The sequence below is a fragment of the Microchirus variegatus genome (assembly GCF_963457635.1).
Source record: "Microchirus variegatus genome assembly, chromosome: 20".
In the NCBI taxonomy this organism is placed as follows: domain Eukaryota; kingdom Metazoa; phylum Chordata; class Actinopteri; order Pleuronectiformes; family Soleidae; genus Microchirus; species Microchirus variegatus.
In genome coordinates, this window is record NC_139821.1 from 18,038,996 (window position 1) to 18,183,174 (window position 144,179).

At 40.9% G+C, this 144,179-nt stretch overlaps 1 protein-coding gene across 4 annotated transcripts; it reads left to right on the forward strand.

Moving 5' to 3' along the window:
• Nucleotides 1-2,488: 2,488 nt before the first annotated feature.
• Nucleotides 2,489-103,701, forward strand: kcnc2 (potassium voltage-gated channel, Shaw-related subfamily, member 2; the record flags this gene model as incomplete). Of its 4 annotated transcripts, none has more annotated exons than XM_083907032.1 (4): nucleotides 2,489-3,043; nucleotides 93,969-94,902; nucleotides 97,745-97,915; nucleotides 103,355-103,701. In XM_083907032.1, 4 exons carry the CDS (start codon nucleotides 2,489-2,491, stop codon nucleotides 103,498-103,500), a joined length of 1,806 nt encoding a protein of 601 aa, XP_083763158.1. In that variant the 3' UTR covers nucleotides 103,501-103,701. The 4 variants fall into 4 exon arrangements, with proteins under 4 accessions (XP_083763158.1, XP_083763159.1, XP_083763160.1 ...); XM_083907033.1 differs by having other exon boundaries at nucleotides 97,754-97,915; XM_083907034.1 differs by having other exon boundaries at nucleotides 97,793-97,915.
• Nucleotides 103,702-144,179: the final 40,478 nt, after the last annotated feature.

The window sequence follows — 144,179 nt, forward strand, 5'->3', positions numbered from 1 at the left end:
TTAAAATCTATCGTACATATTTTACAGAAAGAAGACCCGGGTTCGCGACCCGGTCGGAACAAGGGCCTTTGCATGGAGTTTGCATGTTCTCCCTGTGTGTGTGTGTGTGTTTTCTCCCGGTTCTCCGGCTTCCTCCCGCAGTCCAAAAACATATGGGGACCTGCAATGGACTGGCGACCTGGGTGTGACCCACCTTTAGCCTTATGTCAGCTGGGATTAGCTCATGTGGAGGATAAAGCTGTAGAAGATGTGAGGAAGTTGCCCACACTTTTGGAAATGGCTGCTATGGTAGTTTGGTATCTGTTCTGTCTGGTAAATCTGTCTTTTGCACGTAGTGTTACTCATCTTGACTGCATTCAGGAAACTTATGGAGCTGCGAGGTGAAGAGAACAGCAGAGCTGAGGCACCGTGAACTGATACGGTACCGGTACAAACGGTACCTTATTTCAGTATTTTTAAAATGTTTTTCAGTTGTAAAACAATGTCTGCACTTCTCAGTTTCAGTTTTTAAAATATATAAACATAAATAAATGTTAATTAGAAATAATTATAGAACAAGACCTCTCTCTTCCAAAACCAACGCTTATTTTTTTGTCTTTTTCTGACTTCTTTACACAATCAGTTGTGGACTGTGAGTTAACTGGCCGAAAGCTAGCCACACGGCTAACGCTAGCCACAGGCGGCAGGCTAGCAACAAGCAAACACTTTCTGAGGAGTCGCAGGTCAGAGGCTGACCTTCGGTTCAATTCCGTTCGATTAGAACGCGACATGCCGTGACTACGCGGTGCAACTAAAAAGACAAAGAAAATGTTGGCAGCACCAATGCTAGCTGTACTAGTAGTAGCACAGTCTGCGTCTTAGTTCCGATCACTTTCGGCTCGCCATTATTGCTGTCGTGCGACCCACTTAAATGTGCCAAATCACATTCTGCTTAGGGCCTCATACAAATTTGGTCTGGTCCTGGATTCCATTCAGTTCTCATTGCACGTTGACAGTTCTTTGAATTCGATTTGGGGGCCCCTCTCCCACTAAAGGCCACATTATACTTCTCCGACTGCGTAATGCGTTATCCGTCTGCGTCACCACTTAGACCACTCGAGCCTTTATACTTCTGCATCGTGGTGACGGATAGGCGCTGCAATTTCCCGCCCGATCAGTAGGGGTCGCTGCGCAAGGTTGTTGTGCTTTTGGCTACAGTGAGCAATGGCGTCCGAGGGAGAAAGACTGTTGTTGTTGAAACAGTGGCCGTTTCTCACTTTTCTGTGTCCCGGAACGCAGTTTTAAGATAATTTGAGGCGAGAAATTGGCCATTTAGAGTCTAAACACGTGCTGTGTGTGTTAAGATATGTCGTATTTATAGTTCGGCAGCAACGAAGACGGCGGTGTTCAGCTCCGCCCTCTGTGGACGCTCGGTGCCGGCACAGAGCAGCTTCGCTCGGCCTGTCCTGAGGACCAATCGCAGCTCTTGCCGTCTCTGTTGTCCCTTGACGGAGTGACGGACACATAAAAAATATTCCGTGCAGCCGGAGACAACGCAGAGACTCTACAACAGGTTCTGCGTCGACGCAGAGGACTCTGCGTAGCCGACGCAGAGCACTTTACGCAGGAGTATAAATTGGGCTTGACTCAGAGTAGCTGGTGCCTGACTGTTAATGATACATGTAACACTATAAATCCAGTGTTATTTACCTGTTTAATTTTGCAACCTTAAATGCCAGTAAAATCACAAAAGTGGCCCATTATTCATTTGCACTGTGGTATTCAAAGTGAAGCTCAAGTGTGCTGATACTGAATTTTAATTAGACAAGAAAAAAACAGTTGAATGAGTTTGGTTTTGGAAACTTAGAACTGCAAATGTGCACTAAATGAGCAAATCTTCAACTTCAAAAATAAAAACAAATACCTTAAGCTCAACACTATTTAGTGTTATTATATTGTTTTGTACTGGAAAACAAACTTAAAATTTTACAATATTGTTATAAAATGGTACAAATGATCTCATGTTAGTGATGAGGAAAGGAAAGGAATCGTCATTTAATGTCACATTGTTGTGAGGAACTCTCCAGATTACTGACGCTGTGAGCGGCTGTGCGTCTTGGAGAGGGCAGGGACGCAGGAGGCGCGCAACAGCATCAGCATCAGCAGATCAGTCTATTTGAAGCCACCGGTTGAGATCATTCAACTCTCTCTTTCACTCTCTCACGCGCGCGCACACACACACACACACTGGGATACAATCGACGAGCTCAATCTATGCACAAACAAAAGATGGATATTCCCTTTTCCCCAAAAAGCCACGGAAGCTTCGGGTGAGTGGAACCTCTGATGCTGCGCACTGAGCGCACTGAGCGCCAAACCCTAGAACTGTTTTCATTCGGACTGTGGGTGTGTGCGCGCGCGCCTCAGGCTCGCCTTTACCTCCGGACCGCACTTCGCCAACTGTCCTCTCCCCCCCGCTTTCCATCAAAGTCATGTCTGATACAGAGCGATGGGTAAGTTTGACGACAACGAGAGGATAATCCTCAACGTCGGGGGAACCAGGCACGAAACCTACAAGAGCACGCTGAAGACTCTGCCGGGGACGCGACTGGCGCTGCTCGCCTCCGACTCGGACATCGACTCGGTGCTGGATCAGCTGCAACAAGTCCCCGGCTTCATTGAGTACAACGCGCGCACCAACGAGTACTTCTTCGACCGCCACCCAGGCGTGTTTGCCTACGTGCTCAACTACTACCGCACCGGGAAACTGCACTGCCCCGCGGATGTGTGCGGACCGCTCTTCGAGGAGGAGCTCTCCTTCTGGGGGATCGATGAGACGGACGTGGAGCCGTGCTGCTGGATGACGTACCGGCAGCACCGGGACGCGGAGGAGGCTCTGGACGTGTTCGAGCTCAACGTGGACAACGGGGACGATGAGGACGAGATTGGGAAGAGGTTTGGGATCGAGGACGTGGCCGCGGACGGGAATGTCAGCACGTGGAGGAAGTGGCAGCCGGTGATATGGAACCTGTTCGAGGATCCTTACTCCTCCAGGGCGGCGCGGGTAAGAGCGCACTGTCACCGCTGCGTCAGGGGCGCACCAAACAAACACAGTAACTACACCAAATCACCAAAAATCATCCAGCTGAACACACTCTAATCCCAGGTCTCCCATAAGAAGAATTAAACTGATAAGTTGGTGAGGTCTCGAAAAGTTTAGGTTCTGCACTGGTGTATTCTTTTCAAAACTGTCATTTAGTTTGAATGACATTTTGATTTCAAAACAGGTGCAAATATATCACTTAAAAATAAGCACACATCTTCAACCTGTGATAAGCAAACAATAGTTTCCATTTTCAATTTGCAACCTAAAAAAAATCTAAAACATGAGGTGAATGGAGAAAACAGATTCAGTAAATGAAGGATAACATTTATAAATAATGTGACTCAAACACCACTTCCACATTTCACTGCTCTGGAAAAATAATAATAAACAAAACACCAGCATATATCAGCAGGTACTGATTGTCTTTGTTTACGTTTTTGTCTTGTATCATGACCTGCTTTATTGCTCATGTTGGCCAAAGACACATGCATGTACATTTTCTTTTTCCATTTTTAATTAAAAAATGTTGTTTAAATTCGCTAGCAGCTTTGCAACATAGGTGTAAGACATTTGCCAGACTTTAGGTTTTTGCAGAAACAACAACATGTCCAATATCTGCATTAATCTTAAAACTGAATTGGTCAATTGTTGATGAACACAAACAACATTTTGTGTCACTAGGTTTAAAAGAAAGGAAGACATATTTCCCCTTATTTTGTTGTCAATCTATTTTTATTAGACGTTTTTGGAAGAGTTAAGATTGCAGTCTGCCACAGCCTGGAGATCCAATCACATTTAAATTTAGATCGCCTCTACCTGTGAAGGACAAGCGCTCTGCTGAACTTGCCTCAGGCTGCTGGTTATTTCTGGGTAATGACTGGCAAATCATTCCCTCATCGGTAGTGTTTTACAGGACTGAATGAATGCTGGTGATGTCATGTCGTGCAAATGGAAATGAATGAAACGTCTACCGAATCCATCACTGAAACAGCCGATTCAAAAACAAACGCTGCTGATGAACTGTTACATTTCATCTGGAGGGAATTGAGTCTCTCATCTGTAGGTTTAATAAATGCAGCTTCATAATCCAAACACAGCAGTTATCCTCAGACATTTAGATTGCATCCAAAATTAATCATTTGATATCCAAATGTAACAAAGCGCTCTAACAACTATACATTACAGTCATCAGTGAAGGTCAGACTGATAATTAGACACAAGGCTTCAGTGAACAAAAGCAAAAAGTTTGGCCTGGATTTAAGTCTTTTTTACAATCCATAGCAGTGTTACCTGGCAACGCACTGAGTTAAGTGAGTTCACACAACCACTCAGTGACAGTGTATAAACCCTGTGTGTGTGTGTGTGTGTGTGTGTGTGTCTCTGAGAATCATGCTGGTGCTCGGTTAAGCTCACAAACACGATGGTGAAAATGATTCCTGCTCTAATTAGACAGCTTAACTCTCTTCATTTGTCCTTCGTTAGTTCTAAATGAGTTGATGATGTCATGATGCCAAACACTTTTATTTAAATAAAACATTCAATAATTAAAAATAGCAGTTACTTTAGTTTCTTTTTACTAAGTTAATTCTATATTTGCTTAAAATATCAACCAGGTTTTGAGTTAATATGTTAGAGTAATATAAGACTGGGCAATAATTCAATCATTTTATATTGTTATCATGTTTATCTCCCAGCCCTAAGACAATTACATCTTTAGTTGTAGAATATATGTTTTTTTTAAAGCAGCAACATTTGCCAACCATTCCAGTTAAAAAGCTCCTAATGCATACAAAACTCAATAAACACAATTATTATTATTGTTATTATTATCATTATGAATAATTAGTTTGTGCTGCTTGTTTGTTGCAGCTGATGACTGGCGTCAGTGATCAGTCAAAGCTGTTTACTCAATCGATATTTAATCGTTTCCTCTGTCAGCCAAATAAAGTCTGTCTCCCATCGACGGTGTGTGTGTGTGTGTGTGTGTGTGTGGTCTTTGTAGTGACCTTGCCCTCCTTTTATAGTCCTTCAGCAAAGCTCCAGCAAGTATGAGGAGGACAGTGAATTTAGAAATAGGCTGTAAAATGGGATCATTTATTGTTGCATTTAGCGATTCTGCAACTTGTTGTTGAACACATAAACATCTATCTAAACATCCATTCCTCCATCCGTCCAAATCACGCTCACATTTAAAAATTGTGTTTGTGACATGTTTTGACAGTAGGTGTGGGAATCGCCAGGAACACGATACAATATTATCACAGTATTGTGATATACTGAGTATTTGCAAAATCATGTATTGCGATACTCACACAACAGATCTAGCAATGGTGAGCACTTGGCGCCATCTAGTGGACCGAAGCATATGTTTTTGAAAAAAAAAATACTAATCCACGAATAGTTTCTTCTTGTTTTTTTCAAATAATTGGTTTCTCAAAAGCAATATAATATCGCCACACAAAATATCATGGTATTTCACTGTATTTCTGTGCTTGACAGATACAGACTTTAAAACTTTGCTCAAAGGTAATTTTCTCTGTGTATTTTGTTTGTTCTCAAGAAGAGCATCTCAGCAGTGTGGCTGCTCTAATCTGTAAAACCTGTTTTTTTCCCCCCTAAATAAAATCTTAAAAATATTCCATGACAAACACCCACTGCTCTTGAGTCATCCAGTGTGGCCTCAGCCTGAGTTTGTTGTTCTGCTTGATGTTTGGTGTTTCATCTTTTAACAAAGGCCTGTTTAATTGAAGCTTTCATACATGTATGTAGTAAGGCCCATGTGTGCATGGAACAAGAAAGGCTGAGTGTGTCTAAGAAAAGGCCCTTGGGTGCACGAATCCATCCCCTGACAAGGCGTTAGTAACACGGAATTATCCTCCATGGTAATAAAAGGTGGTAACAGAGCAGCAATCTGTCCTCTTTCACAGTTCACCTCTGACCCTGGCATAATGGAGTGGACAGGATTAGTTATAAGTTGCCCTTTAAATGCAGTAATGATTTTAACCTTTAGTTGTAAATAAACTGGCTTTATGGATCGTGTATGTCCTCCATTATATGACAAGCAATCAATCACCGTTTGGAGAAAGGCCTTAAATCATTATAGTATAAAACGAAAGGGAAACCCACGGAATAAAAAGTCTGACTGTTTGATGACATGCTAAATGTTCTTTGAATAGATCAATTAAATAAGGTTTTTGGTAAGTTTCATCAGCTGTGTGTTTGCAGAAGAGACAAAGAATCATCCAAAATGAGCATGAGAAGAAAATATTGGACAGCTGTGAATCATGAATCATCTATCGCTATAGCTGAAACGTGCACATGCTATGGTTTGGTTATCATTTAATGAATGAATTGTGTCCGCCTCTGCTACACTAGATGGCGACTCGCCTCCCTTTCAGCTTGTTTTGTAGTAGGTGAGTTTCGGTTTGCCTGATGGCTTTGTTAACATGTTGAGCCCCATTTTAGGTCTTTCTTCCATCTATGAACTTTAAAATATTGAATTCTTTAAGCTGTCAGAGCTTTAAATCTGTCTCCAGAAATGTACCTGAAAATGTTACATTCATGTTTTTGTTGCAGTGTACTGACTTCCGGGTTTAACCTGGTGCCATTTTAGAGTCCCATTTAACGGCGTGCCGCCTGAATTATTTGACTACTCTTCATATAGAGCTTAATAATTGACACCAGATCACAACCCAATATGAAGCTCAGCTGTCTGAAGCTGTCAGGAAGCTGACCCCCCCCCCCCCCCCCCCCAGAAACATTCCGATCTGTCCTTTTAACCAAGTCAGCCTCACGAGTGTTAATGCCGAGTGTTAATGTGCCAACAGTCGGTGGTAGCGGGCGTGTTTTTTCTGGGCTCCCCACGCTGTTTCTATTGTTGTAGCCATCCTGTTCTCTTTTCACTCTCAGTGCTGCCTCTTTAATCTGCATGCAGTGTGTTTTTACAGCAGCTGATGGTGTGTTCATTTGTCTGAGTCAGATATAGGAGAGAGAATTACTTGTTAATTTTTTTTCCTTTATATTTGTGTGTGTGTGTGTGTAGGTGTTTTACTATGTGTTAATCTGTTTGTTTGTCCCTCTCATGTCTCTGTAGTTGGCCGTTGCTGGATTGGGATGGTAACAAAAAAAACAGAAGAGAGAAAAAGAAATAACACCCACCTCCTTTTCTTCTCCATTTCCCATACCTGTGCTCTGAGGCAGAGGTTCTGACTGATGCCTGACTGTGTAAAGCCCTGTCCCCTCCCCTCCCATCACACCTCACCCACGCACCCCCACCCCTTCCTCCCATGAGCCCATCTGAGACTGCAGCTTGCTTTCTGCCACTTAAGAGGTTAAAAACCCAAACCGTCTGGGTGCTGCCTGCCCGCACGCCTGAAGATACCAAAGCCAGGCTGCACGCTCAGCCTGCCTGTTGTCATAGCAACATCATTGCTCATCACCACGGCCTGTTTTCATTGAGATCTGTCCGGTTTGTGAAACTGATTGATTTCAAAAACCTGCTCAACCATGAACCCTTATTGCTTGGTAACCCCTTGCGTGCTAGCTTGTTAGTCTTAAAGCACTGATGCAAAAAAAAAAAGGGTGTTGGAGTGTCACTAACACGACCAATCCATGTGTGCATGTCTCTTTAAACTGCTTTCTTTCAGCTGTCAGAGGCGATACAGGAAGACACGCAGCATTCCCACTCTCTGTTCCTTGTTTAATAAGGGTTACAGGTGCATGAGGGCCTCACAAAGCCCTGCTGAATCACTCTGTGTAATGTGAGGTTGGAGAAAGCCAGGAAATGCAGCGGATCAACTGCAAATAGACACCAAAGCCCTGCTGAGTAAATAGTCTGATGTGTAAACAGCAGCAGACGTGATGCTGGGTGGAGGAACCGGGTAAATGGTTGCCCGAGTGTGGGCAGTGACAGCAATGCTGTTGGGCGTGTTTTTGTAGCTACTGCCAGTCACATTAATCTGAACTGCCAATCATTACCCTGTTCTGCTTTGGTTGGTTAATAGCTCGGAGTAGAAGGTAATTAGGAGAATGGTTATTTTGAGTCAGACTCTGTTAAACATAATGTAATCTTTGACATTTTGTTGCTCAGCAATCATCTCTGTGATACACATGTGTAATGAATAGCATCTCACTAATTGGGGTTAGGGCTGTCATGTTTAAACAAAAGTTTGGATATTTGTTCTAACTTTAGGGAGAAAGTTCCAACCAGAACTTTAATCCACTCGAGTTCAAAATAAACAGTTTAGAAGCATATCAGACTGTTTGAAGAAGTGACTGTGTGCTCGCGCACATTGCTCTGTAAACTTTACAGATAATGGTAATTGATATTTGTAAGTTCTTGTCTTTGCATTAAAAGTAGTTCATATTTCGATGGTATCGATTAATGAACAATGGTTGGACAAACCTAAAGGCCCTGGTACTACCGTGCGCAAGTAGCTCGTTGGGTGCGAGTGGACAACTGAATTTCAGTATTAAAGCAGACCTAGACCAGAAGTTCCAATTAAAGCTGTTTTTTAGTGTGTATCTGCGTCATTACCTTGTTTAAGAAGCCCTGAAGGTTCTAAACAAACAGTTCAGCCACTGCTGAGAACGCTGTGTTTATTGTAATCTCGGGCTCAGCGAGATCTCTGAAAAAACCCGGTCCGGTTATGTAAACAGCAGTTCTCCTGAACAGCAGATCCTCCTGCTCCGAGCACTAGTCCGGGCACTAGTCCGAGCACATCTGCTCTCACATTCTGAGAGCGGGTGTGCTGAATATTATTGGCCAATCACAAGACTCTGGCTTCTGGGGGTGAGAGTTGAGTCTGAAATATCGCGGCTCAGGAACAGCGTCAGAAAAGAGGATTTCTATCGGCTCGTTTACAGCAACTAGGAGGTTTTTGACCATAAAAACAAGTTAATGTATGTAAATAGACCTCCATAGCTAACATTTATGTGCAACAGGACCACTCTAGGTCCGCTTTAAGCCCACTCACCAAACTGAAAAAAAAGATTTTGAAGCAAAAATTATGGTTTAGGTTTGTTTTGCTTGTTGCTTGCTTACATCCATCACAGTAGATATACAGGTTCACTTTCATATACATTTTGTGGCACCGTCAAAAACATTTTTTAGATTATCCCTCCCAAAAATGTAGTTCAATTTAACCTTTGTCCTTTGTGGACGAATATTATAACCTAATAATGGCATACATTGTGAAGAAATGAACAAGAACTATTCATTAAAGCAAGAACTCACTAACAAGTTCAAATTAATTTTGCATTGTTCAGTTCATGTTAACTCCTCAGCTTCCTTTTTGTAATGTGAAAGAAGGATGAATAAAACCATGTTAGTGAATGGGAAACAATGCAGCTTCGTGCTGAATTGGTGAAATATATTAGTCAGGGCAGATATTAATGTCATGAGTGTCCAGAATCAACAAAACTGAAAAATGGCTGGAAGATGTGTGTGTGTGTGTTTGTGTGTGTGTCTGCATACAGGAAGGAGAGAGAGAGAGAGAGACCTTTTAATGAAGGACACTCAGTATGCCAGATTGGACTTCTTGCCTTGCAGTTGCTTGCTGTACACCGCAACCCATCGGGACTTGCTCTCTGTGTGTGTGTGTGTTGTCTGTTGGTCTCACATGTTCACTCCCACATGCATGCACTCAAACAAGTACACACGCACATACACACACACACACATATGCACATACATGATGATGGTGCAAATTGCGGAATATTCACTGAACATATAAGCTGTTTTAAAAAGTAGAAAGTTCTCAGAGTGTTTCATTCTCTTTGATTGGGATTATATTTATATTTTATTTATTTATTAGTTGTAATGTAATGTAATGACAAAGATAAGAATGAAGGATTGTGGCTTAACGCAGCTACTGTATGTGGATCTGTTCAGCGATGGATGGAAAAGATAAAGATAAATAGATGAGCTTGTTGTGATTTTAGGAAGGTTTCTTTTAAAAACAATGCAGCAACTTGTTGGCATGATGTGCATTTGTTTATGAATGAAGCATTTTGAAGTATGAAACAACCTCCCCACCAAAAAAAACAACTAAAAGTGCACGTCTAACTCTGGTAGCGCTCTTGTTTTTAGCTTTCCACAGGTGTTAATTCAACAGAGTATATCTGACAGGAGTGGATACAATTATTAACCCACTCCCACCCACTGTCTTTCAACAACAACAGCCAGGCCAAGCATGGCGGCGCACATCTGAAAAAAGAAGCAGCACAAGGGTTAGTCATCACATCGTGTTAAGTGATGAAACGTGTGTATGTACTGGAAATGTGAGAAGAAGAGAGTGTTTTTTCTTTTCTTTTTTTGACGTGTGTGACACTCACTGCACAACACATTATGATTTCATGGTTGGCAAGGTTTTATTGCTTAATTAGCAAAAATGAACTGGTGTCATGTCATGTACTTTAATACTGTTTTTTAAGTGCAGTTATACGAAAAACTCCCCATTTCTCTGGCTATAGACTCTGAGCTAACTTGCTATCCGGAGCCTCTGCTAACTGCTAATCCTGTTAGCCTCTCGCACCAGCTCACATTACAATGTGTGCTGCTGTTGGTGCGTGCTATTGATCATGTGGCAACGCAAGTGCATTTGACTGGCTTAAAATCGGCATATCTCTGTCTGACCGGTTGGTCACTGGTCATGGCCGATCGCATGAAAATTGGCCAATTACAATCAATCGGTGCATCCCTAATAGGAAGCAGCAGTAGATTAGCGCCTACTGTGTTCCGTGGAGGAAAATCACAATTTTTCTCAAAATACTATGTTGTGGAAGAGCGAGCGGTTCCAAATCTCCAGTTCTCATTCGGTCTAATGGCAAGAAAAAGTATCCAATATGAAGCTATTCGTTAAGTGGCTAAAACCTGTTTTCCTTCTGTCCCTGTCAACAGCTGTGTTATCAGTGAGAGCAAGTGTACAGCTCCTAGTCAGGTTGAACAAAACACAGTGGAGACAACCAATCTTCAGAGAACCTGAACTAGCCCTTTAATGTCCATCGCAGAACACTGAAAGATGCTGGATTATACGGCACATATTTGCACCAGTCAGAAAGTGCACTTACTATAGGAGGTGGATATACAGTTATGTTTAATGCATTTATAGACATACATGCTAACATCGTGCTCCTCCCATCTTCCCTGTACTTCCGTTGACTGCCAGGAGGGGCCTCAATGTGACCTGGAACCGATGTGCCGCCTGATTGAGCTGCATACTGAATAATTGATGCTTATCCATTCACTCAAAAAAAGATGGAACGCTTCCCAAGGACAATGGATTAAGTGAAAGTTCTTTACTCTGACACTATTTGCACAACCCTGAGGCCCATGCATTAAAAGGTAATTAATAAATCAGACTTTTAAGCTGATTTGTCTTTCCTCTTTGCCCCAGTTGGCTCATTGCAACCAGATTATATATAAAATATGATATTAGCCTGAAGATTATATGTGTCATCTTGAGCAGTGATCTTCAGAATTGGAGGTAGCGTCAGGCTGTGTACATAGCTGTATTAATGTTGCCACTTGTTTTCCTTGGCCAAATATTTTCAAATAAATACCTTCAACTGTAACTCATCGCAGACTCCAGGTTCTTCTTCACTGTTCTCCAAAATCTTGAGAGCATAAACTACATTGTCCAAACCAAAGTATAAAAATGGAAGGACATACACACAGCCATGCAAAGAATATGCCATAACATATTGGAATGCAATTCTGTCATACATAAATAAATAAATCTATCTCTACTGGGTCAAATGACTCAGCAATTGAAGCAGATTTTTTAGTAGCTCCGACTCCGATCGACAGCTTCTTATGTGAGTAGCTTCTACGTTCACTGGGCTAAACAATGCTGCTGGGTCATCTTAACAAAGCTAATCTTACTCACAAAAAGTTAGGGATAATCGGATTTTGTGTGAAATTTCAGGATGAACCTAAACCTACACTATAACCTTTACAGGTGAACTTAATGTGACCTTCTCTAAACTTTTGAATGCACATGTCCAACTTCTCAATGTTTCAGTACTTTTTGCACAACTTGCTGTTCTCTGACAAGGAGCTCAACAGCAAAATTCAGCTATTTGATCCATGAATTGACCAATAAATGTCCTGGTTCAATTAGAATTGGTATTTAAACAGTCCTCCTCATCATTGATTAACAGTACATCACCATTGTGAGGCTTCAAACAGGATGTTCTCAGATGGAAGTGGCCACCGAGCTTAGAGTGTCACAACGTATCATCAGCAGGTTGGAACAGAGATACAGAGAGACTGGAAGAGTCACAGAAAGGCAAGTGGGCGTCCTTTGACCCTACCCCACACTGATGACTGCTTCATTGTGAACAGTGCCCTGCAGAACCGGATGATGAATGCCATACAACTGCAGGCACATTTAATGGAGGTGAGAGGCACCCAAGTGTCACATCAGACCATTCAAAACCGTTTACATCAGCGTGGTCTGCGTGCTAGACGACCTTGAAGGGGTTACCTGACCACACCACCAGGCAAAGACCTCATCGTCTTGCATGGGCCAGGGAGCATTTACGATGGACGATGAAATCGATTCACGTTGAGCAGAAATGATAGTCACCAATGATGCTGGAGACATCAAAGAGAGCGCGGTGCCACTGTTGTCACCAGACAAGCCTTTGGTAGTGGTGGTGTTTGGTGTGGGCAGGTGTGTCTCGTCAGTACGGAACTGCCTTACACTTGACTGGTACAGTGACAAGCTCAAACTACCTGAATAACATAATTAATCCAGTCATTGTGCCTCTGCATAAGCAATACATGCCTAATTTCACTCAGCTCATCGGGGTCGCATCATTAAGGAACAGCTGCTGGAGACTGGGGTATCTCAAATGGAGTGACCTGCACTTCCTCCAGACCTGAATCCCATAGAAAGCCTATGGGATCAGCTGAGTCACCGTGTAGAGGCTCGTAACTCTATCCCAGAACCTTAATGACCTGAGGTCCGCCCTTCAAGAAGAGTGGATACCTCAGCAGACAATAGGTCGACTTGTGAACAGCATGAGACGATGTTGTCAAGCTGTAATTGATGCTCAAGGGCACATGACAAGTTATTGAGACATTGTCATTTTTTGTTGTTGTATACCCACCACTGTTGTTGGCTTATTGTTTCAATGAATTGTTTGAGCTGAGGAAACCACCATTGCATGCATCTACTTAAATGCTCTACTACAGGGGTCACCAACGTGGTGCCCGCGGGCACCTCGTAGCCCGCAGGCAGCTAATACGGTGCCCGCGGGCTCACTTCACTTCCCCTCACTTGCATGTATCCGTATGATCGCTCAGTAAAATATCTTTGATATTGTTTATAAAAACTGGTAATCGTTAGGAGTAAGCACTGGAATGAATGTGTATGCAGTTGAATGCATAATATTAATCATTTAAAGGTGAAGTAAGTAGTTTATAGTGCCATCTAGGGGAGAGGCTGAAATTTACAACAAAGAACTGCTCCTCTGCTCACCCCCTCCCTTCCCTGAGTGCTACGGTATCCTCAGCCGGTCAAATGTCGTCCTCGTCGTCTTTCTCTGTGTCAGCTGATGAGGTATCGTGAGGCGAGGGAGAGGGCGATAAATATAAACCCATAAATACTACACAGTGTCCCTTTAAATGGTAAACAAAAAAAAATGGTGCATAAAATGTTAACGTGGTAGCCCTCCATATTATTTTTTACCCTTAAGGTAGCTCTCTGTCTCAAAAAGGTTGGTGACCCCTGCTCTACTATATAACAGTGACCTTTTGTCACTGTTGCACTGGCTATTTTACAAAAAATATATATATAAAAAACAATGTTCATGCACATGCACATGTACATAACTGTCATGTAATAGTATCTGCTATTATAAGCATGATTCACATGAGTCGGGGACACAATAATGGACCATAAAAACATAAACTTTAAAATATCCACTGAAGAATTGTGTGATAGAGAGCATTAGGCAACCTTGACTGAAGCTTCCCTATATGATAGAAAATGAGATATTTAGAACTTCTCCACTGCAGACCCTTTTTCGTCCTCTGGTTGATACTGAGGCTTTTTAGGTGCAGTATTGTTCAATATTTCAGTATATTATGCTCCATAAGCTGCGTTATTGGGTGGGTGGTGCAACAGACAGAAATACACATTTATTTTGTCAGTATCATTGTATATATCAGAATATTAGTGAAGCCAGTATTTCAATTAGGGTTGAGCCAATACGATACTCAGTATCGGTCCAATACTTGTCCAAATTGCTGCATCTGATATCAGACATATACAAATGTGCTACAATCCAAGAAATCCAATATGTTGCATGCTTCTCTGTGCGCAGGCTGTAATAATGTAAATAAAAATCAGCAACAACATTTTAGCTTTAGCTTTAGATTTAGAGTCATGTTGTGGGCTGTTTGTTTCTGCGTTATGGGAGAAGAATATTTGTTTACGCAGTTGGAGAATTATGTCTTTGAAATAGCTTGAAATGGCACAAATGTGTTGTTAACAGGTCTAAAATGACTGCATCAGACTGTTGTCAGTATTGGTAGATACTCGAGTGGTATCATGCATCCCTTATTTTATTTCAACATGTTTCTGTAATCTATGCTGACACGTCATGGACATTTCATGACTGAATAGAATACATTTCTTACATATAGCACCTTTAATATTTCTTTTTATAAAATGTTTTACTTTGTAAAAAGCCGAAAAGCTCTTATAAATAAACACAGTATATATATTTCTCTCAGTCGTCCTCCTTTGTCTAGGGTTTGATAACAGTCACCTAGCAACTGAAGGCTGTTGCAGTCTAATAAGCCTCACAGCCTTTTGTAGTTTTGAAGAAACACTAACCCACTGCTCAGATTAGCTCATGTTTAGTTGGACTAAACCACAGAGCCGTCCAGACATGACAGGCAAAGATCAGTGCACATGTTCAGAGAGCTGCTCATACTCAGACTTGTTTATCTGCCACAGTCACAGTTATAGCACAGCTCTCCATGACAGCCGACAGCTCAGCTCCTCACAGCTTTAGTTTGAAAACCGTGTCCCAAATAAACACAGTGGGGAAACTGCACCTCCAAGACACAGCTGAGGATCAGACTGCAAAGTGAAAATGTCAAATCAGCAAAGAGACGACTGGAGCGTGATGTGCACAGATGCAGTTGTCATCTTGTAATCATGGTGACAAGCTGTGGGATTAACCCTCTGTGACAGCTTTGGTTGCAATTGAAGCTGTAAAACGTGTTTTTCTTTCCCTGTCCCCACACAGTGGATGTTGCCGTTTCCATGGTGTCTTTGTCTGATGCCTCTGGCTTTATATTTCTGCTTGGTGATCATTTACTCCCTGGTTCAAAGACTGAGACTTTAAAAGAAGATCCACTGTTTGAATGCAGCCACATCTGAGCAAACCAGGCTCAATTATAGGACAGACCAAATAACAATAAAGACAGGTGGACAGCTGTAAAATATAAGGATGACTAAATACCACTATTTTGTGTTTTTTTTGAGTTTTTTACTCAACTTGCCTTCAATCAACTTACAGAATCAATAACACATTTGTGCTGAGGCACTTAACTTTAGCTATTACAAGGGGAATATTTAGGTACCTTACGATTGGATTAAATTACAAACCCAGTGTATTTAAAGATCCATCATTAAATAAGCAATTGTATTACCATTTATTAATACAACATGTAACAATATATTTCACTGGAATCCAATGAAAGAAAGAAAATGAGCTCCATGCTTTTCTCAGTTTTGTGGAAGATTTCTTCACTGGTCAGCAGCAACAGGAGCTGTTTGTTTATCCTCCACCTCCGGGTGGTAACATGACATGTTGTGATTTAGTTTGATTTCACACATCATGCATATTGTGTGGCTTTTGTCCAACTTGCTTGTTCCCCCATACTTCATAGAAGATAACGTTTTTCCACGTCAGCTTTTAATCCAGATTGTGCTGGTGAGATTTTACACTTAGGCGATAGCTCTTGCTCAGTCATCTTTGGTCTTGTTTAGACTGCAGCCCAAATTGGATCTAAACTGATTAAATCGGCACATAAATCTGTGCATGTTTGTATCCCAAAATGGTTCTGTGGAGCGCAAACTTTCTCTGGATTTTTTAACTATTGTCTTCCACTTTGTTGATTGTTTAATGTGCATCCAATTAACTTCTCTGCTCATCCTGGCTTGGTCTTTGTGGAACCAACAGGATAAATGACTGAGCCTGGTTCAACGAATCCAAAACAAGGGTGTCCAGGCTCAGTCATTTATCCTGGATATCTGAAACCTACTTTTGTGCAACAGGCCCCCAGTTTAAAAACAGAAAAACGATGCAGTCCGACTTGGTTTTGAAATGGACCAAAGAATGAACCATACACAGATTAACGCTGTATCAGTGTTTGACTTGTTTGATTGTATTTTCTGCGGGAGCCATGGACAGACGGAACAATGTCAGCACCACTACACAATGCAAACAGTGTGGATGGAAGCTAACACATTGACTAAAATGAATGCATATCACTTCTGATGCCGAGATGGAGACGGAAAAAATAGGCCCTTGTGTGTTTTTAGCTTTAAAAATCTGATTTGGGCTGCAGTCTAAACAAGGCTTTTGCTAAAGGTGACACATGCATTTACGCCGCGTGATGTTAAACCAGTTAATTGGTTAAGGTGTATTGAACATAATGACTCAGAGACACATAGGTTGGGCGTCCGTATTTTCAACATTCAGTTCATTCAGCTTAGCACAACTCTTGCTATCACCAGCCATTTCAAAAGCATAGGGAGGAGCCAATACGATAGAAGTATAGAGGTGCATTCAAAGACGCTGGTAAATTTTATCACTTCTTCCTTGTGGCAACCTTGTGGCAACAGATGCACCACCAATCGATCATGTTTTACGGCAGTGGTCAAACTATTAATCTGGTAAAATTGTCTCTCCCGTGCTTCTTCCTGACCGTTTCGTATCCTGGGCAAAACAGCTATCACGTTTTCGCTTCACTTTTTATAAATGCAGCTGGAACTGCTGACATATTGCCTGTAATTTAAAAGGGTATTTACCACATGAGCATTTGATTATTCCTGTCATTATAAACCGTTGATCAGTGACTGTGTCTATTCATAGTATATGAAAAAGATCTAAAACTAATGATTTATCAATGATCACATTTATAAAAATACATCTATTATCACAGGGTGGCAGCGGCAGCAAGCACGTTGTTAGGAGTCATGAAATTTATGAGGTTTTTGGAATGCATCTACTCTTCAAAGCTTAACCCGCTGTTGATTCAGTGGAAGTGATGACATTTCTCAGGGTCTTTGAATGCATTTCGTTAGCTGCTCCCATGAGCGCAATACACTGAACCCTGCATTACTTTCAATAGCTATAGATTTGAATAACACAGCTTCCTGACAAAATGGCATGTTTTTAGTTCCAGGTGCATGGGATTGCCATCAGCTACCAGAGCTCTATTGGAAAACTAATAAATGTACATCTTATCTTACTTATTTCCTTACTTATTTCTGTGTGTATGTGTGTCATTTGAGAGGATAGTCACGTTCAGATGCAAGGCACGTTGTTGTGACTATGAACCTTTAAATGTGATCTGTAAAGAATCACTTTGTTTGATACGTCTGGTAATGTCAAGATGTGTGTTTAGCACTACTCTGCAGATGAGTATTGTCCTCAACAACCTGAAGAACACAAAACACAGAAAGTATTAGATATTTGGGTATGATTGAAGATATTTATTGATGATTCTGCTTTTGTCGTATTGGAAAAAAATAGGTTCAAAGCAAGTTAAACTGATGGGTCTTTTTAATACAAGATCAATGCAGCACGCGTGTTGAGAAATGCTCTTTGATTTCACTCCTCACGTTGGTAACATCAGGTGCATAAAGCTGCTTTCAGACAGAAGGCCTTCACCCCTTGCCACGTCATTTTCTTTCAGGATAAGCAAAGCACGATGGTTGCTAAGGTACCGGTTACATAGTTATTTTCCACTGCCACCTGAGTTGGCAACGGTCTGAACTTTTACAGTTTGTCACGTTGCCTCGTCTTGTGACCATGGCAACCACAGAATCCACACCAAGGTAAAATTATGCAGGTTTCTTTTTACTGGTTGTTGACGTTCTAATATTAAACACATCTTCACCAGCAGTGAGCTAACAGATGCTTTTTTAAAATGATAGTCTTTGATGTGATTTACCACCTCTTAGGGCCTGATTAACTAAAGCTTTGTGCATGCAAAAACGTGCGCAAACTGGATTGCACATGCAAATTTGTGTTGATGCTGATTTACTAACAGAGCGCAACGAGGATTGAGCCTCTCAGACGGGCAAAATAGCACTCGCAATCCATTTAGCGGTCTTGCCTTAATGCATATGCAATGTTGGGCGTTTACATGTGTGCTGGGAGGAGAAAATGTAAATATGTTATTTTAGCACGTGCAAATTCATTTCTTATTTGGTATATCTCAATAAATTAAATACTGTATAGATATCCATAGGAGAAATGCGTGTTTGTACTGGTATGTGCTTACCTTGGTCTGCAGTTTGTGGTTCAAGGAGGTACCTACGTTGCCCATAGGACCCTTAAAATTTTTTTTCCCCTTTTTTCCTTAGCGGGGCCAGCTCCAACCTGGTCTACTCTTGGTGCAAGGTGAAGCGCAGGCGGTGCAGTGGAAGTTTGGCTGAGTTCTAGTTCTATTTTCTATGGAAGTGTATTTGTAAATACTGTTAATTCAACTGCTAGGGGTTAGGGGATGATGATGATGATATGGTAATGCAAGCTCTGCCAGTCTGAAATCGACTGGAGTTAGTAACAGAAACCTCCCAGGAGATCATTGTCTCTTTGAGAGGGGAGAAAGAAAAAAAAAACTGTACCAAGAGTTGTGCACAGTCAGACAGGAAGTGCAGAGCTGGACAACGTTTCTTTTCCTTTGTAAAGTAAGTTTCATTAAAGTTATTGATAGACAGATACAGTCAGTACTGCAGTCAAAGCAGCACCAAAAAGAAATAAACTCAACAATAGTGAAAGTAACAAAGCATAATTGGTATTTGTATTTATCTGTCAGTTGATGTAAAGATATGTGTGAGCATAAAATAATTAAAGACCTCTAATACATTTTTAATAAAAGCATGACACATCAGTGGTTTTACCGATACCGACCCAAACAAACCATACTCAGGGGATACATGCACTAGGGTTCAATTAAAAAAAAACACAAAAAAAACACAACACACCCTCAAAGAAAGAACATTATTTGGCAGGATTGGTCAGTTTATTGACATTTTTACATGACCTTACCTTCAGTCAGTTAAAAGGATGAACATGATTTTTACAACTACACAACTGTTGGATTATTAGGTGATTATTTCAGCATTATCTTAAGTAATAATATCTATGTCCTATGTTGATTTAGCTTTGTGGACTTAAGAGAAAGTTAGCTGACCCTGTCACTCAGTGCAGTGCAGGAGTCTTTGTCTGTTTGAGTCTTCTTCTGAAACTGACCTGGCACAACCAATCTTATTAGTAATCCTCTGCTGGGTTCAGGCTCCTGGGGAGTCAGCGGAGAGCTGCAGCCTCCTCCTCTTCTCTGGTAGAGCAGTATATTCACGCCTGAGTGGGTTTGCTCTTCAATAAAAACCACAAGGGTTTTGTTGGTACAAAGAAGGAAGAGGTTAAATGGCCTGTGCCTGAGGAGATTTTTCTCTCCTCTCACTGTGCAACAGTCAACCTCTGGCAGGCAGACATGTTACCTTACATTTTCATCCAAAGTAGTTGATGGTGAGGCTCTGCGGAACATGTCCATCCACAAATTTGTACCATTTAGAATCCGTGATTTATGCACATACATTTTGCAGGAATGGAGGTGAGTAACGTGATCAATCTTGTAAAATAACGACAATATTTTCCATTTTCTAATAATCGATATTGGCTTATTATTATTTATTAATCAGCTAATTATTACAAACTACCTATTTTTGTAGTTGATTTGTACTTATGTACTATATGTTGGTAAGTCACTAAAACCTTGAACCTATGAATTAGTTTATAATTCAATTTTTATTGACTATACATATTGCAGTGCAGACATAAAATGTAGATCGGAGAGAGTGTTCTTCAATGACTGGTTATGGAAGTATTTTTGGTTTTATTTGTTTTATGTTGTCTCATGGATAACAATATAGTAAATTAGCTAAATATATACATTACCGGTCAAAAGTTTTAGGACACCCCAATTTTTCCTGTTTTTAATTCAAATTAAAGCCATTCAAGTCCAATGAATAGCTTGAAATGGTACAAAGGAAAGTTGTTCCGTTCAAATGCTAGAGGTTAAAAAAAGGTTAGGTTAACCAAATAACGAAAAGAAGAAAGTCAAGGTGTCATTGAGTACAGTTTCCTTCACCATCAAAAGACTCTCAGAAACTGGGAGAAACTCTGTCAGGAAGATGTCTGGCAGACCCAAAGCTACAACAGAATCAGAAGATAAGTTCCTGAGAGTCAACAGCTCGCTTGATAGACGACTCATCATCATCATCACCATCCTTTCACCTACTCGACAGCGTACAAAACTCCTGTGTGATGAACCGAAGATTTCAAACTTTGATTCCTCAGTCCATAACACCTTCTTCCAGACTTCAGTAGTCCATTGGTGGTGTTTCATGGCCCAGGCAAGACTGTTCTTCTTATTCTGACGTCTTAGCAATGGCTTTCTTGCTGCAACTCAACCGTTCAAACCTGCAGCTCGAAGTCTTCTCTTCACAGTTGAAACTGAACTTGCTTACTACGACCACTGTTAAGCTGTGCTTGAAGCTGTTGAGCCGACTATCACGCAAGCTGTTGACTCTCAGGAACTTGCTTTGGCTCTGCCAGACCTCTTCCTGTCAGAGTTTCTCCCAGTTTATCCCAGTATCTCCCAGTACCTTTTTTAACCTCTAGCACTTCACTAATTACCTTTGTACCAAGAATTTCAATTAAAAAAATAGAAAAAATGGGGTGTTCTAAAACTTTTGACCGGTAGGGTATAGACCAAATAAATCAATTGTGTGCCATCGGCTGCTCTGCTTCGGTCGACCTTGAATTGCAATCCCAATTCAAAATGTTGTTAGTGCATTGGTTCCCCAAATTATCGGATGGATGGATATATGGAAAAAAGAAGCTGTATGTTCATGCAGATGCACATACAGATATATAAGTGTCCCAGCACCTGTTTTATTTTTACTAAAATGAAACCTATGTGGTAGTGTTTCACATGTCAGCACCAGCTAGAGATTGAAAGTGAAAATGTGTCTGTTACAAGCAGCAGCAGTCTCAGCAGTGGATGATTATTACAAGGTGACAACAATGAGCTGTAATAACATATATGTCACCCACATAATGTATGAGAGAAGAAGCGGGAAAGATGAAGCTTTCTCTTTTGTTTCTGTTACCCGCACCGGCACATCTGTCTTCACCTTCCTCTCTACTTTCATCCATCTGTACTTAAACACATCTCCACTGCAGTACCCTTGTTTTTCTTCACTGGTATGGATTTTTTTGAGAGGTGTTGTGAGGCTTTTTAATGTTTAAGGTATCTTTCTGCATTTCCCATGCTCTGGTGCAGCTCACTGTGTTGGACTAAATCTGCTGGCAACCTGTGTGTTGAAGTGCTCCCAGCTGTGTCATTAGATGGTTGGTGGTGGGTGAAGCAACAGAGAACGCTGTGTTTTATTGTAATCTCGGGCTCAGCGAGATCGCTGAAAAAACCCGCTACGTAAACAGCGGTTCTCCGGAAAAGCAGATCGTCCTGCTCCGGGCACTAGTCCGGGCACATCCGGTTGCGTACATTGTACCGCAGAAGAAGAATAACGTCCGTTGTGGAGGTGTTTCACGAGCGACAGTGTCTTCTGACTCTGGGTCTGACTCCGGGTCAAAGTCATAAAAGGGACGAAGCTATTTTTAAACATTGATAAATCAATGTTTTGATAATGGGTAGCAGTGCATCCACCGTTCCAGAGGGGGGAGCTGTGCTTCTGAGAGTGGGTGTGCTGAATATGTCACTTCCGGGTACTGGCCAATAGCAAGACAGTTGGGAAGCCAGGGTGAGAGTTGAGTCTGAAATATCGCGGCTGGGGAACAGCGTCAGAAAAGAGGATTTCTATCAGCTCGTTTACAGCAACTAGGAGGTTTTTGACCATAAAAACAAATTAATGTATGTAAGTAGACCTCCATAACTAACATATATGTGCAACAGGACCACTCTATGTGAGCTTTAATACATCACAGATGCCATATGTAACAAGATATCTTATCTCATGTCACGTCATTGATATAGTATTGATCCATTGCCCAGCTCTAATTTGAACACAAATTATTATTATTATTATTATTATCATTCATTACATTTCTAGAGCGCTTTTCTAGGCACCCAAAGCGCATAATGCTTACAAATATATCAGATTTCATCACTCGTGGGTACGAAGATTTGCCACCTGTTCCTTTGACACTGTTGTGTGACAGTTAACATGAATTGAGTGGAAATCAGATGTACTCAGTGTAGAGGGTAACAAGCATCTGCTTCCACAGGGTGAGGAGCCATTTTAAAAGCTGGAGTTCAGTGCTGCTTGTGCGTGAGCAACGCTGACTCTCTCTGTACTACGCCTGCTGTTAGGACAACAGTGTGTCTTGCTCATGTTCAACTCCTGCACACTCTTATGTGTGTGTGTGTGTGTGTGTGTTTTCATCCAAGCAGCTGCATGCCACAGTATGCCAGCATCTAATGCCTCCTGGCATGTGATGTATCTTGAATTACCCCTGCTGCTTACTGTCAGAAGATTGTCGGAAGTCATCACGTGTCTCTGCTAAATGGCTGTTTAATCTGCCACCTACAGTAGTTCCGCAGTTCATTTCAGCGCAGGCATGACTGGCACGCCACCTCAACACTGCTGCTCATGGTAAAAGCAGTGATTGTTGCAAAATGACACATTGCTGCAACTCAGGGATGCAACAATGACACATTTTGATGGTAAGATTATTGTTTGAAGGGGAAAAACTATGGTTTCATGGTTTTACGATTGTGGTGCATTGTTATTTGTCAGCACTACACAGTAAGATTACATGAGCATCTTTATCCGTGGGTTTGTTTTAGTGCTGTCAACCAATTAAACATGTAATCAAGTTAATCACTATAACAGGCTGTAATTAATCATGATTAATCAAATGAATGGGGAGATAAAATACAACACAATATTCATGGAAACCCAAACCATTGTCGTTTTCCTCAATGTACGCGGTCATTCCCGTTTTAATCCTGTCCTTTCTCTGTTCATTTTTCAATAGGCTCATATTTAACCTCCATACTGTTTGCGCTTTCTATTATTTATACATTTTTAAATAAAGTGGGTTATGCTTTGACACTGCTGCCCCAATACTGTACTCCTCTATGAGATGACATTCTCCTAGACTCATAAAAATATAATCTATCCTTGAATGTACTTTATGGGCAGCTGAATTTCTACACACATCGATCAGACTAATTTCTTCCAGTGATATATTGAGGAACCTTGATAATTACCTCCACCAAGGAGGTTATGTTTTTGCCAGTTTGTTTGTCTGTCTGTCTGTTAATTAGCAACTCAACTCTAAAAGTCACAGACAGATTTGGATGACATTTTCAAGAAATGTCCGCAATGGGACCAGGAACAAGTGGTTAAATTTGGGAGTGATCCGTAGACGTTATCACTGTTATAACACTCGCTGTCTGACCCAGGCGTGCCGGCAGGGTGTATTTTGTAGGCACTTTGCCTACAACTGTTTCACAGCATTTTCCCCCAAAATGATTATTTTATATGTTGCCAAAATATCAATGCTAAGAGTAGAGTTTGGGCTGATTCCTCAGCTATAACCTCAAATACTGTAGGTACTTGAAGAAGTGCTTATCACTTTCAGGGGGTGCATATACATTGATTAATGTTATTGGTTCATTCACTATCTCCCCCTTTATTAGAACAAACCTTCCTTCTTTGTCTTTGAGTTCCCTCACACAATCAAACTGGATTGAGTTTGCCAGCAATATTACTACGCCTGTTTCAATATAGATTCATATAGCTAAACTTCCTGAGTTTTTCATATTCAAACTGGGACAAATGAGTCTCTTGCAGCAGTAAAATGTGTGCGTTTTCTTTTCTTTTCCAAACCAATCCAATTTTATTTGTTAAGCACTTTAAACAAACCACAGTGGACCAAATTTCTCCCTCTCCCACTGAGCCACCGTCGCCTTAAAGTAATTTAAAGATCATAAAAAAACGAAAAGAAGAAATGGCAGTCATGCAATAAAAATCATGCAAAGTGTCAATGGCCAAAGAGAAGAGATGGGTTTTATGAAGAGATTTAAAAACAAGCAGAGACGAGGCCCGTCTAATGTGCAACGGCAGATCATTCCAAAGCTTTGGAGCTGCGACAGCGAAGGCACGATCCCCTCTGAGCTTCCGCTTACTTTTAGGCACACTCAGGAGCAGCTGATCAGCTGACCTGAGAGAGTGAGCAGGTAAATATGTGTGTAGAAGCTCAGAGAGGTAAGACGGTGCAAGGCCATTCAGGGATTTAAAAACAAATAAAATAATTTTAAAATGGATCCTGGAACTTATGGGCAGCCACTGAACTGAGACGTGAATGACCATTTCGAAGTGTTGCCTCGAAAGAATTGGCTTAATTTTGGCCAGCTGCCTCAAATGAAAGAAGCTTGATTTATTCCATATTTACCCCCAGGTTTGTGATGCTGGGTTTTACAAGCTGGGCCAAGAAGCCCAGATCTACGGGCTTCTGTATTTTTTTTTATTAAAAGGTTCAGAGTCATCAAAACCTTTATGTCATTAAGACACTTCAGTAGACTTTTAAAAGAGTACACATCATTCTTTTTAAGTGTTTCGTAAATCTGTCATCTGCATAACAGTGGAATGCCATGCTCTACTTTCTAAGAATGGAGCCAAGTGGGAGCAGATAGAGACAGAAAAGAAGGGGGCCCAGGCAGTTCTGGGCCTCCCACCTGGGCCCCCTCAGGAGAGAGGGGCCGAGGAGGATATCGAGTCACTGAGGCTGACACAGAAAGTTCGATCTGCCAAGTGTGACCTGAACCACTCCAAAGCTGTGCCCCTGATGCCCACCTGCTGCTCCAAACATGAGATCTGGATCTTGTGGTCCACAGTATCAAATGCGGCAGTTACAGTCAGGTCCATAAATATTGGGACATCGACACAATTATCAAGTGAACAGTGTAGGAATTACAACACTTTCTATGCGCCTCCCACTTTTTAGGGGACCGAAAGTAATGGGATGAACAAAACAATCATAAATCAGACTTCCATTGTTTAATACTTGGTTGCAATTATTTTGCCGTCAATTACAGCCTGAAGTCTGGAAGGCATAGACATCATAAGACGCTGGGTTTCATCCCTGGTGATGCTCTGTGAGGCCTCTACTGTGATGGTCTTCAGTTCTTGTGCTTGTTCTTGGGGCATTTTCCCTTCAGTCTGGTCTTCAGCAAGTGAAATGCATGCTCAATCAGATTCAGGTCAGGTGATTGATTTGGCCATTGCATAACATTTCACTTATTTGCCTTAAAAAAACTCTTTGGTTGCTTTTGCCTGATGCTTTGGGTCATTGTCCATCTGCACTGTGAAGCGCCGTCCAATGGGTTCTGGATCATTGGGGGTCACTGAGTAAGTGAATTAACTTGACTTGATCATGTTTAGCTGGTTGGACCCTAGATAGTAACTTTTTTTTTGTGGGGGCCATTGATATCTGCTACAACTTCCTGATCATTCTCTGTATATCCAAAATACTCTAATACCTAGATGTTTTTTGGGGGAAACAAAGCTTAAAGGTACACTGTGTAGTATTTATGGGTTTATATAACCCAAAATCCACTTTTTTATGCATATTATGTGCTCCTGCATTGTCTAGTCGCTGTATAATAGTTTTTGTTTCATTTTCGTAGTGTTTCAAAAAGTCATGTAAAATAACATGACCGCGGACCGCGGTTGCATAGCCACTGTTAGCAGCGAGACGCCATGTTTCTACCGGAGCCTGTAAGGACAAACGCGAGAGAACAAATCGAGCGTCTCTTTACTTGTAGCAGAAGTTCCGCCTCCTCTCTCTCCGCTTTGTCTGCTACGGCCGCGGTAGCTCGCCCTCTCCCTCGCCTCACGAACCTCATCTGCTGACACGGAGAAAGACGACGAGGACGACATTTGACCGGCTGCGGATACCGTAGCGCTCAGGGAAGGGAGGGGGTGAGCAGAGCAGCAGGTCTTTGTTGTAAATTTCAGCCTCTCCTCTAGATGGCACTATAAACTACTTATTTCCCCTTTAAGTGCTTGGTCTTGGTCATTAGCTCAACAAATTATTTTCAGTGGCAAAAGGCATTGACCACCTGGTTTTCTTGAACATGTCCTATCCCAGGATGAATGTTGGGTCCATCACTTGGAGCCAGAAACAATCCATTCTTAGAAACATCTGCTGTTGAGGACAATCAGGATGAGAGCTTCTAGACCAAGGGCATCCAAGTGCTACAAGACTGATGGAAGAAGTAGACCACAGGGGAGACTATGTTGAAAAATAAATCAGATTTGTAACCTTTTTATTATTCATTCAAGTTTTGTTTTACATACCTCATTAACCTCATTTGAAATATGTTTCAAAAAAATAAAAACAAAATAAATGTGTAATAGATCAGTGTGAATTACTTGTAGTCATTTTATGAAGCCTGAAAATTCGAAAAGAAAGGATGAGAAGGAAGGATGGAACAGGCAGATGGCAGGAAGAGGAGCTGATGTAAGACGGGAAAGAAAAGCAAAGTCACTGTGTGCCTCGAGTTCTTTCCAAGCGACCTCAGCTATCACTTTCACCCAGATACTGAACTGGGTCTGATTTGGAGGTAAACAGTCTGACTTTGAAAAGATTACATTCAGAGCTACAGGAGCAAAAGCCAGAACTGTTTCTAAGCTCAATCATTTAGATGTAATGGGCATTAAGACACTTATTGCTAAGAAATTCCAAACAATAATTGTTCAGTAATCATATATTTTCCCTCAGCTGCACTGATAACAAAGCATTGGCCTTTGAAAAACCCATATCGGTGTGCCTATCCTAGGTCGCAGGGTTTACATTGTACCACAAATAGTTATTTTATAATAAAATGTAGTGATACTAGATGATCTAATCTGAAAGTGACAGAAAGACGATACACTCCACCCCACTTTCCAGGATCATATGTTCCACTTGTACATTTCTGTAAACCACAGAAACGTGAGCTCACATTTCTGAAACAAAATTACATTAGGGTTAGTTGCATCAACTTTTAATAATCAAACAAATATTCATGCCATACCCGAAATCCACACAATAGGGTTTTAATCGCTTGTTGTAATTTTGGCAGAACTTAGTAAAAAATAAATCCTGTGGTTAGCTTTAAGCACAAAAAAAAAGTTAGGGAAAGGAAAATAGCCATTGTCTTGCCAATGTCTGTCAACACATTGCTGGGTTAAAACACACCTGAATGTCCCTCTAATAACATTAAAACTAATATAGTTAGTAACTAACAATGGCTGAATACCACTTTTTCTGGTCATTCTGATCAAAGTAAAAATCTTGATTGAAAATAAATTTAAGTTTGGACCCTTAGCGGCAACTTTTTTGTGGCTACGTGTTGCAGATTGGATATCAATCTTTCTGAACGACCCCTTCATTATTCTTTGTATCCAATACACAAGATGGTTTTGGGTTGAAACAAAGCTTGAGTGCTTGGTCTATTGTTCAGCTAGAACAGCTACATGGCAGATCCAATAATATTTTTACATTTATTTAAGCTAAACTTGCACAAGTAACCTTTGTATAACCTTGGTTTTCTTCTACACTGTAAGGGCTTGGGTCTATGCCAACAAAAACTGAAGCAGCGTCGTAATTTTTTTGGACCTTTCCGCCTTTAGTATAGTGGAGAAAGACAGGAAGCAGAGAGGTGGGGAATGACATACGGGAAAGACCACTTGGTGCGGGATTCGAACCAGGGTCGCCTGCAGCGAGGACTATAGCCTCAGCACATGGGGCAGGTCAGGTGCTCTACCATCTGAGCTAAACACTGCCCCTCAGGATGACAATTTTTACATGAATCAATTTTTTTGGACACCTCTAATCACAACCTAGAGTGTCTGTCAATCAAATACCAATATCGGATTGCTACTGGTCTGACAAATATGTACAGACATCTATTTTAGACCTAAACCTCATTTAAACAAGTAAGTAAAATTAAAGACAATTTTCCCTTTTTCTAATGTGCTGGCTATACCAAGTGTGTTGGTCTTAGTGAAATATCATCCCTCTATTTATGTAGCAGGTGTTTATGGAAGCATCGAAGAAATAATAATCAGGTGATGTGTGAGCTGCAGGGCTGCACTGGCATGTTTAAATGCTGTGGTGTGTCTGCTCGCACGCGCAACCCAGCACGTAAATATAACCTTCTCTTGTCTGTAGCACCCTAGTACTCACAGGCAATTATGTTATTCACTCTCTGCCAAGCTCTGCCTGAAACCATGACTCCCTTTCCATTAGCAGTCACTTAAGCAGCGTACTGGAGGAGGTTAGTGGAGCAGTGGAGAGGGTCTCTTACACACTCACTCATAGTAGTGTATATAATTGGCTTTCGGAATGCTGAGAAATCTTAATCTGAGCCCCATCTTCATATCTTGTATCATTGAGCTACTGCTCCAGTTTTTCAGCACATGTTCTCCATTTCTCATTGCAATTTAGGGTGACAAATGTTTGTGTTTTCCGAGTGCTTCCTGTCTGGTCATTGTTTTAAAGATGCAGCACTAGCACCATGCCAAAAGACACTGATACTGTTTCTTATAGTTGTTGTGATCCATTTGTGGGCGTGACATCATCTTCAAGTTCACCGGGTTCCAGCTGAGAAGTAATCTTATTTTAAGTTATCTTAATGATCTTATCTCATCTCTTAAATGCAAATGTATCTCTGCAGCCACTGTAATTAATACCAGTCGATAACAATGCTCTCCATGGTATTTTGTCTGCACAAACAGTGTAGTGTAGTCTTGTTGTCTTCTTCTTCTTTTTCATGGTTGAAAAGCAACATTTCTTCTTCGCTGCTTCCCTATGTTTTTCCGCGGTCATGGAGCAAAGAAACAAAACAAACAAATGTCGTTTTTCTGTTTTCTGTTTTTCTGTTCTGGTTTAAAAACAGAAAAAACAGAAAAAATATGTAAATGCAAGGATCTTTATTTTAAAGTGATAAGAAACTGGAATACTTATGTGTAGTCCATTCAGATTCTGCCAACGTGCCCACGGACAAGCTAACACAAATTTACTTGGATAACTTTAAGATTTCAAATTGACTACTTATTGATTCTCTTATTGTTTGTTGTTTTGTTTGTTTTGTTGACAGCATGGCATTGCAGGATCCTCCCACTGAAAGGTTGGGATTTAGATCCTCGCCTTCTCTAGTCTTCATGTTGATGTGTCCCTGGGCAAGGATCCTGGAGGCAGCGTGTCATATATTTATGTGTCTGTATGAATGTGAGTGTGAAAAAGTTGAATGGCAAAACTGTAGTGTGGAATATTTTGTATGGTTATCTCACCAGGAAAGTGCTGTATATGTCTATGCTGCGCCCTGATGCCTTTCAGTGTCTGGTTCAGTGTGTATTTGTAATGTAAGTGTGTAGTGTATATGTAAGTAAGCCTGTATTTTGGTAGATTTTATGTGTCTTGACACCTGCTTCGCACCAAATTCCCTCAGGATAGCAGATAATAAAGAAAGTTGCAAAGGTTGAAGCTAAATGTTAGGCACTGGACCTTTAAGATGAACCTCTCATGACTGTTGCCGTCTCTAGCGTGTGCAGCATCTCACTTTAGCTTTTGATCTTTTGCTCTGTGTCATTGAGTGCAGGGCGATGGGAGGCCTGTGACACTGGAGGAGCCCTGCACTGACACCATCTGTGCAGCTCTGGCTCTCCACGCTCACTGTCACATGATGATATTGACGTCAGTGCACCGCCACAGCAACAGCAACAGACATCCATGCACATACAGTACACGCCTGTATTTACTGTATATACACTAGGTTTATGGCCAATGCCTGTTCAAGACAACTATCTGTCCTGGCCCCAAGTTAATTATTAAATAAAGAAAGCGAAGGCATGTGATTGAGGGGACTGCAGTTTCGAGATGATGACACATCCACTGCCAGCTCCATTAAAAAATATTCTACCTACATTAATGATATTGATTATCGATTGTTATAGATCATTGTTTGTACTGTGAATTGCTGATTCAATTCAATTTGACTCAATTTAATTTGTATAGCGCCAAATCACAACATACATCATCTCAAGGCACTGTACATAGACAACATCATGTAGAGCAGAGAAGCCCAACCATTCACACAATGAGCAAGAACTAGGCATCAAAGGCATCAGTGGAGAGAAAAATCCCTTTTAACAGAAGAAATCTCTGACAGAACCAGACTCAAAGATGTGCAGCCATCTGCCTCGACCGGTTGGGGTGAAAGGAAAAATGGGGGACAGAGGAGACGTGGGGGACAGAAAGGGGGGAGAGAAAGGACAAGAGGGAGGTGAGGTAGAGACAGAAGAAGTAGACCAGGAACAGATATACAACTTTATCAAGTCATAAGTTGATATAGGACAGTTAGAGTCAGTGATGATGTTTATAGAACTACAGTTGTTTATGTTAGCAGCAGCAGAAATTGTTGATAAACATTTTACTGATATTGAATTATAGCATAATAATAATGGTGATGGCATGATGATAATAATAAAAGTAGTAGCCTTGAAACTGGGTCTGGATCCTGCAACCTGCAAGATGAGGACAGAGAGAGAGACACACACAAAGTAGGGAGAGGAAAAACAAGGCTAATGACAGATAATGAAGTCTTATTCATACCCTGAATGCAAGAGAGTGAGTGTGTGTGCACCACAGGAATTGCCCCAGCAGTCTATGTCTATAGTAGCATAACTAAGAGATGGTCCAGGTTTCTCTGAGCCAGCTCTAAATATAAGCTTTATCAAAAAGGAAAGTTTTAAGTTTAACTTTAAATACTGAGAGAGAACTGTCATTAGGAGCTGGTTCCACAGAAGAGGAGCCTGGTATCTGAAAGCTCTGCCTCCCATTCTGCTCTTACAGACTCTCAGAACCACAAGTAAGCCTGTATTTTAGGACCTAAGTGATCTGTTAGGGTGATAAGGTAAAAGTGGGCCAGTGTTGCTCTTGTGTACGAACAGTTACTCTGCAACACCATTTTAAGAAAAGCAATGTTGGTATGCCAGGAGCAGATAATTTCTTTCAGGTATGAAGGGGCCTGACCATTGAGTGTTATGCACGTGAGTAGGAGGAGTTTAAATTGAATTCTAAACTGTACAGGGAGCTAAATCACATTGCAATATCTATCAGAAAAATCAGAAGAGGAATATTCCCTCAAACCTTGCCCTAAATGCAATCGATTGTCTATTTATTGCTTTTGTAATTGCTCCTGGACCAGCTAGAGCTGAATAAACATGCAGTGAGAAGATAAATATTATCCATCCTCAGACAGTTTTTAAGGAATTGTTGAGGTTCTTAAGACCTCTTAAATGAACACAATGTAGGATTTCAACCTTCACATAATAAGATTATTTTGATGATACTTTGTCTCTGTCAAAGCCTGAGCAGGTCATTGCCTGCATTGGCACTATGGACTTGTGTTGCGCCGGGCGTGTGAGCTCCAAAATAGTTTTGGATTTCTGACCTTTTGTCATATTTCTACTACCCTCACACCCCACACAAAGTAACTAAGTAACTTTTCCTTAAAGTACATTTCAAATGAACTACTTTTTACTTCTACTTGAGTAATATTTCATCAAAGTATAGGTACTTTTACTTGAGTACAATATTTTAGTACTTTTTCCACCTCTGTACATGGCCAATAAATCGATTTTATCCTCCACATGTATACTCAGACTTGGCAACATGAAGCCTAAACTGTGCATGTAAACGTACTTAGTGTTTTTAACTGGCAGGGGACACAGGAGCTGCTAGACTACTGAAGCTTCATATGGTAAGTTTGTTTTCACTTGCTGAAAGTAAATTCAAAAGGAGAATATTAAATACCAAAGTCATAACATAACACTTGAAAAATTCCTGTGCCATGATGTAAAATAACTGATTTTCCAAATGTACTTTGGTGTGAGAGAATAAGCAGTTAACAGCCTTCATTTTCCAGTTAGAAAACTGTGTAATTGCTTGTTGTGATAATTATAGATGTCTGAACTTAAACTGGTGTAGATTTGTATCAGGCTAGCCTATAGTAGCTAAAGTCTGTTTTTTCTTGTTTCTGGTGTATATGAGTCACTTTGTAGGATTACACATGAATCAAGGTTATAGGTGAGAGGAATGTGCTCTCTGTCCTCACTGTACAAGGACTTGCTCATATTAGATGGACCCATGGGTCTTGTATGAATCATGGACTTCTTGCCCCCGTGGCTCTGACTTTAAGTGTGAGTCCAATCTTGCTGTTTGACCTCAGCTCAGTTTGTTATGCATGACTTTCCCACTGTGACAAACTGCAGGCTGCCACATGTAAACATCTCTCTCCTTCAGCCTATAAACCCTGGTATTTTGGAGGAGTTTCTCTGCTCATTCCCGCTTCAGTGGCTCTACTGACAAAGGGCAACACAAGTGTTAGGAGACTTGAGATGTGTGCATTCTGTGGATCGTTTCCTCCATCTGAAACTACCCAGAAGTCACTGCATTGTTATTTTGTCTGAGAGTTGTCTGCCTCACAGCAAGAATCCCAATTTAAATCCTGGTGACATTTGCCTTTCTTCTCATTCTATACCGACTCCCTTAAGCCCAAAATTATACTTCTACAACTGCGTAATGCGTTATCCAACTGCGCAACCATGGAGACCCCTCGAGCCCTCATAGTTCTCTGTCGTGGTGCCGGATACGCACTGTAATTTCACACCAGATCAGTAGGGGTTACTACGCAAGGTTGCTGTGCTTGCAGCTACAGTTAGCAATGGCGTTGAAGAGAGAACAACTGTTGTTGTTGCAGCTGAATAACATTGAAGCACAGAAACTTTTAATACAAAAGACGTGAAAGACTGAGGAGACGTGTCCGGAGCTGGTATGTACGTCCATGGTACAGTCTCGGTTTTTAACAGTCTTATTGGACCGATGAGGGACATCGACGAAGAAACCCACTTCAGGTACTTACGAATGTCGGCTGGCAAATTGGATGAACTTCTACGCCATGTGCTACCTCATATTAATCATCAGGGCACTCACTGCATGCCCGTTGATGCCGCCAAGAGACTAGCTGAGGATAGCAGACCTTGCTGTCTCTGTTGATGTTATTGGAAATGTAGAAGGAGACCAAAGAACCTGGAGAAAACCTTCCTCTGTGCTGAATTAACGCCAGAATCTTGGTGAGACCAGAGTCGATTACATTTTAATGTGTTCATTCATGATTGTTGAAATGCCACTGAATTAGCATAGATATTACACTCTTTTTCCCTCCCGGAAATTGTGCTTTTTAGTCTCGCGTCAACCTCTGCTGTTTCTGCAGGACCTGTCTGTCATTGTGACTGATGGCTTCGCCGTATTTCTGTGTTCAATTCTAATTTAACACGGAGCACGACAGGTCATAGCAGCTGTATGTGTAAGTCACAGAAAGTGAGGTGGAAGTTTTCTTCCTCGGGGTATAATGTCCTTCAGATGAAATTGTGTTTGATCACAGTGTGTGTGTGTGCGTGTATGTGTGTGTGTGTGTACTTGTATTTATATATGTGTGAGGTCCAAATACGTACAAACCTGACTTTGTGAGGATATTTTGATCTTGTGGGGCCATTTAAAGGGTTTTAGGTTTAGGTTAGGCACTTCGGTTAGGGTTAGGGGCTAGGGCAGTGTTTTTCAAAATTTTTTGAGCCAAGGTACATTTTTTTCATTTAAAAAATCACGAGGCACACCACCAAACAAAAATGTTTAAAAAATTATACTCTGTAGCCTATATTAACAATTTAGTCATACTAATCAAAGTGTCTTCAATATTTATATCCATATTATTTGCAGATAATTAATTATTTGTTTTCAAAAAATGTTTTTAGACCATTTAGGTGAAATTGGATAATTTCCCACGGCACACTGGTTGTAAAACACTTGGCTAGGGAATGCATTATATCTATGATATGACTCTTTTCTGGGTGTGGATCTAAATGGTGATGGTAGTGCAGCAGGACAGGGAGGAAACTGCAGGGTTGATGTAAGAATGTAAGGAAAGAGGACCTAGAGACCCAGTTAGGTCCTGAGTGAATTACTTTAGGCTAAAGACTTTACATTTTAACCTCAATATTTATTTTTTTGGAACAATTGCTTCATCACTTTCTCTGGAAGTGCATTTCCATTTGTAGACGTCTGGCTATTATTTTTTTGCGATTACAGAGCTTATACATGAATTGCAATTGTAAACACATGAACCAAAAATGTATCTCTGGTAAGTAAAATGTAGTTTTAGTGCACTTAGCAACATTTATCAAGTTTCTGAAAAAAGAAACAAAAGCGGCTGATTTATTAGTGGATTAAATATGATTGGCATATATTCTTCCTACTGCAAATTAAATATTGCCCTGATAGTCCACTTACATGTTCACAGAATGTGAATGATGCTTCTGAGTTGGGGTGCAACTACCGATTGTTTTCAATATTGATCAATCTGTTGGTTATTTTCTTGATCAATCGTTTGTTTAGAAAATGTTGAAAAATGTCTATCATTGTTTCCCAAACAAATATCTGTTCTCAAATGTCTTTAATACTTTATATAATAAAGAATATTACTTTAATACTATTTACTAATTATTCCATTTTAACATAGGCATCGCGGTCATTTTATCAGAAGGGGACATGCCTCCTTCATATTTCAAAATGCACACATTAACAATTGAATATAATTGTCACACTGTTAAAATAATTGCCCAAGTTGTTTTTGTCAAAATTATTATTTTTTGCCTAAATCATCTCCTCGTGGTTTTTTGTGTTTCCTGAAAAACTTGAAAAAATTAGTTGGACGATTATTTGAACAGGGTGACAATTTAATCCAGGTTTAATAAAAATCTACTCCAGGTTTTCCTTGTTACCGACCTACAACTACTCATAGAACAAAAGCATTACATATCGCTATTTGCTACAGCAAGTGAACCTTCGGTGCAGGCTGCTCAAAGCTGGGTGAGCTAACATCAGCCACAGTGCCATCTCAATATTCTCAGTCAAAGCCTTTTGTTAAATAGCCTTTTATATTATCCCTACGTTAGATTAATGTGAAATTCAAATACACAATGTAAAAAGGATTTTACTAGTGGTAGCTATGCCTCGTATAGTGCACAGAGCGCCATCAGCTGTTGCTTTTTTTTTTTTATCAGCTAGAATAAACTAATCACATCCAAAAGGTTTATTGGGTTTGGTATTTTAAAAAATCTTTCAATGCCCAGTATTTTATGCATGAAAACAGTTATTGGTCTGTAGTCCGACAGTTTTTAAAATTCAACTGATGAGAAGACAATTGGGTTCTAACTAGTTGACCACAACCACTCAGGAAACTAGGCTTAACATGTAATTTGTCATTTATTGATGTTAATGACCTCCGCCATGGAGTTATATGTTTTTGCCAGAGTTTGTTTCTTTGTTTGTTTGTTTGTTTGTTTGTTTGTCTGTCTGTTAGCAACATAACTCGAAAAAGTCACAGATGGATTTGGATGAAATTTTCAGGAAATGATTGCAATGGGACCAGGAAGTGATTACATTTTGGGCGTGATCCATGGGGCAGTTGGGGGCTTGAGCTGCCTTGGTGGAGGTCTGTGCTCTCCGAGTGCTTTTCTAGTTTCATGCTAATTGTTTGACTTTTTTTAAGATCATTTATTTCAGTAATCAATAAAACCAATGCTCAACCCATCTTCATCACTTCTGATATCCAGTAGACGCTTGAGACTGAGTCAGAGGCAGGGTCGGAGAGCGTTCATTGCTGATGTGAGTGATGGACAGGTGGCAGAATTTTATGGAGCCTCATTTATTGGAAAATTGTCAACTATGTATACATGTTGGTGAATCATTTTTTGCTCGACCCACTTTCAAACTGCAACTCCAAAATGTATACTCAATTTGTATACTACAAATATGTATTTTGATTACATTGTAGTTGGTTGTATAAACTTCATTTACAGCGGGTTTTAAAACAGGCTGATGCATATGGACTAGTTGAATGAACTATTTTCATTGAATCTTGAATCTGAAATTAGCTACTACTTTTGTAGGTAAAAGCATGTGTCTAACAACCTGTTAAAATACAACAGAATGGCATCTGCGCCGTTCAAATTTCCTAGGGGATGACCCCCAGCAGTGTATACCCCGACATTACAAAGACTTCTGAATTTACCTTCTTTTCTTATTTTCCAGTTGCGTTTTTACTCTCAGAGAATTCCAGATCATTCTGCAGAAATGTGCAGCATGTTGAGCAAAGCTGAACTGAAATCAAAAACTTAACACCTTAGCTCCACAGATCAAATAGGATCAAAAGTTCAAACCAACTTAAATGAAACAAACACCAGAGCTTAGTGTGAGAACATTTAGAGGTGACAGTCAATGTTAACTTTTTGTGGTTTAGGTGCAGCTTCTTCTCTCCACAAATGCTCACTAGTTTCTTTAAAAGATTGGAGTCAGAGTTTACTGAAACACAGGTATGCATATCAATGTCTTGTTTTCTTTGTCCTTATTGATCTTCATGCTCGTGCCCTTGATCTGTTCTCCGACGTTTTTTTGACGTGTGTTTATTATCCCTGAACACAACAATGGTGTCAGGAGGGACTTGTAAAACTGTCATGTTGGAAATGGACGGTTCTTGGCTCAGAGGAGAGTGATTAAAGCCCCAGTAAAGGTCAAATTTTATGGCTCTGTCTTTAACCCCTCCAAATAGAGCTGATTATGGAGGAGGGGCAAATCCACTGACCTACTGTTCTACAACAATAGCTCACCCTGTTGCTTCTGTAATAATAATAATAATAGTCACACAGCTTCCTCCTGTTGCAACAGTCAAGCCTTTTAAATATTTCACTTAGTTTATTTGGTAAAACCAATGCAGTCTCATAGTGCAGCCCTGCAACAAGGCCTTCATTCATGAAGGTTTTAAATGTTCAGTTATTTTATTGTAATTGTTTCAAAGAGAGGGCTGCACGGTTGGTATAGTGGTTAGCACTCTTGCCTTTGCAGCAAGATTGGGACAAGGGCCTTTCAGCATGGAGTTTGCATGTTCTCCCCGTGTGTGTGTGTGTTTTCTCCAGGTTCTCCGGCTTCCTCCCACAGTCTAAAAACATGCAATACGGGAATTAGACTGGACACTCTAAAATGTCCAAAGTCCATAGAGAAAACCCAATCCTTTTAGATCTCATGGGACATGGGAGCTGCTGGTCTACTGCTGCATTGTTTGATAAGTGTGTGTCACTTATGTAAAGCCAGACTAATCATTTCAAACACACTGCAGTCACAAAACAATACATTTCAACTTAGTCATAGAGGCAGCAGTGCATCAACAAACCCTATGTGCCAAGATTTTAAATTGCAGATTTGCTCTATGGACTTTGATGTTAAAGATAAATTGGTGAACATGGTCTCAAGGTATCGTTTACACACCCTTCAGTTTCCAGTCAGAAAACTGAGATAAAGCGGTGAATGTATTCATAGTTGCAGAGGTTTTGTTATGTGACCTAAACCACTTATTCAGTCATTTTGGAGGATGAATTTGTGATGCTGTTGGATTGTTTTGTATTGTCATATAGAGACGATTACCGTTATTTATACATCTTGTTAAACGATTTCAATAAAAGATAAAATATTAATGCATACATTTGATGAAGGGAGGACTGTTGTATGAAAAACATTGGATGACAAGATAGTATTGGCTAACAACGGATGCATTAATTTTATGAGCAAACAGTTATAAGACATGCTGGCAGCAGGAACTGATGTGCACACCAGTGTTCCACGTGCAATACAATATTAGCCTGGCTGCCATGTTGATCAGCAAACAGAGATTATATTTCCAGTGTTGTCCTTGATTGTCTCTAAGTTTCACATCTGTTATATGATGACGTTTTTGCTCAAAGATAACAACTTTCACTGACTGGAATTCATCTACTAAAAACCAAAATTATAGCAGTCTTGGCATTTGTTACTGGACCCATTTGTACTTCTGATCTTACCGGCCATTTGATTCACAAAACTTAAGGAGTTGGATGCAACTTAAGAAGAGTTTCACCATCTATTTACTCGACATGTTATGTTCCCAACACGGAATTAGATTACTTATATTTCTGTGCAAAAGCCAAATTTGTTTCGAAATGGTACTCTTTCCTCAGGTATATTTTACTTTGAAACCAATCTCCACTCTTTAAAGACTGAGAAGTATCTCAAGAGGTCAATTTGCTTCGATTTTCTATTTCAAGGAAGGAAGAAAGCATAATTTTGGATTTGAAGTTTGTGAGCCGATGAAGTACGGGAAATTGCAGCAAGAAATAGATAGCCATAGGGATTGGAGCTAAACCACATCTGAGCCACTGTGTTCTTGTGCCAAGTACAAAGTGCTACTTCAAAATAACACTTCTTTACCTCAATGCCAGTGCAGTCCCAATATGTCAGTAACGTCTGACCTTCAGGCCTGGCTTTTTCATTTAGGGTCATTTTGTGTTCAGTCCCACATTATTACTGTGTTAGTTCTTCAGAGAATTCTTTTTGTAGGTCAAATAACAGGCAAAGTTAAACAAGTACTCAGTGAGAAACTTACTTAAGTTAAGAGTTAACAGTAGGGATGTGAATCTTTGGGTGGCTCACGATTCGATTCAAAAACTGATACAATGTATAGTGTGTTAAGGCAAATTATGGAATCAAAACAATACAGTTTGTATAAGATAATGTGATCACACAAAGGCAAACTTAAGACAAAAGTTAACATTTATTAATTCAAAACAAATAAAAACTTACTTACTGTACAAAAAATAACTTGCATAAATAAAAGCTTAGGCTAGCTGCCTTTTTCTCCCAGAAGTTACACAAATAAACTGTACACAAATAACACAAACTGGTGTTTTGTGAGGTTTTTCAAAATAGAAACTTAAAAAAGTTCAAAAATAGATTTTTGAAGTTTATGAATCGATTCAGAATCGTGGATGATTAGAATCACGATTCCTATGTGAATCGATTTTTTACCCCACCCCTAGTGAACAGCTAGTATTGAAAAGGCTAACCAAGTAAAAAGCCATGCCTAAAATTTAATAAAATAAAAAAAGTATTGGTATCACTTATTTTATGGGATGGACATTGCCACTCTCACTGGTTGTCTACCACATTATCCTCCACATGAGAGTCAAGGGGCTTGTAGCCAATCCCACCTGGCACAAGGCAAAAGGCGGGGTACACCCTGGAAAGGTCACCTGTCTATCTGCCTTGATGAATGCATTTTTGTATGTTCTCCTCTTCTTTGTATTGACTTGTCACTGAAATACCTGTTTCTGTCACCAACTAGCACAGGCATTTTCTTTCTTCTTCCTTGTCTTCTTGGTTTTTGACACTAATTCTTGCGTCATTACCTGCACATCACTGAGATATGCATTTATCTTCTGGGCCATGATTGTTTGCAGAAATTATTTGTCAGGCTGCTAATTTTATTGTGAAAGGGTTGTACAATGTGGTTCCATGCCAGAAGGCGCGACTCCACTTGATCGGTAAATTACTGCAAATGATTGTGACTGTGTAATTTACTCTGACTGTGCTCAAATGTTAAAGGGCAGTTTTGACATTTTCTTCTGCTGGTGTCTTTGTGCACATTGTCAGCTTACACTGTGACCTATTATTCAAAATCACCCCCCCATGAACTCCCACTGAACTCTTTGTTCAGCAGATATAAACATTCATGCTATTTGTGCTCTCTCCTTTATCATTCTTTCTTTCTACACTATTGCACCCCCTCTTCTTTATCTTCCATATAATCCCCTCTGAAATGGTACGTATTCACCAAGCAGGGTAAGACAAGATGGGCGGCCAAATCACTCTGTCTGGCTGGCATTGATCCTGCTGTCAGAGGATGTTCTTTAGTCTCCTTTGAAGGAAAAGCCTTTCCACAATGTTTAATGAGACGTGTGGTTCTGCCTCCCTCTCTAGCCACACAGACACAAAGTCCCTGTAAGAACATTGTTTGGTTGTGTTCTCCTGCTCCACTCAGCAGGACTTCTGAATGTATCTCCACAAATCTGTGTGTTTAATTTTTTTCTTCAGGTGTTTGTTGATCAGCAAAGCTCTTGTGCTCATGTGTTTTTTTTTTGCTTTTTTGTTTTCACACCCTCACACCCCTGGAGGTGGTCTGTTGTTTTAATGTGGGTATTTATATAACTTTAATGAATTGAGTTAAGGTGTAAAATGGCTGCCACGGGAGGTCAGATCCTGGGTATTTGTCATCAGGATGAAGTAAGTGAGATTGAAAGACGGAAATAGCTCGGTTTGGAGTGCCAAATCATCTAAAGCAAATCTGTTGGAACCAGAGGGGCCCAGTATTTTTTCAGGCCAGATTGCGGAGCCAGGCTCTTCATCTCTTCCAGGGTCTCCTTCATCATTGGCTGTCAGACATGGCCCTAAGGCTTTGTCCACCAAATGCAAAGACATAAATATCCTCCATCAGAAGAACATGTTTCTCCTAACTGTCTAATAGTGCCTGTGAGCATTGCACTGTATATAGAGTACCATCAGTCCCTATGGTGTACAAGTAGCCTCAGGCAAAACATCTTCTCCTTTATGTCCCACAGTTTGCAGGTATTCTGTGATATTCCACCAGCTCAGTTTTTCTTCCGTCAACCATTTCTTCCAATTTAGCTGACACCTTTAAAGTCCTATTGAGGAAAGTAATTGGGATGCATCAAAAAGTTCCCGGCTACATGAAGGAGCAGTGGCAAGCATTGTTGCTTCACAGGAAGAAGGTCACTGGTTCAGATCGTGGGCCCGTCTGTGTGCAGTTTGCAGGTTCTCCCTGTGTGCGCATGCAGGACTTCCAGAGGTTAATTGGACAGGTGTTGGATAGGTGTGAATGTTTGTGAATGGAGTGAAGAAGTGAATGGTTTTTCATCTTTGTGTGTTTGCCCTCAGATAGACTGGCAACCAGTCCAGGATGAGCTGGTATTGGCTCCGGCCCCACTGCGACCCTCATGTGGAGGATGAAGTGGTAGAAAATGAACTAATTAATAAAAATAATAAAATGAAACTGTTGTATTCAGCCAGGCAAATCGTTTTTTGTTTTATTTGTACATATTGAGATTGAGATTTCTGTTTCCATGACAGTCCAGGGGATTCCAGTTGTACATAGAGGTCATTATTTCCCACTTCCAATTTCTTCCCATTTCTTGTGCCTCACGTTTAGATTTAAGATGATAGTTACAGAGTGTTAGAAATACTCAGTGCTCAGTGAAATCCTGGTATTTAAACATTTCACTAGGCTCCTATTGTCACTAATGAGCCTTTTCTGCCTTATCTTCCTGTATGAAGCTCATACATGTTACTAGAAAATCGTCAATATGGCGAAGACTATCTGACTTGCAGAGGTTCTTTCTTTAATCAAATGTAGGTCACATGGACTGATTGATCAGCAGAGTTGGGTATATCATGTGTTTTTACCAACACTGGTGCTACAATGATCCTTCATTTAACCATGCTGGTGTTTAAACTGTGTCTGAACCTTTAGTTGAGCCCAAATAACTGATTTTAATCCCTACGGAAAATATGAACTATAATAGTTTTAATTAACTTTAACTTACCTTAAAGGTACAATATGTAGTATTTATGGGTTTATATAACCCAAAATCCACTTTTTTATACATATTATGTGCTCCTGCATTGTCTAGTTGCTGTATAATAGTTTTTGTTTCATTTTCGTAGTGTTTCAAAAAGTCATGTAAAATAACATGACCGCGGACCGCGGTTGCATAGCCACTGTTAGCAGCGAGACGCCATGTTTCTACCGGAGCCTGTAAGGACAAACGCGAGAGAACAAAACAAGCGTTTCTTTACTTGTAGCGGAAGTCCCGCCTCCACTCTCTCCGCTTCGTCTGCTACGGCCGCGGTAGCTCGCCCTCTCCCTCACCTCACAAACCTCATCTGCTGACACGGAGAAAGACGACGAGGGCGACATTTGACCAGCTGCGGATACCGTAGCGCTCAGGGAAGGGAGGGGGTGAGCAGAGCAGCAGGTCTTTGTTGTAAATTTCAGCCTCTCCTCTAGATGGCACTATAAACTACTTATTTCCCCTTTAAGTATAGTTAAAAATAAATAAATGAGGAATTGCACATGAAACACATAATGTATTTTTGTTGGAAAAAAGTTAAAGCTCACATAGAGTTAGTTATATATATATACATATATGTTAGTTATGGAGGTCTACTTACATACATTAACTTGTTTTTATGGTCAAAAACCTCCTAGTTGCTGTAAATGAGGCGATAGAAATCCTCTTTTCTGACGGTGTTTCCCAGCCACGATATTTCAGACTCAACTCACACCCCGACTTCCCAACTGTCTTGTGATTGGCCAGAACCCAGAAGTGACATATTCAGCACACCCGCTCTCAGAAGCGCAGCTCCCCCCTCTGGAATGGTGGATGCACTGCTACTCATTATCAAAACATTGTTTTCACAGTGTTTAAAAATAGCTTCGTCACGACTCCCCGCCGCAGTCCCTTTTATGACTTTGACCCGGAGTCAGACCCAGAGTCAGAAGACAATGTCGCTTGTGAAACACCTTATTTATTTATTCAGAAGTTATTCTTCTTCTGCGGTTCAATGTATGCAACCGGATGTGCCCGGACTAGTGCCCGGAGCAGGACGATCTGCTGTTCAGGAGAACCGCTGTTTACGTAACCGGACTGGGTTTTTTCAGAGATCTCGCTGAGCCCGAGATTAAAACACAGCGTTCTCAGCAGCGGCGGAAATGTTTGTTTAGAACCTTCAGGGCTTCGTCAACAAGGTAATGACGCAGATGACACACTAAAAAACAGCGTTAATTGGAACTTCCGATCTAGGTCCGCTTTAAACTGTAAGCATCATGGGGTGCATTTTTGATTTAGTACTCTACTCTGATCAAACAAAATACACGTGGACGATTGGAACATCTTCAGCTGCAGAGCCTGTCATGGAGACGCTCACATAGCTGCCACGATGAGGCACAAAGCTGTGAAGTGAATGAGGTGATATGCATGAAACAGACACTCAGGAACTGAAATAAGGCACACAAGTAATTTGTAATAGATTGAAATAATTGAATAAGTATGTTTTGTATAGGTCAACCTCACACCATACACACACACGCACACACACACGCACCCACGCACCCACACTGAAAAAAACAAACAAAAAATCGGTGTGGAAGTATCGAGGGTTGGAGAGATGAATGTTGTCTTTAAGATCTGCTTATGCTTCAACCACCTTGACTAACCCTTTCAAGATTGATGACATGGTATTAATTTATAATCATTTACTACCACGGCCATGCTGGAAAATAGGACGAGACCAGGAAATATTTTCCGGACGAGACGGGAGAATCCGCTCATGCGCTGTTCAGCTGCCAAACCATTCTTTGACAAGAAGACCAATACAGTTTAGTTTATATATAATTAGAATGATATAACTTTGAACTGAATTCTGAATTATTCTGCTGAGGAACATTTCCATGTTCATCGTGGTGCTGGATCCTCATTTGAGCAAAGCACTACGTCAACATGCACCACACCTGTTTCCACCCCTTCCTCTGCTGTGGGAAGCGTCTGTGGAAGTAACTGCGCTCGTAAAATGTCTTTTTTTTCTCTCCTCTTTTTTCATACCTAATGTGATTCTCATAAAATTGTGGTTTCAAAAATTTCAAAAATGAAACGGGACAGGACGAACAAGGGAATCCCGAGTGACGTCATTTGCTCCCAGGAAATCCCTCCGCCCGGCTGCCGCCATCCACACACATACCTTTTTTGATGAAATGTTTAGCCATGAGTTATACTGTAGGCGTGCACACGCTATAGGCGTTAATGCGTGTGTCACTGTTGTACTGAAGCCAACTCTTCAGATGCCTTAACGTGTGCATGTGTGACTGAAACAGCCTAAACTGTCACATTGGTCTCTCTTGGTAATACTTGCAGCTGTTAAACTCAAGAGGAGCACGTGCACAGACGTCCTCTGCGTGTGCAGGTGGCACGGCATGGATGACCCCTCGCTATTTGACACTACACAGTGTGTGTCTGTACGTTCATGGAGAATTGTACTTAACAGTCACGCGTGGTCTTCACGTCATGTATTTGAAGCGTAGTTCACCTGTCACGTAGGTGTATTCGCAACAACGCAAGTGCACACTTTAGTATAGTGTTCTGGCATAAAATGCCCCTGATACACACACACACACACACACACACACACACACACACACACACACACACACACACACACACACACACACACACACACACACACACACACACACACACACACACACACACACACCTCTGTCATGAATAGCACTGACCTTGAGCAAAGAATTTGGAAATCACAAACCTGCTGGAGAGTCAAGGGAGGGATGGATGTCAATGGTTTCTTTGCCAGAGTCCAGGCCTCATTTAGCAGTTGGGAGCAGGGGAAGTGTGTGCTTTCATTTCAGAAAGTGGTGGCAGGGGGAAGACAGAGGCAGACAGACACACAGACACACACACAGAAAGACTACAGGGCGAGAGAGAGACAAGGCTACAGGATCCCAGACGGTGGTTGGGTAATAGGAGAATCTTGCTTTCTTTCTCTACTGTGTCACTTCATGTTTCACATTAATGCAGCAGTGATACCTTTGGTGGGGAAATATATTTGCATTGTAATTCTCTTTAAGATTATTATGCAGAAATATTTTGCCTCTGCTTGCTTATAGATCCAGTGTGTAATATTCAGGAGGGCTTGTTGCACGGTATCCACAGGATCTTAAAAAGTCTAAAATACAGAAATCTGAAATTTAGGCCTATAAAAGTCTTATGAAGTGTGAATGCTACTTTTATTGAGTCATACATTTACTTTTATTTCATTTGGGGAAAATGTTTTAATTTAAAGTACGTTGTGCTGCAATATAACAGTGGAACAAGCATTGAACCAAAGCCCCTACTAACGATAACTGCAGCCTGGTCAGAATATCGACACACACCCTACACGTGCCAGTCAGGCGTGAGGATTGGCAACTTCGTCTTGCGTAGTGTAATATCTTATGGGGACAGTATGGCTGTGGATAGTAAGTTAGATCGACACTCCCCTGGAAGCAGTGGATGTGTGTTTATCTGGGTCCCATTCACATGTAAATGACCAGGCACAAAACTGAGCGTTCTGAAAAAGGCTGTTTTGGCAGGTTATTGAACTGCTATTGTGCTTCATCCTTATGATATTTTGACTAAAGCATAACACAGACATGTTCATTAGGGCACCAGGACCTAGTTTAACTTGGGTTAATAGGGTATAATATGGGACCTCTAATTAATAACAGCATGTAAGAATATCAATTAAAAACTATTTAAAAGACTGAATTGTAGCCTTTATAACCAAGTTGTGATCTCTTATAGATTCCTACCCTTGACTGATGCACACAGTGTCTCAGTTCACATTCCATTAGCTTGTATTCCATTAGCATGCATATCACTGTGTACCCTATGTAATTAGTGGTGTAGTGTGAAGTAGTCAGTATGCTGTAATCCACTTAAAGGAAATTACATGTGCACTGTCACCTGCCAAAATATCCACTCACTGCTTGTACTTAAGAAATAATGTTTCACTTTTGTTCCTCTTATTTTATGTGACTTGAACATTATTTCATACGACATGAGGCTGACATGAACCCTGTCTGAGTTAGTCAGTATGTTTATATACACATGGTTCGTACCTGCTGTACATTCGTCCAAAAGTGGGTCTTCTCCGTAGAAGACGAGCTCGATTTTAGTTGGACTAACATGTTTACATGACATTAAGAAAACTATATTATTGTATTAGTCTGAATACAATCGTACTCTTAACATGCATCTAAACGCACTGAGCGTCTTAATTTGAAGATATAATATGCAACATTTATGCATTTAAATATCCACAAGAATAATGTTATTTGTTTTAGTATAATGTTCTTACATCAGCCAAAATGTTTCCAGTGTTTCTTAAAGCCATAGAACTCATATTCCTATTCAGGGACAGTTTCATTTTAAAGTACAGTAGTTAGCCAGTGTGTCTTTTATTTTTGCATTTGCATTTTGTGGCTTTGTCACTAAGCCACCCTATGGAAGCAAATGTGTGCCATTATCCAAAATAAAATGCATTGACAGAAATGCTTTTTCATTTTCAAAATGGAGCTGCATTTTGTGACTCATTAATACAATTAATAATCAATATTTCAAAATGCATTTTCATTTTCAACTTCTAGACTGCTCATTCTGTGACTTAATTAAAAGACAAAGCAACCCCGAGAAATGCTTTTTTCGTTTTCATGTTTGCCCCGCAAGTGTTCCATAGTTGTTCCAAAGTGTTTCATAATTCAAAATGAGTTTGCAATACGGAACGGCGCAGGATAGTACTATAGTAAAGGATAATACTAGCAGAGTTCCCGTTAAGGTTAAGAAGTGACCAAGATCAACATGTGACCATTATAAGTGCATCAATAGTCTAAAGTCTAATCTAATCAAATCAAATCTAATCTAATCTAATCTAATAATGATGTTTGTATTTGATACTGCATGCTGCCCTAGTTGTAAATGTAGACTGTCAAATAACAAGGGATAGTATCGAAGTATCACACACGCACACACACACACCTACGCGCACACACACACATACACACGCACACTACGTCACCTCTGATTATAGCCCAGAACAATATAGAGTTTCACTCTCTCTAGCTATTCATTTCATGTTAACACGGCATCATCGGCAGAGCTGCCCTCTCTCACTCCATCCATCCATCCATCCATCCATCCATCCAAAGCTACATGGCTTTATCTCAGTCACCGTAGCCTCTTCTTCCATGACCCTCTTTTTGGAGTCCCTGCTCGAAAATGACATGCCCAAACTAAATAGAGTGAATCTCTGCTGTTACGAGTTCTATGTGGATTATCTTGGTACCAAAATAATGATAAAACTTGTGAGATTCACTGTAGATGTCACTGTGTCAGAGTAAATGCACATGGAACACAGCATAAATGAAGATTTTTTTCTCTCGCCTAAAAAAATATTGCATTATATATAATAATATGGAGGTCATGTAACAACATGTGGACATGAGCTGTGCAAAGTCTGATGCTGCTGAAGTGAAGCAGATTAAATTGACAGAGGTTTTAGTAAAGAGATGTCTAGTCGTTCTCTCTTTTGGCATAGTTTGGCTCCATCTGTGCCATTTGAGATTTCTTAGGTACCAAATTATTAAAACCCATTTAATTTTATTTACATGCCACTATTGGTCTAAAAAGAACTTGTTTTGGATAAAAAAAGAAAAGTGTAGTTCTTCATTAGAAGTAGTTTTGTTCCAGTGGAAATAACTTGTTTTGATAAAGAGCAAAGGTAAGACAGCATTTCTGCTTGTATTTCTTGAAAGTCAGTTGTTGTTTTGCTCTTATTTTGGGGCTGGATCCGTGTAGAGTGATAAAAACGGTACCGCTGGAATCTGTGGATTCTCCGCTGTCCAGTCGGTTAAGGTAAAACAAATTATGTTTGTGTCCCTCCTTGTCTCGATACTGAAATCAAATCCATCTCACTGAGTGAGTGTAGCCCTACTTCCTGCTCTGAGGCTTGTTACCAGTGTTACAAGTAACTATTGTGTTACTTTTTTTTAATGTTCAAATATGTCAAATGGGAGACAAAGCATTTAATACATTATTGTAGATATTAACAGTACACTGTTTATAGTATAGTTGTTTTATATGTGGCCCTGTGATTGACTGGTAAACTGTCCAGGGTGTACTTTGCCTGTCAACCTATGTCAGCTGAGATTGGCACAGCAAGCACCCCCACAACCCTCCTGTGGGGGATAAAGCGGTAGAAAATGGATGGATAGATGTTTACTGTAGGATGAAACATATTAATTAGAACTTTTGATATACAGATACATTCTTGCATTTTATCTCAAAAGTAATGTCTGTACTTCCAGTTAGAATTTGCTGGACTTGCCATCTCTTGGAGAAAATAAACAGCACCATCCACATTTACATTGATCCGTGATAAGTGTTGGTGAGAGAGTTGGTGATGACTTCTGTGTCCTGCATGATTAAATGCAAGGCTTCATTTAAGTTAAAACACAGAACATTCTGCGTCCAGATGAGTTTCAGTTCTATATCAGGAGTAATCTGCATCCACACAAACACATATGAGCATGTAGAGGCACTTGTCGGATGCACAAATATATATATTGAAACATTTAGTTGTTTTAAAAGCTTTTAATAATGCTTTAATCAATTCCATACTGTTCTACAATATGATAGCAAGAAAAGCAACATAATATCTATTAATATATGGTCAAATTAGATTTTTTTTGGCTGATCTCTCTCTCTCTTTTTTTCTCTCTGGTGCTGGTCTTTCTTTAGTTTATAACTCTTGTTTTGATTCAAAGTCCAGATTTGCACATTTTTTGATCAGGCGGATTGTAAATACAATATAAAAAAGAACGAAGAAGACCATTGTAGTGGTTCTGGCTCATGGCGGCGGCGGCCCAAGAATCTGTGGGCTAACAAGCGCCCTCTGCCGTGAGTCAGGCGTACTGTTTGCCTCACCCAGTTTCTTTTTACTGAGGTTTTATGATTAATCTGCGAGCCTAAACACGTTACAGAAATACATTTAATACATTATTATGATTCTGGAAAGACAGAGCATATAATCGGAGTCTTTGAAATCATTTGCGATACACAGAGGGTTAGCGAAAGACTAATAGCATCATGTAGTTCGTGAGGGATTACACGGTCTACTGAGAGGCACGGCAAGGTGCTGCCTCACATCGCGTCTCCTCCCTGTTTTTGAACGGGACATACGGAAATATTGCAATACTTAATAAAAAATTAAAAATAAATGTAATTGTGGATTACAAATAGCAAGTCATCGTAATGAGGAAGTGAATTTATCAAAACCTTTAAACCTAATGACTGATATCAGTGTCATTAGGTATTCATAGGACATTTTGTGCTGATGCATTTATCAGCTAGTCATAAAGCTCCGTTTGGCAGACATTTGCAGCTCTCATCTCCTTGTCATGGCCACATGTTGGATTAGGGGCCAACGCTGTTGCCTTACAGCAAAAATGCAGGTTCTTCTTGTGTGTGGGTTTTGTCTGGTTCTCTGGTGTCTGTTCAAAAACATGCAGAGGTTAATTAGACACTCTAAACTGACTTGAGAGTGTGTAATTATGACAGAGTGAATGGTTGTTTGTCTCTATGATTGGCCTGTGATGGACTGGCAACCTGTCCAGAGTGTACACTGCCTTGTGTCCTTTGTCAGCTGGGAATGTATGAACGTTTGTATCAGTAACTGGGCCTGAAACCAGCTTCCCCTGCTTCAAAGATCAGCAACAACCACTGGTCTCCACGACCCTCATGAATGTCCTGGTGACATGACAGTGGTGGTGGAAATCTCACTTTACAGCATGTCACTTATGCTTATTGAAGTATTTATTTCACATTTAGAGTTTATGGATTGCATCAAATTTTACTTGGTTCTTTCTCACAGGATGAATTGCGGTGTGGTATATTTTTTCTATTTTTTGGTTGGGACTTGGTAAAGATTTGTGTTTGTGGGCATGCATCTCTGTTCTAATTATTGCTGTAGGGCCTCTTCATTCCTCTGTGTGCTGTGGCTGTGGCTTATGCCTCGGCTCCTCTCACTCCCTACAGGCTAATTGGCCCCAGCTCAACCTGAAACGCAAGATAGGCTCACCCATAATGCTAATGCCTAGTGCTGATATCTATCCACTGGGGGCTGCTCTTCAGTATCTCAGCAAAAACGGCTCAGTGCCCGTGTGTGAGTGTGTGTGTGTGTGTGTGTGTGTGTGTGTGTGTGTGTGTGTGTGTGTGTGTGTGTGTGTGTGTGTGTGTGTAAGTGAGAGAACTAGTGGGTGTGTTGAGGTAGTGAGGGTGCAAGTGGGGATGGTCGTGAGATGAATGTGTGTGTGCGTGTGTGTCTGTGTGTGTGTGTGTCATCTTACCAGTGTTTCTGATATGATGTATAATGTGTGTGTGTGTGTGTGTGTGTGTGTGTGTGTCTACCATTGCGTGCCAGACTGTCTGCTTGGTACACTGGCTGCTCCCAAATGTCAGTTTGTGCCATGCAGGTTGCCTGGCAGCATGCTGGGGTTGAGCGAACACACTAATTTGATGAGAAACCACACTGTAGTGAAACTGATGAAGAATGCCTCGCTCTTTATCCAAGATGATCGTAATTCCACACCTTATTATGGGAGTTAATATTGGAAATAATAAATTACATTATGTTAATTTCATAATCAGTGCATTTGCCTCAATGGCACAAAAGGTTAATGTTAATGTATGAAGATGGAAGAAAGGCCTCTGCTTTGACGGTACATTGTTTCTCAGAAAGTGTTTATGCTCTTTCACTTTCTAAAAACTTAATTGTGTTGTAGATTAAATATAAATAGCTGAAAATGAAATATAAATGCCATATAAACTGCCGTCTACACTGAATAATCCATAATGGTAAAGTGGAAAAATGTGTTTTGACCTTGGAGTTTGCCAAATAGCATACTATAGGACTGTGAGCAGGTACTGGAGTGGTTAAAATTGCAGAAGAGATATAGTATACAGTATATCTTAATAGTGACGTCTCACTGAGTAATGGTAAATTACAAACACATTCATACACAAGCACAAATATCACACACCTTTCATCACACACTGCCGGCACAGCTGTCGAGAGGACCAGGGGTCACCTAGACACCTAGTCTTGCGCAAAGACACATCGGCATGTAGACTAGTAGAGCTGGGAATCTTACCCACAACCTTCCAGTTGAAAGACTCTCTACCGGTCCTCCCACAGTCCAACAACATTCATGTGAGCCTCTAAGTTGACCTTTGTTGTGAGTGTGTGAGTGAATGTTTGTTCGTGTTGGCCCTGCGATAGACTCACCACCTGTCCAGTGTCACCTTCCCTTTCACCCTGTCAGCTTTGATTGACTCCAGCCCCTCGCAACCCTCATGCGGAGGATAAATTGTTAGGAAATTAATGAATGGTAATACCAAAATGAATTACCTCATCAAGGTATCTTCATATAATTTGGAACTTCAGTTTGAATTAACTATTCGTTTAACTGTTGCAAAGAGAGGTGATCTTTTATGTCGTCAACCTTTTATGGAATCATCATTTCCAACATTTTTAACCAAATAACTGCTGCTCACTGGATAGAGAGGTGGTTGTGTGTTCAAATCCATGCACATCAGAAGTCTCTAAAATACTCCATTCAAAATAGCACTTAAATCAACTTTTCTGCTGCTTGTTTTGAAAGTCAATAGGTCATCTTGACCATGCCTTAATGTGTGGCTGCTATGTAATTGACTAATTCTATATTTGTTGTGGGTTGCATCTGCAAGGGCATGTGGTGTAAGAAAAAAAAAAAAATCTCTGCCAAATCAAATGTGGATCATCCGCTGTGGCGACCCTTATAGAGGGAGAAACCAACCATCTGCACAGGTGTATCTAATAAAGAGCCCAGTGAGTGGAGAAGAAGACTGGGAGTGTGTAAACTGAGAGTAGAGTGGGAGTCATTTCAGTGACTTAAAGCAAAGAGCCAATCTGTGGAGAGACTTGAAGATGGCGGCTCTCACAAGCTTCTTGTTCAATTTGCTCAAGAGGATCTGTCTGGAGGACTGATATAAATCAATCCAGGAGCTTGTGGAGATAAAATAATACTCAATTAAAGGGCTGAATACTTTCAAATTGTATTTTCTTATTTGACTGTTTTGTAATAAACGTAAAAGGAAAGACTTAGGATAGGTGTTCATGCTCTGAGCATAAATTAAATACAATCCAGGCAGAATAATCAGCTAGTAGGATTACTTAGAGAAGGTACTACTATACTCTCTGATTTCCTCAGCCTCAAGATGACCTTCTTTACAATCACCATTCAATACATAACAGTGTCAGAAAATCACCTAAATGTGTCACACCAAAGATTAGACAATTGTGGACAAATCCAAAAGAAGTGGATCAGGGAGACCTCAGGGAGTTACACAAATAGTAGAATCTGAGTTGAATAAATGACTCAAAATGTAATGAAAGTGGTGATCAGCAATCAGATCAGGTCAGATGCTTTGTGTAGAGGAGTTGGGTCTTGAGTAAATAAGATGAACAACAATAGTGACCATCATGAAAGACAAACGTGTAGTCTGATCCTGGCATTAGAGGTTGTGAGAAATCTGTCACGACATCAGAAGGAATGTTCCTGCGCCATTATATTTTTGTAGACTCCATTTTCTTGACGAAAATTTTGAATGACATTGCATTTGTAGTCTCAGTACTCACCTGGTGGTGTCCTTTAAAACAGCCATGGATGCTACTATACCATACAATGTGGTAGAAAAACAAACAAAAAGTCAAAATCAAGTCCATGACCTCACAATTAAATAAAGTGTACAATTGTTTTCTTTCAGAGCTGCAGCCTCATTCAAAACTGCTGCACTTCATCTCTTTATTCGTCTCCTCCCTGTCTTTTGCTCACAGTCTCTGTAAGTTGGTGTGACGGTAATGGGAACTGCTTCATGAATCATTGAGCACATTTTTTTCCCCTACAATAGAGTGCGATTTGGCTAAATGGATGTGGACGATGAGAGCTTTTCCATCTTATCTGTATTATTTAACGAGGAACGGTTAGGGGATGGATGGTCAGGATCATAGCATGTGAGCCGTGGTGAGTGGCCACATTAATTATCATCACTCCCCGTCTCTCTCTCTCTCTATCTGTCTCTCCTTTGTGATTTCTCTTCTCTTTTCTTCATGCCTCCCAGTTAGCACCACTAGTTATCCCTCCCTGCTCTTTCTCCTTCTCTTTTTCTCTGCCTCTTTCTCCCTGTGGACTTTTATCTCATCAGAATTCTGACACAAATGTAATTATTGTACTAATGGTATATTTTATTCCCGAGAGCATTTTGGATCTCTGCCATACCACCATGGTATAAATAAGTACAATAACCATGGAAGTTCTTTTTTTTCTCCAAATTTAGACCCATCGTACAAAAAACTGCAAATAACTCCATCGCACAACACTTATAACTGTGTCAAGCATCAAAAATAGACAGAAATATCATGTTGTGCACTTGTAGAATTCAGGTTGTACATTATATGGACAAAGGTATTTAGACACCTGACCATTGTTTCTATGGAAATGTGTGTCCATTCATATTGTACAGCATTTATGAGGCCAGGCACTGATGTTGGAGTCCTGAAGTCCTGGCTTGCGATTGTTGTTCCACACCAAGTATTGGTTTCGATAAGCAGTAGCTTTATAGCGGTATTGGTATAGATAAGTAGTACCAGTATTGGGATAATGAAGCAGTACCAGGATTGACATAAATTAACAGTATTAATATTGATAAGCCTTCCATTAACATTTGTCGTTGTTCATTGCCTACCAATAAAAGGTACTGTTCTCAGTCAAAAGCAAACCTGACCCAGGGCTTTACCATTCCAAACTGTACCAAATTGAACTGTACCATGATGAAAACATGACCTAAGTAATCGATAGATGTAGCCCTAATTCATAATTTATATTTTCATAAAATATTTATGCAGTTTCATGAACAAATAGTTATACATTTTGGGAATCTGTCAACAAACAAAAAATATTTTCTCTTCTGAAAGTAAGAGTTTTGTGCCGCTGATTTCCTGCCATACTGCATAATTTCATTATAATGCTTTTTAAACACACCGTTTTATTTTTCAGCAAATAATTGGATTTCATTTGGACTTTGCAGTTGATCATATTGTGATTTCAAATGTTTTGCTATTAATTACTGGTGCAGCCCTGGCAGACATTTGCTGTCCTGTTTTTTTTGTATAAAATGCTAATTTCTTGTTAACAGAACACTGATTATTGCATAAGAATCGTAAAAAAAATAAATGCTGAAAGTCACCTTTGCACCTCTCCAGTTGAATGAGACCTTCAACATGACAGTGTTTTTACTGAGTGATCAGTCAGAATCAGAATATACATCTGACATGTATAATTCAGAAGGTGAGCCACAAATAGATTTTACAGTAGTGGCAACAGACGTGAGACTTTGATCCTTTTGTGCAGAATAAATGGCGGCAAAAACCTGGTTGTTGCATCAGACATCCAACAGTGTTTCTGCTCAGCAGCACTGTCGAGTGCAGGTCACCTCACCAGAATAAGGATGTGTGATATTCACTGAATCTATTTTGTTATTTCATCATTCATATCGAGTAGTTCCCAAACTTTTTATACCAAATAACACCTGAGAAAATATTGAGCTCTCAAAATAATACCATTACAACGTTATAATGGTGTAAACAGGCAAAGTCAGCTGCAGACTTTGCACAGGAGGCAGATTTATTCCCAATAAGATAAGTTGCTCTCTCATCATCCTCTTCTTCCTCACACATACTTCAGACACTGGTACAGCCAAATTACATTAAGATCAAGAAATCAAAGATCTCATGCAGTTAATGCATAGTGGGATCAAAATTATGGAAAACAAGATGCACAATGGTCATAAAGCAAACTGTAATAGACAGTAACACAGTTTACAAACAGGTTTGAACAGAACTCAGCTTTTTGCCACATTTACCCAAAAAAACGTATAGAAAACAGGTGATTTTGTTCATGTTAGTTTTGACCAGATTTACAGCAATATTTGTGAATTTTGTGATATTTACCTCTCTTGTGAAAATATAATTTCAATGTTTAATCTGAATAAAAAATCTAAATCTAAATGTTAAATATTAAATATGAATGTTAAATCTAAATATAAATGTTAAATCTAAATGCTAAATATAAATCCTTCTTATATGTCACAGAGACTGTTCATATAACAAACTGAACTCACCAACAGCAACAGTACAGCCAAAATATTTGCATTAAAAAAAATATTTTGCAGACTGCAAATCATGAAAACATGAAAACGGAACCTAAAAGACCTTGGTATTTTGAATTTGGATGTAGTAACCGTTTTTGGCCACATTCTTACATATGGCACCTTTAAATCTAAATGTTAAATATAAATGCTAAATATAAATATTAAATGTTAAATATAAATCTTTTGTTTGAAACTAAATATTTAGCTAATATGCAAATTCACACTGCCTTTAACCGGATGTACCAAAATAAAAGCTTGAGTAGGTCAGGCTGTGTTTATACAATCAAATAACAAATTAAAACCACCCTAGCGGGGGAAATAAACTTGAACATACTATCGTGATAATAACTACCTAAATTATGTAAACGTTTTTCAAACTGTCAGGTCAAAATGTTTACATTAAAAACAAAATAACGCATCAATAACAAATCTATCGATCACACCACGTATCTGATGACAGAGACGTCTGAGCCAGTGGATCATTTCAATAAGACAGGCCGAGGTACTGTGCTGTATGCCGGCCACTGTGCGCACCAATCGTCCACAGAGGCGGAGCTGATCACCTCCGACAACGTCGCTGCCAAACTATAAATACGTCTTATAAATAAAGCATCTTGAATCTTATCTTAATACACAAAACACATGTTTAGATTCTAAATTACTAATTTCTCGTGTCAAATGATTTCAAAACTGTGCAACGTATTTAGAGACTTCTACAAAAACTTCTACTCTTCCAATAATACCTCATCTAGTACAGAGATAAACACATTTTTAAACTCTATAAATCTGCCAACACTTAACAACGAACAGATCAACACCATAGAATCTCCCATCTCAATGGTAGAACTCTGTGATGCCCTCCACCACATGCCAAACAGGAAAGCCCCAGGACCAGACGGATTCCCAGCGGAATTCTTCATAATGTTTTGGCCCATACTGGCACCCATATTTCATAAAATGGTAATGGAAATTAAGGAAAGTGGCACTCTCCCCCCAAGTATAAACACAGCACAAATCTGTCTCCAAGTTAAACCAGATAAAGACCCCACACTCCCATCCAGCTACCGGCCAATCTCACTCATAAATGCAGATCTTAAAATCATCTGCAAAGCCTTAGCGAGGAGACTGGAAAAAAATCACCCCCTTCATAATTCACCCAGACCAGACAGGATTTATTAAGGGCAGACACTCAACAAATAATACGCGCAGGCTAATTAATATAGTAGACTATTGCACAATCAATAAACTTGAATCAGCAATTATGTCACTGGATGCAGAAAAGGCATTTGATAGAGTATATTGGAAATTCCTCCTTGCTACAATGGATAAATTTGGATTCAAACAAAACTTCGTCTCCTTGTTCAAAATTCTTTAAAGTTCACCCAGAGACTCGGTCAGGACAAACGCTCAAACATCTCCAAGCTTCAAGCTCCAGAGGGGCACCAGACAAGGTTGTCCAATCTCCCCTTCACCCTTGCCATAATTAATAGAACCACTTGCAGCCGCAGTTCGAGAAAATGGAAATATCAAAGGTATTCAATCAGAAAATCTGCACCACAAGATAAGCCTATATGCAGATGATGTATTACTCTTCCTCCAAAACTCACAAAACACTCTCTCTGGTACTATCTCACTCATCAATAAATTCTCAGCAGTCTCAGATTACTCAATTAATTGGACAATATCAACTATTCTACCAATCAACTCCGACGTCAAAACATCTTTACCGACTCCCTTGAAATCAGGCAACATTAAATACCTGGGAATTAGTTTATCCTCTAGGACAGCGGTTGGGTCGGCTGTCGGTCTGTCGGAGGGAGCCCCGGGGGCCGTGGCTTGCCATGACTCTTGGGAGGGGTGATGGTGGGCGTCGAGCCAGTCGCTCGGTGGGGGCATGCTTTGGGCGTCTTGGCCCCTGGGTTGACGGTGGGTCCCTGTGCTGGGTGGGCACGGGGCCACCGTGACGGATCTTTCGTCCTCTGACCCAAGCCTGTGCGGGGGGGCTTCCCTGGGTCGGATCCGGGATCCTGCAGTCTCCTTCTTCTTAGGGGCCCCTGGCTTAATATTTTTTGTGATTAATTTTCTACGTGAAAACTCCTCAGCTCCACTCCAATAACATACCCTGGTATATACAGTAAAACAGTATTTTCGGATTTTCGTCCACCAGAGGAAGCACGCGTACCACTGGTAGTACACATACCAGAGTTTGAGAACCATGATTCTATTGTATGTCAGCAAGTCATTGCTGTCCCAATACCACGTTTTCATTGATTTTCATCTTCACAATATAAACAGATGAATACCAGTGGAGTACACATGCGTTATAATAATTATACTTCGTGTCAGTGTAAGGTCGTAAGACACCACAACAGAGAAATGATTCATCTAGTGACCAATTATTTTGCACATGGCTCCCATGGGTGAAGTCAAAGTTAATGCTACATATCTCTGTGACACAGGAAATTAGGGGTGTCAGTTTGAAAAGACGGTGTTTCACATTTAGCCAGAGGCTTCTCATAAGTCACGAGGGTCAGAGCAACAATAAATGAATAACACTGGTGTGATTTTCACCTGCACTGACATTTTCCCTGCCTGGCTCTGTGTGTGTGTGTGGGTGTGTTTGAGACTTGTGGAATAAGTGCAGGTCTCCATGTGCCAGTCATATCAAACTCCAATGTAGAGAAACATGTCAAGTCAAATCAAGTTTATTTATAAAGCACATTTAAAAACAACCTCAGTTGAACCAAAGTGCTGCACAGTTATTTGAACACAATACAACCGCACACAACACGACAACAAATAAAAACAATAAAGGAATAGTAAGAGCTTAGTTTAAAACAAAAACTAAAATTAGAATTAAAAACAAATAAAATAAAAGTAGCCCTTTCAAGTGGGCCCACCACCCACATGAAGGGCCATAAGGGGCCGGTGCAATGTGATATGGGTGGCAGTCGTGGGCGGGGGCCCCGACGGCCCAATCGCGGGACAACAATCCTAGCTATGGGGACATGGAATGTCACCTCGCTGGGGGGGAAGGAGCCTGAACTTGTGCGGGAGGTGGAGCGATACCGACTAGAAATAGTCGGGCTCACCTCCACGCACAGTCTGGGCTCTGGAACCCAACTCCTTGAGAGAGGCTGGACTCTCTACTACTCTGGAGTTGCCCAAGGTGAGAGGCGGCGGGCTGGTGTGGGCTTGCTTATAGCTCCCCAGCTCAGCCGCCATGTGTTGGAGTTCTCCCCGCAGAGCGAAAGGGTCGCGTCCCTCCGCCTTCGGGTGGGGGGTAGGTCTCTCACTGTTGTTTCGGCTTACGGGCCGAACAGCAGTGCGGAGTACCCGGCCTTTTTGGAGTCCCTGGAAGGCGTACTGGAAAGTGCTCCAACCGGGGACTCCGTAGTTCTGTTGGGAGACTTCAATGCTCACATGGGTAATGACAGTGTGACCTGGAGGGGCGTGATTGGGAGGAATGGCCTCCCCGATCTGAACCCGAGTGGTGTTTTGTTATTGGACTTCTGTGCTAGTCATGGTTTGTCCATAACAAACACCATGTTCAAGCATAAGGGTGTCCATCAGTGCACGTGGCACCAGGACACCCTAGGCCGGAGGTCAATGATCGACTTTGTGGTCGTGTCATCTGGCCTCCGACCGCATGTCTTGGACACTCGGGTGAAGAGAGGGGCTGAGCTGTCAACCGATCACCACCTGGTGGTGAGTTGGATCCGCTGGCGGGGGAGGAAGCTGGACAGACTTGGCAGGCCCAAGCGTGTTGTGAGGGTCTGTTGGGAACGCCTGGCGGAATCACCTGTCAGGGAGGTCTTCAACTCCCACCTCCGGGAGAGCTTTGACCAGATCCCGAGGGAAGCTGGAGATATTGAGTCAGAGTGGACCATGTTCTCCACTTCCATTGTGGACGCGGCTGTTCGAAGCTGCGGCCGTAAGGTCTCCGGTGCCTGTCGTGGCGGCAATCCCCGAACCCGGTGGTGGACGCCGGAAGTAAGGGATGCTGTCAAGCTGAAGAAGGAGTCCTATCGAGCCTGGTTGGTTCGAGGGACTCCTGAGGCAGCTGACAGGTACCGACAGACCAAGCGGACGGCGGCCCGAGCAGTCGCAGAAGCAAAAACTCGGGTCTGGGAAAAGTTCGGGGAGGCCATGGAGGAGGACTACCGGTCGGCCTCGAAGAGATTCTGGCAAACTGTCCGGCGCCTCAGGAGGGGGAAGCAGTACTCCGCCAACACTGTCTACAGTGGGGGTGGGGAGCTGTTGATCTCGACTGGGGACATCGTTGGGCGGTGGAAGGAATACTTCGAGGATCGCCTCAATCCCACTGACACGCATTCCCCAGAGGAAGCAGAGGCTGGGGACTCAGGGGTCGACTCATCCATTACCCAAGCTGAAGTCACTGAGGTGGTTAGGAAGCTGCCCAGTGGCAAGGCACCGGGAGTGGATGAGATCCGACCTGAGTACCTTAAGTCTCTGGATGCTGTAGGGCTGTCCTGGTTGACACGTCTCTGCAGCATTGCGTGGCGGTTGGGGACAGTGCCTCTGGAATGGCAGACCGGGGTGGTGGTCCCTCTTTTTAAAAAGGGGGATCGGAGGGTGTGTTCCAACTATCGGGGGATCACACTCCTCAGCCTCCCGGGGAAAGTCTATTCCAGGGTACTGGAGAGGAGAGTTCGGCCGATAGTCGAACCTCGGATTCAAGAGGAACAATGCGGCTTTCGTCCTGGCCGTGGAACACTGGACCAGCTCTATACCCTTCGCAGGGTGCTCGAGGGTTCATGGGAGTTTGCTCAACCAGTCCACATGTGTTTTGTGGACTTGGAGAAGGCTTTCGACCGTGTCCCTCGTGGCATTCTGTGGGGGGTGCTCCGGGAGTATGTGGTCGGGGGCCCTTTGCTAAGGGCCGTGCGGTCCCTGTACGACCGGAGCAGGAGCTTGGTTCGCATCGCCGGCAGTAAGTCAGACTTGTTCCCAGTGCATGTCGGACTCCGGCAGGGCTGCCCTTTGTCACCGGTTCTGTTCATTATTTTTATGGACAGAATTTCTAGGCACAGCCGGGGGCCGGAAGGGGTCCAGTTCGGGAGCGGTTGGATTCCATCTCTGCTCTTTGCAGATGATGTGGTCTTGATGGCTCCTACGAACCAGGAACTCCAGAATGCGCTGGGGCGGTTTGCAGCCGAGTGTGAAGCGGCGGGGATGGGAATTAGCACCTCTAAGTCCGAGGCCATGGTTCTCGACCGGAAAAAGGTGGCTTGCTCCCTCCGGGTCAGTGGAGAGATCCTGCCTCAGGTGGAGGAGTTTAAGTATCTTGGGGTCTTGTTCACGAGTGAGGGAAGGATGGAGCGTGAGATTGACAGGCGGATCGGTGCAGCGGCCGCAGTAATGCGGTCGTTGTATCGGTCCGTTGTGGTGAAGAAGGAGCTGAGCCGAAAGGCAAAGCTCTCGATTTACCGGTCAATCTACGTTCCTACCCTCACCTATGGTCATGAGCTTTGGGTTATGACCGAAAGAACAAGATCCCGGATACAAGCGGCTGAAATGAGTTTTCTCCGCAGGGTGGCGGAGCGCTCCCTTAGAGATAGGGTGAGGAGCTCTGTCACCCGGGAGGAGCTCGGAGTAGAGCCGCTGCTCCTCCACATCGAGAGGAGCCAGCTGAGGTGGCTCGGGCATCTGAATCGGATGCCCCCTGGACGCCTCCCTCGGGAGGTGCTCCGGGCATGTCCCACCGGGAGGAGACCCAGAGGAAGACCCAGGACACGCTGGAGTGACTACGTCACCCGGCTGGCCTGGGAACGCCTTGGGGTCCCCCCGGAAGAGCTGGAGGAAGTGTCCTGCGAGAGGGAGGTCTGGGCGTCCCTTCTCAGACTGCTGCCCCCGCGACCCGGCCCCGGATAAGCGGTGGAAAATGGATGGATGGATAAAAGTAAAAATAAAATAAATAAAATAGGAAAGCCAAGGATTCTCGTCTAGCTGGGACTGAACGCCAGGGTAAAAAGATAGGTTTTTAGTAGTGTTTTAAAGTGCTCAACAGACTGTGCAGCTCTAACCCTGGAAAGGTAGGCTGTTCCACAGCTTGGGGTCCGCCACTGAGAAGGCTCTGTCCCCACGAGTAGAGAGTCTGGACCGAGGTACTGCCAGAAGCAGCTGGTTTGTTGACCTAAGTGCTCTGGAGGTACTGTGAGGCTGTACGAGCTCTGATAAGTACGATGGTACCAGACCATTCAAACACTTAAAAACAATTAATAAAACCTTGAACTGGATCCTAAAATGAACAGGCAGCCAGTGCAAAGATGCAAGGACAGGACTGATTTGATCACGCTGTTTTTTTTCCAGTCAGCAGGCGGGCGGCTGACAAGGAGACCAACAAACAAGGAGTTGCAGTAGTCTAACCGTGAAGTAATAAAAGTGTGAATGACTTTCTCATTCCTGGGGAGATAAGCCTTTACTTTTGCTAATAGTCTTAGCTGGAAGAAGCTTGTTTTCACAACGGAGCTGATCTGTTTCTCGAACCTAAAGTCACTGTCCAAAATAACGCCAAGGTTCCTTGCATATGGGTGACAGTAAGGCTTCAGGGTGCCTATGGCACTGTCATAGCCATCTAAGAGGTTTTAATGCCCGAATAAAATAATCTGAGTTTTATTTTTGTTCATGGAGAGAAAATTCACTTCCATCCAAGATTTAATGTCATTGAGGCAGTCTAATAAGACCTGGACAGAGGCTTGGTCATTTGTTTTTAAGGGCATATAGATTTGTACATCATCTGCAAAGCAATGGAATGAGACATTGTACTTTCTAAATATGGAACCCAATGGCAACATATATATCGAAAAGAGGAGGGGGCCCAAAATGGAGCCCTGAGGCACCCCACAGCTCAGGGGGGAAGTGGCTGAGCCCAGCTGGACAGAGAAGCTTCTGTCAGAGAGATATGACTGAAACCACTTAAGCACAGTACCCTTAATGCCTACACAGGTGTTTAAGCGAGACAGGAGGATGTTATGGTCCACTGTGTCAAAGGCAGCTGTCAGATCCAGAAGGACCAGGACCACAGAGTTCCCAGCGTCGACTGATAAAAGAAGGTCATTTAAAATCCTTAAAAGTGCCGTTACATTACTATGGCGTGACCAGACTGGAACTTCTCGGAAATGTCATTTAGGTAAATAAAAGACTGCAGCTGTTCGTTAACCACCTTCTCCAAAACCTTAGAAAGAAAGGGAAGCTTGGAGATAGGCCTAAAGTTGAATAAGACTGTGGGGTCAAGATTTTGTTTTCTGATGAGGGGCTGGACCACAGCATGTTTACAGGCAGCTGGGACACATCCAGACATCAAAGACGAATTTATCAGATCCGTAACATAAGGCCCGATAGTATTGAAAACATCCTTAAAAGACGGGGTGGGATGTTGTCAAGAGGACAGTGAGCAGGTCTGAGGTGCTGGACAATGTCAGCTAAAGCTGAAAGAGACACTTGCTCAAATACGTCAAAAACAGCAGGGCAAACCGGAGAGACGGCAGGATCCAATGCAGACAGTGAAAGAGAGGATCTAATATCGGAGATCGTGCCAATAAAAAACCTAAGAAAATCTTCACACAGTTTAAGTGAAGGAACAACACCATTGTGGTCACAGGGGTTTAAAAGAGTATTTAAAGTATTGAACAGGAACTGAGGTTTATGACTATTAACTGACACAAGATTGGAGAAGAACTGACTCTTAGCAGCTTTAATGTCGTTCATGTTAGTGTATTTACTCAACAGTAAAAAAAATGTATCATACTATTGACCTGCGAAGAGAGAGAGAGAGCGAGAGTGTGTGTGTATTTGATTCTTAGAGGCAACTTAATTCTAAGCATTAGCAGTATGTCAGTAAGCAGTATGAGTCTTGATATTGTTAAGCAGTATTGGTATAGTTAAGCAGCATCAGCATTGACATCGATAAGCAGTGCTGGTATTAATATGAGGTACTGGCATCGACAAGTGGCACTGGTATCAGTAAGCACACCTCTATACCTATAAGCAGCACTGGTATTGGTGGTGATGAGCAGCATCAGTATTGGCATCAATAAGCAGTTATTGATATATGGTGCAGGCATCATCATATGGGTAAGAGTATGTCTAATATATGTATATGTATAACCTAAACCAAAATCTAACCATAACCCTAAAACCAGCTCCTAACCCTGAAAAGGCCATTTAAAGTTGTGGGGTCCAGACAAAATGTCCCCACAAGGTCAAAATGTCCTCACAAAATTAAAAAATATATTTTTTTTGGACACAAAAAACCGCACAAAGATATAAACCGCACAAAGATATAAATACACACACTGTACAGGGACAAATGTTGCCCTGACCACTGGTTTCTTCTTTTTGTGGGCCAACAGCAAATCCCATGAATGATTATATCCTCACTGGTCAGACAACTCTATTCGCCACACTACTGTATACACACTCACAATATGCACATCCTGTTGAGCATAATAGCAACGTGAGACCTGAGGGGGGAGAGGGGGTGACACCACTGCCAGCTCTGGGCCGCTCAGCTGTTCACCCTGGGGCAGACACACAGAGGATAAGGCTGTGATATGTAATTTTGAGGTCAATGATATACAGTATGAAGCCATTCTGTGAATGGTCTTGTCAGGTCTTGAGGTTGCTCTTGATGTTATTATTCTGCTTCTTTTTTGATCTTGGGAGACCAGTAATGACATTATTTGTATGCAGTATCCTTCTTCTGAAAAGGCTGTTTGAAGCAATACTATCAGCACGGACTGGAGGAGTGTTTGTGTGTATGTAGCAGCAGAACAGGGGTGGGTGGAAACAAGTATTTATCCCATCAAATTGCTGAACTTTTTTTAGCATTTAGCAGTAGAATTAACTATTAGCAATCTGTCTTCTTCTTTCAGCTTCTCCCTTTAGGGGTCGCCACAGCCCATCATCATAGTTCATCATTGTTGTTGACTGAAAACAAATATTATTTGATTTGGCACTTCCTTATGCAAACTAACTGGTGTAGAGTTTATTATGTGAGTCTTTTGTTTATTATTGGTCAAAGGAGCCATAATGAGGAGTAGACAATCATCTGAATTTGCATTTGTCTTTAACAAGATTCCCAGTCCCTGCACTGGTCACACAGCATGATGGAACCGCCACCAAATTTTACTTTAGGTAGCAAGTGTTATGGGTGCAGAGGAAAGTATTTTTCTGCATTACTCTTCCATACAGCATCTCCTTGTGTAAAGTGCGCTGAATAGTTGAACAATGCACAGTGACACCAACTGCAGCAAGATGATGTTGTAGGTCTTTGGAGCTGGTCTGTGGGTTGACTGTGACTGTTCTCACCATCCTTCACCTCTGCTTATCTGAGAGTTTTCTTGGTCTGCCACTTTTATCACTACTACTCCTGTCTTGTAGATCTACCTTTTCACTTTTGCTGCTATCCTTCTGTCACACATCAGTCCTGACACTCATCTCCACCCACTCCACTCTCCTGTATACCCCAGGTATTTTATTGTTTATTTTAATTTATATTAAACTCATCCACTTTAAATATCTGTTCTCCTTGCATCTTCATTGTCATCACACACTGTATTCTGTCATGTTCCTAACCCTCGTTCCTCTTCTCTCAGTGTCTCTGGACCTCAGTGTCTGAACATTTGCTTTATTTACTTATTATTATAGTCACTGAGTTCTGCCAGACACAATGACTGCAAAGTGTTTCAGGTATGAGTCTGTGGTTGATTGTTGGTTGGCGACCATCGTGTTGTCAAAACACATCAGCATTCTGCTCGAGGCTGATCGGTCTTTTGTCACAGATCTTCTCACTCAGTCAACACTTTCACATTCCTGATCACCATAGCAACAGTGGTTTTCCCTACCCTGTCTCTCAGTGAGAGCCACTGCCCCGAAGTTGGAGACTAATGCTGATCTGCAGTGAGAAATAGAGAAAGGAGCAGACAGTGTGATGAATTTGTCTCACAGAGTGAAAGATGCACCATTCAAACATGATTAATACATTTTCATCACTTTTTTTTTTAAATCACCAAAAGCATGTGGCTCAAGCCTTTTTGTTGTGCAATTGATGACACATCCATAGATTAGAGCCTCGAGACTTTTGGATGCAATCGATAAATATATACACAGTAGATGAGCAACATCAAGCAACCTGACAGCCTAGGATTTGAAGACTTTTTAAAAAAATGTAAAGAGATATGGGCAAGATACAGCCTAAGAATATGTGGACCACCATGTACAGTACATTACGAATCAATAAAAGAACACAAAAAGTCACTTAATAACAGTTCTTCAGTTTTAAGACTAATTGTTTGTGTTATAGCAGTATTTGATATTTATAGTCAAGTTTATTGTTTCAAACACAAGCAGATATCCCTCAGAAATAAAGTAGGTATGATCTGTGTTTTAAGATCATGTTATACAGATCATAAAGTAGATATGTATTACAGTGTATTTACCATGTGTTGTTGCTCTCTTTCAAAAGCACAAACATCAGAAGAAAACAATTTTAGAGTCTAGAGAAACAACCTGTATGCAGCTTAATATCCTAATAAATCACATATATCAGTATATAGACAAAAAATATCCAGACATTTTATATAAGCCATATCACCCAGCCCTAAAGAAATAATGATTTCATGATATTTAATTTTCAAATAGAATATTTTCATATTTTCCCATATCGCCCAGCCCTAGTCTGTATATCTCAGCTCCAAGTCTATTCTAAAAAACCATGTGCTTTGACCTTGAACGACTGTGTGAGACATCAGACCCCATTCTTTATTTATCTGAGCCTGGAGGTAAACAATAACTCCTCTTTTGATTTGGTAGGCAGCAAACAAGGATAATTTATATCCACTGTTCACACTAGCTTTGAATTTCAGTCGCCTGGTACAACCTGTACCAATGAGGAGGGAGACCCCCATCTGTCTGGCAAGCTTTTTTTGTGTGTGACCCACTTTGCTGCAGCTTTTGGCTAAATTAAGTCTGTGAAATCTGGATCGAGGAAGTTCAAATAATAACAGTGACAGATAGCAGGTGAAGGTGCAGGTTGTGATTGAAGGGAAGAGCTGCAGATCTCAGCAGGATATAATTGAGTGTGTGAATGTGTGTATATACTTGTATTTGTGAGGTCTAGGAAAAACATACAAATCTAACTTTGTGACCTTGTGGTGAGATTGTGTCTGGGCCCCACAACCTTAAAGCGCTTTTTGAGGGTTAAGACCTGGTTTTAGGGTTAGGGTATGGGTTTGGGTTAAGGTGAGGAACTTAGTTGTGATGCTTAAGGTTAGGATATGGGACTAGGTAATTCATTGCAGTATGTCTATGAGGTGTATTTACTAAGATTAAAAACAATCTTGTGTGTGTAGACTGGATTACACACAAAGGGGGGGGGGGGGGGGGGATATGTTTAGCTGTTAGCTGGGCTTGTGTCTCTCTTTTATTCCTGCATGTTTGTTTCTTTTAAAAGACAATAATGTATTCATGGATTCAGGAAATCTTGGGAGGGCTGAGCAAATGCCTGCCAACTAGGCTTTTAATCACGACAGACAAAAAGCCCAGATACTGACATCAATTTTTACACTCCAGCACTGAGGCACACACACACACACACACACACGCACGCACGCACGCACGCACGCACGCACGCACGCACGCACGCACGCACACACACACAAATCATGTGTTTCTCTGTACTTATTTGCAGATGGATGACAGGAGGAAGGAGCTCTCAAGTCTGTTGTTTACAAAGCTGAAAACAGGCATTGTGTTCCAAAATGATACAGAACACGACATCTAGCAGGGTTTTTCAATTCCAACACAGCTGATTCAAATGGTCAGCTCATCAGCAAGTACTGCAGAAGCCTGATAGCGACCCACTCATTTGAATGAGGTGTGTTGGAGCAAGGAAATCCTAAAATATGCAGGACAGTGGGTCCCTAGGATCAGAATTGAAAAATGTCATTATGTTTGCAAAACAAATGGAAAAGATCAGTGTTTGTGGATTTAGGGCGAATTCCAATTCCTATCTTAACCCTCAAGCTCAACCCTTAATCTTAACTGGCCTTGGATTTGAGGCCAGTGGGACATGGGACCTCCCTTAAATGCAGATACGTCTTCAGACTGTAGGGGGCAGAATAACGCGAAAGCTGCGTCCAGTCTTTGAACTCCAAAAAAGAAGAAGAAGAAGAACACATTTACGTCACGATTATTTATGACGATCCGTTTGTCAGTCAAGTTATTAGGTTGTCAGTTAGTTATAAGATGATACTCATACAAATACCACAACCACGGACATATTCAGCTGACAGTTACCACACACCACGGCTTATTGAAAAGTAAACGATAGCAAACGATCGCTTGTCCGCACCGGCCGACTATTGACAAAAGTTACACAACAATGACGTCAGTAATCCATAATATGGGCCTTAACTAAGATAAAACAATGTTTTTCATAATTTTTATATCTCTATTAACAAAGAAAATACTTAATTTGTAGCGTACTCGTTTTGCTGCTTTCGATGCCATCTTTCTTATGTGAAAACAATGCATGCATTCTGGGTAGCCCTTGCTTCCAAGGGTGGTCTCGGAAAATCTCAATATTGAGGCTTATATATGCTGGCTTATACCAGACTACATGTCAATGAGATATTGAGTGTGTGTCTGGAAAAGGTGTAGTCACCTCCTACTTAAGTGGCGTGACCAACAGATGTAGATGAAAATGCTTCTGTACACACTTGGATAGAACCAGTCAGACAAATGAGCAAGATGTCGTATATGTATAGCGACAGAAATTGTGTAAACAAATGTGCTTGTTGTAGTTTTCTAGGAATTATGGCTATCTAGTAGCTGCGTCTAACAATTTTTGCCCGGGGGAGTTTCATGGCGCAAGTTGCTTAAAATTGAAGCAACAGCTAAATCAAAAGACATGCCATGTTGGATGTACACAAAAGCTGCTAAATGTCACTTATTCAACCAGGCTGAAGAGTCTGAAAAGACAGCAGGCCCCTGAGCACTTTTCTCCACAGTCAAACATGTCATGGGCAACTGAAAGTTGCTAAGTCAAATGAAGCGACTCATCCTCCATTCGACCCTTGTCTTTTGATCCTTCTTTGTTTCAGATTATCATTTAAGACTCTCAGGTTTCTCCCAGCCTTGAAATGTGATTAATGACATATTAAGTCTCTGAGGATATGGGAACAGGGAGAAAAAATCTGGAGAAAATGGACAGCCATGGACTTTAGTTGGAAATGGGTTTATGTTACAGTGTATTTGGGTTTCAGAGATTAGCGCTGCTTTGCATGGCATGGTTACTTGGGGATTGTGGTGGTTTGGGGACAGAGGATAGATATAGCAATCCTTCTGTGAAATTTAGACAAATAAAATAAATGCTTCCTGTATGATGTCAGATTTTGGTAAAACCCAAATGTCAATATTTCACAATATTTATTACAGTTTGACCTGTTTTCCTGAAGTGAGTTTGAGCTTAAAAATAAATGGAGCCCCAACACATCGGTAGAGCGACATTGCTTTCAACTGGATGGTTGTGGGTTTAATTCTCGGCTTCGCTAGTCTATGTGCAGATTTGTCCTTGGGCAAGACACTTAATCTCACATTACTCCTGATGACTGTGGTGCAGCATGTGAATGGGTCTGAAACGTGATAAAAAATGTGCTGCACGTAAATGTGCTGTTTCAATCAGTGAGTGAATGTATGTGAATGGATGAATGGCAAAAACTGTAGTGTTAAGCAGCTTTGAGTGGTCAAGAAAAGCACTATAAATACAGACCAGTTACCATTCCCTGTTATTATTTTTGGCTGAAACAATTCAATGAATATTAAGTGATAGCTAAATAATTACCAGTTGTTTTGATAACCAGATCATCAGTTTGAGTGGGTTTGACAGTAAACCCATTGGTTTGGTAAACACTGATTCCCCCATTTTCTGATACATTATGGTCCAAACCAGTAATTGATTAATCATACAGTAAAGTCATCAGAATAATAAATAATGATACTAATTAAATGTTCTTAATGTATATTTTATGAGATGTTCTTATATGTTTATTGGTCACGTGGTTTGTGTGTTGGTAAGATTACTAAACCCTGATCACAGCGCCCCCCTCAGCTCTCCACTCAGTCCTGTCATGTCCTGGTAATTATGAATGGAGCCGCAATAAGCACATCACACTCACTTAATATTCATGCTTTTATACCACAGACATTCACTCATAAACCTCAGCTTTCACGAGGGCACGTCTGAGATAAAGACAAAGCATTGTAATATTGATGTGTAGTTGAATAGATGACAGAGAGACAGCAGGGAACAAGCATGTTGGTTATATTTAGTATTACAGTCTCTGAGGGACCTTCAAGATGTACTATTTTTGTCTGACTTGGAGATGTTGAAGACAGCTTTTGTTTTACTTCCACTGATGTTATTACACGCTTTCATCTTTTTACTAAAGTCATTTTCTACTGGGCTTAATTTTCTGGGACAACTGTCATGGCAGTCAACAACAACTGAGGGGTCGTTTTGAATTATAGAGGACTATAAACAGGAAACAGATACTTAAAAGCTTTTTCCGGATTTTTATTTTGGGAGTGTTGCTCATCTGTGCTGCCATATTCATGGCTCACACCAGGGATGTTCACAGATAGTTCCCTGGTAATGGCTTCATTTTTAGCCTCTGCAAGCCCCACTCCACACTATTACTTTGGTTTTCACTTTCAGTGCAACAAAAATCTTTCTCATTAGACAGGCTTTTACTTAGGGTTGATATAGCACTGTGTGAAAAGTGCTTTATAAATAAACTTTACTCACATGCTTACATTATGTTCAGATTAGTATTTGGATATATTTTATCAACTGCAGCTTTAATTCAAAATATATACCAAATCAGTAATTGCCAACTCTTCACTGTAAAGTCACTGTCTGTGACTTTATTTCCCTATTGTATGTAATAATAATAATAATAACTTAGATTTATAAAGTGCCTTTCACAAGACTCAAGGTACAAAAACAGAAAAAAGACAGATCAAAACATAAACACTAACAAACAAACAATCAGATAGCAAAAACCTGCAGGAATAAGTGTTGCTTCAATAGTGAGTTGAACAACTCCAGAGTTGGTGTCTGGCGAATAGCCAGAGGAAGTGACTTCCAGAGGGTTGGATTGGCAACACTGAGGCTAGCTTTACACGACAACGATCTGAACACAAACGGCAAAAGTGGCGTTGCGTTCCCACTTTTTATTTCGCGTTTAGACGAGCGTCTTTGGGTGGAAATCTGCATGCATGCGTGTGTGAAATTTGATGTAGTATGCATGCCAGGTGGCTAGGTGGCACTGTGAAGCACTGTCATACAACAACACCAGGAGCGTGCTCATGCGCTGAAACGTCCTTCTACTTCTCTCTAGTAGCGCTGAGTAGCCCACAGTCGAAAACCAAAACATTAACTCGGTGTAATTGCTGAAATGACTCCTGGATAGGTATCAGAGCAGCTAAGGCAACTTGAATGTCCGACTGATGGATAATAATTCGACATGTTTGTGGTTGTTTGGCTGTACTGCACATGGATCTGAAGTCGACGCGTACAGGAGGATAGCCAGCGTGAGCAGCTCAGAGCACACTTTTGCGTTTTCAACCCTTTAGACGGGAACGTGACAGCGCAGCGTTTTTAAAATTTCCACTCTGAAGGGTGGGTTCATTTTTTGAAGATGATCCGGAACTTAACGGGGGAGCTAGTGCAGTTGTTTGTGTGGGGGTGATGCGTTGCCAAGGTTTAGTCTGAGTGAGAACCCTGGCAGCAGAGTTCTGGACGTGTTTGGGCTTATCCAAGTTTTTTTTCAACAGGACAGCATTGCAGTAGTTCAGGCGTGATGTGATGAAGGAATGGACGAGGGTCTCAGCGACAGAATCAAAGTTACTTTTGATTACTTCATGTACTAATTTTATCCTTTTCCAATCCAAGTTGATTTCAATCTGCTCCCTGAAATGATGAAAACCATTGTATTATCTTAGTTTAAGCCCATATTATGGATTACTGACGTCATTGTTGCGTAACATTTATTTTTATTTTACGATCTTTTGTCAATAGTCGGCCGGTGTGGGCAAGCGATCGTTTGCTATGGTTTACTTTTCAATAAGCCGTGGTGTGTGGTAACTGTCAGCTGAATATGTCCGTGGTTGTGGTATTTGTATGGGTATCATCTTATAACTAACTGACAACCTAATAACTTGACTGACAAACGGATCGTAATAAATAATCGTGACGTAAATGTGTTCTTCTTCTTCTTTTTTGGAGTTGACAGACTGGACGCAGCTTTCACGTTATTCTGCCCCCTACAGTCTGAAGACGTATCTGCATTTAAGGGGTGTCCCATTTCTAAGTAACAAAATAACCCTGAACACTTGGGCCAGTTAAGATTAAGGGTTGAGCTTGAGGGTTAAGATTGAGGGTTAAGATAGGAATTGGCCCTTGGTCCCACCTCTGGTGTCTGCTGTGTCAGCTACAATGTTGATGCTGCTGCCACCTTGTGGTAATAGATGAACTACCAATTGCATAGTCAACAGCTCACTGGAAAAATAAGGACATTTTGCACGAATAAATGCAGCTGCCTGCAGTCATTGGATGTGTTTTTGTATATATCCTCTATCAACTTTCCTTGGAATATGGTGGCATTATTTTTTAGCTCATATTGCAAACCCTTATATTATTTTCTCAGCAGGTGTTACTGAAATATCATTGGTGTTTTTCAGGGTTACAATGTAGCAATGTTTCATTTTGTAATTATTGCACAAAACTAATTCCACTGTTAAGTATGACCTTTTCCAAAGTATATCATCACTGTGTGCGAAATGGAATACATGATTATTAAACACACCCTTCTCCTCACCCCCAATAGTCTTTATGTAAATGTGTAAGTTCATCTGTGTGAAGCCCAGCCTCTCCTCCAACACTGACTTCTTCACTGACTCAGAGGGACAGCGAAGCGTTCAAATCGGAAAGCCTGGAAATTTTGATGGGCTATTTTTAGCTCTGGCATCTGGTTGGTCGCCAGAAGCTATGGATTTAGAAGGGTTCCCCCGAGTGAGCTGGCTGCCATATCACAATGAGCTGTGTATAATGAGGATGGGTAGGAAATGTGCTGTGTGTGTGTGTGTGAGAGAGAGAGAGACAGAGAGAGTGGGCGAGGCAGTGACGGACAGAATGAGAGGAACGGCAGATCCTCCTGTCATGTGGAAACACTTTTGTGTTATTGTTCTTCCTTTGTTTATGAGTCGGGGAACTTCTTTTCAGTGATGCCTGCTCATATTTGGCAATTTCTTGATTGTAATTAAGTGACAAGAATCATTTATTGAAACCCATTCTGTCACGTAAGTAACTGACAGCACATCCTGCTCTAGATTTGTCATCAGAAACTGACAACACAGTGTTTCTTAACCATGTTTGGGAAAAGGGAGACAGAGGGGAAACCCTTTTTCCTGCCAAGGAACATCACAATTTCCCCCCTGCTGCTGTTGCCTCCTTCACCTCCTCCCTCTTCCTCATCACCACTCTCCATCCTTCTCTCTTCACACGTGCGATTCACCATCTTGAGCTGTCAAAGAGAGGGAAAGTTGTTATTTCCATGGTGGCAGTTGATCAAAGAAAGTGCAGCCCTGTGTCTGCTTCTGTGTGGGCACTTTATTGTATTGTGGGGCAATTCATTAGTAGGTTCTACTCCTCGTCTCTGATATATCTTGGGACTCATCACTGCCCTCCCAGGCACTGGCTTTATTTTTATCCCACTTTATTTAATAGAAGAATATGCAGCCTTGTCTCCATAGAATAAGGCTGCGATGGAAATCAATTACCCGCTGGTTTAATTATGTATGCTCTATGATGGTCTTTAAATGAGCCATTCAGATAACTACACTGCATAATGTTGATTTAACTGCTGAATGGGGAGCTTGAAGTGACAGAACTTTCAAAAACATGTCTTTCTCCCAGCATTGTGCATGAAATAGTGGTCTGGACTCAACATGTAGCATAGATGTGAATATTCAGTTATTTGTTTGTCACAAATTAACAGTGGTAGAGAGACTCCTTCCAAAACTCACAACCCCATGTTACTCCCGACAGCTGTACCATCAGTGTGTGGATGTTTGTGAAAGATGTGTGATCGGAAAATGCGCTGCACAGATGCACTGTATGAATGTGTGAGTGAATGGGTGAATGGCAAAACTGTAGTGTAAAGCAGTTTTGAGTGGTCATCAAGAATGTCTTCTCCATTTCCTCCAAATTGTGGTGCATCAAGGTCGTGGCAGCAGCCGCAGGCACAATGCATCTTAAAGTGCCCCGCTCTACTAACAACTCATTAAGACATGTTTCCAGAGGTCAAATGTTGTGTGTGGCAAGTGTCGTAAAGTATGACGCTGTGACATGAAGCAGGACTTCTAATCAGGTTTCCCTCACATTAGTTGACATCAAGTTCAAGAAGTTTTCAAGGACTTCCCAGGACAAAGTCTCTCAAATTCAAGGACTGAATGTGCTGACACAGCTTAAGATGGGAGGGCACCTTGTAAGAGCCGATTTGCGCATGGCGTCCGCTTTCATTGATTGGCAGTAAGCTCTGTATCTGGCCGAGGGATTGTCTTTTGGATCTTGGGCAAGCCAGTCTTTGTAATTTTCTTTGGTGAGCCAGAGATCAATTTTTTTTTTTTCAAAATTCACAAACTTTCATGATTTCAAAGACCCATGGGAACCCGGGCTAATGTACAAACAAACATGTCTTCAGATCAGGTACAGTATCCTATGTTATAGCATTTTTTTACCAATACAATTACATTGTTTTATTTTTCAATACATTAGAAACTAAATCTAACCCTGAAAAAAACAAAACCCAAACTGCGCCATTCATATTTGTTGATGTAATATCAAAATCATCTCAGAGACATTGTTTGAAGGTCAAAATCCTACATGGAATTCATTCAGCTACGAGTAAAATCAATCAATCAGGCATGGATTATCATCACTGCATTGCTGTCTCACCAGCTGTGCTGCTCCAAACGTAATCAGATGAGCTCTCTCTGGATGATGGACACTTTTTTCAGAGTGGACAAAGACCAGAAGAGTTGTTCCTACTGCTTTGGCCTTAAGTATCAAGAGATGTTGTATAAACACCTGCTGCATTTAAAAAAGGTTAATTTTTTCATCTTGGTGCAGCTAGAATATGGCCAGTTAAACGGGCACTATAGTTGGTTTCATTTAAAATTCTTCCTCATCTTCTTTAAGCGTCTCCCTTTAGAGGTCGCCACAGCAGATCATCTCCCTCCATCTTGTCCTCTCCCTTGTGTCCTCTTCTGTTTCACCAAATGTCCTCATGTCCTCCTTCACAACATCCTTAAACCGTCTCTGTGGTCCTCCTTTTTTCCTCCTGCCTGGCAGCTCCATCTTCAACATCCTTTGTTCAGTATAATCACTACCTCCTCTGCACGTGACCAAACCATCTCAAACTTGCCTTTCTTACTTTATCTCCAAACTGTTCAACCTGAGCTTGTCCGTTGAATATAATATAACATTTCTAATCCTGACCGTCCTGGTCACTCAAAAAAATCTCAGCATCCTCAGCTCTGTCCACCTCCAGCTCCACCTCCTGCCTTTTAGATAGTGTCTCAGTCTCCAAGCTATACATAGCAGATCAGCTCATACACATGCTGGTCTGAAATGATATATTTAGTGTATATGCAGTAGGAGTGCTGAAAATAACTTTTTCTAAAATGCATCATGATGCATTTCTTCACTGATGCAGCGACTGCATGCAATTGATTACAGCCACTGCTTGTTCATTTCCCACTTTCTAGAACCTGCACCAACATTAGTTATTAAGTAATAATATGCTTACATTTATCTGACTGCTTTTATTGACTGATGAAAAACTAGCCATGCGCATTAAAGGTGATATCAGTAAATATATCATAAATAATAAAAAAAAGATATACCATCAACAGTAATCATTAGCATTTAAAATGATTACTGCAATCCCAATTCAAAGCACTGGACATATACCTATCATTACATTGAGTTAATTCTGTAACACTTTATTTTGATAGTCCACTGTTGACTCATTCATAATTATATCAACAGACAATCAATGACACTTCTTTATATCTACTGTTGTCAACTGTTTTTCTCTTTAATTAGATGCTCCTGACCCATGTTTACAAATACAACTGTAGCTTCCCTACTAGTAGTATCAGGCGGTAACGAGGAATCAAGCACGGGCAGCATTTCAGAGTAAAAAAAATACAGGATGGTCAAAGAAAACAAGTCAGAACACAGACAGGCAGCAGATCAAAACGGCAGTCAGAAAAAAACAGGCAGGCAGATAAATCCCTCAAAAAATACATGGCAGTCAGGGCAGGGAGACAGATGACCACACGGGAAGCGAGACAGTGACTGTGACAATCTGACAAAGACACACTGGGAAGGGCAGGCTTAATGCTGCGTTCCAGAGCCCATCCAAACAAATGGGATGTGGGACTTATCCTACCTGAATTGTACTAGATGGACGACCGCGGCGCTTTAGATTTATGTTTGAAGAGGCATTTTGACTGTCAGCAATTCAGTCTACTTACAAGCGAGCCGTTTATGTAAAAGCCATACATATAACGTCATGAGTATACTTTTACCGTAGCCCTACATATCTTCATGCTGACAGATAACAACAACGACATAATTTCACTCTATAACATGAAAAACAAGTTGTGATAAAATTGCTGTGTCTAAAACAACTCTACACGCAGAAAAGTAAAGTTTATAGCCTATTCATGTGACTCCATGGGTGCCGCCATTATTCTCCGATTGTCATTTTGGTGAAGTCGGGGTAGGTCGATCAGCCCCGACTTCGCGAGTAAGAGGTCCCTCTTCGACAGGTATTCCAGTGCACTTTTTCTAACTGGAGGTAGGATAAGTCCCACGTCCAACTGGTTTGGATGGGCTCTGGAACGCACCATAAGTAGGGAGGAAAGTGAGTGGAGAACAGGAATCAGGTGGCAAATCAGACACATGTGAACAGGATGAGGCTCATCGAGAGAACAGGGAAGAGAGGGGGGGTGAGCAGAGACAGCAGGTAAGTGGATGAACATGTGTAAAAGTATGACTATTTCCTGTCACTGCAACTGTATTATGATAGTTGTGGAAAGACACAAATGCATGTATTTGAATTTTTGGAATTAACAAAAACAATGCAAAATACTATGGAAACATGTGTTTTACTTTACAGAGTTAATAGATTGAAAAATATCATAAAAATGTTTTTTGTTTTTTTACACAATTATGGTATTTTTATTGTTAAAGCGTGATGCCAAATTTTTAATTTAGTATTAAGAAGCCGAAGTCAGTTGCTCTGATTTTGAAAGCCAAGTTGAAAGGAAGTGGTGTTATGTAAGACTAAAAATAGTACAGTCAGCTGGTAAGTGGTTCATGTAATAAGAATGAAATATAACATAATAATAAATGTATTAGTCTGAAAAGAATAACTTTTCCTATTATTTCCTAAGAATAAGTTCTAAAACGAAAGATATTATAAAAAAAATGTATTTTAGAACTTTGTTTTAGAACTTATACAAGAAATTGTTTCAACGGGAAGTTGAAATCAGGCTTCCCCTGTGATGAACTGCTCTGAGCTGAGCAACAGAGCAAAACACCAAACCAAAATTTCACGTCATTTGCAGCCCGCAAATAGAAAAATGTAAGTGAAGTCTGAAATTAAATGTAATTCTCCAATGATATCATGTCCATTCTTTAACATTGACAAACATAATTTCTTTCATAAAGCCTCCCCTTTAGAAACTTGAGGGTACGCAAATAAAGTGTGAAGACCTCTGACGATGTACAGTCCTAAAAATACTATACATTATAAAGACACATCGCTTCCGAGGCTCTCAAGCTTTTAGCATTTTTCTTTATTCATCTCCTACACTTAGCCCACACTTGATTTGCATGGTACATATTTAGCAGATAGTCCTAACAAGACAGAATTCCAATGAGCGCAACAGCATAAATAAACATTAAGATACGTCAGAATCGTTCTCCTTCATTCACACTTAAAAGGTCAAAGACGTGAAGAAGGCTGGAAGACGTTATTAAAAAACAAGGGAAAATTTATATTTTTTTTGTTTTTCACTTTGGTTGAATTACTGAAAAAGCTCCAAATAAAAATTGAAGAACGGAGATTAGCTCTCGTGATTGTCAGACATGTCGCTGATTTGCACTCTTGTATGCTGATGCCAATGCTGGTAGAGAGTGAGTGACTGCCATCAAAACCCTGACGTTAACACAGTGTGTACATACTGTATAGATGTGCTGTTTGCCAGAGGGATTGAAAGCTATAAATATGTAAAATGTGTGAGTGCCAGTGTGTGTGTGTGTGTGTCATTTTCATCACTTCTCAGTCAGAGAAGTGATGAAAGTGGAGAAGAGAAACAGAGGGAGCTGTTATGTTACACATGTGACTACAGATATCAGTCTGTTTCTTTGTGTAAATGAGTGTGAGGAGAATATTTTCACACTTCAACCATGTGCAAATCACTTTATTGCCTGCCTGAAAATGCACTGAAAAAGGCAACTTGTAATATTTTTTTATTCTTTTGCAGAGATAAGTGTAATCACTGTCTGGATTCTGTGTAATGGTATATAGTGTTTGACCTGGGGGCCAAAGTATGGTCAGGTGAAAAAATCTGTGGGCAAAACCAACTGTGCTTGATTATTATTGATAAACATGTAACACCATCAACTGCATTATTTATAGTTGTGTTATTTACACCAAACCAGTATCACTCTTGTTTGTTTGTTTTTTTTTCTTTGAGGGCAGTAAAATCACTGTGATTTCACTGAACTTGAATTAAACAAGTAAAGCAGTTTAATGGCTTTAGTTTTCAAATTAATATCTACATATATCTTAAAATATCTAGATTTATTTATGTTAAAACGTTTTTTTTCTCCCACACTCTATTCAGGGGGCCCCAAGCAGCCGATTAGTCCACTTATGCTTTTGGCCAGCTTTGGATGGACAATATGAGCTTAGCATTCTATCACAATATTCCATAATGAAATAGCAGTAATGATGTGCAGATGTATGGAAGCCTATTGCATTCACTTAAAAAAAACAAACAAAAAAAAAAAATCCTCAGTAATTAATTTTTCGGTTAGATGTTTTGAATATTTTTTTTTCAGTTTTTCTGACTAATTTTTGTTTTTCAGAGTAAATTTTTTTTCTGTTTTTCGTGCAATTTTTTTCCCCCTGTTTTTCAGAGTAATTTTTTTTATGAATTATCGAGAACTCTTGCTATGGTACATACGCCACCGAAGGCAATTCCTGCGCCTGAGCTGCACACAGTGTGGATCCAATATTTTCAGCAGTCTCAGTTTCAGAAGTCCTCAGGTGCCTGCGTAAAGTCGACAAACTAATGATGATACCATCTATCTGACTTAAAGACAGGACTATCTCCCAGTGTCTTAAACCCAGATCAAAGTAAAACTTGATTAAACTAAACAAGCCGTCCATGTTGTTATAAATCAAAATAAAGGAGTGAATGTGTTTATTATTTCAAATGCTCTCTAAACTCAGAAAAACACTAAAAACCGAAAATTAATTACTGAGAAAAACAGGAGTTTGAATTTGAAGTGAATGCAATACGCTTCCGTACAGATGTGTCAAGTTGCAACATCAAGCTGTGATGATATTTCATTTCAAAGTAAAAGTTTTTGTTTTGAAATGGAAAAATATATAGTTGACAATAAAGAACGTATTTATTAATGCAAAATGAATCTTTAAATATAAAAAACAAACATTTATGTAACAGTGTTACAGAAGATTGTAAATGCAAAAGAGGTGCAATGCTGCCATGTTTGGATTTATACGTACAAATCATTGAAGACCTCACAATTTAAAATCAACTGAGGTGTGAGGTGATGACGATTGGACTTGGAATAGAATCACTGTGTGTGCGTTTGGATTTGACTCATTTATGACTCATAATGGAGTCTCTGACAAAGTGTTTTGAAGTACATTAATCTCACCATTGATTCTGTGTCACAGACCTGCTGCAGCAGCTAAAAGCTATACATTAAAGTCATACTTAAGGTGTTTTGAATTGTCGTTGCATTAGGTACTGATGACATTGTCAGTGCTGACTGTGCCACCTTGCCTGTGACATGGACGTTCACCTTCACTGACAACCTAACTTCCAGGACACACACTCAGATTTGATGGCAAAAAGTCTTGCTTTTTAAAATACTCAACTGTTTAAGACAACGATATATTAACAATTTGGCTCAACCTCAGCTGACATAGGGCGATAGGCGGGGTATACCCTGGACAGTTCGCCAGTCCATCACAGGGCCATAGAGACAAACAACCATTCATCATTCAACCATTCTCTCACACCTATGGTCAACTTGGCATGTTTCCACCGGCTCTACTCGGCTTGCCTCGGCACGGTTAAGATGCCTTTCCACTAACATAGTACCTGATACTTTTTTTAGTACCTGCTCTGGCAAGGTTCCATGCGTGCTGAGTAGGTACTGCCAGCTACTGATTGGCCAGAGTGCCTTCACAGGAAGAGACGTCCTACACAAGGATCAAACAACACCAAACTGTGGATTAGTTAAAACTAGTTAAAGCGGAACAAGACCGGTTCCTATTAACACTGTTTTTTTGGTGTGTATCTGCATCATTACCTTGTTTATGAAGCCCTGAAGGTTCGAAACAAACAGTTCAGCCATTGCTGAGAACGCTGTGTTTATTGTAATCTCGGGGCTCAACGAGATCACTGAAAATCCCGTAATAGTTACGTAAGCAGCGGTTCTCCTGAACAACCGATCTTCCTGCTCCGGGCACTAGTCCGGGCACATCCGGTTGCGTACATTGAACCGCAGAAGAAGAATAACGTCCGTTGTGGAGGTGTTTCACGAGCGGCAGTGTCTTCTGACTCTGGGTCTGACTCCGGGTCAAAGTCATAAAAGGGACTGCGGCGGGGAGTCGTGACGAAGCTATTTTTAAACACTGGTAAAACAATGTTTTGATAATGAGGAGCAGTGCATCCACCGTTCCAGAGGGGGGCGCTGCGCTTCTGAGAACGGATGTGCTGGATAGTACTGGCCAATCACAAGACTCTGTCTTCTGGGGGTGAAAGTTCACTCTGAAATCTCGCAGCAGAAAAACAGCGGCAGAAAAGAGGATTTCTATCGGCTTGTTTATAGCAACTCGGAGGTTTTTGACCATAAAAACAAGTTAATATATGTAAGTAGACCTCCATAACTAACATTAAATGTTAGTTATGGAGGTCCTGTTGCAAAACCTGTTGCACATAAATTTTATGTGCAACAGGTTCATCATGGTTTAAAGACATGGTCCACTATTGTAGCTCTGATGTCATCAGTTATTCTATTTCTTACTCTTCTTACCCTTCCTCTTTCCCCTCCTCGTCCTCTTCTTGCTCCTCCTTGTCCTCTCCCTCTAACTTCCTCTAACCCTCTCGCTTCTTCAACTCCACGTCCTCTCCCTCCTACTTCTTCACCTCCACGTCCTCTCCCTCCAACTTCTTCACCTCCACGTCCTCTCCCTCCTACTTCTTCACCTCCACATCCTCTCCCTCCAACTTCTTCACCTCCACGTCCTCTCCCTCCTACTTCTTCACCTCCACGTCCTCTCCCTCCAACTTCTTCACCTCCACGTCCTCTCCCTCCAACTTCTTCACCTCCACGTCCTCTCCCTCCAACTTCTTCACCTCCACGTCCTCTTCCTCCAACTTCTTCACCTCCACGTCCTCTCCCTCCAACTTCTTCACCTCCACGTCCTCTTCCTCCAACTTCTTCACCTCCACGTCCTCTTCCTCCAACTTCTTCACATCCACGTCCTCTTCCTCCAACTTCTTCACCTCCACGTCCTCTCCCTCCTACTTCTTCACCTCCACATCCTCTCCCTCCAACTTCTTCACCTCCACGTCCTCTCCCTCCAACTTCTTCACCTCCACGTCCTCTTCCTCCAACTTCTTCACCTCCACGTCCTCTCCATCCAACTTCTTCACCTCCACGTCCTCTCCCTCCTACTTCTTCACCTCCATGTCCTCTCCCTCCAACTCCTTCACCTCCACGTCCTCTCCCTCCACATCCTCTCCCTCCTACTTCTTCACCTCCATGTCCTCTAACTCCACGTCCTCTCCCTCCAACTTCTTCACCTCCACGTCCTCTCCCTCCAACTTCTTCACCTCCACGTCCTCTTCCTCCAACTTCTTCACCTCCACGTCCTCTTCCTCCAACTTCTTCACATCCACGTCCTCTTCCTCCAACTTCTTCACCTCCACGTCCTCTCCCTCCTACTTCTTCACCTCCACATCCTCTCCCTCCAACTTCTTCACCTCCACGTCCTCTCCCTCCAACTTCTTCACCTCCACGTCCTCTCCCTCCAACTCCTTCACCTCCACGTCCTCTCCCTCCTACTTCTTCACCTCCACGTCCTCTCCCTCCACATCCTCTCCCTCCTACTTCTTCACCTCCATGTCCTCTCACTCCACGTCCTCTCCCTCCAACTTCTTCACCTCCTCGTCCTCTCCCTCGGCCTCCTCAGCCTCCTCTGATCCTCACTATTCTCACTAATAACTGCTTCTTCCATTGTACTCCACACAGACAGCTTGTGTGACCTGTGGCTTATTTATAGTGATTAGGCTGATTGCAAAGTGAACTAATTATCTCAAACAGTTTTCACATGTGAAAGTGTGCCAGACAGTTGGCAAAGTAGTGTTAATGATAGCCATACATGTGTATAATTTTGCTAGGAGTGTGTTGGAAATTTGGTAATTGAGTGTAAGCAGTGAGTTGTGTTTGAAGTTCCGCAAAAAGGATGTTGTGCAGTGAATTGTGCCTACAGTTTTGCAAAGTGTGTGTTACAAAATTGCAAACCGAGTTCAAAGCAGTGTTTGTGCTTTTAGTTTTGCAAACTCAGTGAGTGGTTTTGCTATTAATAGTTTTAGAAATTGCGCTACAAGAATCACGATTAGCGCTTAAGCATTCAGAAAAAACTGTAAAAAGACTTAACAATCTTAAAAATGTGGGTTAATCTCCAACAATTACCAGGTATATGTCTAAAATCTCAATATTTAACAGAGAAGTCTTGTCAATGACCTACATCACAAACCCTTCTGCTGTTTTCAGTCCAGAGACTGAGTCTGTGCTCCTGTCACGGAGGACGTACTGAACAAATGTTTTTAATTAACTGACACTGAAAACAACTGCTTTACAAGTCACTTGTTTGTGTGTGTGTGTTTGGGTGTGCACCATGTGGAGCACACGCAATAAACAATTGAATATAAAATTTTTGCCTGCTTATCTGTCTGATAAGATTTATTGATCACTGAGACAGCTTTGACTTGGAATGAAGTTGTTCGAAAAAATAAATAGCTTCGATGTATTTAAACCACTTTTGCCATGTTGCTGTAGCTTAGCTTGCTACATTTCTCTGGGGGGTAGCTTTGGTGTAGTGAAGCTTAATTTAATGTAGAGTAACTGGCTCGTACATATTTAGCTCACTAAGTATACACAACAAAAATATAAACGCACAAAAATAGAATGTCATGACATTTGCTCAGATTCTTTGTTTTTGGAATGATTTGTTTTGCTCAAACACAGTAGTCCAGTGTCACTTGGCCACTTCATTCCACTTCACTCCATTTCAACTCACCAGTCATGGAGCATGGCAGAGTGGTGGTCAATATTCGTGACCAGTACACAGACACTCCTTATGGTCTGGTCAATTAAAGGGCACACCAAAATGTGGACTTTTGTCATTTGTCAATATGCCACAGATGTCACAAATCATGAGGGAGCGTGCCATTGGCTCATGCTGAGTGCTGGGATGAGCGTTACAGCTGTGGCAACACAACTGAATGACGCCGTATTCACCAGACATGTCACCTATCGAACGCCTGAGGGATGTTCTGGATAGGCGTGTCCGCTAGCGGGTTCCAGTTCCAGTTCCCCAGAACGGCCACAAACTTCAAGTGGCTCTGCAGAATGAAACATCCCCCAGGCCACGATCGACAACCTGGTGATGTCCATACGTCGCCGATGTACCGCTCTGCGTGACGCTAATGGTGGACACACACGTTATTGAAGTTTGTGAACTTGGATCATCGACCCCCATTGTGTTCTTCCTGCCATTACTGCAGGAGCTGATAACCGCCGACAACATCGCTGCCAAACTATAAATACGTCATATCTTAACACACACAGCACATGTTTAGACTCTAAATGGCCAATTTCTCGCCTCAAATTATCTTAAAACTGCGTTCCGTGACACAGAAAAGTGAGAAACGGCCACTGTTTCAACAACAACAGTCTTGTTCTCTCTTTCTCTCTTGGACGCCATTGCTCACTGTAGCCAGAAGCACAACAACAACCTTGCCCAGTGACCCCTACTGATCGGGAGGGAAATTGCAGCGTGTATCCGTCACCACGACGCAGAAGTATGAAGGCTCGAGGGGTCTCCGTGGTTACACAGTCGGATAACGCATTACGCAGTCGGAGAAGCATAATGTGGCCTTTAAGCGGGTGATCAGTGACATTCACTTGTGTGTTCAGTATCAGTTGGGAGTGGGAGGAGTGGGTGGGTTTAGTGGAGCGGGGGGTGGTTGTTTCTGTCACTTTGAAGTGACACAGCACTACTGTGTGACAGACATACAGTGACAGACAGAGGGATTTCTCTGCCCGGGGTCTCTGCTTCCCTGCTTCCAGCTGGAGCTGTGACACACACACACACAGGTTTGTGCAGCTATCCTTTTAAGGACTATGCATTGACGTCCATTCATTTGGACGGCCTAAACAAAGAGTTATCCCTGACCTTAACCATAACCAATTAATACCTACCTCTAAACTTAGCCGAACCACAATTTAAATAGGACAAGGATTTGATCTCCACGCGGGCATGACAGGGTCAGTGTGCCAGAAAGATATCATTTATGAATACTAAAGCATTCAGTTACACAATGTTATAATTGGTGGTGTCATGCAACCTGCATTGGCTTGAAATCATTGGAGTCTGACTCCACACCGTCTAACATGTGTGCAGTGTTTGCATACTGAACAGTGACGGCTGTCTTCGTGTGGACGTGCAACCTGACACGTCTGCACACCACTCCATGTGTGTACGCAGCGGAAAAGCCTTGAATCCACACTGAAGCTTGAATCAAGAAATCAATTAGAAACAGGAGGCAAATAACAGATAATGGCTCAAAGCCCCATCGCCTCACAGGTTTAATTACGTTTGTGTGTAGATGTGTTTGTGTATGTTAACATATCTGGGTTCCCCTTATTTTGATGATGTCATGGCGGCTTACAGAGGGCCAAGGCAGCATATGGCTGGATGGCGCGGTCTCAGATCGGTGTGCACAGCTTCCACTCATCATGTCAAACAGATGGTGGCAGTCCCAAGGAGGTGGGGGCAGCGAGCCTTCTGATTGGTTGAGCCAGCAGGGCGTTTGCTGAAACAGAGCCTGAGCAGAGCTGCAGGCTGACATGATGTCTCTGTGTGTGAGGACCAGAAATGTAAAAACCACAGGGAGTGAGGACATTTTGTCTGATTCTCATAACTTTAAAGGGCTTCTCGGGGTTAAGATCTGGTTTAAGGGTTATGGTTAGGCAGATGGTTATGGTAAGGATAAGGGACTAGGGAACGCTCTATGTTTTTGAGGTGTCCTCACTAAAATATAAAGGCAAGTGTGTGTGTAGAGAGTGAGAATTGCCAAGACTTGCCCATCCAACATGTTTCTGTACCAACAGATGAAGGGACATATAGAAATATGTGTGAGTTGTGCTGTTTTTAGCTTTCTGAGTGAACGCTTGATCTAGAGCAGGGGTTCTCAAAGTTTTGATACTTGAGGGCCAATGTAGGAACCCACATTGGACTGGGGGCCACCAAAGGAAAAAAAAACAGAAATAAATCCCATTTGTAATAATTTTAATGACCAGCTTGCAGTTCTACAGTTTACACTTATTGGTCTGTATCCAGTAATGTCCAATAAACATTTAACAAGCTTAGTAGCAGTACCAGTGAAGTAGCTTGTATCAATTACTCTACAACTTCTTAAAATAACAATACAATGGTCATAAATCTATTAATAGAAAGGAAAAGAAATTGTGTTGTCCAATGAAGTTTTGAATTCCAAAAACACTGATTTTTTTTCATGTAACTTTTCAACTGGTGTAACCACAATCATATTGTCTGTGAGGGTTCTCAGTCATCCAGGTCATTATATTTTTGAAAAAGCCTCTTGGATGAGAGGTAATGAGACAAAACTCAAGTAAGTCCACTTGCCTATATCTGCATCAACAGTAGTCAGTTAAAATCCAAACAGACAGAAATTCCTCAAGCCGAGGTCTTTCATGATGTTTTGTATTTGATGAAGTGGTTAAGTTTAATATACTGTATATTTAAATATGTGCATCAGTGTCTGTGAGTAGTAAACAACTGGTGTTCAAATCGTTCAAATCACATTCAATATTTTTGACGTAATATTTGGAAGACTGTCAGTTTGAAGTGTATGGGTTATGGATTTTTCCTTTTTATGTTTATTTTATTTTATTTTATGTTATTCTAATTCCAATTTTCTCATACACACACAGAAAAGCCCTCAGTCAAACTTGGATCCAAAATGGCTACCTTCTTCTATGTACAACTGTGCCCCCCATTCAATTTCTATGCATATCAGCTCCTATCCTCCATTCCTATCACATACCCTGATACAGTCAAACAGTATTTCTGATTTTCCTCCAAGTACCACCAGAGGGAGCTTCTGTACCACTGGTGGTACACATACCGCAGTTTGAGAACCATGGATCAACATTAATTGGTTGTTGAAGGTTGTTTGGCCCAACTTTAATCCTTTAACGCTGAGCGTATTGTAGACGACACGTTTTGTGCAAGCATTACCGTAATTACTCAACAGATTGTTCTATCGGGAAAAAAATTCAACAGTTCCTGAAAGCTGAGTTGCAAGTCAAAGCCTACATGTGGTTCTTATGGTAATTTCACTCGTATTGTTAAGGGAAGCTGTGAAGCTTGTCTTCACCAGAGAGGGGAGAATTGGAAAAGCATTTCCTTTTTTTGGCCTGCTTTTGAACATTGAGACAAAGACTTAAATAAATGTTATTTTAAATATGTTTTATATTGTTCGAATTTCAAATTGAACATGCAAAATCTGGTGTTCATGTACAACTACATCGTTTTAAATTAAACATTTAGTTTTTCTTCATTTTGAGTTGTTAAAACACTATTTTAACATGCATTAAATTGTAAACAACTACCAGATATTGGGGAAAAAAAGGGAAAAATGCACTTATTCACAAGACATTTTCTGACCCTTTTATGGTTAAAATAAGCAAAAAAAAGGTCCAGGCCAGCCACATGTTATTGATTCTTGACAGGTCTGTGAATAATCCTTTATTATTCCTATGTGACATCCAAGTCTATGGATCAGTTACTCTTTCTACAAGGTGTGGCTCTATAGCTCCAGTGAATCTGACCTGCTACTGTAGTGTTAGCAGTTTCAGGCCAAGTGGCTTGTGTAAGGCAGCCGGGGATCATGTGATCGAAGCCGTTTGATCTGGTACTCCTCATGTCTCTTCTCTCGGCTGTGGACAGGAAGAGTTAAGTTTCAGGGAGAGTCTAGTGGAAGATGATGTGATTATGAGGAAGGACACAGTGATACTGGATTGTGACAGTGATCACATCCATCAGTGTGTGTTGGTGGTGGTGACAGTGATGCTGACTGATTTTGTTAAGTCCCAATAAATCACTGTATGTGCAGAGCATCTAAAGAGATACACACTTATTTAAAGACGTTTACTGTCAGTTTGAATCATGTGCCGTTTTTATACATCTGCCTTACATTTCTGTGCCATTTTAAAATAGATGACATGCGCTGTCATATCATACTGGATCCTGGATAATGACAAGTAAGACAGTGTGGAACAGGCAGCATGAGTCTTTCTTGGCGACTTCCTCTGGGTGTTGAGTGAGTGATAGAAATCTAGGTCCAATTTTATTTCTTTACAATTTTCAATGTTAGGGGGAAAGGGGGTAAACTTCTGAAATTGTAACATGATTAAATTTTAAGGGTACTTGTTTTAAGGATGTTACTCATGCATGCTGTATTTGGAACTTTTTGAATAAAGCTTTATTAAAATATAAATACTTTAAAATGTATACAATCACAGAATACTTTTCAGATGCTCTCTTAGGCTAAGCGATGGCAAAGTTGTTTCGCTGTTAAATCCAAGTGAGTGAAGTGGCTGAAGAGGCATCACAGATTGGCCGCGTTTCCCAGATTCGTTAAGAAGCTCTTAACGCTAAGATCTTCTTTGGAGCGCTCTTAAGAACGCTGTGAAAGAAGAACGTGTTTCCCAGAGTCGCTCTTAGCTTAAGAAGATCTTTCACTAAGAAGGAAACGTAAGATCGAGCTGACCCACTCTTAACAGCCTTCTTAGCGATCAAATGTTCAGTGATCATAGCCTGCCGCTAGGGGCGTCTAGATTTCTATGCTACAGTGATCAAGCCGCATCAGGGAAATTTATATCCTCCACTTTTTGAAATAATAAAACAATGTTTAATGTTGAAATGCGCTCATAGCTGTGGACCACTGGCGCAAGACACATAGGCTAATAGTAGAGAAGAAAAAACTGTTATTGAATTACACGTTTATGAGTTTATAGTACTACACATACAAAAACCCATCAACAACCCTGTGCCAGTCACGCAGGCCACATGGGCTGGAGGGGGACATCTTCTCCGCTATAGCCTGCCATACACGGTTCTTCACCGTGATGTTTTTCTTTCCTTTAGTTCCACCAAATAAAACTTCACGGTGCTGCCACACCTCGTCCACCAACACGCCCATCTCCTCCGCGGTAAAAGACGGTGCCCGCTTGGTTTTTTTGCTGCCGATTTCTTGCATTCTCACATGTGTGTGCCAATATTCACGGGGGTATATATGCGCTAATGGGCTTGATTACTACTTGGATACACCTGATGGCACACACACACGTTATCAAAATGAACTTAATGCTACATCCACGTGCAAACACTTTGTTTGAGTGGGAGAGACGCGCAACTAGGCTACTTGTTGTTTTCTTTTTTATTATTTTTTCTTTTCTTTTCTTTTTATTTTATATATATATATATATGGTTATCAGCACATAATGTGACGCTAATCCACTAACTCAGTACTCATCATGGATATCGCAAGTTCTTATAAACAACAACAATAGAAAGGATAGACGCAGTAAAGCTAGAGGAGTTATTCCAGATGGGCAATAACAAGGTAGACAACTGGTGTGCTTGTCAAAACGCCATACGTTAACGGCACGCTAGAACAAATCTAAAGGTAACTCAGCCTTTATAGGGCTGTGTAACGTTGATGGGCGTGCGTACCATAGCATTGATTCCTGCAGGCGCCCCTGAGCCGAATTGCACCTGTGTGGGGTACCACGGGGCGCTGTGTGTGACTTATGCGCTGATAAAGCGGTGGGTGATCGATTTGCCTGGCATCGATTGATTCAGTTTCAGCACCACCGTGGTGAACAGCTCTCGTTAAGAGCTTCTTAAGAAGCTTCTTTGGCTTGATCTTACGGTTCTCCTAAGAAGGCAGTTAAGAACTGTGAAATAAATTTCATTGGAGTCATCGGTGTTGGTTAAATCAAGTCTTTACTGCATGCATGAAGGAGAGATTCTGTCACCAAGATGGTCTAAATGTTCTCTGACTTTCCTTCAGAGTGCTCAAACACATTTTCAGTAACATCAAAGCATCTTACAAACACCATAAAACATAGAAGTTACAACAAGACAACACACTTTTTTTTCCCTATTCGTCAGTCAGGTCTGTTAGTGGAGTCAGTGATTGGATCAGGGTCGTCAGTCACCTAGATGATGTGTTCAGATGTTTCTTCACACAATTTACTTCACTTATTCTACGTTACCTTAATTATTATTCATTTTTATTTTTAATTAATTATTTTAACCCTATAGTGACTGGAATATATTTCAGATGTATATGTTAGTTTAGAACCTCTTCAGTCATTTTCACATCCATCAACAACATCCATCAACACACTTCTTTTCTTATAATGAGACAAAACCATTTGTTTTTACACAAAATCATGTCACACATTCATCTTAAAAATGAATATTACTATTTATCAACTGGGCCTCTCAACGCACTCTTGAACAGCTTCAATTCTCCCTTTCATTCATTCACATTCAAGCTCTACATATCAAACACTTATCAGGAGCTGTTAAGGACTTAGTGTCTTGATCAGGGACACTTCGTCATAAACAATCATCCTCTCTTAACCAGCTCATGCATCATATAAAACACAGGAACAAATTAAGCTGAGCTAACTCAGCCCCAGCCACACATCATCATCTCCATAGTGACAAGAAATATATAGTTCTTATAACAAAATACAGAGTTCCTATCATTTATTTATTTAATTAATTAATTAATTCATTAATTTATTTATTTATTGTTACTGTTGTTTTTATTGTTTGTTTTTTAAATATATATGTATATATATTTAAAACATTTTAAACAAACCTCAATTTCAACACATTTCCCTTTTTACTACTTTCCTCAATCTTTCATGACCTTACTTTTCTTATTCTGAAACCCCCCTTCTCTCTGTCTCTCTGTCACTGTGTGAGTCCAACCTGATCAACTCTCCCCACAGAAGCAGCTCTTCTTGTTCAGCACAAGAAATCAGCTCTTAGAAACAGTTCATTCACCATTTTACTCCAACACCAACAACTTCTATCATTTAATACCAGTCTTTTCAACATTCAAAAACCCCCAAAGCACTGCAGTAAAGTAAAGAGCTGTGGCCAAATACTTGTGTCTACCTGCATGTTAATGTACTTTAATGCACCTTTGTTTGGTGTCTGGCTGGTTTAATGTGAAATGAGTCAGCTGTTAAAAGGTGCACATGGGGGAAGATATCGCATGACTAGTCAGACATGAAAACTACAAAATTACAGCCCAACATGAGGTGGCAGTAGTCATTAGTTGGCACATCAGACAAACAGCCAAAGGTAACAACTCGGGTAGTAGTTGCAGGAGTAGAGAGAAAGCATTTTCACCTTCTGTTGTGCAAAACATTGGGCATTGGAGTTTTGTTTTACCAGTCTGTTAAGTGTGGTCGCAGATGATGCCTCTGAACTTTGGTTTCCAAAATGTCTCCATCATGACACCGGCCAAGTCGCAACGAGGGAGGCTGCAAAATGGGAGCTTAAATAATTATGGGTGACATCAAGGCTGGTTGTCTCTTACGTAACACACAGTAAAGTTGTAGGACCGTATACTACGTGTTGTTGCCTGTTCTGAAGCTCTTAAAACAGCCCAAGTTCTGTAAAACCTCCATGGTCAAGTCACAATAGCGGAGAAGCTAAAGAGGATGACTTCGTTTCCAGGTGACCAAAATGAAATGGTCCATTACCTTGAATAGAAATATAGTTTTATATGGATTTAAAGTGTTGGAAATGTTTTGTCTATGTGTATGTAGTATGTGGATTTTTTTTTTTATAGCGGAACAAAACATAGATGAATGTGATAAGATTGGTGTGTTTTTTTTGCAGAAAAATACATATTGCTACAAGTGTGTGATGCTAAGTGACCTAATTAAACTGGAGGTATGATTTTCTAATGTGTCTTGAATGAGCTGGATGGACAATAGCATGATGAAAATGGGGGACCTATGAAAAGAGTGCATGCTTACAGCAGTGAATGCAAACATGCAGTAGAGAAGCAGGGTGACCCAAATAGTGGCAGTATTTTGAGAATGTATGACTCATGCAATCCAAAATCGAGGCAAGGTGTGAAACAGCTTCTTCAGAGCCAGTAGGCACTGTGGGAGGAAGCTACGAGAAAGAGCATGTGTGGAAATCTGCTTCGTCTACTGCTATGAGAAAAAGCCATGGGTATTTGCAAATTGAGCCTGAGAAGTGGGACGTCAGCTCTGCCTCTGACAGGTGGTTTCATCAACACTTTGTGAATATAAATCTAAACCAAAACAAGATCCAAACAAAATATGTGTGTGACTCATCCTTTAACCCTGTTAGCATACAGACTCAGATGCTTTCATGTTGTCAGCGTAGTTAAGTCCTGACTTTTATTTTTCAGAAAGTCTTCATATTTATGCATTTTGCACCTAACAATGCATTATCAATGTAACTACCATTGCCACTAGGCATAAGGAGATTCCATGTCACGATTATCCTGACCAAAATAATTGACAATATAATTGTAATTATAGATTATGTTTTAATATAGTATTTTTTTTCTTAAACATAAACAACATGCTACTAATATTACAAGAAGCATTATATACCTTACTAAAAATGTTACAAAAATATTACAGAAACATGTTATTAAGAAACATAGATTTTTAGCAAACACTGTACAGGCTCAGCCTTGTAGCACTGTACACATACATTATACAGTCAGATGAAAATGTCACTGTCTCCCCTATTACTTTATCTGAAGTGGGTGAGTCCATAGCATCACAATATACAGTGTAGAGTCTTGTTGGCAATAGATATAAATGAAGAGGCTTTGAATTAGACTACTGTATGCATCTTGAAATGATAATAATTTTAAGATTTACTGATTTACCACAATTTGTTGTTTGTAAAATGTGAGGGTTGTGCCAGAATTGCAATTGTGGACAGTTTCCATAGTAACCACCACAGCACTGGGTAACTATGTGCGGCTGGAAATTGTGTGCAATCAGGATGTATAGAAAAATATTCTTTACCTTGGGAATCATAGTTTGACACAAGCGTCCCAAAGTTAGTGGTTATTGGCCGCGTTTCCCAGATTCGATCTTTCTTAAGGACTTAAGAAGGCTCTTAAGAAGGAATGGCTAAGAAGGAGCGCTAAGATACGGGTGTTTCCCAGACGCATTCTTAACTGCCTTCTTAGGAGAACCGTAAGATCAAGCCAAAGAAGCTTCTTAAGAAGCTCTTAACGAGAGCTGTTCACCACGGTGGTGCTGAAACTGAATCAATCGATGCCAGGCAAATCGATCACCCACCGCTTTATCAGCGCATAATGTGTGGTCCCCCCACACAGGTGCAATTAGGCTCAGGGGCACCTGCAGGAATTAATGCTATGGTACGACGCCCATCAACGTTACACAGCCCTATAAAGGCTAAGTTACCTTTAGATTTGTTCTAGCTTGCCGTTAACGTATGGCGTTTTGACAAGCACACCAGTTGTCTACCTTGTTATTGTCCATCTGGAATAACTCCTCTAGCTTTACTGCGTCCATCCTCCATCCTTTCTATTGTCGTTGTTTATAAGAACTTGCGATATCCATGATGAGTACTGAGTTATTGGATTAGCTTCACATTATGTGCTGATAACCATATATATATAAAATAAAAAGAAAAGAAAAGAAAAAATTATAAAAAAGAAAACAACAAGTAGCCTAGTTGCGCGTCTATGCGCGTCTCTCCCACTCAAACAAAGTGTTTGCACATGGATATAGCATTAAGTTCATTTTGATAACGTGTGTGTGTGCCATCAGGTGTATCCAAGTAGTAAACAAGCCCATTAGCGCATATATACCCCCGTGAATATTGGCACACACATGTGAGAATGGAAGAAATCGGCAGCAAAAAAACCAAGGGGACTGGGGAAACGCGGCCAATGTCTTTATCGTCACATGCTTTTCTTACTTAACTGGAATTCATTGACTGACAAGATCTTAACATTCTTATCTGCAACTCCCAACAGCTTAGGGTTTCACTGATGAATGTGAAAATGTGTTTTGTGCCTAATATATCTTTATCCAATGGACTTAGTTATCAAATCACCACATCAGTAACTAACGTATTTGTTAACCTGGTCACAAATCGTGCACATAAACCAGGCATGATAAGGAATCACAGGCAAATAGAAAGACACATAATAACTTTATTGATCCCGTTGGGAAATTGGAATTTGATGTTAAAAAAAAAAAGAAGACAAGAAATGTAGGCAATATGTGTGGCAAAAGATAAAAGCACAGAATAAATACTGATATTATAAATGAGCTGATGTGCAGGATTTAAAGACAAAAATACAATTTATAAATCTATAAATAAAAACTATGAACCACACTTAAAAGTGGCAATGTAATAAAACCATTGGTACTGAATAAATAAATAAAACCTTTTTGTATTCGGATCCTGCTAATTCCTGACAACACCAATAAACAAACAACTAAAAACACGTGAGGTCGAGTTCTGAAGTCTTGCATTTACTTGGTTAATGTTTTAACTCCTACCTTTTTCTACCCGCGTCACTGCCAACAAAGCAGCATCAGTAAATTAATTCTGACTGCATCTGCATTCCCATGCCACATTTCCACAAGGGTCAGTGTGTGTTTTGCTACTGCTAATAGATTACTCCTCTCTCTCTGGAGTTCATTCAAATTGATGTGCGTTAATTAAACTTGTCTGAGTTCACTCTCCTTCTCAGGAGTAAATTCATTAATAGATGTTGTATGTGGATATGCCACTGAACATTATAGCTTGAAGTACGCATAAATATCAGGAATGCATTGAGAGTAAAATCTATTTTTCTTTTTTTCCTGTTTTCTTCTCTTGTAGTTTATTGCCTTTGCATCATTGTTCTTCATCTTGGTCTCCATCACCACCTTCTGCCTGGAGACCCATGAAGCTTTCAACACCATCATCAACAAGACTGAGCTGATGAGGGAAAGCGGCGGGACGGACTCGGGTCCCCAGTACGAGATTGAAACTGACCCTGCTCTCACATATGTGGAGGGTGTGTGCGTCTTCTGGTTCACCATCGAGTTCCTGGTGCGTGTGACCTTTTGCCCAGTCAAGCTGGAGTTTTTTAAGAGCGTGCTCAACATCATTGACTTTGTGGCTATCCTGCCGTTCTACTTGGAGGTAGGGCTGAGTGGCCTTTCTTCAAAGGCTGCCAAGGATGTTCTGGGTTTCCTCAGGGTGGTGCGCTTTGTTCGTATATTGCGTATCTTCAAGCTAACCCGCCATTTTGTGGGGTTAAGGGTGTTGGGCCACACATTACGCGCTAGCACCAATGAATTCTTGCTGCTCATCATCTTCCTGGCATTGGGAGTGTTAATTTTTGCCACCATGATTTACTATGCCGAAAGGATTGGCGCCAAGCCCAACGACCCCACTGCCACCCTTCACACCAAGTTCAAGAACATCCCCATTGGCTTCTGGTGGGCTGTGGTAACCATGACGACACTAGGATATGGCGACATGTATCCAGAGACTTGGTCAGGCATGGTGGTGGGTGCATTATGTGCTCTAGCTGGAGTGCTGACGATAGCCATGCCAGTGCCGGTTATCGTCAATAACTTTGGGATGTACTACTCCCTGGCCATGGCCAAGCAGAAGCTGCCTAAAAAGAGGAAGAAACACATCCCCCAGGTAATACAGGGAGGGTCGCCCTCCTACTGTAAAGCTGATCTACACACCACCTGCAACAGCACTCAAGGTGACCTGTGCCACGTCAAAGGGAGCAGGGTACTAGAACGCAACCGATCAGGTAAGACCATATGCTCAGACCAAGGCCATATAAAGCCAACCTCATTATTTAAATTCTTGTAATTTAAAAAGGTCATTATTTATGAAGTGACAGAGAAGAGAATCTACAGTAGGTCAGTTTAGGTCCAGTTGAATGTATACATGCAATCATAAACTGACCTTGAGAAATTAATTTAAGTGCAATTTCAGTAGTTGTGTTCATTTTTAAAGTTTTCAAACTTTATATTACTGACTGATAAGGAAGGCAATGCAAAATGCACCAACTGTATGTATAGGATTACATAAACTAGCTTGTGCTGATAAAATTGCCATTCCCTCTGTCCATGCCTTTCCCTCCTGCAGCTGTGCATTTGTTTTTCCTTGTAGGCCTATGTCAGTAATTTACACTGACACATCTGATATTGATGGAAATTAGACTCGACCTCTGTATACTGGCTTCCTTTGAATTCTAGTGTAGACATTCCTAAGGGGAGGTGTGTGCTCTAGGCTCCTCACAGTCTGCTTGTTTATTAGGTCTCAGAAACTTACATTTAATAAGCGCAGAATAATTCATGCCTGAACTGAATGCACAAACAGAGTCACTCTGGTTTAGATGCATGTGTGATTTCCTTAGAGGTCATTTAAAATACACAGTATCCAAGGTTACTGTTCTACTCAGTGTCTCTTAGATTTCCTAATGCTGTATGTTTTCTATGCGAAAGGCTCCATGTTACAAATGCTGTCTGCTGATTTCAGGCATAGACGATGATACAACATATTATACTCTATTGTCCCTGTGGCATAATGTGTCCTGGACTCAAGTGCTCAGAGACGCTTTCTAAATGACAGAGTATGCTAGCTTCTGTGGATTTACCCTGGCATTCAGTTCAGGACTAATATGCATTTGAAGGTCCAGTGTGTTACAAGGTTTTTTGAATATACAACCTATCAGTGTGTTTGTATACATGTGTAATGGCTTAAAATGTTTGTACAGTTTTGTTACATTAAAAGAGGCCTTTTATAAAGGCAAGGGCCTTTAGCACATATTGGGCAGCCTGTTGCAGCTTAAGTGGGCAAACCAGCTACTTGCATTTTGACCCAGAGGCTGTCGATAGAAAGAAAGAACAACAACATTATGTTCTGGTATGTGAAGGCCACCATAGATCGCTGACATGCAGGGGGAATTGGAGGGGTGAGCTTCGGTTTGCAAACTGTCGATCTGTCGTCTCAACATTAGATGTGACTAATTCTTACACACTGGACATTTAAAAATCTTAATTGTAGCCCAAATCAGTTAGCAAAATTGAAAGCAACATATACACGGCTGCAGTAAGGTTGGGTATGGAAGCTATATGCACTGTATCAACGTGTGAGTGAATGGCTGAATGGTAAAACTGTAGTGTAAAGCACCTTTTGGTGCTTTTCCATTAGACCGGTCTGGCACAACTAGGCTTGACTCAACTCAACTCTACTTGTTTTTTTGTACCTGATACCCGGTACCTGCTCAGGCGAGGTTCCATGAGCTGAGTTTCCATGAGCTGAGTCAATACTAAAATGTGATGTCAACAGACTGCCAGCTACTGATTGGTCAGAGTGTGTTGTCACTCTCACATCATGAACGAGACATTCAACACAAGAATCAAATCGAACAATACCAAACTATAGATCAATTAAAAAGACTTAAAAATTGCCAAACGTGTTAATCTCCAACATTTAGCAAGGACATTTCTTTGGTGCATTTAGCGACAGCACTGCTGAAAGCCAACGATCTTGACTAGTTTGTGTGTTTGTGTCGCGTATTAAACAACGTCATAGCAGTTTTGTGCGGCTGTGCTATGATGACCCTGCCGACGTTGAGGAGGTACAATGGAGTAAATGACTTGCCTGATACAAAACCAAGTAGAGTTTATTCAAGTAGAGTCGAGTGCTAGAACTGTGTTATGGAAAAGTGCCATTTGAGGGGTCATCAAGACCAGAAAAGTGCTCTATAAATACAGAATACAGATTTACTATTTACTACAATTATGTTTTATGGTAAACAAACCATGGTAGTGGTTTATGGTTTAAAAATGAATAAATATGTGAAAGAACATTATTTAAAATGGACATGATTTCTACATCTATATTTAAACATGTTAAAAGTGTCAGCCAGACAGTTACAGAGCTATAACAGTAGCTTAATTAGCCACCTAGCTACTAATAAGTCAGTGTTATGTGCAAATCAGTGTTATTTGTATCATCAGTAAGTAATGACTGAGCATGACAAGCTGCTGTCTACTCTCAGTGTAAAAGTTGCTAATAGTTGGTATATTTAATTAGTTCTGTTACATCATACACTGAATTATGTTCCATATGAGAGGAGAACATTTGACAGCTTCAGCTGACTAATTGAAGAGAACATGCATTTTTTCTTCATCTTTTTTTTTTATCAATTAACACAATGACAAAACAAGAATAATGTTATCTGTACAACCTAAGCTGAGTATGGGCTTTTCTCTGTGCTGTAAACCTGCACTGTTCTCTAAAAACCTGAAAGAAAAAAAACATTTTATCATGATATTTATAGTAACAGTGACCTTGCTAATTGTGAAACTAGATTTTAAATTTGGGGTCTGTAAGGTTAAGGTTAAGTGATTTTAGTGTGTTTTAGAGACATTTGAATAATTAAAAGTTGATTTTTACAACAACATTTGGAATCAAAATTATTTTGGTTTGGATTATTGTGACATGAGATCTTCAAATGTACCATAAATAGTAAGAACATTCCATAATATGGTTTGTCTTCCTTTTTTCCACTGATGATTAAATCGGTTTAATATTTAACGCCTATGACTGTGTCACCAATGAATTTTCCTTCCCCACAGTGTTGTCAGCAGACTGCAGTGGTGGCAGTGACCTGACCATGTCTCCAGAGGAGAGGGTCCCCATGCGAAGGTCCAGCACCAGGGAACAGGACCATCCGAACAGGGGCACATGCTTCCTGCTCGCTGCCAGTGACTACACTTGTCCTGCAGACGGAGGGATACGGAAAACAGGTAACTGGCTGGTGAAATATAACCGTTTTCTAATCTTTTGATCATATTTTAGGTCACGGATGAAGTCATTTTTCATTTCATAAATGCTTTGTCTCTTTAAAAGCCATGCTTTATATTATATGTCATTCTGATATTCATTCATGCTTTTGTGTCATCAGTTCTTGACCTTATAAAGTTATAAAGTGAATAAAGTTAAAAATCAGTTATAAGCATAAAATCTACAAAAAAAACCATAATGTGTTTCGATACAATATCTTGATGGAATTCCAGGATTTTTCTTGCAGAACAACATCATCAACATTCTTCTTCCTCAACATCACCTCATACTCATCCTTAGACGGAAGTTCCAATTAATGTTGTTTGTGTAGTGTGTATCCACATCATTACCTTGTTTATGAAGCCCTGAAGGTTCGAAACAAACAGTTCAGCCACTGCTGAGATTACAATACAACACAGCGTGTGTTGCATTGTAATCTCGGGCTCAGCGAGATTTTTGAGAAAACCCGGTCCGGTTACGTAAACACCGGTTCTCCTGAACAGCAGATCGTCCTGCTCCGGGCACTAGTCTGGGCACATCCGGTTGCGTATATTGTACCTGCAGAAGTAGAAGAACGTCCGTTGTGGAGGTGTTTCGCTTCCGACAGTGTCTTCTGACTCGGGGTCAGACTCCGGGTCAAAGTCGTAAAAGGGACTGCGGCGGGGAGTCGTGAAGAAGCTATTTTTAAACACTGTTAAAACTATGTTTTATTAATGAGTAGTAGTGCATCCACCGTTCCAGAGGGGGAGCTGCGTTTCTGAGAGCTGGTGTGCTGATTACGTCACTTCCAGGTATTGGCCAATCACAAGAAGGATTAGGTAATTTCCCCCCGGGGATTAATAAAGTATTCTGATTCTGATTCTGATAAGGTTATTGTCGCCACTCGCCAGTGTTCAGAACCCTGGGTGGTGACACATTGTTTTGGATTTTAACACACTGTGTCCTGCAAGACAGGATGTTCAGTAACCGCTGATAGAGTGGGGGATTAGCTCCCATGGACAGGAGAGAACTGTTCAGTTTGACAGGCAGGATGGTGTTGAAAGCTGAGCTAAAATCAATGAACAGTACATGGGCATAGGTGGACTTAGTATCAAGATGTTGTTGGATGAAATGTGTGCAGAGTGCGACTGCATCGTCCACTCCCCTCTTTGCCCTGTAGGCAAATTGGTGAGGTTCTAGCGTGATGTGTGACAGGTACCTCGTACAGACTAAACATTGTAAGATGTTCATGACAACAGAAATGAGTGCAACAGGCCTAATCATTGAGACAGGTTATGTTAGTTTGCCGACAGTCTCTGCTGTCTCTGCTACTGACAATTTGTCAATACATTTTTGTAAGAAAGCACAGCAAAAACAAACTAGCAAATGACAATCAAGCTTAATAGCTACCTTAAGAACAGCAGCCAATCCCTGCCTTTTCTCTCGTTTGAAATTGTTTGGAGATGGGAAATGTCAGTGAGGTTTGCATGTTGTTACCATAACTCAATAGAATCAGGCCACCAGACTTCTCACCCAGCATCATGTTGTCGTGGTTTCATGACACTCTTTGCCAGTTTGCAAAGGTGCAATGAGAAAACAAAGGCACTCCTCTGTAAACCGCACAACAAACTTTTTCAGAAGAAGCTGAAAATCAAAGTCAGGTCAAAAACAGGCTAGAATCCCACAATGTTATACCCATGTTATGCCTGATCTGTCTCACAGCAGGCACCGCACCACTCTTGCTTCTTCAATGTCTGCAGCAAAACTGCCTGTCTCTGCTGCTTCACTTAGCAGTCACAGTTGACGCCACACTGACACTAATAATAACACATCAGGTCCTTTCTAGCTGCTGCTACCTGTTGACATACTGTAAACCAGCACCGTCCTCCGTCCTGCCTGCTCAGCTACCTCTGAAACAGCACTTGCTTTAATTTACATCCTTCCTCCTGGTGAAAAACCAAGTGTGTGGTAATAGGGTCACGTTCTAATTAGCTCTCCCTCGTCAGTGTTTATACCAGCTGATTGGCATGCTCCATTAATGAGCTGGCTGCTTTGGCTTGCTTGTTTATTTTGCACTCGATTTGCCAGCATCTTCACATGCGGCATGTTTAGAAGCTTGAGCTCTTGCAAAGTGTGAATCTGTCCAGATTTTCAAAATATGAATAACTTTTATTCATCATTATCAGTATTTGCAGGTTAAATCCTGGATCCATAGAACACTTACTTGATCCATTATGTGCTGTCTTCCATGATGTTTCCACACTAAACGTGAAGCAATTTTCTTGCATAATGTTACTTGTGATTGGCGACCTCTGTAAGGTGTACCCTGCCTTTCAAGCAATTTGAGAAAAAAAAACAATTGACCACCTGTCATCTAGAGCTTACTGCTAGAGCTAACCATAAGCCAACAACCAAAAGCAACTGCGTAAGACCAATAGTTTGAATTAAGTTCATTTATTGTTTCCCACTTAATCCTCCACATTAGGGTTAGCAGGTCCACTGGAGCCAAACCCAGCTGACACAAGGTGAAAGGGGGGTATCACAGGGCCAACATACAGAGACAAACAACCACTCAACATAACCATAACCACAAACATGCATGTTTTTGGACTGTGGGAGCCCCCAAGTGGCACACGTTTTCAAAATTGACTAGGTCAGGGGTCTGCAACCTTAAGGATGAAAAGAGCCATTTTTGTCATCTCTCCACCCAAAAATTCATTTGGAGCCGCAAAAAAACCCACAAGATGAAGATAATAACACATATAAAGTTTTTTTTACAGACAAACTATATACAATAGTAATAGTCTCTTTCATTGATGACATTTAAAAACTACAACATGTTCAGTTTATACCCAACCTCTTGACCCCTTAGACCTGGTTCTTCCATTGTTTCATTGTTTGTGGCAAATTAAAGAAATTAAAATGAACCCACTTTGAAATAAATGAAGCAAATATTTGGATTGTATGTTGTTCGTGCTCAAGAAAAACAGTATGTGGATCCAAAGATGGAGAGGACACATCGAAACATGTACTGAATATTGCATTTTACGTCGACATTGGATGTTGCACAAGATACTAAAACACTTTTATTTGTCGCCTTGATCTCTAAAGCTACAAGGAGCCACTGCAGAGTGGCTGAAGAGCCACATGTGGCTCTAGAGCCGCAGGTTGCAGACCCCTGGACTAGGTTGTCTAAATTCTTTGGGGATTTTCTGGGCTGCCCTGTTATTCTCCCTTCAATCACACAAATGCAACATCCTTCCTTCCACACTCATCCAATGTTAAAAGAATGGACACGATTTTTATGATACCACGTCCTGCACATTTTTAATAAAGCTAATGATGTAAACTTTGTGTCTTCAAGGGTTTTGCGATAATGGATTTGCATCGACAATGCAATATTTGTATCTACTTGTCTTAGTGTTGCCTTTGCATGTAATCTCAAAGCTTGAAAGGTTTTGCATCGTGCTCAAAACGAACACAGCTTTAGTGTGTACACTTGACTCCATATGACTATAAGTCTCATATGTGTGTGACTAAATCTGAATGCGCAATTTATATAAGCAAGTATTTTTGCCATTTAATCGATATATTTGTAGAGTTTAGGCAGTTGATAATGAGAGCAAATGCTAATGATGATATTTTTTCCCAACCTTTTTAGTACAACAATAACATCACAAATTATTTACTAGTTTGCAGACTTAGCTCCTGCAGACGTGCAGTTTGAGGCGGAGCTGACTGGTTATTTAAAGGAACCAGAGAACCATTAATGGCTGAAAATGAAAGTCATTGTCTAATTGCGGCATCTATATTGTTATAAGTTCATTGCAATGTTGGAATGTCAGCATTAGCAAACAGAATTACCTATTGAAATTCAATTAATATGATATTAATAGATTGTATACAAGTTCTTACATATGTTCACTGTAAATTTGACAACATGGTTTCAAGTTCTAAATGAGATGTACTCATGTGTCATAACCTACACAGGAAAAACAATTGCCTTACTTAAAATCTATTTCAATATCAAACTAATCATTCAATTTTCAAGAGAATATATCAAGAAATTGTATTTGAATTAACTTGGATTTTGAGTGTTAGCAGTTAAAGAAAAAAGAAAACAGTGGTTGTATGACTCCACACAAGGGTTGCAGGATATCTAAAGACATTTACTCAGTTATTTTGATTTCATTTATTTTGCACACAAAAATACAAAAGTGATAACAGTGCAAGTAGAGCAGAAAGTCAACTGGACTTATTTGAAGTCTTCTTCTCCCAGCCAGCATGTAATACAGGGGTGTCAAACTCAAATACAGAGTGGGCCAAAATTTAAAACTGAACAAAGCCGCGGGCCAAGGTTGAACAAATTAACCTTTTAATAGAGACCCAAACAAGTTTTGCATTGAATATTGAACAAGCAAGGCTTATATAACTTTATAGTGACATGCAAAATCGAGTTTCAAATAATAATAATAATAATTAAAAAATATCAATGGCATATCAAATAAAACTTAAATAAAAGTTGAATGCACCCTAAATACAGGATAAGCGGTAGATAATGGATGGATAAAAATGTAATGCCTCTTTTCTATTTGCAGCCTTCTGAGGTAAACTTTTTCCACAGGCTAATGATACATTTGAAAATAAAATAACAATAATGAATGAATCAAACATTCAAGCCTTGAAGTAGCAAGAGAAAGTGGATGAATAAAATGTTAATTATTGCTCAGTTTGCGTCACACTGATCTACTCTGATGTGCCCAAGACAGATACCTGGCATCTTTTCTTGGATGCTAGTTCATAAATGTCGGGGTTCAGGCTTTGAGCTGAGGCAACCTTCATTATCGAACGAAGGTGTTCATCAGTCAGACGTATCCTGTGAGACGTTTTCGTCATCTTCATTGAGGAGAAAAGTTGCTCACATAGATAAGTGTATAATAATACCGGCGGGCCAGCTCTAATGTTAATTTGATATTGCCTCAAGGGCCAAATGAAATTACACGGCGGGCCAAATTTGGCCCGCGGGCCAGAGTTTGACACCCATGATGTAATACATGCCTTTGACATTGGAAGGTTATTCAAGTATGTCTATTATTTGCTAATTGCATTCAAATTGTGATTTCAATTTGAAAAGGATTCCTTGTGCAGCCCTGCGCCACACACTCAGCCATTGAGCTTTTTTCTTGCTCAACAGTGGCTCCTGCTACAATATTTGCCTGTGAGGAAACTTGCTCTGCATGCATTCACCACACAGAATGTTACTGTTGCTCTGTCTCACTCCTGTCTCCTGTCTTGGTTCACTCGGCCGGCTCGGACATGGATCGTTTGCTGCCTGCCTGCCTGCCTGCCTGCCTGCCTGTGTGTGTACATGTCCTGTTCCTGCACAACCACCACCACCTCTATGTCGCCCCTTTCATCTGAAGGCTCTGAAAAATCCCGGAGCTTAAACAACATAGCGGGCATGACTGGCATGGCTGGTAACACCCTGAGGTTGTCACCTGTGACCTCGCCATATGGATCACCCTGCCCGCTGCGGCGCTCTCGCTCCCCCATCCCCTCCATCCTGTGAGATGTCCAGCCTTCAGCCTCTGTAGCCTCAACCACCCACGCTACGTCCTAACCCCAAAACAGACAACTTCACCTTTGTTGTTCTATCTGAACTCTTGTAGATATTGTGGATAGTGGATAAATATAAGTACTTCACCCTGTAGCTAAGGCAGTTAATGTTAGTGGCTTGGGCAATCTGAGCAAATCCTCACTTCCCCTCATCCTTGAAGGTACATGTGCTTAGCTAGCATTCTTATGCTGTGTTTCTGCCATGGTACAGAACGGTTTAGTTTGGTACGGTACAGTAGGGTTTGGAATGGAAAAGCCCTGGGTCAGGCTTGATTTTCCACTGAGAACATTGTAAAAGGCACTGATTTTGGTATACTGAATAGTGTGATATCATACCAGTGTGACATCGAACAGGACACAACCAACAATAATAGAGGACATCCTCTTTTTCGACCTTTGTATGAGAGTAGACTGCATGCGTTGAAGAAACACTGGCCTCAAGGGAATTATGTTTTTGTGTAGCCCAATCAGATGACTGTTGTGACCATACAGCATGTATGTACCATACTGTGCCAAACTGTACCAAACTGAACAGTTCCACTCAGCGGAAACACGGCTTTTGAAGTTAGGTCCCTTTTAGATATTGAGACTTCATACTTGCAATAAAAGAGCTCTTGACTGGTGGCTTCAGAAGTAGCAGCCATGACATTTAATAATCAGGGATATTAGATGTTGCTATATTTAGATACCATTAAAAAAGATGTGCTTCCAAGAAAAAAAGCAAAGAAAGAGATGTCACTTAATTTAAACCTCTTACAACTGTGAGGAGATGGCTTTCAGGATGGACGATTTGTCTGTCAGGACTTGTTTTTGACTCTCACAAGCACACGTGTACAGTCTGTCACTCTTCACCTGCTGCTGGGCGCACTCATGTTCATGTCATCACCATCTGTCTGCCAGCAGTGTTGCGAGGGACAAAGGGATGCTTCAGACAGAGGGAAAATTAAAGCTATGAAATAACCAATATATATATATATATACATATGTGTATGTATATATACTGTATAACTATACACTGCCTAACCAGAAAAAGTCAGATACTTCTACATCTATATAAACAAATTAATCATGTTTTTTAATTGTATAATGTTGCAACGTACGGTAAATTTACAAAATTCCCAAACCGACATGTGTCAGACTTTGTCTGACTGAAATTTCTGGAAATGTCCCAATAACCCTAGCAGAGACATTAACAAATGTTCAGAAATTGCTATGTAATGAGCGAACAAATACATAAAAATCAGAATCTGTAACCTGTGAGATAAAGTGGATGATGTTTCAGAGCTCCCCATCAATGTCTCAAAGTAGACTTTCTAGGTAGCCTGCGGGCTATTCAGGGGAGCTGTATACTCTCCTATACACTCTTAGAAATAAGGATTTCAAAAGGGTCCTTCTATAAGGGCTGAGGTTCTACCTGGAACCATTTGCTTCTGAAAAACCCTTTCCCGAAGAAAGTGTTTTTCAAGGGTTCTTGGTAACACTAATGGTTCCAATAAGAACCATTTTGATCCAGAGAACCCTTTAAAACCCCTTTCCTGAATAAAGGGTTTTAGGAGGGTTCTTGGTGGAACCCTCCAAAAAGGTTCCAGGAAGGTTCTACCTGGAGCCAAAAAGGGTTCTCATATGAGGACAAGCCAAAGAACCTTATGGAATCTACTTAGCACTTTTAAGAGTGTAATTCAAATCATGCATGTGCCCAAAAACTGAGAATATACAGTACTTAACCAGGTACAGGTTTTTCAGGCATATTCCAGCTCAAATGTTGCAAAAATGTTTCAGGGAGCATGTGAATGGATCCTTATCAGGCCTTTGCAGTTCTTTGCAATTCAAGTGTGTGACCTTTTTGAGGGGCAGGCAGTGTATAACTATCTAACTAACTAACTATCACTTTATTAAAAATTTGTTTGAATTAATATTATATGACATGATATACCATTGCAGATAGGTGGATGAATATCCCCAAGCTAAGCAGCTAAGCCTTACAGCCTGCTGATTTGTTTATACTTTGCTATCTATGGTGTGGAAACATTGTTACTCGTCTTCTTCTGATGAGCAAAGAGCACATGGATGCAGGCCAAGCTGTGCTTACAAGCGCCCTCTGTTGGACTCCATGGTAATGAAATCAAACAGTCTGTTGTGCTTCTAGGCTGTATATTTTGAACTTAAACACGTGTTTAAGGTTTGAAAGGATTTTTGAATATTGGGTCAAGAGAGACCTAATATAAAATATATTTTTTTATTTAATATTGCTATTATGTTGGGTTCTGGGGATACAATCAACTTGTACTGTGTCTCATTTTCACATTGGCTTAACAATGATCCCCTTGACAAAAAACACAGAAATGTAGGACACCATTTCTTTCACTCTGTATGTGGGTTTTGACTCATCTCCTGATGTTTCCCATTAACCTTCTCCCTCCCCTCTCATTTCAGTTTTAGTCTTCTTTTTCATTGTGTCGCCACAGCTGTTGTATCTGTTTGTTTACTCACAACTGCAAAATGTTGCCTTTACTGGTTTCACACAAGCAGAGAGCAGTGTATTATCTGGTGGAAAGGTAACTTTCTGAGGAGGTGTGGGTGTCAGAATTCAGTTTCGAACCCCTCTGTCCTTCTTGGTCATGAATTATAATTTGTAAGTGTGTGTGTACTAAAAATTGGGGTTATTCAATAATCTTGAGAGATTTCTACACATTTGTCACATACAGCAAAGTCACAGTCCTGACAGCACATTTTCACTTAAGGATTTGCATACGTATAACATTTTTCTATCCTGTCAAGTTGAAATAATGTGATTAGCAAATTGTAAAGGTTGCAATTTAGGATACATGCTATGTAGCATGTCTGACCTCATAGTTTATTGTAGCAGTTTAATTAATGGTAAGTAATACCTTCATGAGTTCCCACAGTTCCTTGAAATCCTGAAAAGTTTGTGAATTTGAAAAAAAAAAAAAAAAAAAAACCCAACTAGACATGGGTCATTGACAATGCTTTTTGTGCAAGAAAAAAAGTTACGTTGATATTTACATAAATGTCTCACGTAGACTAGGCGAACGTAGAACAAATTCCGCAATTACTAGCGGAGTTGTGAGTTGTTTTTTTTTTTTTTTCTTCATGTCACTTCGGGGGCTCCGTAGCATCGTTTATAATTGATGAGATAATTTTATGTAGTGGGCATAAATTGGCCTCTGTGATGAGCCTCGCCATCCCTACAGTATGTCTATACCAGAGGAAGAGGGTTGCATAGCAACTGGCTCACAGCTAAATGCTTCTAAGACATAGCTCGGCAAAAACTCAAAACAATTTAACAAAGAACAGTTTGTGCAGATATTTCTCTACGTGTGGAAAGCAAATTATTGAATCACCCCACTTTTATCATTCTGGATATTCACTCTGGGAGCAGCATAGATTTCTACTGTTCTCTCATTTTTGTGTTTAATATAGAGAGTATGTGCATGGCAAAGATGCTCAGCAGAGACAGACAATGCATTTCTGATATTTAGAGATGTGTTTATATTTTATTTAGACAATTCATTTCCTATTTGAAAGATGGTGGGATAAGACTGTCATCAGTGTGAGGACCTGTTGCGGCGGGAGGAGCAACATTTGGAGCAACATGGCCACTGCTCCAGGACAATACAGATGAGGGCGCTTGTACAAACCACTGACTGACAGCCGTCTGGTTCACAGCTCCGAGATCAGGAAAGCTAAAGAACCATATGAAGCACTCACCTCCTCCTGAGCTGTTTTCCCAATCTGAGATAAAGGAATTCAAACTGGCACACGTCCATAAAAGAGACTATGTACTGTACAAATATTTCTCCTGTAAATAAAAGGAACAAAACAGCACATCTGGGCCACGTGGCTCCATGTATACACATGTGTCTTTTGATGGTGTGTGAGGTAACAAGGTGGTCAGTTGACACCCAGTGTCACTCACTTTGTCTTGCTGTGGTTTCCCTCCTCGCAATAAGTGTATTAAGATGTATCAGTTGAGGCACTTTGTGTTCTAAAAATGGAGTGTATTCATATTTGAACTTCTACATACAGTGTATAGAGTATAAAGAGACAAGTTGAATATGACATTTATTGTCATCTTTGCTTTGGTTTCCCTCAGTAATTTTCAGTAGAATAATCACTCTGCTGTGTGTGTGTGTGTGTGTGTGTGTGTCCTAAAACTCCAGGGTAAGGTTACGTTCAGATTACCAGCTACATTTTTCTAATCCGATTCAATTCCGATGCACTACAGATCAGATTTGACGATTCACATTCAGAACTCTGCAGAAATCAAGTTTGACGGTTTAGCTCATGTCCTCCATTTTTACAACAACATAACATCACTGTTATATTACTCTGTTGACAAAGAGGGCATTCAAAGTGGATTTAAAGCCAAGCTATCTGCTGGACTACACAGTCATTACTTCAGACAGTCTGAGGCACTTCTAGGCTTTATATTTTATATAACTCAAATGGAGGTTTTTCGCTGTCCACCGCCTCTACCTCGTCTGTGACTTTCATGCCTGAATTTTTTTTTTAACAGTAACACATCAGGTTCATGTGGATCAGACACATGAAGCATCAAACCAGGAAGTCATGACGATCGGCATATACCAGCCCTCTCATTCAGAATGAAATTAAAATTTTCTGAATGGGCTGTTTCAGATTGCGTGTTTTTTTTGTTCCTATTACTTGTGTCCATGTACACTGTAGCTTGTGATACTCTTTTGCATGTGTCATTGACAAAAGCAGCATATATCATATCATATATCTCATATCTCAATACCAAAAAAACTGAACGCAGATATCATAGTGAATCTATGGGTGAGATTTAGCTCGACAAGACAACACTCTTTTACTTTACTGTCATTATTGCCACTGCAGGTCAATATGCTGGGACCACATACTGAAGTGACACAAATCTGATTAGAAAATTGGAATTGATGATTGAATTTCTGAAGAGAAAGAAAAATCAGATTTGAGTAATGTGAACGTAGCCTCAGATGTGCAGATGATGCTGTTACTCCTCCAGTTAGTATTCAGCACAAACCTGATCGAGACACAAGATGTATTTGCTGTTGTAGAAGTCTCTCCCCTCATTTGCTGCAGATCTTATTTTTTTTTTTTTTTTACAAAAAATAATTTTTCATACCAGATTATTCCTCAAACAAACAAACAAAATGCATAACATGATTCGTCCAAACGTTTCCCTTTGTGGGGGTTGGGGCAAAAGTGTAGCACAACTTGCCCTGAGTTTCAGGCGGAACTTCTAGAATGGCCACATCTGCACCGTAGCAATCCCATGAAGCTAAACAATCAGATCGGATTTCTCGCAATAAGCACCTGAAAAATAAGAAGCACCGATGCACACTGTGATTTTAGCAGCCTGTCCAAAAACAGAGCAAGAGAAGCTGTGACAGCTGATAGAAGGAACTGGCAGGTGCTTGCTGTTCAAATGTCACCCTGTACCCACAATCCTCCTCGTATAGTAAACACGCTGCTTCACTCTTTGAGCTGACAAAGGATCACCTACCGTTTTCTCTGTGTACTTTTAGGATGACATTGTAACTTGAAGGAAAAAGAAAAAAAAAGGTGTTTATTTTTTTGAAATCCAGAACATGTATTTTTGTGTCTTACTGTTGCTCTTACCTGTGAAAATCATGGTAGTCTGATGCTGTGCTTCTCCATCGTGCCTCAAACTGTCAGGCTTTTGAATCCCACACGTCATGTTTTGTATGTTTTTGTTGTGAGGAAAAAATTCTAGTTTGAAGTCTGTATTCGTGGAGCCTTTTGTTGGCATTCTAAAGTGCATGCTGAAAAAAAATGTCCAATTGTAAAACAAAAAAAGGAATAAAAAGGACATACTGTAAGTTACAGTCAATACAATGTGTATACAGTGAAGGTAAATCATATGTGAGAGAATCACATAAACTATTTATCTTTTAACTGATTGTTTGTCTCATTGTTTTTCTTCTTCACTGGGAGAAATAACCTGAAAGTAACTGTCACTGCAACGCTGTGACTCCAGTCCCAGAAAGACATGAAACAAAGCCAAGAAAAGAAAAGCCTGAAAGCTCCAACGCCAGTGAGTAAAGTGACATTACATTAAAGGTGCCGTATGTAAGAAAAAAACAGTTACTACATTTAAATTCAAAATACCTTTAGGATTCCTTTTCTGAAGTACCTGGCAACCCGTGGTTGCTCGGCAGCTGAGACTCTACTGACTGCAATGCTTGGTAGATGGCGGTAGGTGGCGCCACATGCCAAAACATGATTTCAAACCATAAACATGCTTTGCAGTCTGCAAAATATGTTTTTTTTAATGCAAATTGTTGTTCGTGAGTTCAGTATGAGTTCAGAACCAGCAAAAGACAGACACGATCTCTCAGAACAAATACATTATTGTGTTACAGTTCCACTGTACTTGTATTAAAACAAATTTCTTAAAGTTGGACTAATGTGTTTGGGAGTTAAATTATCATGTTCCGGGACCAGGAACCCTAACCTGAGCTTTGACCCCAGAAATAAGCCACTACGCTGAAGAATAAGAGAGGAAGACAAAGAATGACACTCAGCATGCTAACAACTAGCTCCCAGCAAACGTTACATCGCCACCTAGTGTGACTGGGTTGCACACACTAAATTAAATGAATCAGTTCTATTCATTCAATTGTTTGTATGCTAGGACAAGGACAGTGATCCAGGACTCCATGGAAGAAGAGATCTTGTATCTCAGTGGGACGTTTAATTATTTTAATTTGAACTTCAGTTATCCTGTATTTTATTTTTCCTTGTGTATATATATTTTTTTAATTCAAACTGGCTTTCTAGACCTCTGTCCCCCTGCACCAAAGTCCATAGAGAAAACCAATGATTTTACATAACAGCACAAAGCAAATGGTGATCCACTGTTAAGTCCATCAGTATGTTCAAATGTGTTATTTTGTGACTTTGATCTTTGTCTTCCTTTGTTCAGATTTGTCTCCTGGGCTAAAAGTCCATTGTCCTCAATTACCTTTTTCTTATTATTTGTAAACCTTTATTACAACAAGATGAGAATGGCCTCGGTGGAGCTTGGAGAACTGTAAACCAAACACAAAAGCAAAAAAAAGAATAAATAAAATAAACTCTAAAATAATAACAATACAAAAGAAGCTTTTTACCACTTAATGGATAAGTAATTTCAGCTCATTCTTCATATTATTTAAACAGGGTTTATTGTAAACATTTACATTTGTGGATTACACATTTGCAAAGAGAAGCTTATTTGGCATTGTCAAACTTGATCTGATGTGAATAATAATTGGGTTGTTGACTTAAATTTAACAGATAAGTCTTCCTACAGCAAAAGAGTGAACAAGTCGGCCCAGTGCAAACCGAGTAAACAAAGATTTTATTTAAATTTTTCAAAATCAGGAATTTCAGTTTTTTTCAAAATTGTGCAAGTTGGTGTTTCGAAGAAGCCACTACATGCTTAAAATCTAAATTCTGCTATGTGAGTGGACTCGTTAGGGTTAGCATTTAAGCTAACAGACTAACGCGTGAGCATAAACGTTAGCAGACTTCATTGTCACAAAAACAACAAACAGATGGATTATTTAGCGTCCGAAAGAGGGCAGGAAATGAGAATAATTGGATATGTTGAGGCAAACAGACACAGTAGTTACGTCTGAGATGATGATGTGACGCCAGCACCCTGAACCTCTTATTAACCTTCTATCTTCTTATGGGGCAAGTTTTCATTAACATCCTTAATCTACATTACGTTAGTGTTCATTCGAAGTCACATTGTTTTGTCTTTTAATAATCCACTGTGCATTTCAGAACGTTGTGTGTGGCTGCATTGTTATTAACTAGCTCAAAGACTGGCCCAAACATTTATGGGGCCCGAAGATAAATTTGATTTGTACCTCATATTATTTTAACTGTGTTATTTACTCCAACCCAGTGTCACTCTTGTTTTTTTTCAATATGGGGGAGTAAAATCTCATGGCCTATTTTTAATATATTATATCATATATTTCATATTCAAAGTGAAACACTGTGTGTGGTGATACTGGACTTGAATTGAAAAAAAAAACATGTATGATAAACACTATTCAGATACAGTATATCATCTATGATGTAGAATAAAAAAAAAAAAGATTTGTCCTCCCACACACGATCACCAGGGGGCCCCAAGCAGCTCCTTATTTTGCTTATGTCTCGGGCTGGCTCTTGCTAGCTCAGTATTGTTAAAATGCTGATGTGCTTATATAATGTGTGAATGACACAGCTTTTTGTATGAAGTATTGCCTGTGATGCTAATGATTTAGCAACTAGCTGAGAGTTAGCATATCATCAGCTCATTCTGTAACAGACTGATCCATCCACACAACACCACAGAGCCACTTAAAAGAGCCACTTTGTATTTCTTTTGATTTAATATTAGAAATCTTTGATCATTCTAACTCTTAAGTATATATAGTATTTTTTGTTTTTCATTTTTATGAAACAACAAAAACAGATGATGGTAACCACACAAGTGTAAGGACAAGAAATGATAACAGAATAAGCCACCCCCCTTCCTATATATTTTTACAAGTTATTTCATTTCAAATTTTAAGAGGTTATTATGTCAAGTTTTTTTATCTATTGTTCTGTGTAGCAGTGTAGCTCACAACAATAGTATCTGTGCTCATACAGAGAGGTGTGGTTTCACTGAGCTTAGACCAGGAGGGGGTTGTTCTATGTAAATGTGATCATTCTGTCTCTTGGCTCCCAGAAGGTTTAAATCTTTGAGGCTAAAATTCTCCCTAAAGCAGTTTGAGGAGTGCCTACATTCAAATGACCACATCTTCTTCAAATATGATCTGATTTACATGTTAGACATTGTTGGAAAGCTTAGAAATCACACTTTCATCTGTATCTGTAACTGTACAACTGTATTCCTCGGCCTACTTGTTCCCAGTTTTGCCATGACTGGCCACCAGTGGTATCGATGTATTGATTCTATCTATTCTATCAGTAGTTCATACTATAAATCTGTGAGAAGATAACAGATAATGTATTACATGTTTGTCTCTCAGTCTGAGATACAGCCGACAAAGTCATCTCCAAAGTCAACTGTGCACTTGGGAGGATCCAGCCCCTGGATTGAGACACAGCTGGTCGCCAGTACCTCGCTTCCAACAACTATCATTTTTAAATGTTTTCAGGTCGCCTGTATCGTTCTTTTTAAAGTTATAGATCAAGAGGTCATCATTTCAAATGTAGCAGAGATTTTCACTGGGACTCATGAACTTTGGTGTGGAAAGGTCAAGGTCACACTTACCTTATATCAGGGGGTGTTTTTCATTGTGAAATTGAACTCAATTTCAAATTTTGAAAAGAAAAACAAATTTAAAACATAGTGTAATTCAAATTTTCCAAATGAAATGTCTCCATTGATGAAATGAGTCCTGCAACTGCTGCCTCCTGCAAGCTGCTCCTGCTCTGATTCACATCACTTCTTCTGTTTTTTTTATTCTGAAATATTCAACCTTCTCATCCTGCAGGGAAACAGATACACAAAATCCCACTGAGATGTTTTGATTTGAATTACAGCTGGATCTTTGCAACAGTTATGGCTGCTGGTGTCACACACCAGATGCTGGAAGATCAGGTCTCAGAGAGTTGTGACATAATAGGCTGAACTGATGTTGCTGCACGAAATCTTAGTCTAATAACACAGGTGTGCCTTAACACCTGGAATCAATCCGTTTCCATTTCCTGTGTCTCCCTGTTCATTCTTCAACGCACATCCAATAATAAGCACCACCCGCTGCACATTGTATCTCTGAAGACATCCCTGCTATCTTTATTCTCCCATTACCATGGAAACAGTCACAGACGTGCCAAAGAGATGTAAACAGCCGGAGGGGAGGGGGGGCTCACTTTTCTCCACCCACCCATCTTGCTGCCCAAGAGGAAGGTGGGGTTTATGGTGCCAGCTGCTAAAAACACCAAAAGAGCAAATTCGTGACATGAATGTTGCAGCAGATGTTGTTTTGGTTCTCACTCAGCAACCAAAAAGAAAATTGTGTTCCACAATGTAGGACAAAGCTAAAATATGTGTATATTGTTCTATTTTATATCGGTGTCATTTCTTGCCCCTCCCACATGGGATTATAAGACGCCGTACTTTTTTTTTTTGCAAAAAGGTAAAAACTTTTCCAGAAATACGTGAGTGAGCAGAAAACTGAAAAAAGGTACCATATGTAAGAATGTGGCCAAAAACGGTTACTACATTCAAATTCACAATATCAAGGTCTTTTAGGTTTCGTTTTTTCCCTTTTTTTTCCAATTTCATGCAAATATTTTGCCTGTACTGTTGTTGTTGGTGAGTTCAGTATGTTATATGAACATTATTCCTGCGTCTCTGTGACATATAAGGAGGATTTTATGGCCAGTTACTTTAGATTTATTAGGTAATGCACCTTTAAATACACACCGTACATAATAAAATAAGCAAAGAAAAAAGAAATATAACAAATCTATGTGTCTTCATTCACATAATGTAATAAAGACATCTAATGTGACAAACATTCAACTCTGGCGTCTTCCGGCTAAAGATAGCGTTGTTGTCACTGGACAGGTAAGTGATAGCCTAGCATGAGCAATGGGGAGTGTAATGTAAATCATTGCTGTGTTACCGTTGCTGTGCAGACTTGACTCTTGGTAAATCTAGAGAATTGTTAGTTTGTTGTGTGTGTTGGGTGTTTCACCTGCCTCCCTAGTATATTTATTCTCTGTGCTCCTCAGTGTCTTTCTTGGTTCATTTGGTTTGTTTGTTTTTTCACTTAATTTGCATGCCTGCCTGCTGCTCTGTTTTTTCTTTTTCCATGCTCTGGTTTTTGTGTTCCTGGTCTGGTCCCCATGTTTCTGCTCAATTTTGTTATTTTGGTTGAGTTTTCCCTTTGTGTTTGTTTTATTTATTAAAGGGTCTTTTGTTCATTTTTGTTTTATACACCTACACCTTTACAGATTCAACTGTGCTGTCTCTCTGGATCTGTCGGGATCTGGTAAAATGTTCTCCTTTAGCGTGACTCCTTTAGACTCGTACCTACCCACTATCTTCATTTTTATGATGAATATGATGAGAACACAGCAAAGAGACACGTTGTGTAACATGTTTGCTGCCAAAGTTACCTTTAGGCTTAGTTTAGACTTTTTTGAAAACACATGAAAACAAATTTTTGGTCTAGTCAAAACGTACTTGGGTGGTTTCGAATATAATTCTAATAATAATAATAATAATAACTTTATTTATAAAGCACTTTTCATACATTTAAAATATACAAAGTTTCATACAAAGTTTAAAAACAGCCCATCCCGCACCACCCAGACCCCCACCACTGCACATACGCACATGCACACAAATGCAGGCACATGAACACACACGCACACTCATACGTACATACACACATATAAACAAGATCTACGAAACGTGTTGCTGGATACAGAGGAGCCAATTCAGGAGACACCATCACAGGAAGCCGTCTGTAGTGAGGGCTGCTCATGACCCGAGGTCAGGACGCCTTCACCCGCGAGCGGCCCACAGCAGTGAAGCACTGCCATAGACCCCCCACCGGACAGGCTGATGTTCGCCACAAGTTAGAGACGTCCTAGCCAGAGGTAATCACAGCCCCAAGTGCAGACGGCTCCCACCGAGGAAACACTGGAGACACTGAATAAAAACCTAAAACTAATGGATATATGGAATGAAATCATAAAAACTACATAAGCTAAAAATATAAAACTAAATAAATAAAATAAAATATTACTAATAAAATAGATAAAATGACAATAAAATAGATATTAGCAGATAAAAATATATAAAATGAACTCACATAAAATGAAATACTACTAGTAAAATAGATAAAATGTAATTAAATACCATTAATAAAAATAGATAAAATGAACTCTCATAAATGGAAAATAAGGTGGGCTAAAATATAAAAAATGACTAAGAAGCTATAAGTTAAAAGCCCGATTAAATAAGTGGGTCTTGAGCCTGCTTTTAAAAATATTAACATTCTCTGCGGCCCTCAGGTCCTCCGGCAGGCTATTCCACAGGCGGGGGCCATAGTGCTGAAAAGATGCCTCACCATACGTCTGTGTTCTGGCTTTGGGGATTATTAAAAGGCCAGTGCCGGAGGATCTAAGGGTCCGCGAGGGTTCATATGGTCAAAGCAATTCTAAAAGATAAGAAGGTCCAAGACCCCTAACACATTTAAAAACCAATAAGAGGATCTTAAAATCAATCCTAAAACACACAGGGAGCCAATGCAGTGATTTTAAAACCGGTGTTATATGTGCCTGCCTTCTGGTCTTAGTCAGCACACGTGCCGCTGAATTTTGTAAAAATTGTAAACCTGAAATGGTTATTTTCGGAAGACCAGAAAGCAGGGCGTTACAATAGTATATGACTGGAGATAAAAGCATGCATTAGCATCTCTGTGTTAGCACGAGAGCTAAAAGGGCGGACTTTGGCTATGTTCTTTAAATGATAAAATCCTGTTCTTGTTACTTGTTTAATGTGTGGAATAAAACTGAGCTCAGAGTCAAAGATGACGCCTAGGTTCTTTACCTGATTAGATGGATTTATGGACAGTGATTGCAGTTTTGATAAAAGTTTCTCTCTCTGAGCCTTAGGATCGATAATTAAAACCTCAGTCTTGTCCTGGTTGAGCTGTAGGAAGTTTTCTGCCATCCAAGATTTGATGTCTAAAATACAATTAAAAAGGGCATCAATTGGCCCTGTGTCATCAGGAGACATGGATATGTACAGCTGAGTGTCATCCGCATAGCTGTGGAAATTGATATTATGCCTCCTGATGAAGTTTCCTAGTGGGAGCATGTATAGATTAAAAAGTACGGGGCCTAAAATTGAGCCTTGGGGAACACCACACTTGATTTCATGGATCCTTGAGGAACTTGTGTCCAAACTTAGAAGAAATTTTCTATCCGTGAGATAAGAACAGAACCATTGAAAGGCAGTACCAGAGAGGCCGACCAGATGTCTTAATCTGCTTAACAGAATCGGGTGATCAACTGTATCAAAGGCTGCACTCAGATCCAACAAGGACTGTAAGCTTGTGTGAGTCCAAGTTACATCTGAGATCATTGACAATCCTCACCAGTGCCGTCTCTATACTGTGGTTAGTCCTAAAACCAGATTGAAATTTCTCTCTCAAAGATGGAATTGTTATTTAAAAATGTGTTTAGCTGAATAAAAACAAGTTTTTCTAAAATTTTGCTTAAAAATGGTACGTTGGACACTGGTCTGTAGTTATTAATAACATTAGGATCCAAATTGTTCTTCTTCAGAAGGGGTTTCACTACTGCTGTTTTAAAGGCAGCAGGGAAAGTACCCGTCTGAAGAGAACAATCCACAATGTTAGTGAGCTCACAGCTTCAAAGAATCCATAAAATGTTTTAAAAAGTGATGTTGGAATTGGATCTAAAAAGCAGGTTGTTAATTTTACTTGGGAGAAAACTCGACCAAGTGTATCAGCATCAACGAAACTGTCTAGTGTTTCCTCAGGTAAAAACAAGCTTTCTGGTGTATTAAAAACAGAATTTTTATTAGATAAAATATAAGATCTTATCAAATCAGTTTTACCCCTGAAGTGGTCTGCAAAGTCTTCACAAAGGGAGTCTGAAGGAGTGTTGCGATGTCTGTTAAAATCAGGGTTGACTAAAAGATCAATAGTATTAAAAAGGATTTTTGGATTACTTTTGTTATCAGTGATTATGTTTGTAAAATATGTTTTCCTTGCATTCCTGATAGCAGTATTGTAGATTTGTAATTGCTCACGGTAGATTTGGTGGTGAATTGTCAGTTTGTTTTTCCTCCATTTACGTTCCACTATCCTGCAATTTCTTTTAAGTTTTTTGATTTCCTCATTTCTCCATGGGGCTAGTTTGTTGTTGTTATTGAGTTTGTTAATAAAATGTTCAACAATAAACTCACAGGATGCAGGTACGGTGGTTGGGGATTGCTCACCCAAGATTTCAATACAATTTGCAGCACTTCAGGGGTAATGTAGCGTTTCCTGATAGTTCGTACTGAGGTCTCCCGCTGAATAAAACTGGTGACATTAAAAAACACACAGTAATGGTCTGACACAGCCAAGTCGACAACAGAGGACACACTTACTGACAGGCCATAGCTGAGGACTAAATCCAGGGTTTGTCCTCTGTTGTGAGTCGGCTGTGTCACATGTTGTGTAAAATCCAAACAACTAAGTAAATTTAAAAATTAGTTTGCCATAAAATCAGATGGATTGTCAACGTGTAGATTAAAATCACCAGATATAATGATAAAATTGTAAGTGGCATGGATTATTGATAAAAATTCAGAAAATCACTGATAAAAGCAGCATCATGCTTTGGTGGTCTGTAGATGGTGACCTGGGGTCCGTTTCACAAAGCAGGTTCAACAAACTCTGAGTCTAACCCTGAACTCTGAGTTGATCTACTCTGAGATGGATACTCTGAGTTTTCGGTTTCAGAACAGCTGATTTGAGTTAGTTTGTTCAACTCGGAGTAGTTTCACCTCGAGTTAAGCGCGTGCACCACAAGTATAAAAAGACAGTATGAATGGAGCCCCGTTTCGACGAGTCACCATGACAACGGGGAAGCGGAGGGTGACGTTATTCACCCACTGGAGTTGGAAAATATTAATGCGTGAGTTTGAGCAAGTTTTTAGAAGGAAGTGTAACAGCAGCAAAAGAGAGGGAGACGACGTCGGAGAGAACACTGCTGCTGATGAGGAAGTTTAAATGTCGTCCTTTGCACAATCACAATAATATTACAGGGGGAAACTGCTTGAGTTGTAGATTATTTATTTATGTATTTAGGTGTAATCCCGCGGGGGAGAAGCCCAGTTGGCAGCAGTTTAATATGAAACATAAAAACATTGTTCAAACAGGTAAGACCTCTGTATAATCTCATGAGATTAACCTCATTTTGATCATGTTTTACATAAAGTAAATATGAAGTGGCTGTTTGACTGTACAGTTGTTTTATCCCCAACATAATGATGTTTTCACACATAAATTACTTCTCATTCTTTATATCACGTTCAAGTGCTCTGCATCTATGATGTTGTGTAAAAGAAAAATGTGTAAATTTGTACATGGTATTTCTTTAGTTTTTAGTGAAATATTTGTTATTGATGCAGTACCACCAACTTTCCTGCCACTTCTTATGGAGAATGCAAAGTTAAAATTTGGTGCAGAGGCCTCAGTGACAATAACTGGCGCATCTGTACCCAGCCACGTTTCTGTTAAAAATAAACAGTCAACCTTGTTGTCTAAAATCAAGTCATTAATGATAAAAGATTTGCTCAAAAGGGAGCGAACATTTTAAAAGTGCCATGTTGATGGAGACAGGTGAACTACAGACAGTACATGTGGATTGTTGTTGTTTTGGGATTGGTCTGAGGTTATTAAAGTTCACTGAGTGAACATGGTGAAACCTTGTTTGCACGCGGTGAGTGATGATGACAGGAATTGGTGAGTTGGTAAGTAAACAGAAGGCCCAAGTCCAGTATGTGTGCTATGATGGGAGGTGGCACTAAAAACATAGGAACTCGGACCTGGGGGACATCAGTCGGTATGGTATTCTTAAACATCAGTTTCAATCTGAATGTCTCAGTAGCTCCGTGTCCTCTGCATCACTCACAGCACGACTGAAATGACAACATCAATGACATAAATCTGGAGAGACAGAAGTTCAATTAAGGCACGTTAAAGTAATTTCAGCTCATTTTTAATTACTTACACAGGGTTTAGTTTAAGAATTTCCATTTGTGGATTAAAGAGAATAGTTAAGAAACCTGTGTTCGGTCATGTTCAAAAGTATCTGTTGTGAATAATTAGTTCTTATAGACTATAGCCTTGTAACAACACATTATGTTATAACACTGCATTATGTAATAATGTAATACATTGCAGCATTATGTAATAAGGTATTACATATTGCGGTTGTTACCACATAATGCCGGCGTTGCAATTATTTTTTTTTTATCAAAATGTAACAATTGGAGCATTGTGTAATAACCAACAGAAATTGACATTAAAACAGCAAAATAATGTGTATTTTACTCAAAATGAATACTTAAACAAATTCTTGGCCTATCTTTAATGCTGTAATTAAGTGTTTAAGCAACTTCATGAAAAACAATCCAGCTGCAACATACAGCCTAATACACTGGGACTGCAGAATAATAACGTGGATTTTAACAGTGTTCTTCACCTAAAACAGGCCATGGCTCACTTTTCACACACATATTGCTTTGTTTGTTTTACTACAAACTAAGCAGGACTGAGATTTAAATAATGTATCCTCATCCTCAATGAACATGAAAAGAAACGCTTTTATGCTAGTATGTGTTGCCTATGTCAACACCGGCTAATTTAGCCAATAATATTGTTCTTCCAAAGTTTCTGACAGGAACATCTGATTTCCTAGTTTCATTCTCTCTCTAACATAATGATTCTATTGATAGGAATAGTGCAAAATATTATTATTATTATTTATTTTTATTTAGTATTTTTTAAAGGCCCATTTTTATTGAGTTGCATAATCTGTGGCACTGGCAGTTTGTGACACTGTCAGTGCCACATTAATGTAGGTATTAGTGTAGGTGTTATTGGAAATATGCATTATGAAGGAATGTTAAGGTTGCATGGGGCATGACATTTATTGAATAGGCGACTACCCGGTGCTGCTGTGCACAACCCATGTTCAATTATTTGGTGCTGTATGTCTTTTCGCTACTGTTGGTTGAGCAAAGACAGAGATTTACCATCAGAAGCACTTACCTCCAAACTCGATCTCACGACTAATCTGACTTTGCAAATGTCATTATTCATTGAAAAGAATCCCTTGTGCATTTATATGAACACAACTGAAGTTAAAAGGTGGATTGTTGCAATGTTAGCTGAGCAATAGTTTAATATACTGTCCTCTTAAGTATTCATTTTGAGTAAAATACAAATCATTTTGCTGTTTTAATGTCAATTTCCGTTGGTCAATACATAATGCACCAATTGTTACATTTAAAAAAAAAAAAATCAACACCCGCATTATGTGGTAACAACCGCAATATGTAATAACTTATTACATGTGGCAAAATGTATTACATAATGCGTTCAAGTAGTTTATTACATAGTATGGCAGATTATTACAAAATGCAGTAGTTATTACATAATCGCTTGCAAATGTATTACATTATTACATAATACGGTGTTATTACATAATGCGTTGTTACATGCCTTGGTTGAATGGTTGAATTGCATATATAGTTGTGCTCATAAGTTTACATTCCCTGATAGAATTTTTGATTTCTTGGCCATTTAAACTGTGTTTACTCTTTATATCATAATGACAACAGAAACTATCCAAATGACCCTGATCAAAAGTTTACATACCCTGGTGATTTGGCCTGATAACATGCACACAACTTGACACAAACAGGTTTGAATGGCTATTAAAGGTAACCATCTTAACCTGTGATCTACTAGCCTGTAATTAGTGGGTGAATGAGTTACTTGACAAACATGCATCTTTCATCCAGTGCTGCACTGACGTTCTTTGGATTCTAAGTCATGGGGAAAGCAAAATAATTGTCAAAGGATCTGTGGGAAAAGGAAGTTGACCTCTATAAAACAGGAAAGGGATATAATAAAATATCAAAGGATTTGAGAATGCCAAACAGCAGTGTTCAAACTCTAATAAAGAAGTGGAAAATGAGCCTCATCTACATCCACAACTACCACAAAAGACTACAAGCTGTCATTGATGTTAAATGGGGAAATACACGCTTTTAAGAACTGGGGTATGTAAACGTTTGATCAGGGTCATTTGGATTTGAGTTGTCATTATGATTTAAAAAGAGTAAACACAGTTGTTTGACACAGTGGTTGCTCAAGCCAACCACCAACAATGAGTGAAGATATTGTTGAAGAGTCTAAGATACTGTACATCACAAGCTGACATTTGTGTTGATGCATCTCTATTTCCTCCAGTATTACATGAAATATTAAAAAAAGATTTAAAAAAAATAATAATAATAATAATAATAATAATGGGAGGGTCCATTAACACCAATAAGTAATCACAAAACTAATAAAACAGGTACACAAAACTTAACTGAATAACTGAAAAAAATGCAAACTAATAAAATACTACTATACAAGTAAAATATATATATTCAGGACTTTTAACTTTGTAGAGCGACATTTAACCCCCTGCTGTACAGCCTGTTTTCTATTAGGAGAAGAAGAAAGAGACCCGTGAGTTGTTTGGGTTAGAACGTCTCATCTTTCGCAGTGTCTGACTTCAATCTGCAGCCTTAGAGGATGCAGCCTTGACTATTGAGACACAGCTAATGTCAATATGGACAAACGCAGATCTGATCACACGCAATATATAATGATATTCTGATCCGATATGCATATAAATCCAATTTGGGCTGCAGTCTAAACAAGACCTTAGTTGCAGGACATCTGCTGCTACATCCATCACATGGTCTATGGTTCAGAGTGAAAACACTGACTAACACAGTGGTGCCCTTTAGAGATGTTTTAATAAAAACACAATACTCGTTATCATCCGTCTTTACGTATTAATACACAGTGAAAATGACACTTCGATTCCAGGCCATCAAGCTGTCACTGGCATTTCAATCTTGATGAGTGCCACGTAATGAGCCTGGCATCATTGACAAGGTCACAGTGAATCAGGCAGTAGAGTGGGGGCTCCGTTTACAGGCTTTGTTCCAGGTACACACTCCAAAAGCCACGACAACGCTTTCAAATCACTCACATGCCGACATGAAGCCCCTCACTGACGACCTCGAGGGCGGCGTGTAGTGGCGTGCACTAAGTGCTGGAACACACAAGAGGTGCTGATGCCGGCACCTGCTCCACAAGAGAGTTAATATTATTATTGTTATTATTATCCATCCATCCATTATCTACCGCTTTATCCTCCACCAGAGGGTCGCGGGGGGTGCTGTGCCTATCTCAGCTGACATTGGGCGATAGGCGGGGTACACTTTGGGCAGTTCGCCAGTCCAGCCCATGGCCACATATAGAAACAATCAACCATTCACTCACACTCTCACGCCTATGGTCAATTTAGAGTCACCAATTCACCTAATCCTGTTATTATAATATTAATAATAATCATCATCATCATCATCATCAAAAAACAAAACAAAAAAACAAGCATGGATGAGATGAGCGTTGTATTGTAAAGACTCTCCAACTGCAGCAGAAAAGGAGTCCACGCATCAGCCACACAGGAAACAAGCCCCTTCTTCTAATATCATGACCACCTCTTCACGACTGTAAGTATGTGAGATTATGATGTGAAGTTTTCATCCTTTACTGTGGAAAGAGCAATGGAGGGAGGCACTGCTCTGAAAACTGTCCTCTTAACATACATTAAACATGCATCCATGTCCTACTGCTTTATTCTCCAAGCTAACTTAGGGTGAAAAATAGGGTCACACCCTGAACATGCGATGCACATGCAATGCACGCCAGTCCACTGCAGGGCCAACACACAGAGATGGAAAACCATTTACTCCAACTGTCAATTTAGAGTGTTCAATTAACCTAATCCTCAGTTTTGCATGTTTTTGTACAGTGGGAGGAAACCAGAGCACCCAGAGAGAACTTTTGCACACACGAGGAGAACATGCAAACTCCTCACAACAAGGCCTGAAACTGGGATTTGACATGTCGGACGATGGTAGCTAAGTGGTAGAGCCAGTCGTCGTTCAACTCGAAGGTTGTGGGTTCAATTCCTGGCTCCGCTAGTCTACATTGCCAGTGAGTCCTTGGGTAAGACACTTAGCCCCACGTTGGGGCTGTGCTGGCAGTGTGTGAATGAGTGATACAAAAAAATGCACTGCACATAGATGCACTGTGTGAAAGTGTGAGTGAATGGCAACACTGTAGTCTCAAGCAGCTTTGAGTGGTCAACTAGAAGTACTACATAAATACAAACCTTTTTCAAACACACAAACTAGTGAGAGGCAAAAGTATAAAAAAATATGTACAACTTCAAATTTACAGTTTACAAATGCACAAGTTCTCAGATTATGAAACACGGATGTGCAAATGTGTTTCACACAAACTGCACAGCAATGATTGGAGCAAAAGTGTCGAGTGCTGGAAGTTGTGATGCACAGGATAGGATTTGTGTACCTGTAATAAGGATTTGTGAACCCGTAGTCCCTATTTTGTGTTAACAAGGTATAACTTTTTTTTGACATTTGTGACTTTAGTGTGTGCATGTGAAATGTGAAAGTTAAATGTGCTTGTGACATTTGCACCAAATATGCCTTCATACAAAGGTAGCACTCTGTCTGACAGTCACTGAACTGAAATACGGCTGAACGGGTTTGAGTTGGCCCACGGTTGCCGTCTGTCACTAAATACACCAGACTCCTCTGTTAAATATTGAGATTTTAGAAATTTCACCCGAGCAGGTACCAGATAAAGCCTCAGGTACAACGTAGTTTTCCGAATTGAAAAGTGTGTTCATGTGTTTGCACAAGTGATCACTTACAAAAAATTCTGATACATGTGTTCATCGCCACCATTTAGCAAGGACATTTCTCAAATCTCAATATTTAACAAAGGCCTCTGATACATTTAGCAAAAGTGCTGTCGAAAGCCAGCAATCGTGAGCCGAATCACAACCCTTTCAGCCGTATATTTCAGTTCAGTGACAGGTCACACGGAGTCTGTGCTCCGGTCTTGCAGGGAGTATTGAACAATTCGGTGAAAACGATTTTTTTTAATGATTCAGTACACCAAAAATAACTGATTTGACTATTGTGTGTTTGTGTCACAGCAGTTTCACGCATGGTGATAGATGCACCACAAATTAGGTCATCTCTGGAGTAGAAAGATTTGCTTTTATAAAATTGATCATTATTAAAACTTTGTATCCTTTTAATACATTATAAATAGTCAAGCAGATAATCGAATATTCATGCTGCATCCAGTCAGGTCAGATGTGAAACACGTCACCTGTTTAGACCTCAAGTTCTGCCATTGAACACACAGAGAAAGTTAAATGTTTTACACCAGACGTTTCCATTGATCAGCTAAAGCCTCTTATGCAGCTCTGCTACCTCTGTGTCATTACAGAGTGAGATCACACACTGAATGCACCCAGCGGCGCGTTAATGAGCCGGCCCAGCCAAGGTAAGCCTGAGCACGCTGTTGCATCAGGCTTTCAGTGCATCACTCTTATAAGGAAACTAAGTTTAGCACAGTGGATTTATGATCTCACATGGTTGATAAGCATTTCCCCTCATGTCACAATTAAGCCTCTGCACATCAGCCCGTCAACCTGTAAAGCCTTGCACCGTCTGGTATTTGACTATGATCAGAGGGACTTTAAGGTCTGACTGAGGAAATCTGAGCCAAAAGGCACATGGGCTTCCTTCATATTCAGACAGAGCAAATTTGTCCAAGACCTTTAGGTCAGGTCCAGTTTAATCAAGACTGTGATTAATACAACTTGACTTCGATTTACAGGAAGCCTCCCACTTATTCCACTGACAGACTCGTGCAGCACGTTACTCCTGATAGTGGAACTCTAGGGCTCATTTATACCAGTCCATATCAACAGTGCCAGATTGCATTGTTCACAGATTATTTGGTTTATTCACTTTATGATAACTTTAATTTTATTTCCCCATTCGCCCTGGCGTCCATCATTCTGTCTCTGTGATTGTATACATTTTAATATACTTATACAAATAAAGCTTTATTTTAAAAAGGTTTGCACAGCACACATGCGCAGCGCACATCCTTGGTGTATTCCTCTAGCAGCGTTACAGTGCCATATACAGGTCTGGCATATGTACTACAGCCATCGTCATTTTTTGGGAGGTTTTGTGTGGATTTCCTGAAACAATGTTATGTTTATGGAAAACTCTTTAATAATCAAAAAACATCATTAGAAATAGTTCTCTTTCAATTCAATTCAATTCAATTTATATAGGCCAGCGTCACAAACACAATTTACAGTCCATACAACAGCAAGTGACGTCCTCTCTCCTTAGACCCTCACATCGAGTGGAAGGGAAAACTTTTTACAAGGGAAAAAATGGAAGGAACCTCAGTAAGAGCCACAGAGGAAGGTTGTGGATAAGGCCATGAACTTTAAATGCATAAGCACTATTTTTTGGTCATCACATTTTAGTTAGCGTGGATGTCATGGTTGACTCAGTTACACTAAAATGTTTATTTTACAAATCCAACAACAAGAAGACACCTTTCATAATGTTGACCTAATAATAATATTAATAAAATAATCATTTCAGATTGCGAACTTTGGAAAGGAATAGATCTCAGAATGAATTTAATTATTTTCAAATTACAATACCACTTTCTTGCCATTTCAGCCTTGTCTTTCATGATCTGGAGCAGGAGTCCATGCTGCATAATTATGCTGTAAGTATCACACAGACTCCTCTAATGGAGTCTAACCTGAGTCTAACCTGTCCAAAACCAGCCAACTGTAATCGTCGAGTGTGTGATGAAATCACTGACTCCACAGGCCCAGAGTCCTTTATTTAACCCTGTGTGTGATTATTGAGGTTATTGGTTCAAAACTCCTTCCTACACATGAACTGGTTACAGTTTTAAAGGGATAGTTCAGGACTTTAGAAGTGTGATTGTATGATGCTTACCCATGTTCAGTATATAACATAACCAGACTGTCACAAAGTGGTGTCTATGTTAGTTAAGTTGGGGTTTTGTTAGTTAGGGTTTTTGGTTTTGTTACGTCACTTCCTGTTTTATTTTGGTGATGGGTTTGCGCTGTCTGTGCTCACTGTTTCTGTCTTCACTGCATCCCTGTTGTTATCATTTGCACCTGGTGTTCATTATCGCTGGCCCTTTAAGGGTTCCCCTCGTCAGTTGTCTGTAGTGATGGCCAGATGAAGCTTCTTGAAGCCCTGAAGCCTTACAGCCAAGTGGTTCACAAAAAGGTTCATTTCTCCAGGCCTGATGTGCACTCAAACCCCCCTGCTGGTCAAAGATTGTTTAACGGCCAGATATATTGTAACAGTGAAGCCATAGGAATGACAACTAAAGTCTAAAAGACATCAATTGATCTGAATAAATGCGTTTCATGTATTGTTCATGTATTCACTCATTAAATAAATGTATATTCTGTTTGTTTCAGTGTTTTAACAAGTTAAGGGGCAGTGAAAGTGCTTGTGCAACTTCAGGGGTTTTTTCGTTTTTATTCAAAAACAAGATGTGTTCAACTGTGCTTGGTTTAAGGCTGGTGTTGTTTTTGACAACCATCTCAGATTTAGGGCCAATTCCAATTCCTATCTTAACCCTCAATCTTAACCCTCAAGCTCAACCCTTATCTTAGCTGGCCCTCAAAACCAAGTGTTGAGGGTTATTTTGTCACTTAGAAATGGGACACCCCTTAAATGCAGATACGTCTTCAGACTGTAGGGGGCAGAATAACGTGAAAGCTGCGTCCAGTCTGTCAACTCCAAAAAAGAAGAAGAACACATTTACGTAACGATTATTTATTTTTTTATTTTATTCCAGTCAAGGTATTAGGTTGTCAGTTAGTTATAAGATAATACTCACACAAATACCACAACCACGGACATATTCAGCTGACAGTTACCACACACCACGGCTTATTGAACGATCGCGTGTGCGCACCGGCCGGCTATTGACAAAAGATCGTAAAATAAAAATAAATGTTACGCAACAATGACGTCAGTAATCCATAATATGGGTCTTAACTAAGATAATGCAATGGTTTTCATAATTTTTAAATCTCTATTAACAAAGAAAATACTTAATTTGTAGCGTACTCGCTTCGCTGCTTTCGATGCCATCTTTCTTATGTGGAAACACGCAATGCATTCTGGGTAGCCCTTGCTCCCAAGTGTGGTCTTGGAAAATCTCAATATTGAGGGCGATACAGCCCTTAAACTTGCCCCTCAACCTAATTTTTCTGAGAATTGGGACAGCACTTGCACTAGCGGTAGCGCATTTTTGAGATTGAGGGTTAAGCAAGGAATTGGAATTCACCCTTAGTCTTTTGGACTAAAATGCTTATTAGTCACATTTTAGTCACTTCTATATGTGATAGTTTTAGTCCAGTTTTAGTCGACGAAAACTCAAAAAGGTTTTAGTCTAGTTTTAGTCGAAAAAAGAAGTATAGCCTTTAACAAATGTATTTAGGTATAAGTATTGGAGATTGTTGTTGGGCAGTGTCGCACATAAGTTGTGAAAATAGCAGCAGACCTATAAGTTCAACACACTGCAACACATTGTGAGCTTGCAGATTGGCTATTATTACACACAAAGAGATGACCACACCGTCACTGAATGTAAACATGGCTAAACATGCTGCTAAAGAAACACACACATGAATGAATTGACGTTAGCGTAACAAAGGCTAACTTTAGCCACTACTACTAACTACTGTGTCCAGTTATTGTCATGTCCTGCTTTCTTTCTGCCGCTAATTAGCCATCTGTTTGTTGTTTCCTAGCACATTAGCATAAAGATCGCTAACTTAAAATGCTAAAGAGTCCACTTACCGAGCAGAAGTGTCTGTCTCTGTCTTTGTTAAAAAGTACAGCAACTTTTCAGTCCTTCTGTGGGTTTCTTAATCCATCTTCATTCAATGGTGAACACACACACACACACTGCAGAAGCAGTAGCAGAGTACGTGCATATTAAGTAGCCATGTGCTTTCTCCGTGACCGTCAGGTGATTGGCCGAAAAAACAACAAAAGCTCTGGAATGTGAGATCACCACACCCTAACTAAGAAAAAAATGGACACGCACAATAAGCAGAAATGTCATGCGTTTGACGTCTGACAGACCACACACTGACATTTTCGTCCATTTTTGTCAACGAAAACTCACACAAGTCTCGTCATGTTTTAGTCATCAAAGAGCCATGTTTATCTCGTCACCGTCTCATTATCGTCATGAAAAAAGTGGTGTCAACGAAAAGATTTCGTCATCGTCATCGTTGACGAAACAACACTGATTCTTTCACAGGGCACAGATGAGGCAGGGGTGCATAAAAAATCAATAACAAGCTTGTACAGGTTTGGGTAAATGATGCATTGTCTCTCCCAATACTGAAGGGGGTCCTCCGTCCTTGGCATGTTGGGTACCTCTGGACCCCAATCGTAGCATCTGCAACCACATTGTGGTTGCTCTGCATCTGCTGCACTGTGGCATCGAGGTAACGCCACAGTCTGTTTCCTGAGAAGCATAAGCACATTGTATTAGAGTCGTAATTAATCAAGGCTAAAAGACAAGGAAATACAATTACCAGGTCTTTCAGTTCCAGGATCCTGTGATGATGTGGAAGCTGATGCTGATCCTGTAGCTGGGGATGACGTGGACCTCATAACAGCAGTGCATTCTGCTGTCAGACGTTTAACAGCATCGTTGGCCTTTGTTGGGCTCAAGAAAGCGAGTTGCTTGATCCGAGGATCCAGCAAGGTCGCCAGTGACATGATGCTCATGCTCTGGACATTCTGTAGCCTTTCCCAGAGTTCCCTCGCCAGTGGGATTGCCGCCTGTCGTGCTTCATCTTGGACCATCTGCTCTACCATTTTCAATAATGGTATCACTTTGGAACCAGACAGACATTTTTCTTCTGATAATTCGTCAGTGGCGTCATAGACGGGTGACAAGATGGACAGACATGCGGAAACATTGTGATATTCTTCACTGGTTAGGCCAGGGATGTCAGTTTGCAGACTTGCCAACCCTGCAGCCACAGGCTCCCTGAGCTCCACCAGTCGCTGGACCATTTAATGGTCCAGCGACTGGTGGAGCTCAGGGAGTATTAAAAGTACTGTTCCACCTTGTTTCAACTTCCTGCAGCATTTTCAGTTTGGGTCTACCCATCTGCTCCTGAATAAGAGCAAGTTTCTCCTTTAAAGACAAAAAATAAGTAATATTATAGTGACATGCAGATACATAAAACAAGTAATACATTAACAGATGTGAAAATGACATTTGCAGTTGCCTTTGAACGAATGGCAAACAGGACGGGGTTCCGATCTACGGGGTTCTGACTTTTTTACAATGAGAACGTGCAATGCAAATGGCATGTCGGAGTCGCAGGTCCCTACCACATGCAATCATGTTGGCTGCTCCATCAGTTACAAAGCAAGTCGTTTTCAAAATGATTCCCCATTCCTCCATGAGGGATGTCATCACACGTGCCAGATTTTCGGCTGTGTGTGCCAGTGGGAAATGTACTGCACCCAGTACAGCTGTCTGCAGACAGGTGTTTTTATCTATATTATGACACGTCACAGCCAGATATGCATCCATGTTTATTGATGTCCACATATCGGCAGTCAAAGTGACTGCTGCAGTATTCTGCACCGTGGCTTTGGCTTTCTCACTCTGGTATCTCTCCGCAACCATTGCCTTTACAGTCTAAAGAAAAAGAAGAAAATAAAGGATAAAGGAAGAAAAAATTAACCACTGTGTGACCTTCAATAGTGTTCTTATGCTTCTGACTGGGTGTCTTTTACAATCATCGTCACCAAGGCCTCATCCAGCTCCTTCTTTCTGGTCACTGGGAGAAAGGAGTCATTTTGTTAAAAACAGTACTAGTCTTACTTGTGTTCATTTTATTACAGGCGATTAAGAAATATGTCATAATAAGTAATGTTCCTTCAATGGATATTTTGCAATTACTCACCTGGGATCGGCCCAGCCACATTTCCCCCACCATTACTTTCATGCAAAGCACGAAAAATGACGGAGCATGGATGATGTGTTGTTGTTGTAGTGCCCCAGTTCTTTGGCACAAAACAAACACTTCACCTGGAATTATGAGAAAAGACAGTGAGGAAAAATGTTACTGTTATTATTAGCCTATACATCGTGCAATAACATAAAACAAATAAAAAAATAACAATGCAGGGTGCTGGATTCGATCCCTCGACCTTCCCGACAAAAGTCGAATAATTTAATCACTAGCCTACTGCATTCTTATTACAACCAACACCCGGACACCTCTTTTCTCTCACCTCTCTCACGAGAATCTGAGAAGATGCCTTACTGTTGAGATGTCAGGAATTGTCTCAGTTCTCCTCTGATCTGAGCTGTCTACAATAAAATCTTTCACTTAACTCATCACTGACTCCAGAGATTCCATCATTGGTCATCTCACAGTCATCTTAGCTCATTAAACAAGTTTGTTTAAAAAAATTCAAAAAATAAAATAATGGACATGGAGAAGAGTGCATTAGGAAACAAAAGAACTGATGAAAATGATAGCCTGTGGTATACCTGTATACCTTTTTCAGAGGAGCCATTGTATATGTTTCAGAAGGTAAAGCAGTGTTAATGCCCTCTATTAACACAACTAATTCATATAAAGTGGTGTTGCCTTTAACTGTCACAGTCTTAAATTGTATTCAATTCTGAATTATCAAGGATTGTCAAGCTTGATATTGTTTTAAAAGGAACCCTAACTATGAAGACGTGTAGTTCTTAAAAGATAAATGTTAATAACAGTTATAATAAAGTGATATAAAAACCCTCTTGATGTTGTAGTTTTTCATAAAATTTGTCGCTTGCACACTGCAGTTCCTCAGGCAGCGCTTTTGGAGGCCATCCATGCCCCAGGACACGACGACCTAAGTCTCCGCCTGTCCCATCTGTGCTTGAGGCAAGACATCCAACTGCCCACCTGCTGGACTGCTAATCCCACTCTCCATCCCTCATCGACCATGGTCCAACATCGCCGTCGACTTCACTGGTCTCCCCCCATCCAACAACAATACCACCGTCCTCACCGTGGTTGACAGGCTCTCTAAGGCTGTGCATTTCATCACACTTCCCAAGCTCCCCTCTGCCACTGAAACTGGAGAGTCTTCCATCTCCATGGCTTCCCAGTTGACATCGTCTCTGACAGAGGTCCCCAGTTTTCCTCCCAAGTTTGGAAGGTGTTCTGCTCAGCAATGGGGGCCTCCGCCAGTCTCTCCTCCGGCTATCTTCCCCAGTCCAATGGTCAAACGGAAAGGACTAATCAAAGCTTGGAGAGCGCCCTCCGTTGCGTCACCGCACGCCACCCCTCAGCCTGGAGAACCTTCCTCCCTTGGGTAGAATATGCCCACAACTCCCTCATCTCTGCTTCCACCGGTGTCTCCCCATTCATGGCCTCCCTCGCCTATCAACCTCCCCTCTTCGAGTTCCAGGAGGACGAAGTCACGGTGCCATCCGTGCAAGCAAACCTTTGTCATTGCCAGTCTGTGTGCCGTCAGGTACGGGCCTCTCTGCTACGAGCCTCCCAACAATCACAGAAACAGGCCAATTGACACCGGATCCCCGCACCCGATGGAGTCCCCAAGCTGGCACCCCGGTTCATCAATCCCATCTGTCTGAAACTGCCACGGTCACTCAACATACACAAACATACACCCCACCTTCCACATCTCTCTCATAAAACCAGTGGTGGAATCCGATCCTTCACCTAGTCTGCTTCCATCCAGTGTGTTCGTCTCCGTCTTCTGGGACGTCGGCGACTCCTCTTCTACTCCAGTGAGTTTGTTCCTCGTCGAAACGGAGCCACGAACTTTGTCAACTGAAGTGAAGCTCCTGTCTTTTCCGGCTCAGCTGCTGTTCGGTTTCACTTCTCACTTGTCGTAATCACTCCCTGTTTGATAAGCTTCACAACAGGTACACCTTAGGTAAATAAATATTACCTCTGATCGAAACAAACAGTTCAGCCATTGCTGAGAACGCAGTGTTTTATTGTAATCTCGGGCTCAGCGAGATCTCTGAAAAAACCCGGTCCGGTTACGTAAACAGCGGTTCTCCTGAAGAGCAGATCCTCCTGCTCCGGGCACTAGTCCGCGCACATCCGGTTGCTAAAACAATTTTTTGATAATGAGTAGTAGTGCATCCACCGTTCCAGAGGGGGGAGCTGCGCTTCTGAGAGCGGGTGTGCTGATTATGTCACTTCCGGGTATTGGCCAATCACAAGACAGTTGGGAAGGCTCTACACTGGCTGGCCAATCACAACACAGTCTGTCTTCTCAGGGCGAGATTTCTGTCTGAAACAGCGTGGCTGACGAGAGCTTCAATAAGAACAGATTTCTATCGGCTCGGTTACAGCAACTAGGAGGTTTTTAGCATAAAAACAAGTTAATGTATGTAAGGGCACTTTCACACCACTAGTTTGATTATTTGATCCACACCAGGCAATACAATTGTTATTATGTAACATATGACTCCAGTGTGGTCCGCCTTCACACCAGCAAACGAACCAAAATTGGCCCGATTGACGTTTCATCAATGTGTATACATCTTCTGGTAGAAAAGCACCAATTTTGACTCACTATGGAGCAACACGTTCGCACATTGCTACTTGCTATGATCTTCGTTTATTACATTCTCTGTATTGGCCATTTTTGCCAAAATATCCAATTTGAGAATGAGTCGCGGCTGCGTCTGGAGAAAATCTGCTGTTGCACTGGAGTCCGCGAAGACGTATAGCGCGTCATTTCAGGCAGAGGAGACGCGCTATTTTCATGAATGTGGTCGTGCTAACTATGAAACGAAGATTGCTCCAAAGACCTAAAAGGTAGGCTATGTCCATGGCATTTACTGCAGAATATGGTTTGGACCCAAGTTCGCATTCTCACCAGAGGGACCGCAACAGAGTCTGACATTTGGTGCGGAGTCAAGCGGACCGAGACCACCTCTTTTTGGCGGTCTCGGTCTGCTTGATTTGGTGCAGACCCGAGTGCGATTGATGCTTTCACACCAACGAAAACGAAACAAACTAGAGTTTTTGGTTCGAATGGATCGTTTGGTGCGCACCAGCTGCTGTTGGTGTGAAAGCGCCCTAAGTAGACCTTCATAACTAACATATATGTGCAACAGGACCACTCTATGTGAGCTTTAACGTCGTTAATCTATGTAACGTTGGTGTTCATTCACATACAGGGATTAAAACATGTTTTGTCTTTTAATAATCAAACTGTGTGTTTCAGAACGTTATGTGGCTGCATTGTTATTCAATAGCTCCAGGGCTTGAATCATGTGTGAATGACACAGCTTTGTGTATGAAGCATTGACTGTGATGCTAATGATTTAACAACTAGCTGAGAGTTAGCACATCATAAGCTCATTCAGTAACAGACTCAAACACTGTAATGTTACATTTACAGATTGCTTAACTGACGAGATGAATTATGAATTATGAAGAGGTGAATTATCAGCTTCCTCTGTGAACAGTGGTGTTTCCAATGATTCGCCTAACATTACAGGAGCGGGTTGTCTGCTCAGGAGAACATCCAGCATCTCTTGTCTATGGCGCTTTTTAATGCGCATTGCACTCGCTCACCGAGTGCGTTTATACTCCTTTTGTAGGAAAATTGTCTGAAAAGCATTTGGTTTAAGTCTTTATTTATACCCAGCCGCTCCGGTGAGCACTTTCAGCAGTTGTGGTCGACTTAAAGCCTCAAATGCATCAGGAGAAAAATGTGAGAACACAGCCGCGGATCTTGTGGTACTTGTGTCCGTCCACAGGCATCTTCCCACTCCTTTCTCCTCTTCTTGTCAGTAGGAAAGCAGTGTAAACTCACATCAATCCCCTTGTTGCCTTTTGACTGGAAATTGCATCCAAAAGCAGCACAATGTGGCATTTTACTTTATAATTACTTACTTACTCACTTACTTACGCACGTAAACAAACACTAGGTCAATAGCTATTCTACCAGGCAAGAGCAACCATTATACGTCATCGCCCAAGCATGTATGTCAAAATATGCACTTAATATTATATTTTTAAATCAATGGCAATATTTTGTGTTTCGAACAACATATTTTAGTACAAGAGAACAATTGTGGCTTATTAGGGCCTACAAGTCTTCATAGCCGGGGTTCCTTTTAAAGGAGTAGTTCAGGTTGGTTTTGTACTGACACATAGTCAGTCCTGCCATTGCCAGAAACTGGCCTGAGGCACGGACACTTCCTCTCACTGAAAACATGCCAGCAATTACATGAGGAAGAAAAAAATTTAGCACTGTACAAGGGGAACGTCAACAGCCTGCCGGCCACTGATTCGCAGAGAGTGTTGTCACTGGAAGAATCATGAGTGTGACATAGTTCCATAGTGCCAATGCAGGTGATGGGGACCTGCCCAGGCTTTGACAGGGGTGCCTGTCATCCTGTTGTAAGTTGATGTACTATCAAAATAATCTTGGCATTATTTGAAGGTTGAAATAATAATTTTATTCCTATTTATTTTTTTCCATAAGTCACCATGGTGTCATGGATTTGGTTACAGTGATGTAGCTTTTCTTCTTAATGAGCAAGTAATGTCTCAGTATGATGAGCACTTAACCCATATTAAAGTTTTAAAACATGCCTTCAGCAGCCTGTTGTGTACAAAACAGATGGCATTTTCACTTTCTGCGTTAACCATGACTTAAAAGGTTGTCGGCAGCTTAGCTTGGACTGAAGGACAGCCTGGAGGCTCTTGGCTCTGCTGCATCCGTTAGACATAAAAAAATGGCTATTTAAGACAGAAGTGAAGGTGTTAAGTGCCTACATGATGCCTAGTGTTTGCTCATTGTTGGGTTTCTCTGCTCTGCATGATGTTGTCTATGTACAGTGCCTTGAGATAATGTATGTTCTGATTTGGCGCTATATAAATAACATTGAATTGAATTGAAGTGCTGTAATTCACAGAATGCATTTCACTGCTGTTAATGACCTTAATTATTCAGTGGATTTCTGCCAGAGGGCGACTCACAGATGAATGTGGTCAATAGTAGTTTACTTGAAGCCTCATGTTGGGTTAATTACAAAACATACCAGCACCTTCATTTCCAGGAAAGTGAATAATTCAGACATAGATAAAAATAACTGGAGGCTTGTTCATGTGACAGAATCGCATGACAAATTAGTTTGGGGGCAAAAACAAAAATGACTCATCTGGTAAAAATAAAAATTGCAGTCGTCATACATATAAAATGCAATACAAAGTGCTTTACATAAAAAAAAAAACCCACGCTCCCCACTCAATCACACCCAGATACATTCACACACCTTGATCAACAAAACTAAGACAAAGGAGCTGAGGAAATGCCGTCTCAACGCATATTTGAAAAGATGTAATAATTGACCTAAAAATTGGATTGGACATTGGAAATTGGAAACGTTTTTTCCGGTTTCTACGATATTTTGTCGAAAACCTGTTATTTAAATATTTCACTCTGTGACGACTCGGATCTTCACACCATATATGAACATAGGAATACTACAACAAACAATGCGCTTAGCATAAACGCCTCCGTACATGCTTGTATGCTCGTACGCCGTTTGCGGAGCCCTGCGCCACGCCGTTGCACGTGAGTATAAACAAGGCTTTAATGTTTCTGGTCAAAGCTCCACTGTGACCTCTGTTGACGATGGAAACGTAACTTTACTAACGTTCATATTAAATATCCTGCATTAGCACACTGTCGCCTTGCAACTGCAAGCAGCATACGTAGTTATAGGCACAGACAGACTGACGATGACACAGATAGCTCTCAGGCAGCTGGTCCCTCGACATCGGCTCAAGTTAAAGCTTTGCAGTAATTTACATGAACAATGTTATTGTGGCATACATGACTTCTGAAGAGGACTGTCCACTTCATTTACAATATCCCTGTTAAGAAAAGGAGCATTAATCTGTAATTTAGCATGCATGCATTTAGCAAATATTACATTTCTATTCCTCTTTTTTATTTTTCAGCTGTATCAGTCTAAATTATTTAGACTATATTTTCTTTATACACCAAGTCTTGTCAAGGTGTTGCTCAGTATGGTCACAAAAATAGAATGGTTGCTTTTGGGAAGACTACGTAGAAGTCCTTTTTTCCTTTCGATTACTACTCAGGAAACGATAAGATAATTGATAAGGAATTTGATTGATAGGCAGAATCGACAATGGCATTGATTTTGATAAAAAAAAAAAAAAAATTATCAATTCCCACCACTAGATGTGTGTAATGAAAATGGCAAATGCACCTCCTGCCGCTTGGTGATTGTGCCCTGGGGAAGCAACGCAATGTGCTGCTCCATCAAAGCCAGCTTGAGAGTATAGAGCAGCTTGGCCATCCACCATGCCTTGTGGAGCACTCCCGGTCGTTGGAAGGTCATTGCAGTCTGCTCTTCACCATCTGCATCCAGAAACGCAAGACACAGCTGCACAAACTCACGGTAGTCACCTCACTTGTGGTCAGTCACTTCTTTTGTGCATCTGACAAGTTCAGCACGTTACTTGCCCAGGAGTGGTTGCTTGGTGTTGCCAGGAATGTAGCGGGACCATTGGCTGCTGGATTCTTGTGGTAACAGGTACCGTTTCTCTCTCAGACGGGTGAACAAGGTAACCACTGGCGAGCGTGATGACTCAACCTTCAGGTCTGTGAAAACCTGGTTCAGGAGGACCACACCAATGTGGTGCCAGCATCCAGACCAAAGCAGAAGTATATGGCAATACAGACTGCTGTGAAATGGCTGGTGTTTGACGCGTTGGTGTAAAAGCCATGTTGACAAACTTGTCAGCGCAGCACCAGTCTTGCAGTAACTTTCATGTCAACCAGGCAATGATCACTCCACATGCCTCATTGGTCTGCTTCTTATACGCTGGGACACCAAGCAGTTTCAGCCGCTCCACATCTCCAACCACCCCTTCAAGAAGCTCCTCCAACTGGTGCAAATTGCTGAGCATTGGTGTTAACTTGCTGTCCCAGTGTCAGGTGCACAATGGAAGTGGTGTCCACTGCTTGTGCTGTTCCCCAGTGATTGTCTCCAGCACTTGGAGTCTTGCCTGGTCAGCTGCTGCGTAAGATGCAGAGAGGTGTGTACATTCATCGCCTGACTCTGCTGCAACCAGGACACGCGTGAAGGCAGCCTGTTGCATTGGTGACATCTTCAACCTTGTTGCCCGTGACACGACACTTGGTCAGCTAAGGATGTCTAGGATGATATGATAGTAATATGTAATAATACATATCCAACACAATCACATCACCTCAGTTTTCTTGAGCTGCAGTATGTTTTTTTTTTCTAGTAATCTAGTAAGAGAGGTTATCCAGGTTTACAACAGCTATATCAGTTCAGTTTCATCTTATAGTGTAGTGGGGTGCGTGTGTGAGAAAGCATAAGCGCGCACGTGTGTAAATGTGCAGGTGTTGTCATTAGATGTGGTTGGAATCTGAGCGGGGGGCCGAGTCATTGTCCGACCAACCCCCAGCAGCGAGCCAGTAAGGACCCCGATGCAAGGGACACCCAGCAGTAGTGCAGGGCAGGAGGAGCCCGTGGCCGCCATCCCCCAGGATAGCTGTGCATCCACCCCACAGGAGACCAGCCGGAGGGGTGCGGGGCGGAAGTCCCCCCACGCAGGTTCAGCCCACGAGGGCAGACGGCAGCAAAGCTACGGACAGAGGCCCAGCCACCCCACACCCAGGTAGATCGAAGAGGTCCAGGTCTCCCGCACCCAGAGCCCACTAGCGCCCCGGGCCGGCCCACCACCGGCGGGGGCAGAGCCCGCCACAACCACCCCCGCCACCCACCAGAGACCGACCGCACGTCCCCCATCCCCAGGAGGGGCAGGTAGAGGCCCACACAGGACCCCGAGCCAGGGGATCCCCGAAGACGGGAAGGCCCCCAAGCCAGCCCAGGGCAGAGCTCCCAAGCATAGGCGGGGGCAGAGGTCCCAGGAACCGCCATGTCCGACCCCGCGGCGCCCCAGCCAGGGTCCCCACCAAACATCCAAGAGTGCCGATGCCCATCGCCAGCCCCCGCCGGGTAAGCAGTCAGCCACCCACCACCGCACCTTCCGGGAGGAACACATTCATACCTATGGAGCTGCTCACCCAGCATGTATGTCAAATAAGTTTCTGACTGAAGCGTTTATTTCTGGGTTGTGGGGCCCATAGCGCATGCGCAGTTGTGTCACCATGCGACTGCATACACTGCTGTAAATTTACCTTTCATTAATGTGGGCTCGGGCATTGTCCTTATTGTCTTTTCCACCTCATTTAGTCACCCACTGCCATCTTAAAATTATTAGTGGCCCAGCAAAGGGAAAAGCATAATCCCCTCAGTCCTCATGTTAGCACTCAGCTGGGCTACACACGTGTCTCATTTACAGTTAGACTGAAGGACAGTAAAGGACATCATTTGTGAAAGTAAATGTATTCCGATATGGAGGCTGCACTTGCTCACATTCATGCAGGAGGTCTTTGTTGTGAGTGACAGTATAATAAACCACACCAGCCAGTTAATCAGGGCATATAGGCTTGATATTAATGTAGAATGACCACTGAAACAGGTCATGTAAATATTGGTAAACCAATGTGGTTACCTACACCCTTCACTTGGAGTCACTGGAACACCTTGAAGCACAACTATGCAAAAACACGACCTTTATTATTCTGAAAGTCAATGCTTTTATGTCCATGCACCACATTATACATTACCTATTTAACCATGCAACTTAATATCCTTAACAAGGATAATGTTTTATGAATGACAAATTTAATTTCCAATCCACAGAGTGGGTTTAAGCCCTTGTTTTGTTGTCTGAATTAGGAGAGGTTTGTCCTCCAACAGACAGTTCAGGCCATGTAATTATATTCCATTAGCCCCATTTCTCCTGCTCCGATCGTCAAGATTCATTAAGCTTATCAGATTATGAGTTCACATGTAATTAAGCACAGGGATATCCAGGGTGCTGCTTAACAAATACAATATCACCTGTCCTGTTATCAGCTGGTGACATTCACTGGACGTGATTCTACATTCCAACTTGCGTCATAGAACAGTCAGACAGGGTCGCTGTGCTCACACCCCTGAATTACACTCAAATTAGAGAAAAGTCTCTCTTGTGTAACCAATGTTAATCAAAACGTCTCCTACGTTTGGGTTTAATTAACCCTTATGCCCTCCTCTGGCATTTTTGTACATTTTTCACTTTTCTTTTTTTGCTTTGTTTGTTTTTTGGCATGCATTTTTGAAGAAAGAAAGTATCATTTTTGAATTCCAATGTCTTTTACTCTTACATGTTTAAATAAATCACCACCACTGCCCAATCCCCCTACTATTTATTATATGAAAATTAACTCTTTTTTTTATTATTGATAATAATAATTAAAATAATGAAGCTGGCCATTAAAGGGTTAAAATCCTGAAATGTAGTGTATTTTATTATTTTTGATCAGGGATAAAGTTGAGGTTAAGGGAAATTAAGGGATTCCATCAAAGAAAAGAATACAATATTTATGTACAACAATATAATGCAGATTTTGTGCATGTACATTTTTTCCACAAAGGTGTCCACAGGGAATATCTGACACTAAATAAACGTTGACATATCCAAGACTCACCACCAATGCACCTTCCTTCCCCCTGCTATTTATTATATACAAACAAATGTGTTTTTTGTATAAATAATTAATAAATTAAAATAATTAAACTGGTATTTAAAGGGTTAAAAACCTGAAAATGATTGAATGTTTTGAAGTTTTTACACGATTTAGGAAAAAAGCCACAAAAATTATTGATGTATGATGATTTAATATGTTTTTTTGTACGTGAACATTTCTGCCACAGAGGTGTCCAGAGTGTAGAAAATTTAAGGAGGGCACAATGGTTAAAGAGAGGAAAATGCAGAGATTCACTGTATTTACTTTTTGCGTCCTGCACTAAAAGTAAACTGAGCAAGTGTTGCTGGTGTAACCTTTGTTTCCCTGTTTGAACAATGCTGCTCTCAAGATAAGATGTAAGATTCAAAGAACACACATTTTCACAAACAGGGTAATTCATCATAGGGATCAACAAACACTGTAGCCATCTTAGCCCTTTTGCCTGTTGAAATACCTATAAAGAGCTAGTGTAAACAGTAACAGAGTATTGCAGTTAGCAAAAAGTGATTATCCTACCTTGTGGCTGAGGAGATATGTTTTGTTTTTTTGTGGTAAATTCAAGAGAAGTACAGTCATTTATTGGACTGATTGACCAGGGGTTGCCTGAAGATCCATTTCAGTATTGAAAAGAAGCATTTCTACATATACTTCCAATAATTTTTGTCAGGCTCTTCACTGAGAGGTGTGAATGTGAAACGACTTTAAAACTTATTTAGAGCTAGTAATTTGATCTGCAATGGGAGTCTTTGAACTTCTGGGCTGAAGAATGTATTTAAGGAAGGACAGTAGTGGAAATTACAAAGTTTGAATTGTGGAGGGCAGCATTGCATTCAGTGAAAAGCCTATTGGAAATCATTACAACAATAAGATAAACGTGTTTCGTCGCATATGTAATGATTAATCGTGGTGAGCGATTCTTTTCTCTGTTTATATTGCTGTGAAACAGGAGTGGTGTGCCTATTTGTGGCCAAGGCTATAGTAGGATTTATGACATCAGAAGATTTGTATGCAACATGAAAGGGACTTTCATGCCTTTCCTCTGTCGTGACTTTGATGTCTTTAATTTTATTTCACAAATGTGAGTAGTAATGCAACATTATAGATATCAACTGCCAACAGCACTACACCCCTGTACAACCAGTTAGAATCGGAAGAACCAACCATCAGTGAAGGTGAATGAAGGAGAAGCTGAGAAGAAAACACTGCAAAGTAACATTAAGGATACCGACTGCTGTAAAACAGGAAAAACAGCCACCAACTTGATAGCTGGATAAATTCAAGGACAAACATGAGCAAGGTGACAAATTCAGTCTCCCAGAGGGTTGATCATACTATGCCTATGCATATATTACCCAAACCTTACAGTAAACCTGCCACACCCACCAGCCTGAAAGCACACCCTAATCTCTGTGTTGGCTCTGTCTTAGCTAGAAGGGAAGAAGTGGAAAGTCAAGAACCAAGAGGGAGCACAGGACCCGTTGATCAGCAATACACACCACCTCCTACAGTCCTTGCTATTGGAAGTTATGCCCCACCTCCGCCACATCTCACTGAACCAATTGATCCTCCAAAGCACTTGAAGGGACCCTCCAGCAATAGCTGTTATAATTCTGACGCTGATGCTCCTGTCAACTCCACTGCTGCAGCTACCTCTAGCACTCTCAGTGATGGTTATTCTGCTGATGGTCTCGTTGACTACACAACTGCAGTTCCTCCTCGAGCTTTCAGTGATGGTAATGTTGTTGCTGATGGTCTCGTTGACTCCACCACGGCAGCTCCTCTTAGTGCTCTTAGTGATGGTAATCCCGATGCGGCTGGTCCCATAGATTCCATCACTTCAACTACTCCCCATCCTCCTGCTGGTCCACCCCTTCCACCAAGTCCCATTGGACCACTATCTCCTCCCAAGTACTTGAGAGGACCCTCCAGTAGTGGCTGTAGTAATCCTGCTTGTCTTGTACACTCCACCCCTGCACCTCCCCTTTGTGCTCATAGTGATGGTAATCCTGATGCTGATGATCCCGTTGACTCCACCACTGATTTTAATCATGATGCTGTAGGTCCCACAGACTCCACCATTGCAGCTCCTCTCTGTGCTCCTGCCAGTGGAAGTCATCCCCCACTTCCCCCACATCCCACTGGACCACTATCTGTTCCCAAGTACTCGAGAGGACCCTTCTGGAGTGGTTGTAGAAATCCTGACACTGCTGGTACTGTAGACTCCACTACTGCAGCTCCCCTTTGTGCTCATAGTGATGGTAATTGTAATGCCGATGGCCCCAAAGACTCCACAGACACTACAGCACCCTCTTGCAATCCTAGTTGTGGTAATCCTGATGCTGTGGATCTCATAGACTTGGCCACTACAACTCATCTTCTTACTCCTGCTGGTGAAAGCCACCCTCCACTTCGCCTACGTCCCCCACGTCCATCTGGACCATTACCTCCTCCCAAAGCCTCTGGTAATCCTGATACTAATAAATGTAATACTTCATTTACATCCATCAACAAACATGCCACCATTTCCAAGGGTGTAAAGAATGAGACCAATGACCAAAGGACCTACAGTGATCCCACCCACGCAGTACATCAAATGCCTGAGCACATCTTACCCAAAACTTCTGCGTCAACCATCCAGAACTCGTCCCCAACTCAATGTGTTCCAGAAATTGTCAAATATTTTGAAAACTGTGAAGACTTTAACCACGGTGGTGCTCCAGCTGGTGGGAATCCTGATGCTGCTGGTCTCATAGATTTCAAACCCTTCCATAATCCAGCTTTGTCAACCTTACAGAACAAGTCTCCTACTCGCCGTGTTGCAGACAAAGTCAAATATTTTGAACATTTCAAGGAACTTAAAAAAACTGGCCCTCCTACTACTGATAATCATGATGCTGCTGGTCTCATAGATCCTGCCACTGCAGCTCCCCCTAGCACTCTTAGTGCTGGTAATCATCATGATGCTCATCCTGTAGATTCCATGTCACTGCAGCTCACCATAGCCCTCCTAGTGGTTGTAATCCTGATGCTACTGGTCTCAAATGCTCCACTGCAGCTCCCCTTAGTGTTCCTACTGATGGTAATGCTGATAATATGGATCCCATAGACTCCACCACTGCCGCTCCTTCCAACACCGCTGTTGATGGTCATCCCCCTCTGGACCACTACCTCTTCACCGCTACTTGAGGAAACCTGTTGGCAGTGGCTGTGTTAATCCTGATTTTAATAAATGTAATACTTTCCATCCATCAATATCAAAGCCATGAGCTTCTAGGAGAAGTTATAAACCAAAAACACTATTAAAGTGATAGTTCGGAATTTTGGACATAAGACCTGTTTTCCAACTCAGCCGGTGTGATGGAGACATTTTCAAGAAATTTCATTCAGTTCTTCTAGTTGCCGAGTTCGCTGGTGCTATGGCTAGCGCAAGTCAATAGTACCTGCTAGCATGGCATTAGAAACACTCATACTGACTCCACACCCGAGGCAAATCAATTGTAACGGCAGACTATCGATGTACATATCTGTGTTGATAGAATGTTTGAAATAAAACCAACTTTGCAATTTGAAGGATTTATGTCTCAGCAGCAGCAGCGTGTCATACTTCCGGCAGCGGCGGAAGTATAGTGCTGAGAAAGTAGTCCCTCAAAAATTAATGCGATGCAAGGTTAGTTTTGTTTCAAATATTATTCTATCAACACATATATGTACATTGATAGTCTGCCGTTACAATTGATTTGCCTCAGGTGCACTGTGGAGTCAGTATGAGTGTTTCTAATGCTATGCTAGCAGGTACCATTGACTTGCGCTAGCCATAGCACCAGCGAACTCAGCAACTAGAAGAACTGAATGAAATTTCTTGAAAACGTCTCCAGACGTCTCCATTACACCGGCTGAGTTGGAAAATAGGTCTTATGTTCAAAATTCCTAACTATCACTTTAAAGAACGGAAAACTAGAAAATATGTATTTCAGACAGAAATTACTGAGTGAATACTGCGTGTGAAATTCCCTTCAACGGCTGACATTGCAACCCACAAAGAGATGAAAGGCTTTGACTAACATGGACTGTGTCGTCACTCCACCCTCATGACTGGTACAACAACATTGCTGCTAAAATCC